Source organism: Carassius carassius, chromosome 41, assembly GCF_963082965.1.
Source record: "Carassius carassius chromosome 41, fCarCar2.1, whole genome shotgun sequence".
In the NCBI taxonomy this organism is placed as follows: domain Eukaryota; kingdom Metazoa; phylum Chordata; class Actinopteri; order Cypriniformes; family Cyprinidae; genus Carassius; species Carassius carassius.
In genome coordinates, this window is record NC_081795.1 from 14,988,684 (window position 1) to 15,132,862 (window position 144,179).

The following is a 144,179-nucleotide window of genomic DNA, read 5'->3' on the forward strand; positions in this document are numbered from 1 at the left end:
TACGATTAGAATCCTGCCGCGTCCATAGCAACGCTCTGTTTTTCATGGCAATGGTGTTATTATCAAGAAATAACAGACAACACAACTTAAGCACTACAAATTTTATCAAGATTGAAAAAGCAAAAATACGTGTAGCACATGAACACTATTGACTATCACACCATGATCTGACTGCTCTCAATTCACAACAACATGCATCCATCCAATCTACATCGGGCATTTTGACTAAAACTTGATCCATTCCTCATCATCATCATCATCATCATCACAACTATTCCAGAATTCAGCAATAGATTCAAGCAATAATTAAACAAGATACTGACTACTCAACAATCATCTCCCCCAACACTTGCTGTATGAACGCAAACCGTAACTAGCTAATTAAGTTGGTGGCTAAGGAAGTCTAACGTAACATTAATTGCAAGAGAAGAATTAAAACAGCCGATCCCTTGTGTGCAAATGCACAAGACCTAGCCATAATACCAGCAAATCTTAATAAACATAAGTTATCGCGTCTTACCTTTGTGTCAATGGTCTGCAGACCCATGCTGTGTGTACAACAACATCCATTTGTTCTACAGGTTATCACTTTGATATGTTATAGTACATGGCACTAGGATGCAACCTTGTGATATTGTATGAAGGCTAAATGACTTGCTCGTCTATTATACATTCGCCAGAAATTCTGGCCAATCCCAGCAAAGACTAGGTAGCCTCGTTCCCGCTCGTTCACTGTCCATTCCAAACTGTCAACTCATTTGAAAAACATTCTTTAAAAAAAAGAAGCGCGATAGTCATATAGACGGTTTCATCGGGCGCACGCGCCTGGACCTAAGTTAACTTCCGGTCTGTGTTGAAGTGCCTTCTACAAACCCGGTTAAAGTCAAGGCGATGAGTAGACTGAGGGCTCAGGTGGTTGTGCTGCAGGATGTGTTTCCCATACATTTATTTATTTTTGGAAACTCACCACAATTTTAAAACTGATCGATTTTCAAAAAGGCTTCGCTGAATAAACATGAGTAACGTTATGTACTGCACGTTTAATAATAATAATCCCTTACATTTATATGTTTAAATATCAAAACGAGGCACAGGTGTTTTTATATCGCTGTATTTCTTAAGGAAGACTTGCATGTTATATGCCTGATAAAGCAGCGTGTGTGAGCGTACTTTGTTTACAGCTGTTACTGGGGAAACCTCCATTTCTGCGCTTTATGTCTATGCTTTAAAACATCTCCTATTGGCAAAGAATGGATTTGCATTCTCATTAAGTCCGCCTGATCCATGCAGCAAACATATTTTGTTTGTTATCAAAAAATATCTGCTCTAGAGGGACTTGTTGCTGTTGTTATTGATTCTATTTGGAATAGTGATGTGCGGATCGATACTAAAATATCGATATCTCCGATACCAGCTTTGTATGTTCTAGAATCGATTATCTTATCAAAATATCGATATTTCAGTAATTTGGAGCGAATATGTAGTTTATTGAAAATAGAAAGACAGCGGAAAGTAACCACAATTACCCTCGTTTATCTGAATAATGCCAACTTAGTCGGAACTACTTGTTCTTCCGCCTGCCAAGTCATGAGCGTAATATGGCACTGTACAACTGGCTGCAGTGCAGAGCACGCGTCGCTAGTAGGGATGGGCGATACCACACTTTTAGGATTCGATACGATACCGATACTTTTTCTTGCATTTTCATCGATACCGATACCGATACCGTTCATTTCTTATTGGCAATTTTTGTCAGTAAAAATATTATTACATTTAAAAAAAAGATCAATCTTGGTAGAAAAAGCTAAAAGAAAAAAAAAAAAAAAAAAAAACCCCGAATACATCATAACAATGTTATGTTTCGAGCCTCTTTGTAGAAGTAAACATGTAACACTTCACTGAATCAAAAACATGACGTCATAAAGATCATGATAAACTAGGATTTACTTATCCTATAAACCTGCATAACAAAGACAGTTGTTCCCTGAGAAAATGAACTTGGAAAAATGAACTAGAAAACTGTCTGACACCATCACGCTTTTAGTGCACTCAAGATATGTCGTCACACTTTACTGAAGTTTCAGATTGCTGTTCAGAAAAAGTATCATATTCACATTTTTTGCTTTAAGACGATTACGCCTCTGGCTGATTATTTCTCCGGCCTTAGAGAAGAGTCTCTCTGCTGGAACAGACGTTGCAACAGTTCCAAGGTATTTTTTCGCAACTTTGTTCAGCAGTGGAAATGTGGTTTCATTTTTTTTCCACCAAATCAAAGGGTCCTCACTCCTTGGGATCACCTTTTCCTCCATGTATCTTCTCATTTCAATATATGCATCTGTGTTTGCTGTGCGTTTGCTCTGAAAAGCCTCAACCCGACTGTCAAACTCCCGCCATAATCCCTTGGATGATGAACACTCAGCAGGTGACCCTTGTGTCACTTGTGTCACAGTTGATGCAGTCGCAGCAGCTTCATGTCTGGTTGACTGTGTTTCAGCGCAAGCCAGGGCTTGCATCTCTGTGATGATCCGTGATTTAATCATTTCCACATTTGCAGAATCACAGAACACAATGTTTCTGAAGCGAATGTCCAAAAAGGTGCTGACTGCAAGAGTGTGGTTGCGTTCAATGTTCTGGAACCGTCGCTTGCATTGTGCTTCAAGTTGTGAAGCCAGACTGTTACTCTGCCCAGCAGATGCGGTTGCTTGCTGGAGAAGAGAGACCAGAGGTATGACTTTGGAAATTGTCACATACTGCTCTGCTGAAATCTCCTTAGTCGCCTCTTCAAAAGGCCTGAGGACGTCAATGGCCTGCCTGATGTGGGACCATTCTCCATCACTTAGGCACATGTTGTTTCTCCCAAGAAGACAAAGTGCAGTTGTGATGGCTTGTTGTTGTTCATACAGTCTGTCAATCATGTACAACACCGAGTTCCATCTAGTATCCACTGCTTGGATTAGTTTATGCTGTGGCAAGTTCAACTGATTTTGGACTTCTGTTAGTTTGTCAGTCGCTCTGGTGCTGTGGTGGAAGAACCGAACAATAGCACTGCATTTCTCCAAGCTGGACTCAATACTTGTGTCAGCCTTAATGGAGTCCTTCACAATGAGGTTGAGTGTGTGAGAGAAACAAGGAATATGTTTCCAACCAGTTTTACACACAGCAGAGACCATATTGGCTCCATTGTCTGTAACAACTGCATGAACCTTACTGGTGATGCCCCATTCATCAGTTATTTTTGTGAGGAGTTCAGATATATTATCTGCTGTGTGCTGCACAGCTACATGGATTGTTGTAAGATTGCAAGACTGCATCTGCCAGTCCTTGTCAATAAAATGTCCTGACAGAGTCAAATAAGTTTCGGTGGTTCTCGCAGTCCACATGTCGGTTGTTAAAACCAGACTGCTTGCTGATTGTTTGGAGTCCTTTACTGTTTTTTGTGCTTGCTCGTACAGTTTGGGAATTTCACCTGTCATCATGGATTTCCGACAAGGGATCTGGTATCGGGGATCCACCACCTTCATAAAATGCCGGAAACCTTGATCCTCTACCATTGAAATGGGTTGTAAGTCCTTCACAATCATTTTGGCCAGGCCCATTGTGATAGCACGTGCTCTTTGAGACTCACCTGAAAAGGATAAAGTTTTCACGTCACTTTCCAATTAACTGTCATATCTGAAGCTGCAGAAGTTTGTGATATATAATTAATGAAATATGAAATTATGGTTTCCAAATGTAAGAAATCATGTTACAGATTAAAACCAATATCCCAACATCATAGTTTTTAATATTTTCTTTTCAATGGAAAAAATAAAACTGTCATGCAAAGATGAAAAATCCCCCAAATTGTATCTCATATTTTCTTATCTTGTTTTAATACTCTGAGCCAGCAATTTTCAACTTCTGTAAATTCCCCTTTAAGGTGTGGAAATTATTTGAATTTCAGATAATTATTTAAACAAAATATTCAGTAAACATTACTAAAAACCAAGACCTAGGCTAATCAACAACTAGACAGTAACGTTACTGGATATACTTATCCCCTTCACCTGAAGTGTCTGTTAAAATTAGATTGTGATTGTAATATTTATAGACTTTATCACTCCACTGTCAAGTCTGTACCTGGATACACTTGGCTATTTTGCAGACTCTTGTGCAGGGTCTTCTGCCGGACTGCGGGTGGTGCAGGAGACTGGACTTTCACAGCAGCCTCTGCCTGTCTTTTTTCAAGCTCACTGTGGGTCTCGGGGTGCGCCGTCTTTAGATGTTTGAATAAATTGCTTGTGTTGCTGCTGTGGGAAACTTTTTTATCACACACTTGGCACCTTGCAGTGAGTTTATCGACTGGTGAAAAATAACACCACACCACTCTTCGTTTTTTGTCTGCCATATTATATGCTTCTTAGTTCAACTTCTTTCCCTCCGACTCCCGCTTTCGTGCTGGGCTGGTGGCCTTGGCTGGCTTAGCTGTGTGTGTGTGTGTGTGTGTGTCGTTGTCGGCTGTGACGCTCAACAATGACGCTCGCTCATTCGCTCGTCTCCTGTCACGTGACATGGACCAGCTCAATACGCCGCCACTGGTACAGCCAGGGGTGTCCCGGCACATAGTAATTTAAGGAAGTAATCTAAAACAGCTGAAAGTGATACATATTACAATTAGTGATACAATTATAATTTTTTAGTTTATATCGATATTTTTTTAAGGAAATCGATGCCAAATGAGTAGCGCGAGGATATCGATCTATCGATACTACAGGATCGATACGCCCATCCCTAGTCGCTAGCAGCCACTCACACTCAGTCCGCTGCTGGCACATGTTGTTGTTCAGTCACGCTGTGTCAGTCCGGCGGATTGGATATGGCTGAACGCAAGCGAAGTTACGTGTGGAGCTACTTCACTTCCATAAACTCAAACGATGCTGTTTGTGACACGTGTAACAAAACAGTGAGGTACTGTGGTAATACCACAAACCTAATCAAACATCTACATATAAATCACAAGACAGAATATGACGACGTCATGACGAGGCGGTCAGAGGAGGAGGAAAGGAGAGGTACTGGAATTCCCTGAATTCTTAAAACAAATTTGTTTTAGAACTTTGGTTATACATACAGTTTCTATTTTATAAAAAAAATGCTGTGACTCAAATTGAAATGGCTAGTACAATACATAATTAGAGAAGTAGGCCCTACCATAATAACTTCATAATTGTCAGAACCCACATTTTGAAATTTCTATTTAACCATCAGTCAAAACAAATGAGACGAAGAATAATACAACTGAGTATTATTCTACTGATACAATATTATCTGTCTTCTTACCTATCAAATACTTTTCCTGGCAAACGTACTGTAAAGTCCAATGCAGCCTTGTCAATGTAATTTAAATGATCTACTCTGCAGATAACCTTACCTAACTAAATCTGGGCCGGCTGAATTGATGTGCGATTATCTCAGGGACACATTTTACTAAAATAAAGTAAATAAATAAGTAATGAAATAATTAAATGACCAAAATGTCTGCAATAGTTCAGCTTGGAGTAAAATGTGAATCTTTTCAAAGGCAGGCGAGGTTGTGAGCAAAAAAAGGAGCAGACTCAAAGGAAAAACTGTTAATATGTTGTTGTTCCTAAACAAAAACCTGTGAATGAGAAACATTTTGAGGGAAGGTTAAAAATCTTCAAGGGGACCGGATTAACATGTCACTAAACCATAAAGTGTGAATGTTTATTGTTTTATGTTAAGATGTTCAAGCAGGCGTTTTAAGATATACATGCTGCTCAGATGCTGTCAATAAATATGTAAGTTGGCTCTTTTTTTGTATGATAATTCTTCATCAATAAACAAGAAGAACCCATAATATGTCTCGTATTCAGTATGAAGTGACACTTTTGAGTACACTAACATTACTTGTTACTTTAATTTCCCAAACAGTAATTTTTGGGCAAAGTATCGGTATCGGATCGGTATCGCCGATACTCGCCTTGATTTTACTTGGTATCGGATCGGATAGGAAACCAGTGGTATCGCACATCACTAATTTGGAAGTCTACCGGACGTTAAGTTAGGTCCGCAAAAGCGCGCATGCGCAGTAACGTTTGTTTATGTTGTTGCCGTTGAAACCGTCTATAGAGAAAATAATAACAGTGACACGATGACTCCCCCTCCCCCAACCTAGAACGTATCCCAATTTTACAGTTGTTACAGTTTTAATGAACAGAAAAGCGTGTAGCCAGCGCAGCAGCAGAGCTCGAGGTTTAAAAAAAAAAAAAAAAAGTGGTGGGTACAAAATGACCCATAACGAAATGTCCCCCCCGTCCCCCCCGAAATCGACGCCTATGATTATATAGATTTTGTTTGAATGAGCCAGAGTGGAAGGGGGCAGGAGAAAAACACTTTAGATCATAACTGGAGATGGATCAGCGGGTAGCTGGGTAGTTAGCTGACATAAGGTTTATGGATGGGCCATAAATACAGGGCCACAGCAGAACGTGCAGCAGATCCGCTATCATCTCAAGCTGCTTCGCTGAGACAGAATGGAAATTTCTATCCAACATCCCTGGTACCGCCCACCCTGGTTCCCAGGCAACTTCCCATATCGAAGTAATGACCAGTATTTTGGAGAGCACATACCTGACAGTGATCTTTTTTCACCTTTCTACATGTTTTACTATCGACCTTATTTCTGATGTTTTCCAAACTGGTGGGACAGTGGCATGTCAGAGGTGAGTTCAACTTCTTAAGTTGATACAATCTAGGCATAACAAAAACACTTTTCTATAAGATTAATATTTACTATACTATAAGAACACTTTACGTTAACATTAAGTACATGCATCAGGTATCATCATGAACTAGCAATAAACAATGTTAACAGCACTTTTTAATTAATGTATAAAGTATACTATTTTAATTCATCATTGCTAATTCAAGGTAGTTCATAATATTATTCAACTAATATAAAAACATGTATCAAAAACACTACCATTAAAAAGTCAGGTCTGATTTTGGAAAATTTTTGTAAGATTATTATTATTATTTTAAGATATTTACATTTTTATACACCAAGGACACATTAAATTGATGTGACAATAAAAGCATAATGTTACAAATGATTTACATTTCAAATAAATTATGTTATATTAAACTTTACATTCATGAAACAATCCTGAGAAAAACAATTACAGTTTCTACAAAAATATTAAGCAGCACAAGTGTTTTCAACATTGATCATAATAATAAATGTTTCTTTAGCAGCAAATCAGTATAATAGAATGATTTCTGAAGGAAATCACGATGAAGACTGGAGAAATGGCTGGTGAAAATGTGGCTTTGCCATCACATGAATAAATTACATTTTACAATATTTTAAACTGTAAAACAGTTATTTTAAAAGATAAAAAATATTTCACAACATTTCTTTTTTACTGTATTTTTGATCATTACAGCCTTGATGAGCATAAGAGCCTTTTTAAAAAACAAAGAAAAATCTTAACCTCAAATAAGCCATCATGATATTAGACACTATGCTTTCAGAGATTTTGCATACTTAGTTTGCCATATTCTCCCGCACAGATGAGAATGGATAGAGATCGGTTTGTAATCAACCTGGATGTGAAGCACTTCTCTCCAGATGAACTGATGGTCAAAATCAATGATGATTTTATTGAGATTTATGGGAAACATGATGAACGGCAGGTAACAAAACACAAAGTCACTTTCATTTTATTCAACATTTTGAACTTAAATAGTGTTTTTTTTTTTTTTTTTGTAATATTGTGCAACACAGATAAGATATTAAAATAGAATGCAGCTCATTTTCAATTCATGAGTTTCAGTTTAACTGAATTGGCCACTGCTGCAGGAAGTTGAGTTGGAATGAAAAGAAGTCTGTAAAACATTCAAAAATCAAGACTTTCGAACTTTCTAGCAAAATTCCATTTTGAATTTCATATCATTCATTTTTCTTGTTGAATTTAATCAATAGAATTTCAGTTCTAGTTTCTGTTTTCTACCTCAAGAAAACATTTTCACCTGAACTGTAAATGGTGCATAACACTGATAGACATTGTGTTATGACCTCAGTTCGAAGAAACAGTATCTGTCTCTGTTACAGGACGAGCATGGCACTGTGGCAAGGGAGTTTTATAGGAAGTACAAGATCCCATTGGTACAAGATCCCTTTGGCTTTGAGAGGAAGCAGTATTGAAGTGGGATGTTGTGCAGCACTGGCCTCTGTTTTTGACTTCAATAAATCCCCAGATCAAAATACTGATAAATGCTGGTTCAATTAACTCATATTTCAGCATATGTTGTTCATTTCAATGTAAAGTATGCAGCACTTGTTTATTTGTTACTGGGGTCTAAACACACAGACTAAGATAAATGTGTTTTGCTGATGTTGTTGCATTTAATGGACAGTAATAAAGATGACCTTGTAAACTTACATATTTGATGATTGTTGACATAGAATCTGTGACACGGCAAGACAAATGTGCCTCAGTCAATGCCGTGGATCATCAAATTTATGGTTGTCACATGTGGATGAAAACAATCTGAAGTTTGGATTGCTAATAGCAGGGGTGTAGTTGCTGAAATAAATAATTATTTTTGTTTAGTCCACTGTCATGCACAATATGTTTCATATTTTATTTTCAATACCTTAAAGTGCTGTGTTACATCTAACAAGTAAGTGTGACTGTTGCAGTAGCTACTTTCACCATTAAAAAAATAAAATAAATAAAAGTCTAAAAATAAATGGCTGTTTCCACAGACAAGGGCATAGTCTTCTGTGGCCGCCAGATTATTATGTAGCAGTTACAGTATGAATCACATCAGACTGTACACAGTTTGCCTCTTCGTATATTTTGTCATGCACACAATTTTTACTCAGTCATTACGGATGAAAAGGTTTATTTATTTATTTATCAATAAGCCTTTTTAGCTAACAGCATGTTAAAAATCAAATGATAAATATTTGTATTTGAAGATTTTATTCTCTTTAAAAGTCTTATTTCTAAAATGATTAGAATTATATTAAATTGTATCAAAATCTCTCACACTTTTCTTAGTAACTATGATGTTTTAATTGAAAAAATCTAAATAAATTATACATAAATAAATTTTACTTTCTCCAGCAGAGAATCAACAATGGAGTCGTGGCACTCAGAAAAATTCCAAGGTGCCTCAAAATTACTTAATGATTTCAAATAAGACAAAATAACTTTAAAAATTAACTTAACAAATTATTTCTCATAATTTATCCCCTCAACATCTTTGTTCTTCTTTTACTTCCTTTACGTAACGTATACGTAGCAAGGTTTTTGTTGTTGTTGTTTGTTTGTTTGCTTGTTTTGTTTTTAGAAAAATACAAATAGAACAATCAATAGAACAGAAAAAGAATAGAAAGCCTAATGCTTGTGTTAAGAGGTCATTATTTGTAATAAATAAAAATAAAATAAGTAGAAAGAATAGAGAAAGAAAAGAGAATGCTAGTGCTAAAGACTCTTTTCTTTTTAAATAAAATAAGTAGTTATAGAAATAGAAATAGAGGGTCAAATGAAGATGAAAGAGATGTATTTTCAGCCGTTTCTTGAAAATGATTAATGACTCTGCTTGGATTGAGCTGAGCAGGTCATTCCACCAGGAGGGAACAGTTAATATAGAAGTCCATGAACGTTTTATCACAGGTTAAATGCAAAATGTTTTAATACAAGCATTTCATTTAAATGTAGTCTATGCAATATTTCAATTCAAACCTTTAACCCACTCAAACTTTTTGAACGCTAACGTTGGTGTATTTTCTTCAATCAGTAAGACCCTAGAAGAAGAAGAAGATCGTCAAGATAACAAGCCTGCAAGTTGTTAGCATGCGCAGTAGCTGATGTCCACCGTTAGATGTCGCCGCCTCTCGTGCATCAGCTCGAGTCCGCTTCTGACACAGCGCGACTTTTTCCGGTTGGACTCTGAAGACGTGGCTCTGTTTCTTCAGTATTACGAGTTAGGATATATGCTACTGTTAAAACCCCGCATAAGTCACCAGTCTGAGCTTTTGAGTTGTAGAAACAGGTGGACGGGCAGAGTCCGTGACTGAGTCCACTGACGGATCCTCGTCTGAAAGGGAACAGAAATGGTAAGTTACAGTTGTTTTGTTTGTGTGTTTAGCAAGATAGAGCTAGCAGCTAGCGCTATAGCTCATACCTCATACAATCTAAAACTCCATTAATTCCTAGGGTCAATTACTACTATATAATGTCTGTCCCATCTGTTTTTAAAAAGACATCATAGAAGTAAAAAAAAAAAAAAAAACATTGGAAGATAGGCTTTGGTATCTGATACATATAAGCTAAACAGCTAAAGGTTAGCTAGCTAATTAGATGGTCATCAGAATTAATTACAGTTTAAAGAAATGAACAAAAGTAAATAGTTTCAAGTGTCTATATGACAGAACGTTGATATAATAAATGACCTTTTATTTTGTCTTTTTAAAATGATTTAGATATAGATTGTTTATACAGGTAACTAACGTTAACAGGTCGTAGCTAACTGACTTTGACAATTTAGATGTTGACTTGAATATTAATGACCTGATAATAAAACCTATATGCACACATACACACACACACACACACACACACACATATCACACTGCTGTTCAAAAGTTTGGGATCAGTAAGATTTTTAATGTTTCTTAAAGAAGTCTCCTCTGCTCATAATGGCTGCATTTAATTGTCCAATCATCATGAATACTTTAAAACAATAAAATAAAATACTGAGCCCAAACTTTTAAACCGTAGTGAATAAATATTTATATTCGGAATAAATGCTGTTCTGAACATTTTATTCTCCAAAGAATCCTGAAAAAAGGACCCCCCCCCAAAAAAAAAAAATATTATTATAATATTTAAAAAATATTTAAAAGTATATTAAAATAGGAAATCATTGCTTTAAATAAAATATTTTACAAAATGTTACTGTTTGTTTGTGTTTTATACACACACACACACACACACACACACACACACACACACACACACATATATATAAATATATATTGATGATGTATGTATGTTTGTGTATATATAATTTAATTAATTTTTTTACCCAATTTTATAAAAATCATTAGGCATTAAAACAACATGCATTCATGTGTAATATTATTTGTTTACCATTATTCATGCAAATGTTTTCTTTTTGTCTTTGTTTTAGCCAATGTTTTATTGCTATTGCTGGATTTTCCTTAAATATTTCTGCTAAACTTAAATGTATTCTAATTTCATTTTTAGTTTACTTATTTTATTTCTTTTAATTGCCAAAACAGCATTTTCAACAACATTTTTAATCTTTTTATCTTAAAATTCTTTAACGTTTTAAGCGTTTGATATATTTATTTAATTTTATTTCAGCTTCATTTAAAAAAAAAAAAGCGGTTTTAGTTTTAGTTAACCGTAACAACACTAAGATATGCTTTAATTTGAATCTATATTGACTCATTGAACTTAACCTACTGGTCAAAAGTTTACACTTCAACCTAAATTACCATTTGTATTAATTATTATTTTTACAATGTATGTTGATTGTCATTTCTGAAATAGATTTTGTGCTACAGTCTCATTTCTGAATGCCATCAACATCATAATCAAAAAGTCCAGTTGACTTTGTAATTGTGCTTTATGTGATTGTTTTTAATGTCAATAAAATCTTTGCAGGTGCTCTTGGCAGCGGCGGTGTGCACTAAGGCAGGAAAAGCCATAGTGTCCCGACAGTTCGTAGAGATGACGCGAACTCGTGTCGAGGGTCTTCTGGCTGCCTTTCCCAAACTGATGAATACAGGAAAGCAGCACACTTTTGTGGAAACAGATAGTGTGCGCTATGTCTACCAACCGCTGGAGAAACTCTACATGGTTCTGATCACTACGAAAAACAGCAACATTCTGGAGGACTTAGAGACACTAAGGCTTTTCTCCCGAGTGGTAAACATCCTTTTTAATTTTTGCACTTCTTGGATGTGTCTTGAATGAGTGAGTGATTTGTGTTTTTTCCAGATCCCTGAATATTGCAGAGTGCTGGAGGAAAGTGAGATCTCAGAGCACTGCTTTGATCTCATATTTGCATTTGATGAGATCGTAGCTCTGGGCTACCGGGAGAACGTTAACCTGGCCCAGATTCGCACTTTTACTGAGATGGACTCGCATGAAGAGAAGGTCTTCAAGGCTGTCAGAGAGGTCAGATATTCCCTTCAGTATAATGAAACATCCAGAGCTAAATTACTGTCTGCTTTCAATTTGTATTGAACTAACTCTAATTTTCTTGGTTTCTATCAATTTTCCACTTTACCAGACCCAAGAAAGAGAAGCAAAGGCTGAGATGAAACGCAAGGCAAAAGAGCTGCAGCGAGCAAGACAAGATGCTGAACGTGCTGGAAAGAAATCGCCAGGCTTCGGAGGTTTCGGAAGTTCAGGAATGAGCAGCATCATATCAGCCACCATCATCACTGATACAATAGAGCCAGAGAAACCCAAAGTGGCTCCTGCTCCAGTCAGGTATGAGCTGTAACTGTGAACTATGACACATCTACTGTAAATGCATAAGCAAACAGAAGATAATCTGTCCTGTTCCTCTTGTAGGCCGAGTGGGTCCAGTAAAGCGCTGAAGCTGGGTGTCAAAGGGAAAGAGGTTGATAACTTTGTGGACAAACTAAAGTCAGAAGGAGAAAATATAATTGCATCCGGTGCAGGAAGGAAGGCATCAGAGGCATCTAAAGTCCTTCAGCCTCCAGTGAATATAGAGAGGTATTGCAGACTCATTTTATTTAAGTATCTGGCACATTCTACACCATATGCTGTTACCTACACTACCAAAGTTACCTACACTTCAAAAAATTATGCTCAGTAAGGGTTTTTTTTTGAGAGAGAGAGTGAAAAGTGACAGTAAAGATATTTCCAAAAAATAAATAAATGCAATTTTTTTTTTTTTTAATATTATTTTTACAATTTATCACAGTTTCCAGAAAAATACTATTTTTTTTCCAAACAAAATCTGACTTGTGGAAAATAAATAAATAAATTCATTAATTAATACAACCTTTTTCAGTGTTCATAAAATTTAAGAAATATTTCTCGAGAACCAAATCATCATATTCAAATGATTTCTGAAGGATCATGTGACACTAGGGGTGCTCCGATCACGATCGGCCGATCGTTATGCGCATCTCGTCAGTAAAGCCAGTTCTCTAATCAGTGGTTAATTCCATCAGGTGCGTGATTTCACATTGAGCAGCTGTTACTACACAGAGCCGTTGTTAACTGAGAAGATGCGCAAATCCACGTTCATTTTCAGCGTTTATTTGCGCATCTTCTCATTTAACAACGGCTCTGTGTAGTAACAGCTGCTCAATGTGAAACCACGCACCTGAGGGAATTTACTGCTGATTAGAGAACCGGCTTTACTGACGAGATGCGCATTAACGATCGGCCGATCGTGATCGGAACACCCCTAGGCTATGTGACACTAAAGACTAGAGTAATGGCTGCTAAAATTCAGCTTTGTATCACAGGAATAAATTACATTTTAATATATATTTAAATAGAAAACTGGTATTTTACATATTTAAACAATTTCACAATATTACTGTATTTTATTTTTTCTAATAAACAGAAACTTTCAAAAATATGTACAAATCATATCAACCACACATTTTTGAACGGTAGTGTTTTTTCGTATTATAATGTTATTATTTTCTAATTATGCCAATTGTTATAGTTATATAATAGTTCAATAGTTCATGAACTCTGTTTCCCAGCGTACATCTAAGGGTGGAGGAGAAGATCTCTTTGACCTGTGGTCGGGATGGTGGACTGCAGAACATGGAAGTTCTGGGCATGATCACTCTGAAAGTCTCAGATGAAAAAAATGGCCGCATTTCCATACTCATCAACAACAATGACAAGAAAGGAGCCCAACTACAGGTGTGTGTGTGTGTGTGTCTGAGACAGTTCAGCATGTCAAGGTCTCAGCGTGTATTTTGAAGAGGAAGTTGATGACAGTGTGGTATTTTTAGAAAAGAACATTGCACTGGCCGTATGACTCAATATTGTTTCGTTTATTCTTCAGACTCACCCTCATGTGGATAAAAAGCTGTTCACCACCGAGTCCCTGATCGGTCTGAAAAACCAGGAGAAGTCTTTCCCGCTCAACAGTGATTTGGGGGTGCTGAAATGGAGGTTACAGAGCACCGATGAGTCCCTCATTCCTTTAACAAGTGAGTTTTCTCTTGCTTCTGCATAAAGTGTTCATGAATTAAAGTTTTTGAGCTCAAGGTTTTAGTATAACAGCACTTTCACGAACATTTCAATCATGCACGTACCTTCTGTACTCTCAGTTAACTGTTGGCCATCAGAAAGTGGAAGTGGCTGTGACGTCAACATTGAGTATGAGCTTCAGGACGAGGGGCTCGAACTCAACGATGTTGTCATTACTATCCCTCTGCCGTAAGTGCTTATTGAGATCTATCTATATATATATATACAGTACAGACCAAATGTTTGGACACACCTTCTCATTCAAAGAGTTTTCTTTATTTTCATAGTCATGAATTATAGCAACAGTAAAATTGTCATGTCATTATAACGAGAAAACAAACTTTCGTTATGTCGAGATAACGAGAAAATTAAGTCGTTATAATGAGAAAACAAAAAGGAAAACAAATTATAATGCATGGCCGCTTAGAACTTCCGTACTTTTGCCTTCAGTCTGCGGTCCAGCTCACCCCTAAACCATCTCGATTGGGTTCAGGTCCGGTGACTGTGGAGGCCAGGTTATCTGGCGCAGCACCCCATCTCTCTCCTTCTTGGTCAAATAGCCCTTGATGCCTTCAGTGTGACTCCACAATTTTCATAGTCATGAAAATAAAGAAAACTCTTTGAATGAGAAGGTGTGTCCAAACTTTTGGTCTGTACTGTATGTATATATATATATATTGCATTTATTTAAACTGTATGTATAATAATTTTTAACTAGCCAAATACACAAACATGTTCAAAATCCATATCCATAAACAACCTCTGTCTCGTGGGATCATGCAGGTCAGGTGTAGGTGCTCCTGTAGTTGGTGATCTGGATGGGCAGTATAACCATGACAGCAGGAAAAACATCCTGGAATGGTCACTTCCTGTCATTGATGAGAAAAACAAGAGTGGTAGCCTGGAGTTCAGTATGGATGGCAAACCCAACGACTTCTTCCCAATCCATGTTTCTTTTGTCTCCAAGCGAAACTTTTGTGACATTCAGGCAAGTTATGCAGCTATTCATACAACAAAACTGTGCCTATGTGAGAAAGGGAATGACTTCATATTCATTGTTTCCACAGGTGGCCAAGGTGACGTATGTAGAAGGAGGGAGTCCAGTCAGATTCTCCTCAGAGACGTCATTTGTTGTGGATAAGTATGAGATCCTGTAAATGTTTCCTGGTGGAAGATCGTTTTAAGCTGCGTGCCAGCTTAACGGATCAGAGAGCAGGCTGTATGTCAACAGAAAGCTCAAACCATTCTCTGACATGGGCTGCAGTACTTCTGTGTTTCTGTTTGTCTTAAAGGAAAATAATCGGCCTTTTATAAACTGGACCTTCAGCTGCTCAAGTACTAAGTGCAGTCAGCTACACCTGCCAGAAAAGACGAAAGGAAGTAATAATAAAGCACTGCACCTGTAGACATCAAGGGAAGATCAGTGTCATCCTACAGCAGATGCATTATAAGCCCGTATGAACCCTCCAGACACTTCACAGAGATAGATTAAAATTCAAAACTTAAATAATTGTTGCATGGAATTTGTCTAGAATTGCAACCTAATTGATTTCTTTTCAAACCATGTGATCCGTATTGGTTCATTAGCAGTTTGGCTTTATTTCGAATCGTCGCTGGTTTTCTAATACGGAAACAGACCTAACATTGTCGTACCAAATGAATGTGTGGGTGATGAATAAATCAGCTGTGCTTGTGCAATAAGAACTGACTAAATCCAGACTCATACATTTTCATCTCTTTAAAATGACACCTCTGCTGATTAGCTTTTAGGCCATATGAATATCATCGTCTACATCAAAAAAGTACAAATGATATTTGCCTTTTTTTTTTTTTTTCCCCCTTTTTAATTCAGTTTATATTTATATAATACTTTGTTTGAAGAATCTAAACAGAAAGATTTTTCATTCTATGTTGTTTTGTAAGTAATTTTACCCATAATCTGTTTAAATTAATCTTTTTATTCATTGCTGCGTAAATTTGGCTGAACAGGAAAATATATTCTCTCCGGCTTCCCAGATGTTGTCAAGAACTATTTTATTTCTTTTGTATTTCCATAACGTAAAAAAATTGATTTATCAGCGCACACTCAAAGATGATTACGGAACGCCAAGGGGAGGATTACGACATTCCATTCTGCTGTAAAATACTTATGAGTACCTTTAATCAACAATAAAGTCCAATTTAATTCAAGTGTATTTTCTGGGCTCTTTCTGCTTTAATATATGGTTTTGCTTAGAGTTTTGAATACTGTAGCTGCATAGTACGTATATTAGTGATGCAGGTTAGAGTTAGGGGATTGTTTAAAATCCCTAAGTCTATGTATTAAAGACAGCAGCATAAATCATGCCATCAAATCATAAATCAGTGCCTCAAATCATGTGGCTTGTTGAGCAATGGCATGTTTAAGCACCTGAAAATCCCTAGCAACATGTTAAAAACCTCTCGGGTGGTTGATTGTAGTCATTGTTTTGCTGTAAGAATGGCAAGTATTATCTGTAATGATAAATTCAATGCCCAGGCCTGGTTTAGGCTATGGCCTGGAGATTATTCTGGATTTTGACAGGAATGTGAGGAATCTCAGAGACAAGGCAATGGTATTTGGAGTTGATAATGCATTACGTGTGGTTGAGTGGAGGAGATTCCTGCCAATGAATAACATCACATCAATAACAATGATATGGGCACCTTGATCTCTAAGAGAGATGATGTGCAGCCTGATGGACATTTTCACAAAATAAACCATCTTGTCTCAGTTTAAGTCATTATAATCAGGGGTGCACTCTCTTTATTGTGTGTGTCTGTGTGTGTGTGTGTGTGTACATGTGTCTATATGTGTATGTATATATAGATATAGATATATAGATCATTTCCTAAATATTTCTTTTTTGATTGCCTTTGCCATCATTTAATCTTTAAATCTCAAAATGAATTTTTAAAACATTGCTGTTGTTATTGTTGATTTAACTAATAAAACTCATTAAAAGCCATTGTCAATCATTGAAATGTAGCTAAAATAAAAGTATTTGATGAAAAACTTGAACGCAAATTTGAAATGTCTTGCAACAAAATGAAATGTTACTAAAATTAAAAGTACTGAATAATAAAAAAATTACTTAATTTAAACAAACAAAAATAAAGCTAAATAGAAATAAATTATAAAAATAAAAACGACAAAAGTAGAAAACAACAACTGAAAGCTAGGAAAAAAAATAATTCTAATTCAGAATGTTTATAAATACAATAATAGTACATAAATAATACTAAAATAACTGGGTTTTGATGCGTTAAACCTTTAGTTTGAATTTTTTGTTTTTTTAGACAGAATGTTGCCTATTTATCAGTTAGTGGTCAAAACAATACAAAAACATTATAACAAAAACATTATATATATATATATATATATATATATATATATATATATATATATATATATATATATATATATATATATATATATATACGTGTGTGTGTGTGAATCCCTAGTGCAAGCTTCACTGTACTTTATCCCTTTCTTAATCATCGTGTCTTTGAATAACACTTGATACAGTCTTTACTTGTTGACTCAAAATTTGTGTTGCTGAATATTTTACTAAATGTCAAAGTCACAGTCACTGAGCACAGCTGAAGGGTGTGAAGTGTGACCCACATCTACAGAGATGATCTGTATGTGAAACACGGTCTGTCTGGTTGAATCTGCATCGATGTTTGATCTTGCCTATAATCCACAAGAAAAGTTTTAGGGCTGGGGCTGAGAAAGCAGATTTAACATCTGATTTGTAGGTTTGATGAAGGGAATGAAGGGGTGTAGGCCGCACAAATAGGGACTTTATCTGACCTGACCTAATTTCCTGTCTGATCGTTCGCAATGAAGGAATAATGAGGTGAATTCCAGAGGGAGTGATGCATGGCCAGTGTTTGTAAGAGAGAGAGCGTCAGATGTAAACAGGCAGTAGTTCTCATTCATCGGTTGGTGACCATATGGTTCCTTGAGAGCAGGAGAGGGGTGTATCTCTTTTTGGGGTTGAGGTAAAAGAGGAAGGGTGTTAATGACCGCTATCTCGGTCATAAAAGAGGGCGGGTCTTTCTTTCGGATGAATGAACAAACAGATAAGTAATGAGCCAAGCTTTGTTAAAGGGTCACATGAAAGAGTTTGAGGGGGCAGAGGGACTAGCATTGGCTAGGAACTTACATGGTCACAAGGGATTTTAGGATCAGTCTGAGATTCATTAAAAACATTTTAATTATTTACAAAGGATTAAGTTTTGGGAGTTAATTATTCGTGAGTTTGCTGGAGGTCAGTGGCATGTATTGCTCTGTCTCTCAGTATGAAATAGGCCATTCGTTCAGGTCGGCTAATGAGGAATACGACAAATCCTGAACGTTCAGGATCCCAAAATACAGCAGCAAAGCGTCCACCATCTGGAATCTGATATGATGCTCAAGAAGGTCCGATTTCAGGTTAGTTCCATTTTATTTCTGAAACCGAGCCAAGAAACCTAACAGCGATGTCAGTAACTGGACATGTGGGGTTTCGTATGATTTCACACTTTTGGGTTTGTGTGTGATGTGACATGTTTTCTGTATTTGGTTTCTTAGATTTGTGTCATCTTTAAATGTGTATATATCTGGAGTTTCACAACAGAATGGAGAGATTTTCCAGTTCTGATGTGTATATATAAAAAGTACAATTATATTTAAATTAATTGTATATTTTAGTTTAGTTATTTTATTAGTTAAATGTTATACTTCACCTTTTTTGCATTATAAGAACAGGCATCTATCTATCTATTGAAATCAGTGTATGTTTTTTTCTGCATGCCGAATATAAAAGAAAAGCCAGAAGCTGGTTCACAGGTTTAAGGGGCTGACAAAATAATCCCATTCTTCCAGAGGCCATCGCTGGGACATGTTCCCGCAATAAAAGTGAGAGCAAGAGTTAAATTCCTCCACACCTGTCATAGAACCTCCAGCTGCCCTGCTTTCCCCCACTATGGTGACAAGCCTTTGAGCTGGACCTTTAACCTTTGAGACACACAGGCAGAAATGAGATGCATTCTGAGTGAGCATGAGGAATTTCCTTTGCAAGAAACAGAACAAACAGCAGTCTTACTGGCCTAAGAGTTGAGTGCTTCTGCCATGGGTTTATTTCACATTTACATGTTACATTAGGAAAGGGGGATGAGTAAATAGTTGGCCAGCTCAGCTTTATTTTAAAGTTCAGGATAATAAAGTAGCTTTCTAGATTATTTGCATTGAGGCAACACTATGAATTTGAGATGAGGGTTGCTTACCTGGTCCATCTAGGGATGTTGTTTTAATTAGGTGTTTATCAGTCACTAGAGGGCACTGTTGCCTCATCATTCAAGATTGTTTATACTGACACGAATTGCGAAAATTTGTATTTTGTATTTATTTCAAAAATCCAGGCGAATCTGTTGCATATTTTTCCATTAGTCTTGACTGCAGTCTCAAGGGAAAATTGCCAGAACTGAGTCACACTGACAGTCCATAAGCATACGAATCTTTTAAAGATACTTTTCTGCCTTACAGTTGATCTCTTGTTCAGTTTTCCTGTCTTTCATATGCAAATAATCAAATAATTTGTATAAAAATATTTTTACCGTATTATATTTGGTCTACAATTGCAACGAATTCAACTGAAATAGATTTTTACTGTCATATAGCCTATAATAACTATATCTCACAATGCATTTATCTCAGTCATGATTATGATATTATGATTTACCAAAGAGCAGGTGTGTGTGTGTGTGTGTGTGTATGTGTGTGTGGTGCCAGTAAGAGTCAGGACTGGCACAAGACTATACAAACAGTGATAAAAGCCGGACTGACCTCAGGTCTCCAGAGTTCTGGCCCTTTCCCAAAAAACACTCAAAGAGAGGAACAGCATTGTGGATACCAGTTTCTTTTGTGCACCTTCTGCAGAAAAGTGAGTTTCAGCCTTTCCTGAAATGGATTTATTTTGCAGCAGGGGTCTCTGCAAGGTTAGTGAACAAGTGAGGAGTTCTTTGACTGAAAGAAGGAATGCCTTGTGTCAGACTAGGAGTGGTTGACAGAACAGGAAGGCAAAAAAGAGTGAGAGGGGGAGAGAGACAGTCACAGAGTTAGATGACTTTTGTCCTGTGCTGGGGAGGAAAATCTGCTTTGTGTCTGTGATGGTTGGGTTCGAGTCTGTGCCAGCAAGAACCTCACAGCATCTCGCTACCATCCTCAAGACTTTATCCATCTGCATTATTTCATCTCCATGAGGAGCCGTGTGTTTGACATAAGAGGGTCTTGTTTCATAGGCTGCCAGAAAGTTTGTAAAGGTAAGGTCTCCTGTATGGCTGGTTTTTGCAGTTTTAAAAGGTTTACTTGGTGGATGATAGCTGGATATATATTGGCACCCTTGGTAAATATTAGCAAAGGTGGCTGTGAAAATTTATCTGAATAAGTTATCTTCTAATCTTTCATTCAGAAAATTCACAAAATTATAACCTATCATTGAAGTAAAACAATGGAAAGTGGCGGGGGAATCTTATTATGAAATAAATGTTTTTTCTCTAGTTCACATTAGCCACAATTATTATTGCAATTCGAAGTGTGCTATACACAGGTGAGTGGGCCTGTACAAACCACCTGTAGTAATACACTCTCCTCTATGTGCACTAGACACTTTTCACACACACTGTTGTGTACATAATCCCACAAAAGACTCAATAATGTGTTATTTACATGCTCATGCACTTCTAATCATCTTGCACTGTTTCCCAGCCAGCTGCTTGACTTTCCCTTTGCACATGTGAAGCATTTGTACAGTTTGTATTATGTATAGGTCATTATTTATATAGCATTATATTTATAGTCAAACTCTCTCAGTAGTTGTGTTTAGGTTTATACTGTTTTACTTAATTTTTGTATGTCTGTATTTATGTAGCACCGTGGTCCTGTGCGGCACGACATTTCGTTCCACTGTATTTCCCCATGTTTAGCGGAATGACAACTAGTTCACAAGTACACAACTTGACTAATAAAGTGTGTTTTTTTTTGTTGTATATTTTTTGTATATTTATTTATAAGAATATTTGGTTTGTATTGCAATTTTGTGACTGGAATTTCAGGGGAAATTGGTATAATTGTCCTGAAAGTAAAGTCGTAATGCAAACAAAATCTTAAAATAGGCTTTGTTTAATGTATATAATATTTAATTACTCTTTTGGAGGTGAAATGACCTGGAAATGTTCTTGGCAGGATTTGTAAGATTCTGAATCCAAAAATCTGGTCCAGTCAAATCAGCTATGTTACTTTTAGAAACCATAGCTGTTTAATATACATATATTAGATACATTTATCAGTTTTTGTGAAATTCTGTTTTGCTTAGCAGATATGGCACAAAGTCCTGAAAGTTTCTCACTGCCAAATGCAGGCAACATGAATGAGCGTTGTCCTTGTTTTTTATCAGAGCTGAAGACACAACATTAAGCAGCATTGTGAGAATCTCAGACTACAGCTATTGGCCTCGGGAAACGACAGAAATAGTGAGAAACAAGACGGTGACAAGGTCTGTGCCTCATCTTTCGTTTACTCAGAGGAGGACAGATAGAAAGAGACCAGAGGCACCACACTCAAAGTACCACGTTAGTTGTTCTCTCTCCTCCTGATCTCCCACCATGAAATGGGGGGGGGGGCTTTCCATGATCACTTTGAAGAAATTTGGAGCGCCAGTGGTGAGTGAAAAATGCTCCTTTGGTTTTGATAATCAAGTCTCTATTGTCCAGGTCATCCGTTTCCAAAAAAAAAAAAAAAAATAAAAGCGAGAGAATGGGCTGAAATCACAGGTCGTGCCGATGACCGCGTGTTTCACTGGGACCTTTCAGAAGACCGTGATTGCTGGAATTAATTTGTTTGGAAGTAGAATACAGACACATTCATAAAAAGTGTTTGCTAAGGGAAATATAACAATTGCTATTGCTCATTCTGACAGTTAGGGGTTTGCTTTCATCTACTAACTTTAAAGGATAGTTCACCCCCCAAAAAAGAGTCTTCTGTCATCATTTACTCGACCTTGTGCTGTTTCAGACCTCTATGAGTTCTTTTCTTATGTTGAACATGAAAGAAGATATTTTGAAGAATGTTGGTAACCAAACAGTTGGTAACCGGCAGCCATTGATGTCCATAGTAAATTTTTTCCGTAAAATGAAAATCAATGGCTACTGGCAACTGTTTAGTTACCAGCATTCTTCAAAATATCTCCTTTTTAGACCATTTGTTTAAAAATGTGAGACACAAGGTAGTGGAATCAAAAAAACAGCAAGGTCTAGAGATGCATTTTTTTATTTTATTTTTTATTTAAACTTGAGCACCGTATTTTTTTAAAGCTGTGCAACATTCAAATAGATGTTAAACCGCAATGATCAAATGCATTCATATACTGCATGTTTACATAGAAAAACAATGGAAACATAAAAACTGTTTGTGCTAATGACTTTAAGGTTACCTCAAACTGTCTATCTTTCAAAAATCTCTCAAAACAACCTAGCAACTGCATAGCAATGTGTTCAAAAAGTAAAAACACTAGGAAGCTAGGAACTCTTCAAAACACATTAGCAACCACATAGCAATGTGTTAAAAAAGTAAAAACACCCTAGGAGCCACATACATATAACAGCATGATAAAAAACTTTCCATAATCCATAATAATGTGCTAAAACCTTTCAGAACATCTTAGCAACTGCATGTGCTCTCCAAACCTTGCAGAACTTCCTAGTAACTACAGTACTTTGCAACAACTTCCTGCCATCATGACAGTACATTTTGAATGTTTTTCTTCCTGAAAATGTAACAAGGATGTGCATGTGTGTGTGGCCTCACAGCAACAACTGCACTTCACAAGACCAGTTTTCCAAGCTGAGCTGGCTCTTCCTCTCTCTGTCTGAGATATCCTCCAGACACTTAAACAGTTTCCAGAGCATCATTATTCACCGCTAACACTCCAGCACTCAGCAGCCCTGTGCCAAATTACATTTGGGATTTGAAAGAGCTCTCATGGATTTCTTATCAGACTGGCATAATGTCATGTCAGACTAAAAATGGCTCCAAATGTGTTCGAAAGGTGCTGGAAAAGCTGTGTAATTTGGGTAAGTGATGATGTCATCTCTTTTTCACACTGTCTACCTCATGCTTTTACACCAAAAGGGCAAAACAAGGACTTTCGGCTGGTATACACTATACAGTACATGACTGAATCTGAACAGATTTTAACACTAGGCATCACACACTTGCTGAAGAAGATTACAGAGAAGAACTGGACTTCAAACAACTGAGGATCACTACCAGACTTAAGTTGCTCTGAACAAACTCTAAAAGAAATGTGAGTTTCCATGACACACTTCACAAGTGAAAACACTATTACTGGACCCGGAATTGCATATTGTCTGAGCAAGTACTACATTTCAATAAGAACTTACTGTGCTGCCGTTAAAAACAATGAATTCCACATTGTATGAATGAAAGCGTATGTACTACTTTTGCCAGTTTTTCAGTGTCGTGTGACTTATGACTTCAGTTGCATTACTTCACTGCGCTTCAGTTCACAGCTCCTCTCCCGTAGCCTTATGGGATATTAAAGTGTCCATCAGAAGTGCACTTTGGAATCTCGGCAGAAGTAGTAGGTCATCTGGGAACTTTTCATCTACTCTGTTATAAATGCAATGAATTCTGACATATAGTTTTTTGCCCATTGTACAGTAGGGAAGTAGGTATATTTGGATGCAGGGTATGTCTTCTAAAATTGGCTTAGAATATCAAACATGTCTGATGCTCTTCGACTGGACAGATTTATAGCCTGAAGCTAGAATCTGAGTCTTTGCACATCATACACAACATTATATTCCACAAAATCTGTCAACTCTGTCTGCCTAAAATCTGCAGGCTAGCATTGACTTGTCCCGACTTTAAAATTGGGGCTGAAATTTGAGCAAAAGTCATGTAGTGTGTTCCAGCCTTAACTGAAATATTGTGACACAGTTTGAGACAAAAGAAAGGTTGGAGGAAGGAGGTTGTTGACAATATTTCCTTTACACCAAGAGATTTGCAAAACTCTCTGGGAAAAAAAACTTGGAATACATACTGGAGACCAGTTTGAGTAGACGTGGTAGTCTCTATGCATACTTCCTGTGCAGCTCATCTGATATTTCGAGGAGTGTGGATAGTCAGGAACTAGAGTCAGGAGGAGAGGGGTGAGTCTGGGACGCTTGCTTTGGCAGCAACTCATTGTATCACAACAGCTTTTAATAACACAGCGAAAGGAGGTGTTGACATCATTCTCCTTCTGCCTTGAGGCTTTGAGACCCTGCGTGTGAGCCACTTTCTGCCACTCTCCAGCTGAGGTGAAATTCTTGGCTTTGAGCAGCTCACATTTTTGGATGGAGATTAAAGTGATGATCTGAGGAGTTTTGCCAAGGCGTTGAGGGTCGCACACTGGCACAGAGGTCATTGCCAATGCCTGGTGCACCTGTGCGAAGTCTGACCTCATGTTCTATTCATGTGAATCTCTTTCTAATCCAAGATTATATATAATATATATATATATATATAAAAAAACAGAAGCACAAAAATAAGCTTTTCAACTGGATTTGGTGGCATCAAGCTTTGGACCAAGCATTGGAGATTTGGAAGAACTGGCTATGGCTTTGGAGCTTCCGTTCAGAGGATATAAGTATGTGTAATGATCCCATGAGGTGCTGGTTTCATCAAAATCTGTGCAAAGGTAAAGCAATTCTTTGAGCATGAAAATATATAATTGAGTCTTGAACTCTGACCGCACGACTTGACACATTAAACAGGGATTTTTCTGCATGCTTTATGGTCTGTGTGTGGGTGCTTGTGTCTCTGAATTTGGAGTTCGGGTCCTGTGGTCCTCAGTAGAAGAGAGCCAGGCCCCTTCGTCACTCCTCTGCAGGGATTAAACACGGTGAAAAGAGTTCTTTGTGCTGGCTGCACTGGAATGCCTGTTGAACCCAGTGTATTTAGGAAACAAACAGTCAAAGTCAACGGAACATTTGAGCAAGTGCCTGTTGGAATATTGTGTTCACTCAAGCCCCTGCCTTGTGCAGCCCCCTCAAATGGAGCACCAGAGAAAGAGTGACGCACAATAGTAGCCTTCAAGCCAGGAAATTATTAGTCTGATGATGCGCTATTTGCGCCTGAAAGTGAATGTTCACACAAAAACACACTCTTCAACCTATAGAAGCCTAAAATATTTATGTTTATGTGTCAGAATGACTGCATTATATATCTTAATATAGAGTAATGTGGCTTTCAGTCTTGCAGTTGTGACTTTAGTACTTATTACTGAGATTTTATTTCCCATAATTTTGACTAGATTTCACATTGTGACTTTATCTTGCAACTATTTCTCTTAATTTTGTCTTCATATCTCACAATGCGACTTTACTGTGGCTTTCAACCGTGCAATTTTGACTTTGTTACTCGCCACAGAGACTTTATTATGTTTTGACTTTATATCTCACAGTTGGGACTGGTTTATTCTGATAGCTGGTTTCTTCATCTTAGACCACCTTAAGTGGTCAAGCTGTGTATTTTGAAAATGGTCAGTGGTCAACCTGTTAACAACTAGCTAATGACAATCTTAGACTGGCCAGAAAACAGCTGAATTTTTCTCCAGTGGAGGCCTGTATAACCCCACCTCCTCTGGCTGGTTGTCAACAATAGACTCTTTCTTGGCCTTGGATTCTTATCTCAGGGTTATATATTTCACTGACATTGACATGAGCATGCACACAAGAGCTTTGATGGTGTTCTGGTGGCTTTTGCCCATGTGTCTTCACTGTGCAGGTGGTCTGCCGGTTATTAGCTTGTAACCTTAACACAATGAGTGATGGAGAAACCAGCATACCAGAGATTTTGCACAGCACTTAAAAACATCTCACAATGCTAAGTACGTGTCTTAGCAAGATTAGCTTTGATGCTAAAAACAAACTTCTGATCAGCATTTTATTAGGTCCATAGCCAGTAATCATGGGATAGGATATGATCTGTAAATAGCAATGTTCATCAAGTTTGCATTTTTATTCAGTTGCCTTGTTTAGACCTCTTGAAAACCAATGTTACGTAATTGCACTTGGTAGTTGAATTTCTACCCAATAATTGCTATTTTAAGTCACGTTCAGGAGCCCAGTTCATTTTCACATTCCTCTACTTTGCAACATTTTTGTGGCCTGGTCTAAAAATGGAAGAAGCTATTTAGTCAGCCACATCCATGTGTTTGTCTGTGGCCATAATCATACACTCACAGAAATGGCAGTATTTTATCATCTGCCCCTCAATTTCCAATCTAGATATGAGTCTGTAAGCTGCAGCACATACACGGCCCGGTGCACGGACCGGTCTTCAATGTGTAATGTTTTCTTCAATAACATCCTCTGAAGTTTGGGCATCTTTGGATATGAAGAGGCCTTAGGCATTGTGATCACATATGTAGTGGAAACAATTTCAACGACAGCAAACGGTTGAACAGGAAGTCAGGGCGGGACATACAGAGCAGCTCCTCCCCTTTTTAAAATAACCAATAAGTGAGAATGTTTATATCTGCAAATTTTGTCATTATTTTGGATCAAACTACTGTAGCTTATAAATTACCTTTAAGGTATGAAAATTATTATACTTTTTGTGTATGAAGAAAACTAAAATAATGATAATAAAATTGTTGAATAAAGTCGGAAAGAAAAGCTCTTGGATTTCAGCTCTTGGTCAGAAAGCTCTCGTATTTCATCAAAAATATCTTAATTTGTGTTCCGAATATGAACAAAGGTCTAACTGGTTTGGAACGACATGTGATGTGATGTGATGTGATATATGATATGATATGATAAATCTGTCATATTTATTTATATAAATTCTATATATAAATCAAATTTAGTAAAATCATGCATTAATAATGTATATATATAATTAAATTCTAAAAAATATTATTATTATTATTATTTACTTACATATTTATATTTCTATCATTTTATTTATTTTATTATGTTGCAATCAGCAATCTTTTCTCCATCTGTCCATACCCTGATATTAGAACATACCTAATTTTGAGAAGTACAGTTTAAAAGCAGTGCTTCACCAGCAGGTGGAAGTCTCTGAGCAGGCAGATTGCAGAAGATAACACACTATTGAAAAAGCTCATCATCATCTCTCTCTCCATCTCTGTCCCTTTACTTTCAAGCTCAGCTGAATTTCCACTGATGAATAATCCACTGTGCCTCAAGGCAGGAACTAGAAAGCTGTTATTACACTTCAACAGTTAGGACTCACTTCGAACGTCTTGTACCACATTTCTTCACTCTTTTATAAACCAATTACAAATTTCTTCTCCTTCAGCATTTCTTCAGCATACACAATACTATCTTGAAGGAAAATCCTTTAAATGATCCTCAGTGATATGTATGAGAGAGTGGATGTGGTGGAGCATCTACATTCGAAAAACCACCATCATGTCTCTCCATTCAGATCTGTATCAACCATAAATCCATGGCCTCCTTCCAGCCCACAGTGCTGTCATTTTGAAGAGCTGAATGTTGTGTCATCCTTCTTTCAGAACGATCCAATATCTCTTCTCTAAACTTGACACTTAACCATTATGAATGCAAGCATCAGGGCCTGAAAAGGTTTTTTTTTATTATCTTTTTTTACCAAGAAAAAGTTCTAGACATTCTTTAAATAAGATAGATTTACTTAAAAAACTTACCAACTATATTTTGAACTAAGTTCATTTTTATTTCCCTATTGATATTTTTTTATTGTTTTATAACCTCATTAAATCTGATGATAATATATAATAATAATTGAGGTTGAAACTATGATATGATATGATATGATATGACATGACAACAAAATAACTTATTTGAATTATTATACAGTACATTTAAAAAAAAATTACCTCATTGAAATTTAATTTAATTGTTTTAAGCATAAATCTCAATAATTTTGATGATGATGGTGATGATTTTGATAATAAAAATTAGAAAATATATAATATTTAAGATATATTCTCCATGTTAAACAAGTCTTATGCAGTTTTGCTTCTCCAGTAAAGTTTTTTAAGGATGTTTTGTCTTTTCACTTAATTGCATGTGAGAAATTAGTCACTGAGCAACGAACCAGACCAACATGCCTTCACTCGACCATAACTCTTCATCTTTTTCCATTGCACTCTTCAGGCAGGGTTCACAGAGAGCGTCTCTACCAATTGAGCACACTGAAGAGAGACAATAACAGCCTTTATGGTGCATGCTGGAAAAATGTGGTGTTCCTCACATTGTTGGGTATGATAATGTGTGAGCATTTTCAATTTGTAACAGAATCAAACTCTGTATAAAGACACTAGTAGGGAAATAAGACTTGCCCCTTATATCATGCACATCGGCTTTGATGAGCTAAGAGGCATGTGGCAATAACAGAGCTTTGGACTGTGATCAAACCCAATCTCAGTCCGTCAGATATTCTGTCCGTCTGCCTCTCAGTCAGTTTTTGTATATTTCCCAGATGACGTACAGTATAAATACTTCTATTATTACTCTCTTGTGTTTGCTTCAGTATCTTAAACTTCCTCTCTTCACTGTGATTCTTTTCTCTTTTATGGAGATCAACCTTTTTATTTACCAGGGCACTAACATCTGTTATCAGGGCTGTAGCCGACAGGCAGGAATGTGGGATTTAGCTGAAAGCAGCATGTACAGGCAGGTCTGTACTGTTTTGAATAGGAACATGAATCTTCTAAATGAAGATGCAGAGGGACTAGAGAGGCGGAACATAGCTTAGTTACATTTCCTAAGACATCAGGGACTTTGATGTGGCAGTACGCTCAGAAATGGAGGTGCTGTGTTTGTTGGACAACTGAAATAAGGTAAATGTGTATAATTTATTTCCTTTTTCACAATTTAAACAACAAGCTGGTTATTTCTTATCCTTAGTTTTTTTGCATTTGTTTTTTTTTTTTTTTTTTTTTGATGGATATGCTCTTTATGCTGGTTGCTAAATTTTTAAAACCTCATCAAAATTATGTGGAAGCAATTAACTTTGTAGATCCAGTTTTTGAATTATACAGGGGTCATTTTGTTCAGGTGAAGTGGTTTCAAGTATTTAAAGGTTCGATTTGTGCAAAAGTTGATTCAGTGCCAACCTTCTTCTCCAATCCCATAAAAAGGTGCTATCATTGAATCTCACAGAGTAATTACAATAATTACCTCCGATTATGCTCTGATAGGTTTGGGTTTCATTGAATTTATTTCACCACAAGCTTATTTTTTTAGATTTGAGGCTGCAAAAGTTACAATACAGAAATAAAAGCCCTTAAAGAGGTTTTCACAGTGATTAGACAGAAGAACCATGCGTTTTTGGTTCCCCAAAGATCCTTTCAGTGAACAGTTCTTAAAAAAAAAATAAAACTTTTGTGCAATGGAACGGTTCTGGAGATGTTAAAGATTCTTTGTGGAATTCAATTCCAATAAAGAACCTTTTTTATTTTTATGAGTGTACATAAAACAATTCTTTGTGATCAGCCAACAGGCAGTGTACAAATGTAACCATCGGATTGATTGTATACATTGTGCTGGTTTAACTCTTAGACAGCATGTTGAGTAAGAACACAGGAATGTTTGGGCAGGAAGATCTGTCTGTGTGTGTGTGTATGTGTCAGGTCTCAGAGGAAAAGGTAGCTTGCGGCCGCTGAGAGTCAGTGTGAATTGGGCCAACGGGGTAAATCAGCATTATCTGTTTGCAAATGCCATTTGTGTGAGTGCAGGCTCTATTCATCAGGGCAGTGAGTCAGCTGAGGCTGCAGACGGGAAATGCGAGAGGCTGCATTTCTGTAGACACTTGACTGGCTTAGCAGTCGTCAACACTAGACAAGACACCAGTCAGAGAGAATATATAGACATATGCAAGTTTGTACCGTTTCCCTACAAATGGATAGTTCTACCACAAAACACAAAATTAAAACCGTCATCATTTAACCTCAGATCTGTTCTAACCTGTATGATCATGCCAAGTAACACAAATAAAATTCTATTGCAGAATGTTCGCACTTTTATAAGAATTGACTAACAAAACTGAGTAAAACGATATTGGTGGATATTATAAACGTGATTAATTGTATAAGATTTGTGAGGTTGTTTCAGCACTGTTTTTGCCTCTGGCAGGATCCTCATGTCCCGGAGCGAGTAAGTGAAAACACGCTGGTCATGGATAGTTTGAACCAAAACTTTACCATTGGACATCAGTCTCATCAAGTGCTCCAGGTGAGATTAAGATTTATTGATTTATTCAGCAAAGATGCATTACATTGATCAAAAGTGACAATAAAGACATATATCATTTTTTGAATATTTTATAACAATATACACTACCATTCAAACGTTTGCAGTCAGTTTGCAGTCGTATTTTTTTTTTGTTAGAAATTGATACTTTTATTCAACAAGGATGTGTTAAATAGATAAAAAGTGATAGTAAAGACCAACGCTATCTCATGACCAATTTGTACGTATTTTACGAAGTCTGTAAAGACTCATATTTTTTGAAAATATTTATATTTCACATCAATGCTGTTCTTTTTAACTTTTTTTTAAAAAAAAGTATCACAGCCCCCACCCCCCCCCCCCCCCTCTCTCTCTCTCTCTCTATATATATATATATATATTAAGCAGCACAACTGTTTTCAACATTGATAATAAATCTACATATTAAAATGGTTTCGGTTGGATCATATGACACTAAAGACTAGAGTAATAGCTGATTAAGTCATCTTTGCATTATAGAAATAAATTGTATTTTAAAGCATATTAAAATAGAAAACCATTATTTTTAATTGCAATAATATTTTATATATTACTGTTTTTATGAATTTTCGGATCAAATAAATTAAGCCTTGATGAGCATGAGATACTTCTTTTAAACTTTAAAATTCTTACTGATCCCAAGCTTTAAATGACAGTATAGCATGATAATATTATTTCTTGTTTTCTATTCATAGTTTTTCATAGAAAGATATTTTCTCCTCCCCCCAATTATTATTATTATTATTTTTACAGTTTGCATGTACAGTAAGTCAGAAAGTAAATCCAGTTCTGATAGTAACACCTTTGTTCAGCACAGCTTCATGGAGGGAGCTTTTGTCTGGCCATCAGGGTTGATTGTTTGTGATACGAGGTGACAGACAAGTGTGAAGCACACCCTTGGGGGCATCATTACCATCATCACCTTCTGCTTCAACATGGCTGCCACATCTATGTAGTTGTAGATAATCTATGGCAAATGTGTTGATGGTTCTTTATAAAACACAATGATCTGCTCTCACTCACATCCTGTGCTTTAACCGATTAAACTAATTGCTTTCTGCTAATCTCGTTTAAGCAGTCGGGTTTATCCTAAACCCAACCGTATACTGCAGCCCTGGGGTGATAATATGTAGATGTTTGGGAAGGTGGGTGAACAGCAATTAGGCAGCTGTACGGTTGAAAATAATGTTCCTATATTGCAATAAGCCGGAGCAAAATGAAATTCTGTACACATTTAGCAAAATATGGATTGAGCTAATTCCTAGTTGAAAAATTATGTCATTGCGTGATAGCAGAATTACATCGTACAATCTTCCCCTCCCAGACTTCACCATTTCACATTGTTGCCATGACAACCTCCCCCATGAGCCTTTAAGTTTCCACAGAGGTCTACTCTCAAGATGTTACCGAAGGCACTTCTCTCACTAGGGTTGAAGAGAATAGTAAAACCGCCTGCTGAGAGCTCAGCTTGAATCACTACATTGGAACTTCTTGATATGAAATATTAAATAATTGTGGACAATTTTAGCTCATGTATGAGTTGATTCACTATATAGTATTGCAGCAGCACAATGGCTTTTGCTTCTTAGATCAGACACAGACATTTAAAGCAGTGGTTCTCAACCTTTTTGACTTTCAAGGCCCTTCATAGTTGACAAATATTCTAAGGCTTAGTAATATTCTATGACCATTCTGGTCTTGTTATATATACAGTACAGACCAAAAGTTTGGACACACCTTCTCATTCAAAGAGTTTTCTTTATTTTCATGACTATGAAAATTGTAGATTCACACTGAAGGCATCAAAACTATGAATTAACACATGTGGAATTATATAAGGAATTATATACATAACAAAAAAGTGTGAAACAACTGAAAATATGTCATATTGTAGGTTCTTCAAAGTAGCCACCTTTTGCTTCGATTACTGCTTTGCACACTCTTGGCATTCTCTTGATGAGCTTCAAGAGGTAGTCACCTGAAATGGTCTTCCAACAGTCTTGAAGGAGTTCCCCGAGAGATGCTTAGCACTTGTTGGCCCTTTTGCCTTCAGTCTGCGGTCCAGCTCACCCCTAAAGCTTCTCGATTGGGTTCAGGTCCGGTGACTGTGGAGGCCAGGTCATCTGGCGCAGCACCCCATCTCTCTCCTTCTTGGTCAAATAGCCCTTGATGCCTTCAGTGTGACTCTACAATTTTCATAGTCATGAAAATAAAGAAAAAACTCTTTGAATGAGAAAGTGTGTCCAAACTCTTGGTCTCTACTGTATATATACTTTTTTGTCATAATTTTAACCTAATAAAATATTCTAGAGTTTAGACTATATTAAAATGTATATTTATATTAAAAAATCCCCCTTAAGTTTTACCATTGTTTTTAATGTTTTTTTATTATTATTTTTCTTATTTTTTTATATTATTTGAATGCTTGTTTTGTCTTATTTAAAGTCATGTTAGGGCCCCCTTGGCCCCCTGGTTAAAACCTACCAATTATAAAGGGGTAGTTACTTAAAAATTATTCTGTCATCATTTACTCACCCTCATGCCATTCCAAACCTGTATGACCTATATTGAAACCTATATTCTTTCTTTATATCATAAAAGCAGATGATTTTAGGAATGTTCATGCTGATCTGAAAGTACATCCTCTGAAGCCATATATTAGCCTTGTGCCACTTAAATTAAAATGAATATTCAATGAAATTTAATGGAAAAGAGCAGCATTGCCATTCTTATAAATAACTCCATTTGTGTCCAATAAAGAAATGATGTGTCCAAAAATGCCTATTTCGTCATATAACATGCATAAAACAATATTCAAAAAGAGTAGTATATCCGAATAAATGGTATAAGAAAACAGTGTAAGTGTAAGTCACCATATGACACCAAACACTGTAAAAACATGTGAGGATGGGAATATGATGACTTTTTTTTCATGTTTGAGCGAATATATGCTTTTTTTTTTTTTTTTTTTTTTAGAGCACTCCACTGGATTTGATTGAGACTGGGAAAGCCCTGAAGGTCCAAGCAGAACGCCCCCATTTAGTTAGTCTGGGAAGTGGCCGTCTCAGTACAGCCATCACCCTCTTACCCCTGCCTGAAGGTAAGATTATTATTATATTTATACTTTGGTGGACTTTTTCAAAAGGTTTGCAGTGATCTTAGATACATTTTTATAAACTTTGAGGAGAAATGTGGAACATTCTCAAAATATGAACCAATAATGTTATTGTATGGGAAGAAACACTCTCACCTTTATATAAAACCAATATACACAGATGGCCAAATCCCCTGCGTCACCTCTCTGTTGTGATTGAAAAGCCAGTAACCAGACTCTGAGCCTTAAGCAGCATGGGGTCTTTAAAAACACCCTCTCTTATTAGAAAAGCCCCTTGTTTCATTAACCACCTACTTACTTTCTCTGACACTGACCAGACATTCATACCAGTGTCCGTCTGTCTGAATTCCTCAGAGACACATGCAATTGCCACGAAGGCTTTGAGAAATTACCTTATGAAAAGGGCATGAGAGAAGTTGATTTGAATGCTTATTTAATTTATATCAGTCACTGCACTGTATTAGTATTATAAACTGATATACTAGCTTGTGTGATTCCTCTCAGGTCACAGGCTTTTATCTCGTGCCTAATAACAGATGAGGGTTGACGGGGGCAGATGGGAAGCAGGGTGAGGAATGTGGTTCATCTCACTGACAAAAAGCAGGCCAACATCAGTGAATTAGCTCAGTTTAATTTAACATAACAGACATCACACTCTGCTAAAAAAAACAAGATGCCTACTGATGTAAAGTTACATCTATAACTATTGATGATGGGTGTTTCTTCAACTACTGGCATTTTTTGGCCCTGTCTCTTAAAAAATTGTTTCTAGTTTATTGAGTTTATAATATCCAACAACAACAAAGTAATTTTGTCTATCATTAAATTGTATACTGTATTACTGAAGGGGAAAGAGGTCTGACTTTCTTACTATGGCTAATTTTATAGCTAGCATTTATATATCCAAAATACACACAATTAAATTATATACATAGTTTTTTAATTCAGAAGAATTACAACTTGACAAAAAAATTGCGCACAATAAAAATAATCTGTTCACAAATGAGAATTACCTTTTGATCAGATGTCACGTGTTTCATATTTATATCAAGCTTTTTACTGATATTTATCTCCTTAATAACTTAAAAGTACTTCAATTGTAAATTATATAAATAAAACTTACCAACCTCAAAACTTAGAACAGTAATCTATCTAAATGTAAAAAAGACATTAAGTGCCTGGGCTCTTATTGAATTCTCTTTTCACCTGAGAACTTTTGCAACCAGAAACTTCGTACATGTTGTCTGAGAGCAAACAATCTTTAAAATCAACATCCTGTGGGGGTTGTTTGTTTTAGGCAAGACCACTCTGGGTCATGGAGGCATGGACATCAACATCCAGGGCCCAGGGATCGCAGCTCAGCACTGCTTTATCGAAAACCAGGCAGGACTCATCACGCTGCACCCTTGTGGAAACCAGTGTAGCATGGACGGACTGCCGGTCACCAAACCTGTGCGCCTGTCTCAAGGTACAGTACACATTATACATTTTATTAATTTACAATAAACCAATCCTCAGGTCTTCAAATTAAATGCAACCAATAATTGGAGCCATTACTTTCTCCAGCATCAGCCATACTAAAATTCAAACATGATTTCGAAGTGTAAAATCTCTTATGAAAGGGAATCAATGCGCCCAAACTGAACGAAAGCCTGTCCCTTCTCTGTGTCTTTTGTCTGAGGGAACAATTTGACTAAACAGGTTGGGGGGAGGGGTGTGTTTTGGGTGATCTTCATTGTGCCAGCTTCTAGTGTTTTACTATTGTGCAATACGTTTGCTCTGAAATATTCAGTTTGATGTTTAGAATAAGAGCCTCATTTAGTGCAACCCTTGATTTTTATTATCTTGTATGTGTAGAGTCATAAAAGAGCAGGAACCTGTGGAAAGAATGTCAAATGCAATAACTGAAGCAGAAACCCCCGTTGCCACCCTGACATGCAGAGATTGCGGCTCTGACTCAGGGGGTGAGCAATTACACCTCCTCCTTTCCCCATCCCTTATCTGAGAGGGAAATTAGTTGCACCAGTGACGGAGACAGCTGTTCAAGTTTTCCACCCATCACTACGAGAGTGTGCAGGGGTTCAGTGACGTCAGAAGTGCTCGGATACAATACGGCACCTCTGGGTTGCCATTCAGTGAACAGGATTATATTTCTGTGACTGGAGTTATACAGTTTATAGTGGAAGCCTAGCTCCTTACTTCGACTGCGTACGGTGGACACTTATTTCAAGGTTAACGATAAAGAAATCAGTTAAGGCATGGGGAATAATTGATGGATCCTCTATGAACAAAGGATTTACCACGACAAAGCAAGTCAGTCTCTGCATGCTAAAGCTATTGGTATAAAACCATGTGCTCTCCCTTTTAAAGAAACAGATAGGATGTTGCCTACAGATGGGATGGGAAGTTGATCGTTTGGATTTAAAAGTAAGTGTATGAGGACCTAATGAATTTGTCTGAGTAGTTTTTTTTTTCAAAAAAGGTATTTATAAGCAATAGATTCTTCTCAGATACAAGCTCTCTGTGATGAAAGTTCACTTTACAATGTTGGTGTATTAACATATATAGTTTTATATATTATATATTGAAAGAAATGTATACCTATTTTCAGCAAGTACGCATTAAATTGAATAAAAGTTGAAGTAAAGGCATTTATAATGTTAGAAAAGATTTATATTTAAAAATATGCTTCCTATTCATCAAAGATTCCTGTAAAAAATCACGGTTTTATCATAAATATCAAGCAGCACACCAATTTTCGACATTAATGTTTGTTGAGAGGCAAATCCGCATTTTAGAATGATTTTAGAAGGATCATGTGACACTGAAGCCTGGAGCAGCGGCTGCTGAAAATTCAGCTTTGCATCATAGGAATAAATTACATTTAAAAACATATATTCTAATAGAAAATAATTATTTTAGATTTGAATAATATTTAACTGTTTTCATTCAAACAAATGTAGCTTTGATAAGCATAAGAGACTTCTCAAAAAATTATTAAAACAAAAGTGGTACACATGAATGCTAGGAATATGACAAGTATAAAAACACTGCCATAAATGTAATATCATCATAAAATGTGTATACACAGGGTGCATAACCCACAATAAACCAGTCCAAATCTTGCAGAGAGGTTTTCTCTTGCTTGTTGGCAGGGGCATGAGTGTGTGTATAGTATTACACTTCTATTCCTGGTCAATGTGACCCAAGAGTGCTGCTAATCCTGTTTCTTTGCAGCCCTTCCTCATTCTTCACACACTGTTTGCTCAGTCAGACTATCTACACATGCTTTTATTTGTCCTGAACATATACTGGCAACCCTGCTGGAATAGCTGATGGAAAGATAAGGGGATTTTATCTTATTATTCTGCTTTAAGTTCCCTGTCGTCACCCAGTATGTTCATACTTAACCTCCACAGTTTGTGTTGGGTCACATTTGAACTAAATGTAAAACCATCTGCTGAAGAGATAGCCACTGTCTAAGAGGTTGGTCCATGCATTGAGAGTTAGATTTTTTTATTTTATTTGTGGGTGTGTTTGTGTCATGCTCACTTTGCATGCAGAATGACCCATTACAAAGAGTTTTCACAGCTTGCACATGATATAAATCATTAATATTTTTACTTTTAAGCTTCATCACTCATGACCTGCATGCTACATTCTTTCTGGAATGTGTGGAATTGTGTAAAGGTTAGAATGAAATACTGGTTTACTTAGGTTTTTGACCTTTCCAGATGCAGTAAATCTAAATACTGTGGCAACCGTTGTGCGTTTTTTTTTTTTTTTTGGCATCTTCTGTTCACATTGCTGTGTTTTCAGTAGGAACAGTTTGGGACCCATGACTCATCATACTCTACATCCTGCCAGCTTTATTGAGATAAACTATAATGCAATATAATGCGTTTGGTTTGACACAGATCCAGCACTCTTGTTTTACTGAAAGTGCATGAGGCAGATCTGTACTTCTCTGTCATCTGTGGTTTGGAGAGTAAATAGTTCCCTCAAAAATGACCAAACTTTATATGCAACCCTTTTCATCCCTGTGATATAACAAGTCAGGATAAAGGACTGAGTGCATGCAGATATTTTGCTGTATCTCTGAGTCATTAGTGTTTCTTTAACCTGAAATTTTAACTCTTCCCACTATATCTGTGATGCACCACTGGGTTTGTGCTGCAGAAAGGTCGTCTGTTTCTGTACTGATTCCAAGTGTTAGAAAATGAAGAGAACAGAAAACATTTTAGAAAGTTGTACTTTTTGTTAAGCCTCATGTTCTTTAAGGGGTGTGAAAGACCCTGAGGGACACTTAACATTGAAGGGTAAAGATTGATGTTTTATCAAATATCCCAAAACTGATGCGAACTGATTTTAAATGAAATTTAGTACAGAATATTATTTATATTTGGTGTCTCAGACACCACAGTAACAAACATGAAAAAATACAATTAAACATTATATGTCATTTATCTATGTACAATTATATGTAATAATAAATCATGAATTATATATAACATCATGTCATACATAAATAACATATTGTAAATTATTTATAATTTTATAATTATTTATAATTAAGTAGTATACATTTATAATATTTAAATACATTATTTAAATACATTTTATGTAATTGTATATACCCCACCTGTTTAGCTTAAATAATGCATTTAGATATATCATATTTAATAAATGCAATACTGAAAAAAGAAAAGTACAATTAAGTGTAATATTATACTTTTTATTCATAATGAATTATGTATTAATAATATTGATTGCATTATATTATATATAGGTATAAATAATTATGATAATGTTATATATACTTAATAAATTGTACATAATATATAAATCATGTATATGTATTTAAATACATATATAATATTTAAACAAATTATTTAAATACACTGTATATAATATTTTATGTACCGCCCATTAATTTGATATATATATATAGAGAGAGAGAGAGAGAGAGAGAGAGAGAGAGAGATTTTAACGTATTTAGATGCATCATATATAATAAAAATAAATTAAATAAATATAAATAAAGTAAAAAATGTATATAGATAAGAATAATTAGATGGATTAATAAGTGTTCTAAAAGAAAGTGCAAAGAAAAAAAGAAAGAAAAAAATCTTCACTGCAATGTCATTTATAACTTCTCAGGTGGTTCTGGCATGGATACACCTGCACTTTCTTTAATGAGTTTGGCTTCTGAGAGTGCCGTTATGGCTGTTGTAGAGGAACGGTTCATCTGAGAGCAGTGGGGAATCAATCTCTCTGATTAATGTTGGGGAGACGGGCTGTGCATGGGGAACAGCCAGTCTCCTGCTGTGCTTTTCAGATTCACACGCCTCTCCCCACTCTTTGTCATTCAGTAGTGAGGTCTGTCTTCTTGCAAAAGGCCTCATGAATTTGATTACAAAATAGCTCTTAGTCATGCTTTGCTGAGGATGACATCTTTGACAAGGAGAGGTTATTTAGTGCTTCTGCTCTTCAGAACAGGCCACACTGTTCTAAAAAATGTGTCTTTTTCAACAGAAATGCAACAGTTTGTCATCAGAATGCTTTATAATTTTTTTTAACAATACTTTTGTGGTAATGCAAAGTGGCTACAGATGCACAGCAGTGGTGTTGAAATAGGGATACTATAATTTATTTACTATAATAAATTAAAGTTAAGTAAGTTTTGTCAGTACATTTTTCCCATTTTGGAGAAAAGTATTGGACTAAAAGTTTCCATTTTCTTTTTAAAATATATTAACGTAGAAGTCAACAAAATATTTAGTCTTAAATATAAAGTATAAAAGTGTTTATACTAAGTTAGTTTATACACCTCTGTTTATAAATGGGGTAAAAGGGCTGCACTGAAAGCACCATGATCGCTCATCTGTGGGGGTTGAAATCATATATCCTCTTCTTGACTTTCACCAAAAATATCTGTGTTAAAAGTATCCATAATGAATGGCAGAGAGAGAGAGGCCAGATATAGACAGGGAAGCACCGTCCATTTTTATCTTTGGATTTTAGATTGCATTTTGAAACTCATTGCCCCCCTCAGGACAGAATCATCTGTGACTGTGGGTGGTTTGTGGGATTGATGTCAATGAACACTTCTTTCAAGTAAAATATGTATCATATTAACTTCCGTAATATTACTGTACTCAGTACTGATCTCGGTTTGACACAATGGGAAGTTTTTACCTCTTGTCTCACTGTTGATATTAATCTATCAATCATTTCCTTCATGCCAACACAGACCTTTTCACTCTCTGCCACACACAAACAAAGACATTACATTTGATACCCCACTGTTCTCTGTATAATAAGAACTATGTGTTTCTGTGAAATGATGCAATGAAAGACAGCTTACAATAGTGCTCAACTACTTCAGGTTTGAACCTTGCTCTTCATAATGATAAAAGACAAGTTATATTTACATACAGTCAGCTATGTAACTCTTCTCTTACAGTTATGCAGATGAATTGCACAAGCTTGCTTGCTATCACATCCCTGAATTAGCTGCTGTGCATCATTTTTAATGGCACATCTGTACAAAGACAAATTTGAGCACAATGCTTGTAGATCAAAATAGGAAGGCAGTGAAGCTGCTGTTGCATGTGGGTTTGCTATTTGGCTGTTATTTTAAATAGAACATTTGATGAGCAAGCGTGTAAACAAGCCCATTAATTAAAACATTGCTATATCTTTCTGTTCGACGTGTGCTTTGTGTGCTTTTGAGTTTTTTGTTTTGTAACAACTACTTGTCTTTGAATGTGTAAGCAGAGCATGTCAAGACATCCTCATTCTCCTGTACAGAAAAAAACATGAAACATCTATGTGAGAATACCTCTTAAGCACACAAATCGTAATCATACCTTGTCCTGTCAGAACCTGAGAGGTAATCAAATGTTCTGCCTGGAACAAAAGGGCATCTGGCACTCCGCATTCATCACACATCTGCTCCAGCTGGAAAGGTTTCCATTAGACCTTTACCTACCTTGAATAAATCCTGTGATTGGCCAGACTAGCTCTGGCAGTTTAATATAGCAAAAGTGCTTTGTATGTGTGTGTTTAAATCACTAATATTGGCCGATATGGTAGTGACGTAGAAAATAAATTAGAGCACAAATAAATATACAATATCAATAAATATTCAATACTGACTTTGATATTGGCAAATATGGTACCAATATATAAAAAAAGCCTATTTAATAGGGCACAGCTTGATTTGATCTATTGAAAATGTATTTATTTGTTTAAAATTATCTTTATATGATAGATAGTTGCATGATAATAAATCTATCATTTACTATATGACCAGGAATGTATTAGCAAAGCAAATAGGGTTAATTTAGATATCATGTTGACTTTAACTAGCTACATTACCAGCTATTTTCCCCTCACTCAGCAAGCCAGGGGTCTGATCCGACACCACAGCATGGTATCTTCTTGCTTGTTCATGTAAAATAGGGGCAAACATTCCTTTCCCCTTTTTGTACCTCTCACACAGCAGTACAAAACTGGTCTAAAACAGCCAGGATCCTAGTCAAGATCATTTAAAATGCCTTCTTCAGACATGTGTTTGATGCAAAGTGTTATGCATTTTCATTCTCAGCTTCATTAAAAGTGGTTTTGGTTTGTGTGCAGGCTGTATGCTGTGTTTCGGCCAATCCACCTTCTTCCGTTTCAACCACCCCGAGGAGGCTTTCCGAATGAAAAGCATGATGCCTGAGGGAGGACAGACAGCTAGTGTGAAAAACTGGGCCCACACAGGTAATGCAATATCCTGCAGGAGAACACACCTTGACTGTAGCATAAATTATCTAACGCTTACCACAAAACACTCAAAGGCTTTGCTGTGCAGGACGTCATTTGTGTGGAAAATACATTCCTGTGTACGACCTCAAAACCTTATTTGTGTACTGTCTGAAATCACAATACAGAATAATATGTTACATTCCTGACATATACTCACTCTGTTACATACAGAAAATTTTTAGGCATGTTAACATGTTGAAAAAACCCCCCCCAAAGAAATAAGTTGTATTTCCTGTGCAAGCACTATAAGAAACAGATACAGACTTACAAATGGGCTATTTATACAGACTTGGTCTTAAAGGGTGTTGCCACATGGCTGAATGGCAAGGTTTTGTTTTCGATAGCACAGGTAGTGGCTTTCAGCCGACCCTTACTGCATTTCCGTTTCTAACTGTTAGTAACGCAAGTCTGCCTGGATCCTGAGTTGCATCCATGCAACTTTTATGAAGAGCTCATTCCTGTGGGTCTCCTGACAGAGCGCTCTACATCTTTCACTCCCACTCACAGTGCTACACAGCAGCCAATGTTTAAACAGAGCATTTCGAATATGCATTGAGTTGTTACCCTGAATTTTCCTGTTGTGTTGCAGAAAAGGACAAGTATAGGATATAAACAAAGCTGGTCTAGTATATTTCCTGAGCTGGGAATAAATTATCTCCACCATGAAACAGTATTTTTGCAAAAAACATAGCCGCTGCATTCCTGTTCAATATTTATTTTTCTTATTTTTCAAGTGCCTTAATGATCTAAAACTATGCAGCTAAAAGAACTTAAATTTTTCAGACTCTATAAATCAGTCTTTAAACAAATTCCAGATGCCAAAAGCATATGAACAGCTTTATGTACATGCCTTTTGTACAGTAACTTCGATACATGCAGGAATAGTTTACCCAAAAATGAACATTCTGTCATCATTTCACTCTCAACTTGTTCCAAACAGTTGCTGGTAGCCAATGACTTCCATAATATTATGGTTATCAACATTCTTCAAAATATCTTCAGAAGAACATTTTTGGGTGGACCACCCTTTTAAGATGCATGCATCTTTTGTGCATAAAGCATGTATATAATGTATATAAAGCTGTCCCTGTGCTTTTAGCAAACTGATATTTGTTAATAGACTCATTTATAAAGGAAACGAACCCCCTTCACACGTTCTCTGTGCCAGAGCTATTTCCTCATCCATCTCTCTTCCAGCCCAGACAGCTTTGTTGGCCATGCACAGCTTATTTAAAGTCGAGGGGTATCTTTTTCAATATCTATATTTATTAAATCACCCACCCTGTTCTCCAATCCCCTCCACTGTTCCCCTCATATTCATCCAATATCCGGCTGCCTCGTTCCCACACAGCAGGTCTGCTTGATGTTCTTGATGATATTTCAGTATTACTCAGAGAAGAGTGCGATATAGTAACAGATATGCTTTTATTGCTGTCTGTCTATATTATACCACTTATTACTTGGCATCTAAAATAAATATTATATTGTATTTTATTAAGCTAGAATGTACAGCATATCAGCTGCCAGTTTAGAAATTCTCATATAAAATATTTTGAGAAAAAAAAAATGAAAATTTTTATTTAAACGCACATTCACATCAGTGTCCATGTGAATTTACCTTGGAAATGTGCACTGTCCCTTTAAGTATATAGGCCCGCCCCGTGCAGCCAGCAGTCAGTCACATCAGCACCGTGGACAGGGGAGGGAGGGGGACTCAACGATGGTGTAGCGGCGCCAGGCTCACCAAGCCCGGTTGGAAAATCTCATCTGCGGCGTTTTATACTCCTGCCTGGGTACCCTGTGGCCGGTACAGCTGGCCTAGATCTCGAACCGGAATGCGGGAACCGTGTTTTGAAACAGAGCTCGGTTATGGGTTATAAACTAAGCGCAGCTGCTTAGCGTTTCCATAGGCGTGTTCTCATCTGTAAGTACTGATCGTTATAGAAGCTGTACGTGTTTCAGATCGTATACAGACGTACTGTAATTAGCATATGTATCATTTTATAGTCGCGACTTGTCAAGCTTATATGTATCAGTCACATGAAAGATTTTATTTATTCTTTATAATTATTGTATCTATGTGCTTGTGCTTTCTTGAAACCGTTTCTTGTTGAGTGGGATTTAAATGGAAAATTGAGGCAGAGGAAATATCAGCTGCTCTAAATTATTTCTAAACCACGATGACTATAAAAAAATAATAAATAACATGAGGAAAGGTGGTCGTCTTTTATGCATCATTTGTGAAACGCAAACACTGAGCTAGCTGGTAAGAGCAAGATTGGTCAAGTTTTGGATGTTGTGAAATCAGTTATGTGACTGACTTAGAATCAGTCTTATGTATACATAGATTTAGGTTTAAATCGTTTACATCTGGAGTATTATATGAAAATAATAATAATGTTTTGATGAATTGACATGGAAAAAACATACATTTTATATAAAGTGGATTAGACCAGAAGTTTTCAAACTTTTCTGATACCAAAGACCTCCAGATATGATGAGGGATCCTAATGTTATGTGTTTAAACTTGAGGATGAGTATTTTCAATTAAATTGGAAGTCGTTAACTTGGGAAGTCGTGGCCTAATGGTTAGAGAGTCGGACTCCCAATCGAAAGGTTGTGAGTTCGAGTCCTGGGCCGGCAGGAATTGTGGGTGGGGGGAGTGCATGTACAGTGCTCTCTCCACCCTCAATACCATGACTTAGGTGCCCTTGAGCAAGGCACTGAACCCCCAACTGCTCCCCGGGCGCCGCAGGATAAATGGCTGCCCACTGCTCCGGGTGTGTGTGTGTTCACTGCTCTGTGTGTGTGCACTTCGGATGGGTTAAATGCAGAGCACAAACTCTGAGAATGGGGTCACCATACTTGGCTGAATGTCACTTCACTTTCACTTAAATTGTATTATGAATTTAATCAGATTTATTTGAACTGGATTGTTTTTCACTGTAAAAATTGTTCCAAAGCAGAATATTACCACAATATTACCTTGCAGTGACCCCGTGGGGTTTCCCAGACCCCAGTTTGAAAACCACTGTTTTAGATAATGACTATGTTTGCTTTGTAGGTCTGTCTTAGCAGATGAACCATTTCCATTGGAGATAGTCTGTTGCCTGAGAGATAGATTGAATTACCAGCAGGGCTGTCTGTGATTTAGCTATATGAGCAGTGAGCACATATTCATTTGACGTTTATCCTCTCAGGCTGGAGCCTGGCAGACTTTCTCTCTGAATTTCAATTTGGTAACCACTATTACTACTTGAGCATTCATCTTCTGTGGGTTTGGCAGCAGGGTTAAATTTGTAGGCTGTTGAATGGGGCTAATGGATTAAATACATCTCTGTAGTCCCAAAAGAGCTGCAGGTACTTGCATTAAAAGCTAAGGTAGTACTGGGGATAATAGTTGGGGTTAGGTGGGGTGAAGAAGCCAAATGCATCCACTTACTCGTAAGTGCTTTTCCTGTTTGCACTCTGTTGGGTTCATCTGTCTAGTGATGGGAATTCTGAATCATTATTGAGAATCGATTCTTTCAAGTTGTTTCAGTTAATCAGTCAATATTTTTTTTTACATCATGTAATTGTCATCAAATGGTCCCTAACATCTTGACATGGTCAAGTAAAGATATACAAAAGCATGTATGATGGTTTTATTATGGGTTTTCTATTTAGTTTAAGTCATTTGAAACCTAAATATTATTAGCATTTATATGAAACCATTATAAATTCGCTTAAATTTATAAAGTCATTAACATATTTTAGTATTTTTTATTTGTAACATTTCTGCTATTCAACTAAGAACTTATTTTTACCCCAATAAGTCAAATCCTTAAATATTGTCCAACTACTCACCATCAGATTGTCCATTATTTTGAAAAAATACTGTTCTTCTTTTTTTCGAAACAGTCGTTGTTGACTCAAAAACCTTTCAATCTAATGTAAAAACAAATCATTCAGATTGTTTATCTGAACCATTTCCACTCATTCAGAGGAAATATTTGTTTATTAATCAATTACAGCTACACCTTAACTGTTCTAAAAGATATGGATATAGATTTTTGTTTATGGCAAAGGCTTATGATTGTTATCTTTTCCTTCAGATTCTGGGAAACTGGTCAATGGGAACCACTCGTCAAGTGTGCCGAAATCTCACTTGGTCTCCAACGAGAGAGTGCGCCCTGAGCACAGTGCCATCGTCAGCTCCATTGAGAAGGACCTTCAGGACATTATGGACTCATTAGTCATGGATGACCCTCAGCCCTCTTCCTCAAAGAAGCCCTCTGGTCAGCCCATGTCCCAGTCTGCCTTGTCCCCCATGTTAAATGGAGGGGGGCGCTTCCTTCTCTCACCCCCAACGAGCCCTGGTGCTATGTCTGTGGGCTCCAGTTATGAGAATACCTCCCCTCCTTTCTCTCCTTTCTCTCCTCTCTCTCCTCTCTCATCCCCATCAGCTGCCAGCAGTGGCAGCTACAACAGTCCTTCTCCGAGTGGTTGTCAGGACCAGCTTCACACACTTCCTCCTGTACCAGTGAGGTCTTCTAGTTACAATTTCACCAGCCAGCCACTCATACCTCAGCCACGGACCATACTGCCAAGCTATTCTGGTGGTAACAGTGAGTCAAAGGTACCTGAGAGTCCCAGACTCCAGCGAAAGGCTCTATTAGAAGCACCGCCAAGCCCAAAGCCAAGTCGTAGGGGGTTGAACCAAGACAGCTCGGTGGCTAAAACCCCAGACAGCCCCATACAGACTCACAGTCTGCCTTCAGTCTCAATCTCTACTGCTCCAACTGATTACCCATCTGTCAGTCGGGTTCCACTTCCAGGCAGTCCCAGACTGACCCCCAAATTCTTCACTGCATCCCCATTCTCCTCACCTTCTAGCCCTAGAACCAAAACTGCCATTGTTCTGCAGGATCGGCCCTCAAGTCCTTTGCGGGAACAGCCTCAGCCAGATCGCTCCTTGACCTCTAGCCCTTCTAACCAACTCTCCCCACCCTCACAATCTTTCCGGCCCCCTTTGGACCCCATTGTCCACATCATTCAGGGTGGACCTCCACAGCCACATCCTCGCACATTGCAGCCTCCAGAAAGTCCGCGGCTGGCCCGCAGGAACCTTGAAGGGAGTAGCATGAGGGAGCTTCCCCCTCTTAGCCCTTCCATAGCTCGCAGGGGGGTTCCTGTGCTCCCTGGAGCTCTACCAGGAACCCTTCGGACTCCAGAGAGTCCATCCCCAAGAATGGTGCCAGAAAGTCCCAGACTCAGACGGAAAGCAGGGTCTCCTACAGAAGAACCATTCAGCCCTCGTGGGATGCGTGCTCGTAGTCCTTCACCTACTTCTGGACTGATGGGGGAAGGCAGTGGATGGAAGGGTAGTTTTGGGAACTCGCTCTCTTCTGCCTTTAGCCTGGGTTCTCTGCCTGGGTCATCGCCCCGATCCAGTCCCAGGAGCCACAGAAAGATGTCAGCAGGCCACAGGGACCTCCGGATGCCTCACCCTGGTATGAGGGAGCGCAAAAATAGCATCTCAGAGATCAGCGACAACGAGGATGACCTTCTGGAGTACCACAGGCGCCAAAGAGAAGAACGACTCAGAGAGCAAGAAATGGAGAGGCTGGTGAGTGAGATGCAGTAGTACGTTTACATGCATAACACAATATGAAACCAAAGTAGGATTTATGAGAAAACTGTCTTCATACAGTAAATCCACTAAAATTACCTTGAGACCAAAGTAAATTGCAGTTAGCTTTGAGGAAAGGATCTAACATCATTATTTTGAAGATACTTACTTGAAAGCCACATCATACTATAAAGAATTCTTCTAAGAAATACTTTGTCTCTGTTTGTACATGTCAAGTAGAGTGCTGCCTCTGCATGTCTTTCAGTGATATGTAAATTGCAAGTTTCTACCGTTAATATTTCCCAGAAAGTGGACACCAATGGCTGTATCTAATCATAACACCTAGCAAGTATTAACAGTTGTGCTTTTGGTGAGAATTCAGGACATTTGGAGGAAATGCTACTACACATTTCAGGCAAAACTGACACACTGACTAATCTGCTGTCATGCTGAGGCAGAGGGCTCTGATTATACCATGGCAACCCCATTGTTTGTTGTCTCTTTTATTGAGAGGTGGGAGGGAACTGTCGACATCTTGGTCCAGTTTGCAGCCCAGAATGAAGCCGCTGAGGCAAAAGCCCCTGTGAAGTTTTATATGTGTTTGTGTCTGAAAAAGCTCTTGTCTGCTTCTCTTGTAATTACCCATTGTGGTTGTTTATTGCTCTCAAAAAAGAAGGGGATCTAACTGAGCATACAAAGTTAATACTAAATACTCCCAAAAGAGACAATCTGTAATGTTTTTCGCTAAGCATATGCAGTTCTAGTATGCTCCTATTATGCTTTATTTGGCTTTTTGCTGATAAAATGTGCTGGATAAATGGCAAAAGAATGAGCTACAATAAATGAGCTTAACATGCCAATGACCTCATCCTCGCAAATGTGCTTGGTTTTCAAAAAGGTTCAGTACAAAATTAGACAAACAAGAAATTACCTTTGATTCAAACCTCAGAAATATTTGCAAAATGTCAAGTGTAAATAGCAAAGAATGTTTTCTCGGTGAAGAAAGATCAGATGTTCTTTAGTAAATGTGACTGTCAGACATTATATCACTCATTATCAAAACCCTCTGTCTTGTGAACTGACTTTTAACATAGGTATTTTGACATGGTCTGATGGCTGGATCGGCGACGTTCAGCTGATTGACTGCCCCTTGGCTCCTGCTGGGAAGGAGCAGGAGTCTGCCTAGCATGACTGGCAGAAATGTGCTAAAGGGAGTGTTGCAGCAGGTTTAGATTTTTCTGGCAACTGAGGAGAGGTCAGGCAAAACATCACGTAACATGGTACGGCACAGAACGCATGGACCGCATATAAACGCATATTGGCATATTCTGCTTTGTTATTAATTTACTAGTTCACATGTAGTCAGATGCGAATAAACAAAAAGGGCTTTCTTGACCATGAAATTTTTTTTTTTCAAGAAAGTATATATATTTTTCTTAATTTTGTGCATGTACAGCTGACTAAGTGTGAGCAAGTCCAGTCTGCGGTGCATAATTTATCATCCCTAAACTGCTACTAGGCTCCAGAGGCACACATGGTTACCTTAGATACAGCTTTGGCACACACACACTTGGCATATGGCATCAGTCACTAGAAAACCGTTCTGTCAGTCAGCTCGAGTGCCATACTGAAGCCAGCTCTGCTAAAGATGACCTCGTTTTTTTTACTGAGCGCTCCCATGATGACATTGCATTTCCATTACTCCATAAAACTGACATTTGCTGCACGGGAAAAGCAGACGTGGCAGTGAGGAAGTACCACTGATCTATATAAGATTTTATTGATCGGTGGGAAGTACGCTGTATAATTATATTATATTATATTTATAATATGTTATATTATAAAGAGAAATTATAATGAGTCCTCTTGGTGCATTAAACCTAGCTGACATCATTTATCATTATAAAAATAATAATAATATATATATATATATATATATATATATATATATATATATATATATATATATATATAAAAACTGTTAAATGAACTGGAATGGTTATAGGCTGCAGAGAGGCAGGCAGGTTGATGAAAAACTATGAAACTATGAAAACGTAACCACTTCCACGTTGTTGGGAGAGCAGTCATGGGTCATCTGCACAGTGGACACAAGAAGTCTGTATGACAAGCATCTGGCCCACTGTTCTTGTGCATTAGCACACTAAATATATCTACTTTCACTGGCCACATTATGCCGATTCATAACTATGCATGTTTGTAAAAGATATGAGGGAGGAAGAGACAAGAGCTATTGTAAATCATTAACCGGGCATTCAACTGCGTTTTGACTCAGTAAAGTGCAATTAGAATCTTTTCGATGAAGATAAAAGCAGTATCCTCTGACACACAAGACTCGGATGAGCTCCCTCTGGACCATTTTGTTGATGGTAACGTGTTTGCTTCCTGGGTTCATGCAGTTCAGTGAGTTAGTTCATTGTAAAGTGAGTTATCTGCTCTGGGACAGATTAATGCTGATTCTCCTCACAACAAGAGGAGAGAGTATTTGGTAAAAAGAGACAGTTAACTGACTTTCTGTGGCACTGATTATCTGGGTCAGTGCAGACTTTACTCATTCTTACCCGGCTCTTGTAATCAAGACAGTGAAGAAAAACACTGAGTGCTCTTAGCCACAACACATCGAATTATATAAAGCAATATTCAAGGATTCTCAAAAAGATCTGTTTGACATTTGCACAGGTGCCTTTGTATTCCTGAAAGATACAGACTTTGATACTAGAGTTTGATACTTACAGTACATAAAAGGTGCTTAATGTCCATTGTCCAGATTAATAAAGTCTTGTGATTTTATTATTAGTAGCCATTGCTCATACTTAATGTTAGAGATTTGAACAAACCCTAAAGTAGCAAACTAAATTACATTGATCGTCCAACAAGTTTGCAACTAACACAAATGAAACCACAAATTAATACAATTTATTGAGGAGAGGAGAGGATTTTGTTTCTTTTCATTTTCCCTGATGGTATTGTGTCTTTGTGTGTATGACCCTGTGCACCGTTTGTATTTGATAATTATCCATTTTTGACAAGGGAGTAGCAGGAAAATATAAATGTGTGAGATAAAATGTGAGCAGGGACCCTTCTCTCCCTCCACACTGGTGTTTTTGTGAAGAGCTGGCAGTGACAACCTTACTGTTCAAAAGTGTGCCAAGGGATTCACACGAGCGGCAGTTAGTTCTGTCCTCCATTGCATCTCGATGTTCTAATCTTGGCCACGAAATGACACAATGAGCCAAACTGATTAACCTGAGGAGGCCACAGACCACTCTATATCCTTAATGCATTGTACAGATAACAGGCAAGGTCTAATATTAACCACTATTTATGTCTTGTTCTTTTGGCAGATATCTGAAGGCTTTAAGAGAGGGCCCTGTTTTCTATCTTTGGTCGCAGAGGATAATGCATCCATTATGTGAATTATATGCCACAATTCTGCACAATACTCTAGTAAAAGTTTTTTGTTTATTAGACCACAAATATACCTTCATGTGTACATTCAAAAACACAAAGGCAAGTAGTCCTTGAAGACTACAATTTAAAATTTAAAAAACAACCTTATTTAGGTTCTCGAATACTGTGTGTTTATGTATGTAGTTATTGATGAATCAAGGACTAATATGTGTATTTCTCCATGGCATTTTTTTTGGATTCCTCATTTTGAGGGTGAAGCAAGTTTCCCATGTTTCACAACTGTGCATGTCTAGACGTTTTTATCTATTCCAAAAATGTAGGCTGTTTTCCCTCAAACTCTGTGTGAAATTAGAGGTTCCCATTATTTTGCATCTGGTCCTGTTGACTTGGCTTGTGGTAATGTCCTGTTTTTCAAAGACATTCAGAAAGAAAGCAGTTGTCTACTGTATGTTGTTGAAAATATCACATATTTCAGCAACAGAAGTGTTGTCCCAGGATGTTTACTGGAGGACTGTTCTTGATTTAGTCTGTAGTCTGTGTTTGAAAATATTAGGACGTTTTTCACACTATGGGTTTTCTGTAGGCAAGCTTTGAAAAGAGGAAAGAGAAAGACTTCTTTATTCCTCCATGAACATTCATTAATTAATTAATTCATTCATTCATTCATTCTATCTGTATCTATAAGGAAACAATTTTTATACGTAGGTTTATTTTTCCAAAAGTGATAGTGGGAGTGACATTGACTCAACCAGTGGCATGAGTTTGGGGCGGGACTATCCCTTTAATCAACCAAAGGCAGATGGGGTGAATATTCAGGAAATCAGTTTGAGAATGATTATTTTTGCAGTTCAGTTTAGGCACAGAAATTACACTCTTCAGTTCAAAATCAACGTATCAGCGTGTGAAAAAACAATATTTAATATAAATATTTGATGTTTAAAAACTTTAAAAATTTTAATATTATTTTTATTTAATGGAAAATATATAGAAAAATATATGTGTGCTGAGAGCTCACAATATCACACTTTAAAAATCTGTTGGATGTTTGTTTTGGTTAGCCAGAACGGAAGCATCTGAAGTCTGTCTGGTTAAAGGTATTCAAGCAGTCTGGGCACATCACAGCAGTAAGAGTCGCACCGTCAAGCCGTCACACATTAAGAGAGAGAAAAAGGACGGGAAAAGCAGGAGAGAGCCTGTGACATGGCTGGGGGTTTGAGAGGCTCTGAAAAAGGATTTGAGGAGCTGTAGGTTTGTGTGTGTGTGTCATTCCAGACAGAGGGAATACAGTGGAATGTAAGAGCTGGGATCAGAAGGCAAAGCCCACATCTCCTGAGCTCTGATTGGTCCATGTGTGGTTGGAATGCATAAAAATGAGTGAGCAGAAATAAAATATATATATATATATATATTTATTTATATATATATATATATATATATATATGAAAGTATGAATCTGACCTTTTTAAATTCACAGGACACATAAACAGCAGTGATTTTCTGTTTTCTTCTACTACTACTACTACTTCTACAAATTATTTTTAGTCAGGGAAACCAAACTGAGTTTCTTTTCCTAATTTAATTCATATTTTTGTTCTTAAACACTGAATGTCTGTCTTTCAGTCATCAGTTTTGGAATTAATAATATTGCGGTTGATTTACTTTTAAAATAACTCATGAATTACACTATATTAAATATTGCACAAAAAAGGTTAATATTATATATATATATATATATATATATATATATATGTATGTGTGCGTGTGCGTGTGCGTGCATATATAAAATATATTAGTATTATTCAATAATTTATATTTATCATATTAATAAGTTGTTATTATTATTGGACGTACAATATTGATTAATGGCTTTGAGCAACAAACAACAGAAAATAAAACTAAAAGTAATTAGACAATAAAAAGCAATGCTAATGATAATTCAGAGATTTAAGAATGAAACTTCAAAGTTTTTATAATTTGATATAAGTTTTATATTATAACAGTTATGATATAAATGACCAAATAAAGATAATTTTAACTTCTTATTTAACTAGATTGGAGAAGAAACTCAGAATTGGCCACTTTACAGGTCAGTGTAAATGGAACCATTGCCATTTTCCTGAAATGTACACACCTGAGTGAGAAATGTACCTTTAAGACACACGCTCACCAAAAAATCATCAGAAAGTTGGGGAGATTTGTAAACAGAGAGCTACAGTACGTCTTTTCATTGCTGTCATCTGGAAAGTATGAAGCACTTAACGGTTATCCTACATACCCGTTCAGTGGAAACCATCTTTATTTTTCCATCTGGCATTCAGCATGTAGCATTTGACTGAATTTTAATTTTCACATTAACCAGTCTCAAAGAGAACATTTGACCAGGACCCACACAAACAGCGTTGTTGTTTACCCTGAGTGGGTTACAATGAATGGTGGTTAAACTTACATCTGGGCCTTCCCTCCCATGTGTTTCAAAACCCTGATGAAACAAGACATCCATTTCAATAAGTCTCTGTGAACACTGAATCATTTTATCATTAGCAGCCACCAGCAGAGAACTGAGCCTGATGAGCCAGATGTAGTGCGATCATAGCTACCGGGACAAGCTGTGAGAAAACAGACCAGAAAGTGTATGTGTGTGTGTGTGTGTGTTTGAGGCGGAGGGACTAGGGGCTTTAATTGTTCATCTGCCTCAGCGTGTGTGAGTTCTGGAGAGCTACTCAGTGAGAAAACATCTGAGAGAACCATAGGACTCTAACTAGTGTGCTACTTTTAACACGTCACCATGAGGGTGAGTGAGTGGTTTTCATTGCATTCTTTTATCAGAGTTAGTTTTATTTTGCATATTAAGTCTATTTAATCCAAATGTACCATAAACTAGTGTTTTATTACTAATATTGTACTTTTACACATATTAGTCTGACTTACAGTGTGCTGTCATATATTGGTATTTACATATAGGAATTTAGTCTGCAATTATTTAGTCAAATGTGTTGTTACATGACTTGAGCGTGAACGTATTCCCTCATGTGTTCTATTAGCACTACTTTACAGCACAATTAAACCACGTATTGCTTTAGAAGTGTTCAGGTAGTGCTGGCTTTGATTGAAAACATTCATCAAGCATTGCTGTAAACTCCAGGATCAGATGCTCAACAGGCCCTGGATGGAAGCAGATCAAATGATTAGACTCCCTCCTACGGTTCCCTCAGCTTCTGTGTTTTTCACAGCACTTTTAATACTCAGGGTGTGCCATGATCTTAAACAATTTCCTTCCCCTAGGGGGACTTGTAATGACAACTACAGAGGGCCCTTTAAACTCGTAAATGAGTGTTGTGCACATTGGGGTCTGTTGTCCTGGTCTAAAACGGGTCTAAACATCTCTTTTAGAACTGAGAACCGTTTCAACAGTTTTTGACTGAAAAATCTCTAAAATGGGAGATGCTGCTCTTGGTTTTAAAGCAGAGATAATTAAGCTATTACAGTATACAGCAATTATTGGTGCAAATTGAAGTTGACGATAAACGTTCTCTTCAGTATTAGAAGGGTGTTTGGGTTGTTACGGAGCCTGGAAGCCTGAGGAATGAAAGCACGGTGGCTTTTCGTAATTCAGACGTGTAATTTTCTTGATGAGACAGCCCTTTCAGGTGAAGACATGTTGATGTGGTTCTGATAGGTGATTGAACATTCTCCTGTGTGAGGAGCTGTGTATTTTTTGTGATCTATGTCACAACGGATCAGATATAGAATCATCTCTCTGTCTGTGATTCGGTAGTTTGATGGGAGAGGGCCATGGGAACAGTCTGAACCAATTCCCCTCAGCAATGTTTCTCATTTCAGTGTGGTCCTGGAGATTCGGGAGGCTGATGATTACAGGTTGAGCTAATTAAGGGTTTGTAGAATACTCATCACAGTCCTCCACAGATCACACTGTGCTCATCTAGTCTCTAGAGCACATCAAAGAGAGCACACACAACCCGCTGGAGTACCAGCATGCCTCTTTTTGTTTATCCTTCTTTTCTGCTGTGAATTTAATCATCATGTGCAATTATTTTACATCCTACAGCGAGGTTGAGATTTATGAAAATTAAATATGTATTTTAAATGTACGTAAACTACTATTTAAAAGTGTGGGGTTAGTAAGATTTCATAAAGTTTTATGTACTCGCCAAGGCTGCATTTATTTGATCAAAATAGAGTAAAAATAATAATATTGTGATATATTACTAGAGTTTTCTATTTGAATATATAAGACTCCAGACTTTTTAATAGTAGTGTATAAAATTAAAACAATAAAAAATAAACTCTAAAATTAGCATTTCTTAAAATCTCAAAAGTAATTGGCCCTGTCCCAATGGCACACTCTGGACTTGTGGACTTCCTCAGAGTCCACACTTTGGTGATGCATGTAGTGAAGACCTATAGGGCCCTTGGCGCGACTCCATGAGGGCGCATTGAGAGGTATTTTTGGGACAGACTCGATCATCACGCCAGAAATAACGGTCTTATTAAATATCACAAATATCTTATACAAATATTATAATATTTAGCACCGAGAAAAGGTTTCTTTTCTTTTGCCAAATATTATTTCTATGTCAACTACACAGCCTGCTTTTGCTTATGCCACCTGGGCATTAGACAATATATACTGTACATGTTTATTTAAATAATGTATACAGTTGTAATGTTACAAATAAGGGTGTGTGCTAACGTAAGGAAAAATTGCTAGAGGAGGATCTGGAACAAATGAGGAGTTTACTGGATGACGAAGGAGATTACAGACAATATACTACATTTACAATACAATCTTAGGTTCACACTCACAAATATACATATACCAATATAGCATTAACATAGACAATCACGGACGAGGAAGAACTGAACAGACCGGGTATTTAATCACACAGGAGGTAATGAGGGAACTGGAGACAGGTGGGGAATAATCAATTAACCAAAACAAGAAAAGGAAGGTGACCAAATAAGGGAACAGAAATCCATGAACGTAACATGTAATAATACATAATGTTCCATTTGAACTAAGATTACAATTTTAACACATAATAAACATGTGCGTGAGTTTCAGATGTATTTATAGGTTTAAATATAAATACTAGGTTTACATATGACTCAGTAAAGCCCTGACATTCGGTTCTATTTATTTAATGAATCATAATGCTATCATATTATTCAACGCGCTATTATTATGTTTGAGATATCAACCAATGGTCGATGACCATAATGTTTGTATAAAATGTAGATAACAACTTGTAAAATGTATGTACACCTAGGTCATAAAAACCGTAATGATACCTACACTTAAAGATTTTCTTCTCAGCCATGTCATCAATTGCTCTTGTGTGAAATGTCCTCCCATCCGTTGTCTGATTGGCATTTCGCAAGGATTCCTGGGTAGTTAAAGTGTGCGGAGCCTGCTGCTTCGTGGAAGACCGCTTCAAAGGTACAAAGGGGGCGCTGCTGAGCACACTTCAGAGCGTTAAAATGCTGAATGGGACGGCACACGGAATTGTGCGAGCATGCACAATTTAAGTCCACGAGACCGAAAGTCCACATGAGGTGCGCCATTTGGGACAGGGTCATTATATAATTTAGATCCTAGGATAAAAGTTTGTAAGATAATAAAGATATAATATACAGATTATGGGAAGTCTGTGTAATATTCACATATTGATATAATGAAATATATATAGTAAAATATATTTGAAATTCATTTATTTTGTGCTTAATATACTACAAATGCATTTGCATATTTATGTGCTTAATAAAAAATACCCTGGAATACTTTTGGCCTACTTAACTATTAAAATTAAAGTCTGCTGACTTAGAACAACTAATTTTGTGCTTAATGCACTTTAATTGTGTGGAAATAGTGTTGAGGTCCAGCTAAAGACATACTTAAGAATGTCTGATTGTGCTAAAGTGGAACTATCGCAATGTATACTTAGCTACACTTTAAATATCTTTCATTTATACACTGATATTACACAGAGATCATACATCTTTATTAATAGTGAGTGATATTAAAACACATTTTAGGCATAATATTAAGAAATGTGCATTGTATAAAGAAATTCTCCAAATTAAGTTTAATTATTATTTTATATTAGTAAGTCTTAAGTGATATGTTAGTAAATATGTTAATGGATTTCTGCATAATCTGCATAATTTAACAAGAAAAAGTTTATTTTCTCCATTTGCATACCATACAGACTGTGTTACTCAGCAGAGTCGGTGCTTCAGTCTGGGGCAAATGGCATATAATGGCCAAAGGTCACACTGAAAATGTGTCTTTGAGGTGGGCCCGACTCACTTAAGTGGGCAGCTGTTACCAAATTCAGACCCCCCAGGCTGATATTACATGAGTTCTATGTAGTTGCGTAGTTGTTTCAGTGTCTGCCGTAAGAGAGGGCCTGTTCTGACAAGCGCTGGGTATTTGTATGTGCTGAAAGCAGGGCTGTGTCCTATCGCTTGAGGACAGGGTCCAGATAAGAGTCTCTCCAGACAGTGGCGCTTCTGTTTATTTCCTCTCCTCTCTTCAGATTTGCATCAGTAGGATGCTGAGTGCCTGAGGCTGGCGCAGAGGAAATTAGATAACGTGAGGAAAACTTTTGCAACCCCCTGACTCATCTAATAGCTCATCTGTGTTGTGTTTTAGGAACGGCAGCGGCTGGAAACAATCTTGAACCTCTGTGCCGAGTATAACAAGGGTGACGGGCCGGCGGGAGATCTGGGGCTTGGCTCAAGGGACCAGCTTAATGTCAGACATCCTTCTTTGGACAGTGTGAGCAGTGCTTCCCTAAGGGTGACGCAGAGACATCGTGGAAGCCGAGAGGAGAGCCTGACGGAGGACAGTAATAGCACTGAGAGTGCACAGCAGGACGGACGGACCCCACCAGCTCTGCTAAATGGACAAAATGGACAGGTCTGAGTCTGTTTACTTATTTAAATAAGAACAATTGTGGTATATATGTTTGCATTATTAGCAATGTTAGTATCTACCTTCAATCTATTTTCAATTAGCTTTAATCAATTATACACTATTAATGTACTTTTCATATTACATATTTGTATAATAGTTTAACTACAACTGCAGTAACAGTAAAAAGTTTTTTTTTGGATGAAATTAATACTTTTGGTCATATTTTTATTCAAAAGTGAAAGTAAAGAAATTCATAACATTACAAAAGATTCCTATTAGAAAATAAATGCTGTTCTTTTGACTTTCTATTTATCAGGAAATCATGAAAAAAAAATGTATTACGGTTTCTATGAAAATTAACAGTTTTTAACACTGATAATAATAAGAAATGTTTATTGTGCAGCAAATCAGCATATTAGAATGATTTCTGAAGGACCATGTGATATAAAAAAAATTCAGCTTTGCCATCACAGGAATAAACTGCATTTCAAAATATATTAAAATAGAAATCAATTATTTGAAATTGTAATAATGTTTCACAGTAGTACTGTTTTACTGTATTTTTCATCAATAAACTGCTTTGGTGAGCATGAGAGACTCCAAAAACATTACAAAAGAACTTACTGACCTCAAACTTTTAAACAATAGTATATATGAAAAGTTAATTATATAAACTGTGTGTGAATTGTATTTAGGCAGAGGGCTCTCTGGGATCGGGCAGAATTGGCCGTCTGGAACTGGGATACCTGGAGGAGGAGCGGGTTCGAGTGCTGGCAAAGGTAGATGAGCTCAAAGCTCGAATCACAGAACTGGAGCAGCAAATTCAAGAGTCCAAACAGGAGGTGAGCCACTCTCATAAACATTGTTATATAGCTACATAAATACACTGAAGGATACACAGGAAGTCCTTTCCTAATTATAGTGGATAAGAGTTGGAAGCAGAGGGAAGTGATGCGTAGTGGAACAGAGAAGGTCAAATGGAGCACTTGGGTGTGTTTATGTGGCCTGTGTGAGAATTGCTCTATCTGACGTATTGATCTGAACAGGCGGAAATGGAAAGAGCTCTTCTGCAAGGAGAGAGACAGGCCGAACTGGAACACATTGAGACTGAGACTGAGATTATCAACCAGCTACAGCGCAAACTCAGTGAACTGGAGAGCACCATTCAGAGAGAGAAAGACAAGGTAGGATACACACACCACATAAAAGTTCACAGAATGTAATTGTCTATATATTTACATGTAGAAGTAAAAATGTTTTCATAAAGGTGTGGTCATATTTAGCATTGCTTAGGAATCCACATCATCTTAGTAAGACATAAATTTGCCATGTTGACAAACAGAAATCTGGTTGGTTTAAAAGTGACTTCATTGTAAGCAGTTATTTATATGTATACACTATTGACAATAGAATGTTTTTGCTTGTGAAATTTTGCCAAAATTTGACTGCACCTTAATTGTTAAGAGTTTCAAATCTCTTTCAAATCTCGAAACTGACTGTTTTGTGTTTTATACTGAGCCTCTCTGGACTGAACAGCCTTTTCTGGTCTCTGACATTCCTTAAAGGCATGCTATTCTGCTGGATGGCCACACAAGGTCCATTCTGGTTTCAGTTGCCATCCCCAGGTAAAAAAATAATAATTAATTAAATAAATTAAAAAAAAACAAAGAGCGACAGTGCTCATACAAATTAGCCACACCACTTCCCATTATATCTGGTCATTCTACATTTTACATTAGAGGATATGAAGATGATAGTCACATTTAAATGCAGTTCAATGGTTTTGTTTGGGCAGAAAGCCAAGGTTCTGTGTAGTAATCAAGCATTCATTCACAAGAGGTGTGGTCTTTTTCCTCTTCTTTTTGTGGTGGTTCTCATCAGGTCCTCTACAAAGCTTGGCAATACTAACAAGCCTTCATTAACCTCTAATCTCCTCACTGCTTTTTTACGCACTGACAGTCTCTTGGTTTCTTCTGCTTACTCCCTTGGGTTCAAAACTGTTTAGCTTAGCATAAACTCAGGCTTTGGGATTAGCGCGCTGGCTATAAAGGACGATAGCTCCAGTGGTGCAAGTCTCTGTGACTTACAATGGGTGTCTTTTAGAAAGTCTTTTTTCTGCACGCTGTTTCTTTTATTTCTTATCCATCAGGTTCTGGGTTTCTCTGGGTATTTTAGTCTCCTTTTTCGATTCTGCCAAGTATTCGGCTCTTGGAGATATCCTTAAAGGAACAGTTCACCCAAAAAATTAAATTCTTTCACCATGCCTTTTGTTTTTATGGACTTACTTTCTGTTGAATGCAAAGTGGGAAATTTTGAACACTGTGCTCAGTTTTCTTTCCCATGAATTTTCAGTGAATAGGAAATGTAACTCTCAAACTTCAAAAAGGATGCAAAGCAACATAAAAGTATCAGTACGACAATGCACTTTATATTCCACAAAAAGTAATTAGGGGTCTTACTTGGGAACCTGAATCACCTCTGAGTTTAAGAGAACAGGCCAATGATAATTGGCGAATTGACTCTCCTGTACATATGGGTATATAAGTTTATGGCGTGCATCCACTTCAGATTTTAGCTTTGGAGGCGAATATTGTTTGTGCACTGCAGCAATACAAAGCCATTCAACTCATAAAGGAAGTTTCTCTTTCTGGACTGGCAATTTAGTGCTATAACAGTAACCCCATTTACCGTGATTCCCCTGGGCGCTTCAGTTTTACAAAAGAGTAGTTTCCTATAAGAGCAAATAAAGGATAGTTTGCAATTTTTAAAGATGCCACTCCATGTCCTCTTGGTTGAGGTCATTTCCCTGTTCCCTGATGATGGCCACGATCGCTGTCTTTCATGTCTGGGCATACAGCACGCTAAAGATGCGTTTGCAGATGATTCATGCATGCAGTGTGAGCATATTACCATGGCAATGCTGGCCCATCTCTGCCAGAGGATCAGATGTTTATAACAGCAAGAAGATCTGGCGGGGCTGCCTGGGCTGTTCAGGTGTTGTTGCAAATGCTGAGTCCGACCCAGAGCTTATGCCCATGCTTGCCTGGGCAGCCGTGAGCATCAGCTTGGAGGTGAGCTCAGCACCCAGCCCTGAGCTTTTGTGGCTGGATGATTGGTTTCTCAGCATGGAGCGTGGCTTCAAAACTGCATCCTACCCCAGTTCCTTTCTTCCAGGAAGTGCATGAGGTGGTCATAAAGTTGTGGATGGCCCCTTTTATGGCCAGAAGCAGCTCGTCGACCTCCTCCGGTCCTCTCGATGGTTGCGCTGCTAAGGGGTACATTGATGTTGCCCGCAAAATGCCGCCACCTGGAGGAATCGTCCAAAGCCTGGAAGCTGACGCCAAGGCTTACAGTGCTGCAGGCCAGGCCGCCTCTGCCCTGGACGCCATGGCCATCCTGCAAGTCCATCAGGCCAAGACACTAAAACAGATGCATGAGGGTAGTACTGAAGTGCATCCTCAGATGCATCCAACTCCAGGATTGGTTTTTAGTGGTCATCCTGAAAGACGCATAATTTGATTCTTCCTTAAAAAAGACTTTTTCTACAGTTTGTGTTTGAGGGTCGGTCCTATCAGTATAAGGTCCTTCCCTTTGGGCTATCCCTGTCCCCCTGTGTCTTTACCAAAGTCGCGGAAGGCACCCTCCCATTATGAAAACTCGGTATGGAGTTGAACTCAGTCAACATATCAGTACATCTCACCAACAAACGTGCACAATCAGTGCTGAACTGCCTGAATTTTTTCAGAGGCAAGACAGTAGTGCCACTGAAGCAATTTCAGAGGTACCTGGGGCATATGACATCCGCAGCTGCAGTCACGCTGCTCTGATTGTTCCATATGAGACCACTTCAGCACTGGTTACACAGCTGAGTCCCAAGATGGGCATGGCACCGTGGGATACATCACTTGATCATCACGCTGATGTGTCACCACACATTCAGCCCCTGGTCGGACCATGCCTTTCTATGAGCCTCTGCTGAAGGGCAAGCTCGTGTTGATCCACACAGACAACACTGCAGCTGTATCATATATATCAATCACCAGGGTGATCTACAATCATGTCACATGATTGTGTGTAATTCACCTGCCATCTTTTCCAATCCACATTCTGGGGAGCTCAATCTCTCATGGCAGCTCACCCTCCTCGGAGAAAGGTGACTCCATCCCCAGGTGGTCCAGCTGATCTGGAGTCAATTTTGGGATTCTCCGGTATATCTGTTTGCTTCCCACGAGTCCACCCACTGCCAGTTGTACTATTCCCTGACCTTGGTATGCACTAGTCTGTGCAAGAATATGAGAATATTTCACCCAGTGAGCCTTCTCACACAGACATTATACAAGGTCAGGGAGGACGAGGTACAGGTCTTGCTGGTTGCGCCTTACTGGCCCAGCTGGACCTGATTTTGAGAACTCATACTCTTCACAACAGCCCCTCAATGTCGGATTCCCCTGAAGAAGGACCTTCTTTCTCAGGGTAGGGGATCATGTGGCACCCCGTCCAGATTTCTGGAACCTCCACGTGTGGCTCCTGGATGCTGGCTCATGGTCTTAGCTTCTCAGCATAAACCTGAATGAGTGGATTCACTCTGCCATCTTATATACCCGTATGTACCAGGGAGTGGCTTGGCATGCAAAATCCACTCACCAATTTTCATTGGCCTTTTCTCTTAAACTCAGAGGTGATTGGGTCTCCCAAGTAAGACAATCACAGTTTTCAGTGAAAAACACCTTAGTCTTTACACAGATGGAACTGTCATATGATTTCTAAAAATAACAAAACACTAGTAAAGTACCGTACACATACAAATGCAAGTACGTGGAAGTGACATACGATCATCGGTGATCAGTGACTGAAGTGATCATCCCTATCACCTTGGAGTTGTACTTTTGAGTGAGCAGGGCATGTGCGTGCTATTATGTAGTTGTTTTGGAATGCACTTGGCAAAGGGAGTGAACATTTCTTCAGCTGGCATGTGCCCGTGACAATGCAGAATGGTGTCCGTCAGCAGATGTCGCTGTTTTAATGTCATAAATGTCTTGTTATTGTAGTTAGCATAACTGTTGCAAATAAACATACATTTAATGTTAAAAAGTTTTTAAAATATGCTAATATATAAAAACTAATATGTTTAAAAAAATTTAAAATATAAAATGTATATTTTTTTATGCCGGCATTTATCGGTGAACCTGCTGACGGACACGGTGTTGCGTTATCACGGGAACATGCCAGCTGAAGATAATGAGGAAATTGTCGCTCTCTTTAACAAAGTGCATTCCAAAACACTACATAATGGCATGCATGTATCTGTGTGTGTCATTTTTTATTATGCTTGCATGATGCTTGTATGAACCTTTTTGAAGCTTAAATGCTCCAGTGCCCATTCTTTGTAATTGCTTGTAAAAAGCAACAAAAATAGTATTTTTGTGTTCCACAGTGGGAGAAAAAAACTCAAGTGGGTTCATAATGACATGGGCAACCAAACAATTTTCATCTTTGGGTGAAGCATTCCTAAAAAATGTCATATATATAAAAATCTAAATATATTTTATCCAAAGATATTGCAGTACTTTGGATTGCAAAAGGCAATATATATATATATATATACAGTACAGACCAAAAGTTTGGACACACCTTCTCATTCAAAGAGTTTTCTTTATTTTCATGACTATGGAAATTGTAGATTCACACTGAAGGCATCAAAACTATGAATTAACACATGTGGAATTATATATGGAATTATATACATAACAAAAAAAGTGTGAAACAACTGAAAATATGTCAGGTTCTTCAAAGTAGCCACCTTTTGCTTTGATTACTGCTTTGCACACTCTTGGCATTCTCTTGATGAGCTTGAGAAGTGAAGTGACATTCAGCCAAGTATGGTGACCCATACTCAGAATTTGTGCTCTGCATTTAACCCATCCGAAATGCACACACACAGAGCAGTGAACACACACACACTGTGAGCACACACCCGGAGCAGTGGGCAGCCATTTATGCTGCGGCGCCCGGGGAGCAGTTGGGGGTTCGATGCCTTGCTCAAGGGCACCTAAGTCGTGGTATTGAGGGTGGAGAGAGAACTGTACATGCACTCCCCCCACCCACAATTCCTGCCAGCCCGGGACTCGAACTCACAACCTTTCGATTGGGAGTCCGACTCTCTAACCATTAGGCCACGACTTCCCACTAGCTTCAAGAGGTAGTCACCTGAAATGGTCTTCCAACAGTCTTGAAGGAGTTCCCCGAGAGATGCTTAGCACTTGTTGGTCCTTTTGCCTTCACTCTGCGGTCCAGCTCACCCCTAAACCATCTCGATTGGGTTCAGGTCCGGTGACTGTGGAGGCCAGGTCATCTGGCGCAGCACCCCATCACTCTCCTTCTTGGTCAAATAGCCCTTGATGCCTTTAGTGTGACTCTACAATTTTCATAGTCATGAAAATAAAGAAAACTCTTTGAATGAGAAGGTGTGTCCAAACTTTTGGTCTGTACTGTATATGTATATGTGTGTATATATACAGGATTGTTCATTCGGATCTTTACTGATCAGTTTATTTGCTTTGAACCCATTGGCTACCACCACGCTCATGTTTCCAGACTGGCTGTAATTTGTACTAGATTGATCTTGACCACCAACAATCTGTGCAGTGTTTCTGCAAACATGGAGACCTCCCCTATAAACCTTGAAAATTGCTTTTTAAAGTTCTTTAAACAGAATCTGGTTCTGTCTGTGCTTTTATATATTGATGTTTTGACATGCTATGAATGTTCTCATATTGGTCTGGAAAAGAAAACCATGCATGAATTCAATGTGCAGTAGAACAGCTCAACATCTAGCCTTAGAAATATCTGATGACTAACTTAAAAAAAAAAAAAAAAAAAAAAAAATGTCATGCATTAAGTATGATGCTATTGCAAATCTTTCTTTTTATGATAAAAGAAAGAAAAAAGGCCAGCTTCAAACTAGCCAACAAAGCCAAACAAATCAATTCCTGCTACCTGATATAGCATAATCTCATCTAAAAAGCATTTAACTTCGGAAATTCCATACATCTGAAATCATTGACCAAGAAATGCCTGAGAACAGAAGTCTGTTTGGCCCTGTTGATGGCCTACAGTCCAGTGCCACGTAGTTCATAGTATTTTATAAGGCTTAAGGCCTGTACACACCAAAAACGATAACTATAAAGATAACTATATTAGCGTCCACACCAGCGGATGATATCATCTGTTCGTTCCATGCACACGCTCGTCTGCCACTTTAAATTATCATGCTTGTTATAGCAGGATTGATTCTGATTGACTGTCAATGTTTTTATGATTTATCAGCTGGAAAAAATCGTTTTGAAAGTGATTCCAACGATATAATTTTTTGTGTCTTTATCGTTATAGCTGTGGTGTGGACTCTGTGTTGTGCTATTCTTTAATATTAAAAATGATTTTTAGAACTATATCTTTATTGTTATCTTTATAGTTATCGTCCTTGGTGTAAACAGGCCTTTTTGAGTTCATCATTTCTTGCTCCACCCACTCTGTTGTGAACTCTAACCACGGATGCTTCTGCATGGTGTGGATTTGAGCTGTGTGTTTTCTTTCTAGGAGAGGGCTAATGTTGACGCAGAGCGGGAAGCCATGGAAAGGCTTCAGGATGAGTACAATGAGATGACGAGCCAGCTTCATAACTGCCCTGAGTCTCTGAGGGAGCAGTTACAGGAACAACTCAAGAGGGTCAGTGACCATCAGGAACAGCAGCACTTTTAGAACTGCTTCCGTCCCACAGTCCTGGCGTTATAAGCCCCACCTTTCAGAACACATTCCCAACTAAGCTCCTTTGGGTTGTCTATAGACCCAATCCACCATGATGATCTTAGTAGAACTATTATTCCATGTTTAGTATTATTAAGAATGATTTCTGCTGGGAATATCATGTTGTTATTCTTGTCTGCCTTAGTTTAGTGCACTAAAGAAGGTGTCAAAATTCCTTATAGAAGGTAAAGTGGTGATAATTGGTGAAATTTTGCATGTTTTTTTACATTTTTGGATGTATTTTTGAGGTTTTTTACATGCTACTATCTGGTGCTGAAATAGTAATAACACTTAACAATGTACTAATCTATTAATGCAGAAACTAACATAACGCTAGTTTTGTTTGGATACCCCTCATTTCTCTCACATGATTATTTCCCTCAAACCAGTTAAGCAAAAACACCATCCAGTCGATTTCTTTGGTCAAATCAATCATGCAGTCACAAGTCAATAAAAGTTCAGAGTTTAGAAAAATCAAGAATGAATCCGATCGTGACAAACATGTTATGTATCTGCAAGTGCAACCAGAGTTATAATAAGGTTAAGGTTAAGGTTAAGGTTAGGGTTAGGGTTAGGGTTAGTGTTTAGGATAGGGTTAGGGTTAGGGTTAGGGTTATGGTTAGGGTTAGGGTTTAGGATAGGGTTAGGGTTAGTATTTGTTTAAGTATTATACAGGCAGTCAACTGATAGATACAAAAATACAAAGTATAACAGGAAGTCATATTTATCATATTTAATTTAATTTGCGTAGTTGAAGGAATCTCATCGGACAGGGCTCGGGCAGTGTTTTTGATGACTAGCCCTTTTTGCAGGCAGAAATATCCCAAGGGTAGCATGAGAGAGAAGGGATGTCGTATGCGCACTGAGCCTTCAAGCTTCGCAGTGTCAGAAATGCTTTGATGAATTGACTCTTTTTTTCAGTTTTTCCCAGTTTTACCGTCCCAACTGACAGTTTAAATGATGTTTGATGCACTTGGGTTTCAGTTGTATGTATTATGATAGATCATAAAGGATTCTGGAAGAGTGTATTATTTCCACACAGATCTGTGTGTAGCACCAGGGTTTTCAACCGGCCCCCGGGATACCTAAATCTACTGCAGGAAGTCTTTAGAATTATATATAAACCATAAAAAATCTTAAGAATTTGTAGAAATTTGCTTTGTATTTTAAAATGTATTTCTAAATATGGTTTATGTAATATTAAGTAATTTTACCCATACCTATGTTTCTATAATAATAATTTTCAATAATTGAAAAGAAAATTATTCATTTAAATTTAAGTAAAGAAATAATGACTATAAGTAGTATTATTAGTAAATGTTTATTACTAAATTAGTAAATGTTAATAACAAATGAATTCATATTTTAGTTATTTAGTTAATATTTTAATCAAATACTTTTTAAAGTATTTTTAATTTATGATTTTTTTATTGTATTGAGATAAGGATTACAGACCATGTTGCATAAAGTTCCCACTGGTTCCTCGCTGTGGTTTTTAAGCTGACTCAGCTTGACTGCTGCAGAGCATGATTAATGCTATAGTTTTATGGGATGCTTTGACTAGTGTTTGACCCCAAGCTTGGATGTACGTGTGTTTAGGAAGCTGAGACCCTTGAGGCTGCGACTAAGCAGTTTGAGGACTTGGAGTTCCAGCAGTTAGAGAAGGAGAGCAGTCTAGAGGAGGAGCGCGAGACCATCAGCCAGCAGCTGCTGCAGGACAGAGCTCAGTACCACAGCAGCATCACCAATAGAAAGGTAAAAGAAATATAGACACATATAATAAAGCATGGATGCACCAAGAGCATCGCAACCTAATGTTCAAATTGTTGTTTCCAGGAAAAAGTTGCATCATTGGAAAGCCAGGCCAATCAGCTGGGAATACAGGCCACTCAGGAGTGTGAGAGACTGGCTAAGGACAGAAGTTTGACCTTGCAGCTGCTACAGAAGGTATAGGAAATTAAAATGAGTTCCTATATTAACGTTTAATGTTCTTGCTCATTTTAAAGGTCCTATATTGTCAAAGTTGAAATTTCCCACTCTCCTTCTGTCAAACCCTCAGACAACATTGTGTCCGTGCCACCTTAGGCTGAGGAATTGCACCAAATATCTCTAAAACTTTATCCATGTCAATGTCTACATTGTTGCTTGGTAAAAAAAAAAGATCAACTTTTTCAAACATTTACTGTAGCATAAAATGATTCAATTAAAATCTGCGCATTGGGATTTAATAACTAACTAAATGTACACATTTGAATTAATTGATTTGTTTGGATAGTTAATGTAAATAAACCGTGTCACTTTGCAAACATTTTTCTAGTTTTATTAGTTTTTCAAATATTTTAGTTAGGTTATATACATGTCTTTTGCTCACCAAGGCTACATACATTTACATGATCATAAATACAGTAAAAACAGTACTATTGTGAAATATTATTATAATTTACAATAACAGTTTTAAATTTTAAGCAGCCATGACTCCAATCTTATTCTTCAGTGTCACATGATCCATCAGAAATCATTCTAATATGATTTGGTGCTCAAGACATTTCTTGTTATTATCAATGTTGAACACCATTGTGCTGCTTTATATTTTTGTGGGAACCATCATACCATTCTTAACTGATTGACTTGGAATCTGTGTTTCAGGAAAAGGAAAGACTGGCCAGCCTGGAGAGAAGATACCAGAGCTTAACTGGTGGAAAAACGTTCCCCAAAAGCTCCAACACTATAAAGGAGGTAAGTAGAAATGTAATCAAATGCCTCATGAGCCTGCTACGCTAGGCTACAAGATATAACTGCTGAATATTTGCTCCCCTGTTTAAAATTAGAATGTATTATTAACTTATTTTTTAAATGTTACGTTTTTTCCAAGTACAGAATGCTCTCATGTGAACTTCATATGGTTAATGGGGATCCTTGCAATACATCTTTGTAGTTTGGTCTTCTTGGGCTTGGAAAGCTATAAGGTTTAGCTTTGCAGCCAGATGTTCCTGGTAGCATATGTGTCCCCCGTGCCATCCCATAACAGTTTGGTTAAAGAAACAGGAAATGAAATCTTTTAGATTCAGGATATTGTTTGACCTATAAACCTCTGCCCAGGATGTGCTTCACATCAGTGAGGCTGACCAATTAGACAGTGACCATCCCAACTCCTCCCCCTTTCATGCTTCCTCATCCCACTCGTATCCCATGGTGCCTCAGGAGGTAACTGAACTAACTGTCGATGCATGCAGCCTGGAGCGTGCTCTGAGAACATGCCAGTACAAAGCATCTCAATTTGTGTTGCCTTATTGAGAGCAATTGGCTTGTTGGGATCTGATGTTTGCAGGCTTCCAAAGACAGATTGCACTTCCTCTGAAGTTTTGGAAAAGGTTTATTGATTTTTGTGTTCGAAAAATGATTTGTGAAGTCTAAACATCAAGTGTCTGGAAATAGCTAACAAAATTTTGCCATTTGAATGAATTGGTTTTTTCAGATAGTTAATGTAAATGATCTGATTCTTCAACAAATTATTTACAGATTGATTTTGTCCACTGTGTTTTATAGTTTTATGAGATTTATAACTGAGATCATAATTGTTTTTGTTCCATATAAATATAGCTTTGATTACAAAAAAAAAAATAATAATAATAATCACATTTTCTTTCAAATATTTTGAGCTTAGAAAGTTTGTTTGTTTTAATTTATTGTGAAATAAATATCTTATGCTTTTGCTAATGCTTTATACATATTTATTTAATAATACAGTAAAAACCGTAATATTGTGAAACATTAAAATTACTTATTAAATGTTTTATAATGTAAACATTTGTATTTTAATATATTTTTAAATGAATTTTTCCTGGATTCTCTGATGAACAGAAAGTTCAAAACAAAAGCATTTATTTGAAATAGACTTAATATATAAATGTAATTTCTAAATAAAAGTATTAATTTCTTAAAAAATTGTTTGACCGACTTTGATACATTTTGTAGCAATGAAACTAAATAAATATTTCTAAGAGTGTATTTTCTTTTTATTAAGAGTTTGCAGAATAGTTACTTTTTCAAAAGTAATTTGACTATAGTTGGACTACTTGAAACTATAGCTGCGTCCCAAATGATGTACTATGCACTCATACACTATGTACTTATGCACTATGTACTCAACCGTGTAATGTATGAATTATATCAGGTTCTTTTTTCATTCATAATTGGAGTCTGATAGCCCCTCCCCCTTCGCCACACGATTAAAGCTGCGACCGTTGAGTGCATGAAGGGTTACACATTCCACACTTATTATAGTTATTTAAGTGCATCAACTAAGTATTTAAAGTGATTTTTATTTTTTGGAATGTTCAGTGTGAACAAACTACTTGCACTATTTATACTACAAAACAGCATAGAACACTGCATAAGTATGCAATTTGGGTTGCACTGCTTGAATAACTTGTAATTCGTAATTCATATTAAGAGTTAGATGGAGGCATGCATATGACAGCTCTCATTGGTTTTGGATTTGAGTAAACTGACAGCTGAACTTCTGTCCTGTGTGAATTGATTGACTGGTAACATCTCTCAGGAGTACTTGAAGCTATCAGATGTTTATAAGATGTATGGGAGTGATTGCCATGACATCCAGCTCACCAACGCTTCCTCACACGGCCTCTCGCTTGCCCTTGACTCAGCTGTAACTGCCCACCGTGAGGTACCATAGCTGCTCTCTTCTTGCTGCTTCTCTCTTTTAAACGTATTTTCCTTTCTTCATACCTATAGTGCTACTTATGTGCTGTAGATATTTGTTGGCTTTGCGTCATATACAGCACATGACCAAAACCAAGCATTATAGTACTAAGGGTCATGCTCGGAAATGAGTGCCATTTCCAGTTTAATAAGGAAATGTATCATAAATATTCTGACAAAGAATGTGTTAAAGGAATAGCTGAGAAAATGAAAAATTGCTAAAAATGTACTCAGCTTCAGGCCATCTAAGAGGAAGATGAGTTTGTTTCTTCATCTTAACAGATTTGGAGAAGTTTAGCATTACATCACTTGCCCACCAATGGATCCTCTGCAGTGAATGGGTGCCGTCAGAATCAGAGTCCAAATAGCTGATAAAAACAATACAATAATCCACATATAAACCACACTACTCCAGTCCATCAATGAACACCTTCTGAAGTAAAAAAATGTTTCTATAAATCATTAAGGCATTTTAACTATAAAATGTAACTTTTTAACCATAGCTATTGGCAAAAAATACCAAAAATACAATGCAGTGAGAGTGATTACATTTTCAATTCAATTCAATTCAAGTTTATTTGTATAGCGCGGGATGTAAATCCGGTGGCAAAACAGAGAAACAAATAGAGACATCATTAGCGTACCAGCTGTTCCAACCAAGTAAAATGAATTAGTTTAACCCAAGCTAAAGAATAATAATGCGCATTTGATCAGATATAACTGCAGTCACAAATAATGAGATGCATTATTCAAATGCTTGGCGAAAGAGATGTGTCTTCAATCTAGATTTAAACTAGAACCCCGAACATTATCAGGAAGACTATTCCAGAGTTTGGGAGCCAAATGTGAAAAAGCTCTACCTCCTTTAGTGGACTTTGCTGTCCTAGGAACTACCAAAAGTCCAGTGATTTGTGACCTTAGGGAGCGTGATGGATTGTAGCATGGTATAAGGCTAGTTAGGTATGCAGGAGCTAAACCATTTAGTAAACCATGATCATTTGTAACTGATACGGAACATTTTCAGCAAATTTTCATTTATAAATGAACTACTCATTTAATAACCTGCATTGTGACATCTCAACTGAAATACAATGAATGTTATATTTGAATTAAAATTCAGATAAAAAAAGTTCAGATTAGCGTTATCATAATTAAAACTTTTAAAAACCGTTTCATTAATTGAAGGTGGGAAAGATAAAAAGGCATGAATGAATTGACTGATCAATCGATCGATTGATTGATTAATTGACAAACTAACTAACACAAGTGGCACCTGTTTTATAGAATGAGCCATTACTCTAGGCTTGATGCAATAAAGCAGTATCTTACATGTTCGTTTTTTTTTTTTGTCCTAACCAGATGCAATTTTTCATTCTTTGATTGCAGATAGCCCTACTTATCGAGAAATCTTATTTTTCACTATCTCACTCCACATAACTGTAAATTAAACAACAAATATGTTCTGATTGTCTGTTTTCGCTTTAACTTTAGACAGATAAATTACTGTACAGTACCTGCTGCTGGAAACTTGTTGCATTGCATCTAGTTGGGAGCTGATGTTTATGCATTAAGTAAATGGAACTGAAAAGCATTGTTAAACTTAATTATGTGCTCTAGTTGCCAACTTTATAACTTCTCTTTCCTGCTCCGCTACTTCTTGTTTTTTGCCCTTCTGTCTGTGTCCGCATGTCACTCCTGAATGTCAGGAGTATGTGACCATCGGCCAATTACACCAGATCTATGGGATGCCGAAGGTGGAGTCTTCCCCTACCTCACCCATCCAATTACTTCAGTCTTCTCTCGCAGACTCCGCCTTCTCCTACCTCCCCTCCCCTCACGGCTCCTCTCTCTCTCTCTCCTTCGAGGTGTGTCTCTCCTCTGTTCTCTCTTGTTTTATTCTTGGTTAGGGCTGGGTATCGCCAACAACCTGTGTCATTCAGTCATTGAACGAATCCTTCAGTTGCTCATTAACACTCTTCTCTTTCTCTCTCTGGCATTCCACCGTTCCACCTCTCTCTCTCTCTCTCTCGTGCTGTCTGTGCTTATGGATGTGCTGCGTGTGTTAAGCGTCAGTCGGACTGGGGCAGGCCTCAGATGCCCGCTCTAAATTTAGAGCACTGGTACTCTCCTCTTCCCCTCCCGGCTAAAGCTTTTTCATCACGCAAACCTGTGCAGGTAACAGCCAGAAGCTCAGCTCTCTTTTACTCCCTTCTGCTCTTCCACATTTTCACACTTCATCTTCATAGGCCTCTTTTATATTGATGTGTCTAAGTTTGTTTTTGTGGGTGTTTTGCATATTTGTAATTTTTTGGCTCTCGATTCTTGTTCAAGGTCTCAAGGTTTCTATCTTCTGTTGTTGTACTGTTGTGTGGAGAACCATCTAGAGCAGATTCCTATTGTTAAAGGAATAGTGCACCAAAAAATTACAATTCTGTTAGTGTTTACTCATGTTGTTCCAAAGCTGAATGACTTTGTTTCTTAAATGGGACACAAAAGGAGAAGTTGAGCAGAATGTCCAAGCTGCTGTTTTCTGTTAAAGAGTAGAAGGGGACCAGAGGCTATCAAGCTTCACAAAGGATGTGAAAATACATAAAATTTGTCTTTATTGTTTCATGATTTGATTTGATTGCAATTGCGATTATCATGTCAACGATCCGATTCAATTCAGTATCACAATGCATCATGATAAAGCTGCACATGGCTACATTTTCATATAAATTTCATTGCCTGCCGCAATTGTCTCTAGTGCACACACATGCCATACATATGTAAGAATCATTTCTGAAATGTTTATAATCGATTCAGAAACGTTGAAGAGAGAATCGCAATGCATCAGAGAATCAATATTTTCTCCCACCCCTAATAAATGACAGTTATTTGTGAGGAACAGACTGAAGTGATTATGTTGCTTGACAGACGTGGTCACCATTCACTTTTATTGTATGGAAAAGAGCAGCAGATTCTGCTAAATAACTAATTTTGTTCTTCATAAAAAAAATTTTTTTCAAAGATATGAGAGTGAGTAAATGATGACAGAATTTACATTTTTTTAGTAAAATGTTATTTTACACAAAGCAACTTTTTACTGGTCATGCATGTTTGTTAATGGATTCTGAAGTGAAGTGTGTTAAACTTTAGACACAATTGTACAAAATGTTGGGGTTGGGATTTTTTTCAAGATTTTTTGATGAATAGAAAGTTCAAAAGAACAGCATTGATTTGAAATACATTTCATGACTGTCAATTTTGATCAATTTACTGCATCCTTCATAAATAAAAGAATTAAATTAAATTAAATTAAATTAAATTAAATTAAATTAAATTAAATTAAATTAAATTAAATTAAATTAAATTAAATTAAATTAAATTAAATTAAATTAAATTAAAATATCCTACTTACCCCAATTACAAAAATGTATGGAACATAAATCATTCAGTATAAAGCAGTGTGTCCTGTTTAACAGTTTACCAATGATAATATAATTAAAAACAAATGTTAAAGATGTAGTTCACTCAAGTTCATTTCATTTATTAAAAACTGTGTACTATAAGTCATACCTAAACCATATGATGGCTTTTCTTACTGAACATATTCTTTTCCACTGTAGCTTTCGAATCTCTATGAAATCGCTCTGAAGCATGTGTGAAATCAGTCCAGTAGAATGGTGAGACATCATAGCTGGGATGACATAGTGACCAGGAAGTTTAAAAGCACATGCGGTGGAAACAGCATCAGCTTCTGATTAGTGAAGGAAGTACTTCCTTCAGGGATGCAGGAAGTATAGAAACGAGACTTAGAGTCTTGTTTCCTCGGGGAACCATGGTTGCATACGTGACCTGGAGATGTTCACCTTCAGGAACACACTCTGCATTGGGATGCTTTGGGAATGAGAATACCCACTCCGCCATGCTTATAAATCCCTGCCTAGAGTGGAACACTACACAGAAAAAGTTGCACTTCAAGCTGTTCAGTGTCCATGTGGAGGGAGCACTGGACTGGAGTATGGTCTCAACATCCTCAGTTGAGAGGCCGGAAGCTATGAGCTGTGCCCTCTCAGGGGCCACACCCACAGTTTCCAAAACTCCAGGCAAGGGTGAAGGATTGAGCCCACCAGCATGAGAGAGGAGGTTCCTCCTCATGGAAATCTCCAAAAAAGAGCCGTCAAGAAGGGCCACCAGGTCCAAGAACCATACTCGGCCCGGCCAGAACGGGGCTAGTAGCAGCAGACAAACCCCGCCCCGGTGCAACTTACAGGAACAAGAAAATCGGGAGCTGGATGTGTGAGGGAGAACCGGAATGGACAGTGTGAGATCTCTCAAGATGCAAACAAGTTCACTTGGGCCTGGACAAACACCCTCCAGTTCTGCTTTACCACCTCAAGGTGGAGCCTTCATTCCCCGGGCCTTAGCCCCTGCCTCGACAGGATCTCTTTTCCCTGATGAGGTGCCCAGGGATGTAACCTGGTCTCAAGGAGAGGAGATTTCCCTGGGCCAACAAAAGGATCTGATGCACCAGCCTGTATAGGGGACACGACCACTGATGTGTTGACTTCTTAGGTCTGGGTGTTTCAGTGCCTGAAACATGACCAGCATCTCCAGGCAGTTGATGTGCCATGACGGCTTTCCCACAGACCCTGGGCAGAGCAGCCACTCATGACAACCCCCCAGCCTGTGAGGGAGGAATCCGTCGTTAGCCTCACGCAATGAAAAGGAGCCCCCAAAACCAGGCATTGAGACAGGAACCAAGGTTTCATCCACATGTCTAAGGCACATAAGCATCGCCTCGTGACCTTGATCATGTAAAGTGGGTTGCCCCTCGGGGAAAACCCCTTGGTCCTGAGCCTCCACTGCTCAGCAAGCCAAAAGATATCACGTTTGACGCGGCTGCCATCAGACCCAACAGTCTCTGAAACTGTTTGACAGTAAGTGACTGGCCTAGGTTTACCCTCTTAATGGCTTTTAGGATCGACTTGTTTCGAGCAGAAGACAGATGTGTCTGCATTGTTGCCGAATCCCACACCACGCCCAGATAAGTGGTCCCCCCAGATAAGTGGTTTGGGGAAGTCGTGGCCTAATGGTTAGAGAGTCGGACTCCCAATTGAAAGGTTGTGAGTTCGAGTCCCGGGCCAGCAGGAATTGTGGGTGGGGGGAGTGCATGTACAGTTCTCTCTCCACCTTCAATACCATGACTTAGGTGCCCTTGAGCAAGGCATCGAACCCCCAACTGCTCCCCGGGCGCCGCAGCATAAATGGCTGCCCACTGCTCCGGGTGTGTGCTCACAGTGTGTGTGTGTGTGTGTGTGCACTTTGGAGGGGTTAAATGCAGAGCACAAATTCTGAGTATGGGTCACCATACTTGGCTGAATGTCACTTCACTTTCACTCTGTTCTGGAGAAAGCTCACTTTTCTTGCCATTAAGCCTTAACCCCAATTTTTTTATATGGGCTTGGACGGCATCTCAATACCAAACTTCCATCTGTTCTGACTGAGCTAATTTCAACCAGTCGTCTGTATAGTTTAGTATGTGAATGCCCTGGAGTCACAACATAAGTTCTCAAGACAGACAGAGACACAGAGTGTTTACTGAAGAAAAAAAAAGCTGACGCTGTTTCCACTGCACATGCTTTTAAGCTTCCTGGTCGCTACATCATCCCGCATATGACATCTCGCCACTCCATTAGACTGATTCCACACATGCTTCAGAGGCATTCCCGAAGCGTCCAAACACAGCGTGAGTTCCTGAAGGGGAACTGAATTTTGTGTTGAGCTACACCTTTAAATCTTAGAGATACTATGTTTATTGATGTAAACAATAACGCAGTTTCACAGTAGTAGCATGAAATGCAATACTTGGACTTACAATGAATATTTCTGGTCTGAAGGTGTACCGCTCTCGACTGGACAGTGATACCAGCCAATCCTCACTGAGACCAAAAATCAGCGCTGGTCTGTCCCCCACATACACTACGGCTACACTGGGACGCAACACTCCCGCCAGGGTAAATAATGCATTGAGACTATTTTAGCACCATGCCAGAGTAAATTCTCTCTGTTACACCCCTGCCAAGGTAAATAGTGCAGTTATCAGAATCTCCTGCATCATTTAATGTGGTAATTAAGCTCCGTTCTTTATCGTTAAATATGCTGGTGGAAATAATTGTTTGTTTTATTTACCCAGAGTCCTCTGATGGTAGCCAACAGCACCGGGAGTCTCCCACGCAACCTGGCAGCCACCCTTCAGGACATTGAGACCAAAAGGCAGCTGGCTCTTCAGCAAAAAGGTAATGAGAAACACAGCAGCTTGAGAGCTGAGTGTAAGATCAACATAAATGGCTGATGAGCCATCAAACTTCAAGAAGTTGCTCAACTAAAAATGTCATTATTTACTCACCCTTGTGTTGTTCCAAATCCACATGCTTTATTTAAATTTCCACATTAGTTTGATTTTCCATATTCATAGTGACAATAGGATGCTAGTTTCTTCTTTGGGTGTTGTCTTCCTTAGTTGTCTTTTCATTTTTGATCATCAATCATCTTTTGTTGTCCCTTGCCCTCAAACAGAATTCTTGCCCTCCATGTTTGAGTCATCCTCCAGTACGGACAGTCCCACAGGTAGAACGAGCTCTAAGTAGCATTGGACTGCCCTTCATCGTAATCAGCATCCTCATTAATTCTAACTCAGCATTTTGTGCACTTCCTCCCCCATTGGAACGGTCTTGCCTGTGTCCAAATGTTCTTTTACCAAGGTTATTTTCCACTGATGGCATAGCTGTGCATGGATTGAATCATGATATCAGTGATAATCTTGTAGTTTCAAATATTTAAAGTACTTTAGCTGCACTACCAGTCAAAAGCTGTACACACTTGAATTTGTTTGTGGTGATCTCAAAACCTTATGACCTAATTTAAGGCTTATGCTGAAATGCTTGTAAATATTTTTTATGCAAATATAAATTGTACCTAATTCAAATATAAGACCAGTGTAATTCGTTTTTAAATTATTTGATTTTAATTTTTAATTTGTTCATATTTTAGTGGTTACTATAAAATTCCTTAATGACAGGGAGCATTTTTTTATTATACTTTTAAATTACTTTTTTATTATTATACCTAACTTACAAATAAATAAAGACTAAAAATTTTTTTAATTCATTTTTTTTATTTTTATATACATATATTTTTAGTAAAGCTTCAATATAAAACCAGTGTAATTATTTTATTTTATTTTATTAAAGCTCAAATATAAGATTTATATTTAATTTTCATTTTTAATATGTAAACATTTTCTGACCTCTACATAATTGGGAATATATATATATATATATATATATATATATATATATATATATATATATATATATATATATATATATATATATATATATATATATATATATGTTTAATTAGTTTCATCAGTTTCATTAGTTTTTAAATTAATAATATATATATATATATATATATATATATATATATATATATATATTGTTTAACATTAACATTTTATAGATAGATAGATAGATAGATAGATAGATAGATAGATAGATAGATAGATAGATAGATAGATAGATAGATAGATAGATAATTAATGTTGACATAATTCCAGTACTTTTTCAAAAATATAGGAAAGAATGAGTAGAGGAGTTTTGACTGGTAGCGTACAAAGGAATCTTGATCTAGAGTTATTGCTTGGGCTGTTTATTCAGTGCACATACGTTGCATATTTATATGTGTATGTGTGAGGCATGATGGAGCAAATTATGGGCAAACTGTGCCATCCTAAATGGATGTGCAGTCACTTGGGTTTCAAAGCACTTTATACTCCAATAGAGGGTTTGGCAGCTATATTTGATCTATAAAATGCTTAACTTTTTCAGTTTTGGTCACATTTAGTTCTCTGCATATCCTATACGTGAAGTTGACTTTCATATGTGTGGTTTTTTTTAATAATCTACATCAGGCCAGCAAGTGATTGAGGAGCAGCGGAGACGTTTGGCCGAGCTGAAGCAGAAAGCTGCAGTAGAGGCGCAGTGCCAGTGGGAGGCGCTCCATGGCTCTCAAACGCAGATCAACAGTCCCTTTTCTTCAACCTCGGGGCCAGTCGTGCACCACTCCATCCTGCACCACACGGCGCCCTCTTCTGGGGAACAGCCTTATGACACCCTCAGCCTGGAGAGCTCGGACAGCATGGACACAAGCATCTCCACTGGAAACAACTCGGCCTGCTCTCCTGACAACATGTCCAGGTTCAACATTTCCATGTACTTTCCTGAATCACTTTCTCTGAGCGCTTAGCCAATGGCTCTGTGACAGAAATTAGTGGCGGCTCTGTGGTTTTCTCTCCACATGCCTGTCCCAAGCTAAATGATCTACCATCTGCTTAATGGCTTTCACTAAGTATAATCCAATTTGACCAATTACGCTTGCAAAGTGGACTTCATAGGGTGTTTAAAGTGACACTTTAGTGTAAATTAGATTTAATATTTACCCATTTATTTTCATTTTAAACATTGCATTCATCAGTAATTGGGAGGGGTTTGAGTATGACAAATTATATTACTTTATTTATATATATATATATATATATATATATATATATATATAAATGAAAAGTATTTTAATATACATATTATATCTTATATAAAATTATAATAAACACTACTGTTGAAAAGTTTCGAGTCAGTATGGACGTATTAAATTAAAGTGACAGTTTTGTCATAAAATAAATGTTCAAATATTGATATAAAAACATTTTAGATTGTAATAATATTTCACAATATTACAGTTTTTACTGTATATTTAAACACATGAATGCAGCCTTCATGAGCTTAAAAGACGTCTTTAAAAAACTAAAAGAAATATTTTGTATTATTTCATACTTTTGACTGATGTTCTCTATGTATATTTAAAATAATTTTAAATGTATTTTATTGTAACACTATATGTATAGTCTGGTTAAATATTATATATTTTTTCTTTTTAATTATAATGTAATTCATAATAGTGTTATTAATTATCCTACTGGTCCCAAACAGTTTGAACTATAATGTATATTGTAATTTTATATAAGAAATAATATTTATATATTTTTAAATAAATATAATGTGTTATACTGTCTGTTATTATACATTTATATTATATAACGTCCATGTGCAAATGTGTAAAAGAAGGTTTATTTGAGATAAATTCACATGCATGTAGTAACTCTGTGAATCAGGATGCAGCGGCCGTGCTTCATCCCGCCCCCTTTCCCGTGAAAAGCAAGAACAAATGAACGGCTTTGATGCTTGAGGCTACAGATCAGGTTGTTTCTGGGTTAAACGGACTGCGTGAAGACACCTCTTTAAGCTTGTAGGTTGTTGCTGGGTTAAAAGGGCTGTGTTGAAATGGTCGTCTGTTCAGTTTCCACTTAACAGGGACAGTCAGAGCTCACATAGGACTAATTGGGCTTGCAAAAATGTCAACAATCGAAAAGGCGTCTTCCATAAACATATGCCTGAGGTTTTACTGTTTGCTTATCCACCCTTCCTGTCTCTGCTTTTCACCATCCCCCTTGATGCATATACGAATAATCAATTGTACTCGTGTAAACCGTACGTATATATGGCAGTTAAGTGTCCTTGTATACTTTCATCAGAATTTGACATTCATAAATAACAGATGAGACAAAGGAGAAAGGAAGTATAGGTTGTGGAAATTATAATGAGGTGCAAATACCAGCACGTGACACCAGGGCTGAGTGAAAATCAGAATTCAGTTCATGAGTGTGATTTGAATTGAATTGGTCACGCTGCAGAGCATGTTGGAGTGGAATTTGATTTGGAATGACAAAAAAAGAGAAATGCACTTAATTGTAATTCAAAGAATCTTCACATAACTGATTTTCTTCTACACACACACACACAAAAATAATAATTTATATGGTAAACCTGCTTTGTATTGTTTGTCTACATTTTTAAAGACGAAATTAGATTATTCTGGGAAATGTTGGGGATGACGTGCATCAGAGTTCATAAAGTAAAAGTTCAGCTATTAACATAATGTAATATTTTGTATATGCATATATAGAAAATGTATCTATGTTTTCATTTATTGATTATTAAAATTAATATTAATTTTTGACATGTAATTTTCTGCAATTGCTTAATGTAATATATGTTTAAAAAGATTTTAAAATGTTTTTGAAAGACGTTTCTTATGCTCATGATGCTCAGATGAAAAAAGGAAAAACACTAATAATGTGAAATATTATTACAATTTGTAATATATTTTATTCCTGTGATGCAAAGCTGAATTTTTCAGCATCATTACTCCAGTTTTCAGAGTCACGTGATCCTTCAGAAATTATTCTACTATGCTGATTTGCTGATCAAGAAACATTCTTATTATCAATATTAAAAACAAACCATGATAGATTTTTTTAAGGATTCTTTGATGAATAGAAAATCATATAAACGGTGTTTATTTGGAAAAAAAAAGAAATATTTTGTAACATTATAAATGTCTAAATAAGTATATATGTCACTTTTAATTAATTAAATGCATCCTTGCAAAATAAAAGTATTAATTTATTTTAAATAAAAAAAGTAAAAACAAATATCACAAACCCCAAACATTTGAACAGAAGTGTGTAATTAAGCACTAAAAATATGAATTTATTTGAATGTCATTCCATTTCAATTTAGATTCAAATATCCTTAAATTCCAATCTGGATTCAGGAATTGATTTTCAAAGACATTCTCATTTCAGTTCTGAATGGGCCACGACCCAGACGTTGTAAACAAAAGCCTGTAAAGTACAGTGAAGCGGTGGAGCAGTGGAGCTGGACTGGAGCATGACAGCTTTGTAAACAGATGCCCTTCAGCTGTTTCTCTCTCAGGAGAGAATTAGTTTACTTGAAATGTTCTCATACAGTTTGTTTACGCTTGTCTTTATAAAGCCTCAAGCTAGTCTGGGACTCTTCTCTAGAGGAATCCATTACTCATTTTCTTTTTCTATGTTTATAGTCCGCATGTGCTTCATTTCATGTTTCACGGCAGATTTTCATGCTTGTACTGTATGTGCAATCCAGTTGTATTTTCATATATGACGAAATGTTTCGTAATCCACCGTTCTCACTGCTACTGGTCTCCATTCCATCATTCACCAAATAGATCACCGAGGGGTAAAATCACTGAACGCTTGCGCAACTTTCGCTTGAGTATTTAAATGTTTGCTGTCCGTCTCCGTTCAAAAACATATAGTGAATTCCCCGCTATACCGCTAATGACTTTGACTGATGTAATGTTTTATGTGTTTCACAGTGCCAGTTGTATGGATGCGTTGAAGATTGAGGAGATGGAGAAGATGTTAAAAGAGGCACAACTGGAGAAAGCTCGACTCATAGAGTCCAGAGTAAGTCATAATATCAGTATACAATCGATACAGTAACCATATTCAGCTTTTCTGCCTCCCAGCCTTGTCTAGTAACATCTGCCTTCTTTTGGCTGCAGGAACGAGAGACTCAGACCCGTAAACTCATGCTAGAGGAGGAGAGAAGAAGAAGAGAGGAGGCGGAGAAGAGACTGAAGGAGGAGACGATACATAGAGAGCAGCTGATAGAGAAGGAGGTGAAGATGAGGGCCAAAAACTTCTCTCAGGTGACGAGTCCATAGTGATTCTACTAGAACCGTCAATTTAATGGATTCATTTTGCAATATTTATTTACTTAAAGATGTACTCTTTGTATTCATGTTGGTTTCATATGGTTATTATGATTTTATACCATTTTAAAGAAAAGCTTTAATTGCAGTTTAATTTTAATTTTAAAAAAAAATCAATTTAATTACATAGTCATTCATTTTTAATTTCATTATAAATTGTATTTTAATAATTTTCATTAGGAATTTAATTTAAACCTTTATATATAGAAATATTTATTTTATCTTGATAATCTATATATATATATATATATATATATATATATATATTATACAGTTGCGATCACAACTTTACAGATGCTTTGTAGAACCTCCAGATTTATAATAATTTTATAATTTAAACAAAATAAGAGGTATCAAAAATTGCTTGTCAATTAGTACTGCCATGAAAAAGCTGTTGCATAAATGTAACAGATGTTTGCACGTAGTCCACAAGAAAGAATAACTGAAAAATATAAACATTTTGTAAAAATTGGTAATATTTGTTAAATTTAAATAGTGACGTTTTGTAGATTCTGCGAGATGTACACTTACGAACACATTTCTAGAAATATAGTAATTAATAAAATGTAATTAAAATGTATTTACATTCTACAACCTGAACTGTCATTATAAAGGTGAAATTATCATGTCAGAATTTTTTTTTTTTTCTGTTTCTGCATGTTGGTTATACCACTTAATTGATTTGGCCGCCAAAAGCTTTTCAGACATTAATAAGCAGTAAAGTTTTTAATGTTTTGTTATTTTTTAAATGAGAAATAATAATAAATGATACGAACTACTTAAGGTTTTATTATGAATAATAATCATTTATTTTTTTATTATGTTATCAATACAGTTATATCACCCTGACCATATTTTAGAAATTAAAAACATGTTCCTCGTGGAAGATGTGAGTTCAAATCATTGTATGCATGAAGTATTTTTTTAAATCAATTTTGAATAAATTAATTGATAGGATAAAAAACAACAACAATGTAATTAATCTTTAAATAACCAAAGCGTTAACCACATGTTGTTGATTTCCAGGCCCGCCCGATGACCCGATACCTTCCCATTCGCAAAGAGGAGTTTGACCTCCGTACCCACATCGAGTCCTCAGGTCACAGCGTGGATACGTGCTACCATGTGATTCTCACCGAAAAGATGTGCAAGGGCTATCTTGTCAAGATGGGAGGAAAGATCAAATCCTGGAAGAAGCGCTGGTTCGTCTTTGATCGCCTTAAAAGGACATTTTCCTATTACGCCGGTAAGTGCGCCGCAGTGTCGCCTTCCAACATCCTCCTTACTGTGCACTATGCTAATGCTGCTCTATGAACATGTCGTTATGCTTTCGTCGCCCTGAGGTTGGGGAAAGAAACGAGGGCAGAACAAAGAGTGGATTGTGGGTGAATCCAGCAGTGGGGGGATACGGATAATTAGTAATTCTTAAGCTCACAGTGGCTGCCATGATTTCCGATAGCCTCGGGTTAGCTAGGGGCATACAAATAACCAGAAGCCCATCCGCATGCTATCTGATGCTGATGAAATCTGCCGCAATGCTGAGGAAATCGTGCTCATCACCCAGCCGTGGCGCTTGGCAAAGCGTGAGCTCTCGCTCTTTATTTCTACGCGGACTGAAAATGAAGGGGTTGCACCGCAGTAACAAGGTCACATCGGTGCTTACCAGATCATTATTCTCGAGGGGGGTGGGGGCTTATTTGTTTTTGAAACCATCGCTGTGCAAAACATGTTAATCAGTAGTTTCGTCTTGTTCTCCAGTAAAAATACTTGGAAATGCTTGTTTTCGGGGAACATATACGCTTCAGCTTCTTGAGTTAATTTGTCTTATGATGTTTTCAAACAAAAACAATGCAATAAAATACTTATTAAGGGAACGATTTTTCGCAGGGTGACATCTCTTTTTCTCACATCCGCAGATAAGCATGAGAGCAAATTGAAGGGCGTCATCTACTTCCAGGCTATCGAGGAGGTTTACTATGATCACCTGCGCAGTGCCACAAAGGTACGAGCCCCTATCAGATAAAAACCCCTCAGCTCACATCTCCCGCTGTTTTACTGCTCTGCACTCCTGTTGCGCCATTTCATTTGATCTTTTTCTGTTAGCTTCTTTCTTCTTTTTTGTCTGTTATGCTGTAACTCTGCTGTCAATATTCCCCGCCCTTCTTTTTCTTTATTCTTTTGCTTTGCCGACTGTTTTCACAGAAAGGATTTTTCAATCTGAATTTGGCAAACGTATGTATCACTCTTCACCACTATCACCCTATCCTGCATGTTTGCTTAAGAGGAAATTGCTCTAATTCGTGCATTTTTCACACACTTATTCCCTCGTGACATATTAACATACCTTGTCTACTGTTGGACTAATTTCACCTTCACTTGGTGGATATTTTTGTGCAGTTACTGAGGATGAGAGTATAATGTAATTTACTAGTTTCTTTACTACTCCCACCTGTTGTGGGATACTAAGTGTGTGTATAACATAATAGCCCCACAGAAGCAGTTGTGTAGTGTATTATACGCCATCAGCTTTGTGCTGTATAATGTAATAGTTTAACAGGAAACCGTAACATAATTTACTCCTTGACAGTGTCAGAATCATTTGAAGAGATTTGTTTGTCCATTGCATGAACGGAGTGCTCTTCAACATTGAGTGTTTTGGTGAGGAGAACTCACCCCCTGCTCAACATCTGTATTAAAATTAGAGGTGGTAATAATTAATATTTTGTTAGTAATTGAATGGAATGACTTTCGATTAATCCACTTTAGCTCAAGAGAATTCTGGGAAATGCACAACGGAGTGCACGCTGTTGCTTGTGCTGCATGCGACGTAGAATTATGTGATGAATTATTGAATACTACCAGCATTACTTTTAATAGATATTTAGAAATATCTACAACATTACCAAAAAACATAAATTTTTCTACATCAAACATTAACTTAAGTTTAAAATCAGATCTTAAATATGATATGAAATATGTATATAAGGTGTGAAATATACCATGAACCACATAACAAAATTTGTGCATTATCCATACACGTTATTATTATTATTATTATTATTAAAATTAGTAAATTATATTAAACTATACCAATTGGATTCATACTGAATATATGCATTAAAATACTTATAATAGTAGCACATTTCTTATATTTATTTATTAGCGTATTATTACATGTATTTGTTATTATATTCATTAGGATTAATAGTTTAAATATTAGTACATATCCAATGTTTAATTTATTTTTGAATGTATTATTATATTTAGCATAATCACTTTAAATGTAGCTTGACTAGTTGACTGTAGTTATTAAATATGTGCATTATAAAGCATAAACATAAATAAAATGATATATTGTGAGGTTAGAAATAAGTCTATTTGAACTTTTTTACAATGTCTTGCAAACTATTCAATGCACACAATAAATTGCATAAATAATAATAAATTGGGACATGAAATAAAATAAAACATGCACATTAATAATAATTCTTGGAAAATTATGAAACTATATTCAATTTAATAAAAATATTCCAGTTGAATTAAATGCATTGAAATACATAGCAAAAAAAAAAAAAATAGCAGTACATTTCTTATATTTATTTATTTATGTAAATTATATCTATTTGTGTAGTGGTTTTAATTGTAGTTGAAACAGTTCATGTGGTATTTGGTGTCCTACACGTGTGATCAATTTATTGAATATAAATGAAAATCAATTTGTAAATATCTGGATATCTGGATATAGTAATATCTGGATAAGTATAAGATAATAGTAATATCTGGATAAGTATAAGATCATGCATATCCCTCAATAACTGAGTAGAAGAGAGACTCCACATGTGGCACCCTCACTGATCTGAGTGTATCTTTTTGATCCCAGAGCCCCAACCCCTCCCTGACCTTCTGCGTGAAGACCCACGACAGACTGTATTACATGGTGGCTCCGTCCGCAGAGGCCATGAGGATATGGATGGATGTAATAGTGACAGGAGCCGAGGGCTACACGCAGTTCATAAACTGAGACAAAACCCACTGCTGCTCACTGACCAACGTGTCAATACAGAAACCATTCGGCAGGGAGACATCAAATGACCCAGACCTGTTATTCCCAACGAGAGGAAAAACTTTATTTTGTTACTTCCTTTTTTTTTTTCTCGTGTTTCCTGAAGATGTTATATATTCACTCAGATGCACAGACAGATATCCACCAGAGGCTTTCCACATCTGATTGAAAAAGGGAGAAGACGAAAAGACCCGGTGAACCAAACCTGCAGGTGGTGGCTCACTCACCTTCGAAGAAAATGCCTTTTTGCCGTCAGAGATATTTTTCAGTTGCAGTTCAGTTTATTTTGTCTGGATGTGCAGAAACGTGACTTTCATTGGTAAAGTTTGTCCCACGATTTGTAAAAAAGCCAAATGCCATCAAGCCATTCTGGAATAGTATTGTGCTAAATACTTGATGGGATTGACTGACACGAAATGACTAGAGAATATAAATGAACTACATTACATTTAAATTATGTTTTAAATTGAATGGAGCATTACACTCACATTTAAAGGTCACAGAAACAAAGACTTAATTCAACAAAGCTCACCTACCAGCTCAGGAGTCTATATTTATTGTAGAGGTACATCAGCGACTCCTGTCCAACTTTATCCCACTGTGTCTCTGTGTTCCCAGCTCATTCTTTTAGATGCAGAACCACAAATGCATGCACACACACACACACACACACTATTTGCCAAGTCCTGACAACTTGATCTTGTGATTTGACTCCCTAGGGAGGCAGCCATCACCTATCACTGCCAGCCTACGAGAGTTTGGAATAGTTGCCACAAACAGGAGAAAAATAAACAACATCATAATCATGCAGTGCCTTGATAATGACCCATATTTGTCACTTTTAGGATCTTAATTGTTACACTAGTGAAAAATAGCTGGAATCACAGTCTTAAGGTGCGGCCACATTAATGAAATTTTGAGATTAAAAAAAAAAAGTTGATTGTCAATTGTATGGTGATGTATGAAGCACAGCTCACACAGAAGTCACATTCAAAACAAGCAAGTTTTCTGGGTTTCTGTTGGTCAATGCAGTGAATTTGACTGTTTATCGTTTTATTTGATCATTCTGCTTTGGAAAATCTTTTTTCATCATCGAAATATCAGATTGCATGGATGCCTATTGAAATTCACCTTGATTTCACCACGAAAATTCACAAAACAACAGTAAATTTGTGCGAATTTTGTGAAAATTGGACAGTTACATTTTATTTTTTTGCCTGTGTATTATCAATAGTGTAGCAGTGTAGGTCATCACGGTGAATTCACTTGGTCAAGATTCGAAATCTGGATTGGGATGCCTCTCGCCGTCATGCGAAATTCCCAATTAAAATTTGCCTGGATTTCGCATGCAAAAATTCACTGACCAACAGTAAATTCTTAAAAGGTTTGTGAAAATTGCTAGGCTGTCAATAGTGTAGTGACACATGAAGTACAGCTCACACAGAAGTCATTTTCAAACCAGGAAGCTTTATGTTTGTTGAATTCATGTGACCATCTGAACCTGTGGCGAAATCTGAATGAGAAATCTTTCAGTTACGCAACATTCCCAAATACATGGATGCTTATTGAAATGACTGGATTATTACAGCAGATTTATGTTGGTCGAACTTCCAAGACCTTCTAAACCTGTTGCGAAATCTGGGCAGAGAAATCTTTCACCATCACACGAAATTTCAGAACATGTGGATTCATATCGAAATGACTGGATTTCGCCTGAAAAAAATCACAGAGCCACAATAAATGTGACCGCACCTTTATTCCATGATACATAGTGGGTTTAACTGTTTGAAGAGAACAAACACGTACTGTAATAAACAATAAAAAAGTGACCTATTTAAATCAGTCCGATACTGCTTTAATACAATTTAAGAAGCTATTCAAAGGGTTTAGTAGCTGTTCAAGTATTATTGATGTTTTGCAGGCCTTTGGAGAAAATAAAATGTTTATTTATGGTTAGCGATGTTACAGCTACAACACTGTTAAAATGACCAACGTGTTCTGCTTTCTTCCAAACCAAACTGTATGTTCAAATGAAATCTATAGAGAATTTAAATCAACATGAATAAGTAGTCTTCATTAAGCGTGTAAGATGTCTTGAGTACTATCACAGAACTAAGTGAAAACAGTGTTGTAAAATGTTGAACATAAATACACTCACGGTTTTCCTTATTTATGGTGTTTTTGTGTTTATTTACCTAATTATAATCCATGCTAACACATAAACATGGACTTGCGGAAAAGACTGTAGCTCAGAGGTCACAACTAAAGTCAGACTTCAGATGTAATTAACACTGCAACGCAAGCAGAAGACTTGCATCATAGCTACTGTGTTGTTTTCATGACACCAGACAAGAAAGCAGCATGCTAAGTTAAACACCTACTGCTAAGAAGGGCTACGGTAAGGTTGACCCAAGAAAGTTTGGAGACCAAGTTTGTTTTGGTTGGACAACACCCTAGTTAAACAGTTTTAATAAATTAACCTTGAAATAAATAACTTAAAGCCATATTTTAGAAGTACAATATGCTGCTGGCGGTGTGTGAAAATACTCAGTAGTTTCAAAATTAAAGTATTTCATTCTCTGCCCCGATTTAAGACAGGTGTTTTTGCGCACATTTAACAAAATGCATGTTTCTTCGCTGGTATATTTCGTCTTGGATTCTACAATTATTTTAATGCTAGATAATAAGTGAAAAGTACTTTCAAATAGTGCTTATTACTAAATACGGAGCAATTTGCTGTATGGTAGCCCTAAAAACTATTATAAAGATATTAGTTTAACTTAAAATTTCGGAGAATTTCAACATTAAATATGGGAAACTGCCTTTCAAATAATGGTTATCACTAAATAAACAGCTGAAAGGCAGCCCTAGAAAATATCTTTAGAAGTAAGTGAGTATCAGTTGAGTCTTTGAGCAATATGTAGGCAATACATGTTGAACTGTTTAGGGTGTACTGTACACTTTAGTCTCTCTGAAGTCAGTTGTTTGCTGATGCAATTCGTTGAGATCGTTTACTGGAATTATTTGGTAATTTCTGGAACGCAGTGAAACCGACACTGCTTAAGTGGGCAGCAGTAGGAGAATATTTTGAATTAGCATTCTAACATGATATTACTGAAGTTAACAGGCGTTTTAAAAGAATTCTTTTTGAGATATCAACCATCTGAGTGGTTTGGAAACAGTTTTTGACTGTGCTACTTCTAAACACTCAAGGGGGAAACAATATAAAGATATTATTGGGTGTTACAACAGCAAACAAAAAGTCTGAAAGCAGATTTCTTGTGTTGGCGATATAATGAACCAGTATAAGAGTTTAATCTATCCACACCAACATATCCGTTCTACCTCTACCAAAATATCAAGTGCTTTGAAATGTGATATTTGGATATTTTGGATTACAGACAGGAAAATTGACATACTATTGTATCTGCAATTGGCAGATGTGTGTACTTTTTTTTTTTAAACACATAATTGGGTTTGGAAAGATTTTAAATTTGGATGTAATATTTGACTTATATGCAGTAATATTAGGTATCGTTTTTTCTTTCAAGATCATAAATAATAAATCTAGATAATAAATAATCACAGGACACTACTGTTTCTGATGCAGCAATTGTTTATTAAACAAATAGTTTAATAGCAACTAAAGTGCAGAATTCAGAAATGCATTATTTTTGATTTAAGAAAACAGTACGATTTTACAAGTAAGTAATAGAAAACTGAAAAATTGTCTGTATTAAATCCATCTCGTCCTATATTCCAGTGTACAGTTCTTTAGCCAAGCACTTCAGATCATCGCCTGGAAAACAATGTCAATCAACCTTTTGTCAAGCTACATAACATTCATATCTGTCATCATCCTAAAATGCTGATTTGGTGTTCAAGAAAAAAAATCTCATTATTATCAATGTTGAAAACAATGTTGTTGTTCTGGATTCTTTTATGAATAGAACGTTCATAAGAGCATTTTTAATATAACGTAAATGTCTTTATGGATTTGGGAATTCAAATTTAAGAGTACAGTTATTCAAATCTATAATGGAGTTTAATTGAGTTTTTAAACTTCAACCATTACTGTACTTACAGGAGTGTTTATGCACATGGGGAGGTGTAGTCGATCACAGACAATTCACCTGGAGGAATAGAAACAAAACCTTGTTTTTTTTTTTTGTATTACACTGTTTAGCTTGTCTCAATAAAATGAAAATGCATTATGGAAAAATTAAATACGGGCTCGTAAATCACAATTATGCAACGCTTATATCATGATGTCACTGAGATTTATAAAAAATGAAATTCTTAAACATTAAAATGGAAATAGGTTTTCCCATTTTTTTGTTATGGTTTATTTATTACATTTTGCTGGGTTTATAATAAAAACCCTATATTGTATTTTTTTCAGACTTTTCAGAGAGCACATGGATGAATAAACACGTACTGATCTTGTAGTAGTCATAGACGATCACTACGGCTGGTTTCAGGTTCTGCACCTGTACTTCCTGCATGAGCTGCAGGCTGATGGACTTCATCTGATTCTTTTTCAGCTGGAATGGAAGAGAGAGTTATTACATTATGATTACAGAGAGATTTGTGTTAAATGAATAGTTCACCCAAAAATGAAAATTAGCTCTTTCATAGGAACAGTTTTGGAGAAATGTAGGATCCTCTGCAGTGGGTGCCGTCAGAATGTGGATCCAAACAGCTGATAAAAACATCACAATAATCCACAAGTAATGCACATGACTCCAGTCCATCAACTGATGTCTTGTGAAGTAAAAAGTTTATTGTTTTTAATAAATTCATCAAGACATTTTTACTTATGCTTCTGGCTAAAATACACAAATCAAGAACTATTTAAAAGGGAAGAAAGTTAAAAAAAAACATGTCTTTTGATTTTGATTTGGGAGGATAATGGGATGTTTTTGTTTTCATTAGAGGAAGTGTTATTATGGATTATGGACTTGAATTTTGGCCAGAAGAGACCATTTAAAGTTAAAATGCCTTGATGCATTTGTTTCTTACAAACACGCACCTTTTCACTTCACAAGACATTAATTGATGGTCTGGAGTCGTGTGGATTATTGTGATGTTTTTATAAATTTTTGGACTCTCATTCTGACGGCACCCATTCGCTGCAGGCGATCCATTGTTGCGAAAGTGATGTAAGACTGAATTTCTCCAAATCTGTTCCGATGAAGAAGCAAACTCATCTTGGTTGGCCAGAGAGTGAGTATATTTTTAGTCAGATTTCATTTTTGAGCTTCTTGTTTAAGTAAACCAGGCCAGTTTATCTCTTTTATTGTCAAAATATCAGTGACCCGTCCCAAAAATTATTTATATATTTGAATAAAACATTTACACTATCCAAATAGAAAATGACACGATCCTCATCCAGATCCACACGTTTGATGGTGGGGTCTTCCCTCAGCTGTGGAGACAGAGGAGCGAGTGAGAACCAATCAAACGCTGGCTACTCAACTTGAGATCAAAAGAGGACCAGAGCCCTTCAAGTGTCACTCACAGCTTGCAGAGACGTCTCATCCGGCTTAAACCCAGACAGGAACCTGACGTTAATGATCACCATGTTGGTCTCCATTCGTGTGCCGTTATACCTGTCACACAATTGCTCCACCAATCACAAACAGGGTTCACAACCACACATTGTTCTGTATGTAGTCTGACAGACAACAAAGAGTCTATTAGGCCATAAAATAGGTTGAATCTTTATTCATTCTTTCTTTACAAAGTCAAGTGGGTATGTTACTAATTCATTTAGCAATATCATTGCAAGTGGAACATTTATGTAAATTATTTTAGACATTAACATTCAAATTTTTTTATTTTTTATAATTTAACCAAAATTACAGCAGTAATGATTACTACAATGATTTATATTTGATTTTAATGCAGTTATGTCTTTACTGTGATTTTTGAGTAATGCAATGCATCCTTGCTGAATAAAAGTATACATTTATTTTAACAACAAAAAAGTCTTACACCAAATCTTTGAACAATAGTATATATATTTAATAATTATTTTTTTTTTAAATTTTAAACTAGTTTGTAGTATTTAACTGACTAGTTAAATACTTTTATAGCGGTTTAGTTTTGTTTTTTGTTTTTTTTACTTGTTTGATCACTTTTTTGTATGGAAAAGAGCAGTGTGAAGATTCTTTAAAAATATCTCTTTTTTTGGTTTCACAGAAGAGACAAAGTCATACAGGTTTGCAAGGACATGATGTTGATTAATTTACATAATTTTTAATTTTTGGGTGAACTTTTCTTTTAAATAATGGCAGCATGTATTGTAAGTATTTAAATTAATGACAAATTACATAATTTACATTTGTGCAAAAAAAGTCACATGTTGAAAGTATTATACACATAAAAGCCATTTCCATGAATGAAGACAGAAATGTTTTTTGTGTTTGTTTTTTAACAGAGGTGTGGCTCACCTTACAGTAGTGGTTAGTGGAAAAGCTTGGCTCCTTGTGTTGTTGCAAACCCCAGTATTTGCATTGATTTTGAAGGCCAAAGAATCTGGAGGAGGTGGGATATTGTAGTGCATGGCAAACTGAGAGATAAAAAACAGAATGATGTCAAAGTATACTCATCCTTATGTAATTCCAAATCCTTATGACTTCCTTCAGTGATCCATGGAAGAAAGAAAGTCATACAGGTTCGGGATGACATGAGGGGTAGTAAATGATGAAAACTTTCATTTCTAGATGAACTATTCCTTGGATGTGCATCAAAAGAGGCAGTGCACAGACCTGCACAAACACACAGCCTTTGCCTTCTGCCCTCAGCTTGTATGTGCCAGTAGCTTCCAGCAGCTGTTTCTCCTGGTAAAGCAGCCGGTTGTTCTGGTTCACGGTGAACTGGTTCTTCTGGCCGGAGGAGGAGGTCACGGTTACAGTAGTGGACCCTTCTGGATTGTAGATGGCAGCACTGTACTTAGCGAGGGCCTGGAGTGCTACTACAGTATCCTGTTCACAGAGAGAGGGAGCAACACCACTTTTCAGTCAATAATGATAAAATAGATTATAAAGACAGAGAAGGGGTCTAAAAAAGCTACATGAGATAAATAACATTACCTGTGTAGAGGAGAAGCCTCCATACGCGTTCTGCTGCTTGCTTAGCCATTGCACTATGCCAGCAGAGTAGTTCAGTCCAAATCCAGGCAATGTGGGTCCCGAGAGCAGCGCCAGCAACACGTAAGCACTCGTCTCTACCTCCAGAGAGCCCGTCTTTTGCGCATTATTAGCCAAAGTCCAATATCGTCCGACACCTGAAATAACCAGTGTAAGAAAACGTGAACATTGGAGGATGTTTATCCTTGGTTTAGATAAACTGTGTCCACAATATAACTAAATTATAAAATGGGAACTAATTAGTAAGATGTGATCACAACTGAACTAAAATGAGGGGAAAAAATTAATAAAATGCGAGAACAAATTAATAAAACGTGGCCAAAAGTGGAAAGGTGTGGGAACAGAGTCTTAAATCGTGGCCACAATATCTATTTTTTCTTCAGCTGACATGTGTGGGGCTCTGTACTTTAGAAATAAATTATGATTTGAATTGATAACTGAATTAATTGAAGTAAATAATTTGATTAAAAGCCAACTGTTTAATTTGGAAAAACACAAAATATAAAGGTCTTTACAAATAAAGATACAAGATTGGAGCCTTTCTATTTAATATATGTATATGAATGAAAAAATATAGAAATGTTTTTGGAAAATAAAAATTTTGCACATCCTCAAAGATGAGTATTTTAGAATAGTTATTTGACTTATTTAATCTAAAGCTGAATGGTACCTTCTCTCCGTGCCTGGTTGTCCAGGTTGGAGAGGAGGTTCTGTCTCATCTGTTCATCTCCAGCAAGAGTGTATGTGTAGGACAGCAAGGCGGTCACGTAAGTGTTGGTAATGTCTCTGGAAGATTCCCTCAGACATGTAAGGCTTCTCACCACCATGGGATCCTGACAGAGCACACAAGAGACTTAATCTACACTGAGTAGTCCATGACCTTCTCTTAGGAGCCATAAAGAGGGTTTTACTCACAGTTCTCTGGACGCCTAACTCCAGCAGTGCAGCAGTGATGTATGCAGTGAGAGTGACTTCATTGCTGACGCCACCCTGCGAGAGGAAACGCATCATCAAAGACCCTTTCCACCCTCAGCACTTCAATCTCCTCAATTCATTGACATCTACAGTACCAGACATTTTCAGAGTGTGGAATCCATAAATGACTCTGATCCATTAGCTCTCCCTGCAATCATCTCCTCATACCACTCAACGCTGACAGCTTCACATCTCTTCTAACTTCTCACCATTTACATTACCATTACATACCATTTCAATTTTAACATTTCTATTTTCTAAAACTGTTTTTGGCTATCACTTTCTCCATTTTTATTGATGTTTAAATTATTTTGCCAGGAACAGGAGCTCACTATAGTCCAAAAAAATTAAGAAGAAGTCTATCTGTGAAATCTATGGACATTCTTCACCTGCCTCCAAAACACTGTCTTGTTGTATAAAACATGGTTATACAATAAGCCCTGCAGATACAAATGTTCAGTTCATGTGAGCTGTCAACACCTATCAAATGAAACTTTGAGGGGGGAGGGTGGCGGGGTTGTTATTAGCTGGCCAAAATATCCCTGCTGAAAAAGAACAGCTAATTTGCCTGGTTTCAGCTGGTTTAGCTGGCCTCGCAGCCTGGTCAATCCGCTCTTCCGTCCTTGACAATACTGCTCAAAAGTTAGAAAAAATTTAGATTTGTTATTTTTTCGAAAGAAGACTGTTTTGCTCACCAAGGCTGCACTTATTTATTCAATAATACAGTAAAAAACAACAAAGTAATTATGTGCAATATCATTACAATTTAAAATAACTGTTTTCATCAAAAGAGACTTTTAAAAACCTCTCAATTATTCCAAACTTTTGAGCAGCAAAACCAGCTAGGACCTTAGTAAACCTTTTTTTTTTTTTTAAGCAGCAGAATGGGGACCTGAGCATGACTCTCCTGTCCTCACCATCATATCAGTGTGGAAGAGTCTCCCAACAGAAGCGAAGCAGCCATTCTCTTGTTGCTGTAGCCCCAGCCATTCCTTTGCCTGATCGATGTTATTCTGATCTATAAATATATACTTCCTTGCCCCACCAAAACTCTTCATCACAAACGCAGTTAGCCTGAGGAAACAAAAGGAATTGCTTTCAAATACCCATAATTTGGTAACTCTGCCTTAAGAGTTTTCAAGATGTTTCTTTGTGCAAAATCCATGTCCTGGTGACTAGTCCATGTCGATAGTCCACTTTAGACATTCTACTAACAGTGAGTAACTTTGCAACTACATGTCAACTAGCAGTTAGTAGAGTATTAGTAGACTGTCTGCTTAATATCTTCTAACACTTTCTTTGTCTACTTATTGTCAACTTATCCTACCCCTAACACTTACCCTAAACCTACCCTAACAGTCTACTCTAAGCTTTACAAGACACGTAGTTGCAAATTAATGAGAATTAGTTGACATGTAGTTACAAAGTTACTTATAGTTAGTAGAATGTCTAAAGTGGACTATCAAAATAAAGTGTATAGCTGGTTTTCTCCATTCCAAAAACAACTTCTTACCAGAAAGCAGTTAAATTCACATATGGGAAGACAGAATCCACACAGTAAGCTCTAAGCTAAGTATCTGTACCAGACTCACCAGGTGTTTCCAGAAGGATCATTGTTCCCAAAAGCACTGTAAGATCCGTCATTATGCCTGTATGTCAGCTCTCTCTGATAGCCTGCAACACGAGATGGTAAAAAGTTTGATATATTCTTGATGATATGCAACGTAAAAAAAAAAAAAACTTAAAAAAATTACTAATTGTCTATAAACTAATTTTCTTATTAAGACAAACAAACATAACTGTTATAATCAGTATTTTTGCTTTCTTTTCCAGTAAAATATTGAAATGTATTTGTATTTATATATTTTTTTCCCCTCTATCTTCTATTTCATAATGGTTTTCCGCACCGCTCTCCAGGAAGGTTATGGCTCGGTCTTTAATCTGAGGAGTGAGTTGGCCGGTGCTCTCCAGGTATTGAAGAATGTAGATATTGGGCGCAAAACGTAGCATGTTTTGCTCTCCACAGCCGTAAGGCATTGCCAACAGATCACCGATGTTCCTCAGAGCACGACCCATCAGATCACCTACGGACCAAAGAGCAACATAAGCATCCCTATGATTGAATAAAACTGAAAACTACACAATAAGAGCAATTCTACTGATTACAGAGTATTTAAAATAGAAATACTTATTATAAAGATATATTATAGAGAAATCAATGTATTTAGGCTCACCCAGAACAGTGACGAAGCTTTTGGCAGAATCCTTGACAAACACTTTGGGTAGAGTGAGAGAGACTGATGTTTCCTGTGGACGGTCTAATGGAATAGAGAAAAAAAACCCTGTCTAGTTTAAAACGTGGTCATGCTTTACTTTACTAAAGACAATCATTTTCTCCATTTCTTGTGAAAACTACACAGGGTTTAAAATATTTTTAAAAGACTTTTGTTGAACCTGAAATGTTGAGGTTTTTTACATTTATCCAATGCAAATAACTTGCATCATTGACTTCCACTGTGACTGCATTACTGCATAAAGGATTTTTGGTTGCACTTTATTTTACAGTATGTGTATTACATATACTTTTAGTGTTGTTACAGTGTATTTATCTAAGAAAGTTCTGGTAATACAAGGTAACTACATGGGGTAGGGTTAGGTTTAGGGGTAGGTTCAGGGTTAGTACTAGTTATTACATAGTTATTGTAATTACTATAATAAGTACATAGTATGTACATGAGGAACAGGACTATAAAATAAAGTGCTACCGGATTTTTGCTTATTTAAAAAAAACTGAACCTCAAATTCTTCTTATTATTTATAATATAATGGCAGTGGTAACTGACAGCATGTCACAGTGGTTAACTACTATTAAATTGTTCAGATCTTTTAATAGACAACACAACACACTGTAATGCCACTAACCTGTTAAGCAGATGAGTTCATTCTGAGTGACTGACTGCTTAGTTCCCTCTGCCTGAGAAATATATGGGTAATCACTGTTTCAATTGTATTTTTAAATCAAAACAAAATGCTAATTTACAGACAGACAGACAGACAGAAAGACAGACAGACAGTAAACTTACCTCCACCAGAACACTCTGCATCACAGTATCAATTCTGCCTTTGTCCGGGAAAGTCACCACTTCATTGCCACACAGTTCTCGGCTCTGCACCGCCTCAGCGCGCACTGTAATGTTCACCTTTCCTGTGAAACACACACACCAGTGACTTGCAGTGGTTGCAGAATAAGGTTAAGTTACAGCAGAAACAAAGTACCCCTGGGACTGGTAACAGTAAATAAATCTACAGCCGAGGCAGGACATGGTAAAAGTATAGTCCACCAGAAAATAAACTTCTGTCATCTTTTACTCACCTCCATGTCTTTCCATGTTTGGTTACCAACATTTTTTCAAAATATCTTTTGTATCAGCAGAAGAAAGAAATTCATACATGATGGTGAGTAAATGATGACAGAATTTTCCTATTATAAGTGTTATACCATGCCTTGCTACAAACACAATCAAACATAAAATAAGCTTTTCCATTTAGGGAATCAAATTGAAATAAAAATGAAAAATAAGATTGTTGTTTTGCTCATATAGAAGTCAAAGTTTCTGGCTTACCCAGTGCAGACGGTGTAATAATCCACTGGAAGGTTTTGCTCTCTTCAGAGCAAACACACTGAGTGTATGTGCAGCCTCTACACGGCTGAGCTGTAAACTGCGGTGAGTCTGCCAGCGTGACCTTCACCTTTATTAAAAGAGAGAGGTTTGTACAGTGGCAGCCTACAGGAAAAATGATTTTACTACAAACACTTGAAAAACCTCTCCAGGACAAACAAGTAAACACATTAAGGGGCCTTACCATGATACATTTGGGGAGGTAGTTGAATACAGAGGCTTTGAGAGTGAACGTCTCCTCACGGATAAGAGAGTAGGGGAGGGTGAGGCTCACAAAGAAGGGCTTGAAAGCAGTGAGATCAGTCTTAGGGGCCACTCCAAACCCGACAGGGGATGTGCAGAAAGCTCCTGCTGCCCATTTAGTGATGGTGTCGGGGACAATCTTTGTGACATCCACAGATCCTGATTTCCTGGTGAATGAAAAAAATATGAATTTTGTATTTTAGAACGTTTTTAAAATATTAAGAAGCACTGAATATGTTGTTTTATATATATATATATATATATTTCTTTTTTCCATATTAAAATATATTTTTCTGCATAATTAAAAAGGACTGTAATGATTACACTATATACAGTTGTCCCATGGTGCAAGATACACACCCCACAGGTATAAGGTCCCATATCCAGGTTTCTGGAAAGAATTTGCGAATCTTCTGAGCAGGGTTTAAAACTTTTGAGCCAAACCCTGTCTCTGGCCCGACCAATCCTACGCGCAAACCATCATCCACAGCAGCTGTTTGAATTGATAGTTTGTAAATATAATCAGATAAAAAGGGCATTTCCAAATCCTTAAAAAAATCTAGTTACTTACATTCCCTGAAGATTGTATCATAATAACGACAAACAACAGGTGCTTTCACATCACAGTTAGTACTGATTTTGATTCCAACTCCCTAGGAAAAAGCGAGTTTTACAGTATGTTACAGTTTGTAAGATGAATAGTGTTCAGTGAGACGCAGATGACACTGGAGAAAATAAGAAATGGGACATGTTGTGTATCTTACTCTAAAGATGTTGTAGACATCATTTTTGTTGTCGTAGTAAGGGTAATAGATGGAGCGCTTGCGCCTCGCAGGTTCAGCTAAAGGGATTATCTCCCAGGGATTTCGGCAGCGGTTAAGCTCCCATTCCTCAATGTTGTATGGGTAACCTGACAAAACCTGGACTGGTAACATTTGAAGAACCTGTAGAGTAACAACAGATGTTGATCCATAGCAGTGGCAAGGCAATTACCTGATAATAATAAAAATAAAAAAAACATTTAATTGGTGTGTGTCCATAATAAATAAATAAATAATATAATCTACTTTATTACATATGTTTCAGGTTCTAAGAAATGTGCTTTTTGTATTCATATATGTTTTATGTGTTTAAAAACATTTATATAATAATAAAAACATTTTCAATTTAATGTTTAAAAATGGCAAGTAGTGTCTCCACCAATTAAAAATTAATAACATATTTTTGATACAACATATGAATTCAGTTTTTAAAGATATTAATAAGCAGTGAAGCAATATTTTTGTTAAAATATTTTTTTAAATATTGAAATATTGCGGAATATATATATATATATATATTTCTAATGTCATGTGGTTTACCCACCAAGTAAAAATTAATAACATATTTTCCAGTTTTGTCTTAAAAATATTAATAAGCAATGGAGCATTTAGACTTTTTTTCCTATTTATTTTATTTTTTTGTTATCTTGTTAAAATATTAAATGATATAAAAGATTATGTGAACCTAATTCTTAAAAGTTTCTTATTAGAAATTGTAATATTTCAATGATGCTTTTTTTTCCTTCAGTATTGGGACAGTTATTAAAAATTAAATTAAAAATTATCAAGGTAAATTGGAATCGAGAAATAAAAAACATGCTTATTATGAAATAAGTTTAATTTACAAATTTTTGAAAATTAATCAAAAAATTATATATATATATATATATTAGGGCTGTCACAATATTAGATTTTTCATATTACGGTTATTGTGGCCAGAAGAATTCACAATATCGATATATTGTGATATCTATAGAAACCTTGGGGGGGGGGGGGGGGGGGTATCAGTCAAATATTTTTTTTTTATTGTGTTTATTGAGTTTTTCTTTTTTCACCCAACGAATATAAGGATACTGATAAACACAGGGCACAAGACTCTAGCTTTCTCCATCTTCTTTGAAGCTCCAATGAAATAACAAGAGAGAAAATACTGTCAACAGTATGATGATTAAATATTAATGGTATCACTTAACAATAAGATGTCATTTGTTAACATTAATGTATTAACTAACATGAATGAACAATAAACAATACATTTATTACACAATTTATTAATCTTTGTTAATGTTGATAAAAATAGAGTCATTTATTGGTCATGTTAGTTCACAGTGCATTAATGTTTAGAAAGTAAATGCTGAATTAACATGAACTAAGATTAATAAATGCTCTGGAAATATTGTTCATTATTAATGTTATTTATATATGTTAACTAATGTAATTAACTGATGTTAACTAATGAACCTTATTGAAGAATGACCACAGATGAGGCCAACTTAACATTTTACAGAGTTTAATGTAGAAATGTGGTCGCTCAGTTTTTCAAGATCGGTTTTAATTGTGTACGTTAACTGTTAATAGATTTGAACAAAGAAATAAAGTGTTACTACGCACAGACTGTATTGGTTGCAAATACAAAAATCAGACGAGTAAATAAAACGCGGTACTTATTAAAAATAATCACCCTTCACTTAAGTATATGAACACAGAAAACTGCTGTTAACAGGTTAATATAACGTTTCCCATTCTATGACCAGTAAAATAATGGCAACTTTGATGAACACGGCTCTCCTCTGAGTAGCTGCGAGCGCTGTGTCTCCTTCTTGTGTGACAGTGTCAGCATTAAGGCACAGTACTGCCACCTGGGAGCTCAACCAGGTACTGGCACTGGAGTATTTACATGTGGTGTTATCATAAGAGAACTGTTCATTTTAAATATTGCGGTTATTGTTAATACCAGTATATCGTTACACACTAAATTAATACGATATCGATAATTGTTGCTTTGGGACCGATCGGAATTAAGAGCAAAAGTCTGTTTAAATGCGGATGGGAGCTGCGTTTGAATTACAATCGTTTTTTTCCTAGTTGTAGTGATGTTCACACTCGCGTGATGCCTTTTGAAAACCTTAGGCCGGTGACACACTGGCATATTGCACCTGTCAAACATAGTCTATTTTGCCGTCAATACTGTTGATGGTGTCCTTTATCAGTAGGCTTTATATTTATGCTCAACATGAAGTATAGATATTGTTGTCGTGAAGACAAGATACTGATCTGTCGGCGGCCTCCCTCTATGTCACCTACAGCAGCAGCAGCGCGCCAACGCAGCGTCAGGCACGATTCTGGTGTGTAAAGACACAGAAAACGCGAAGCAGCCGTCACGCAACTCACACGCAGCAGAAACGCCACGCTCACGCCACGCAGCCAGTGTGTCACCGGCCTTTAGAATCAGCTGAACGCGGAGACTTCCGCCACTTAATATGTTCGTTTGGAAACACGAAAATGTATATGTTCCACAAACAAAATATTGCATTCGGTCATTCGGTACACACGTGCACCGTACCGAAAGCCCTGTACCGAAACGGTCCGGTACGAATACACGTACCGTTACACCCCTAATATATATATATATATATATATATATATTTAGTGCCACGTCCCTGACCCATCTCTTTAAATAAAGATTATCAACTAGTTATAGTTGTCATGCACATTATGGTTTAACATACAGAGGCTACATCCAGCTCGGCCTCTGGTCTCAGCAGCAGCACACTCTGATCAATGGCCCGCACGGAGCACAAGGAGCCAGGGCTGGCTTTCAGGTCAAGAGATGTCCTCTCTCCAGGTAGTGCAGTGGGAGATGAGAACTTTAAGGACACCTATAAAAGAACAGGCACGCTCTCATCACACATTAATGATAAAAAACATTGAGTTCTAACATGAGATTTCATGTGGGATTTTCTGACCTTGTTTGGCAAACATCCTTCAATGGGGAAGTTCATACTGTCTGCTACAGCTTCTCCACTGGGAAGAACTGTGTAAACCACCACCTGAGCGTATGGAGTCAGAGCAGCCGTGCTCTTCAGTGAGAACGTCAGTTCTCCTTTATTGTCTTTTATGAAAGAGAGAGAGCATTTGTGGAAACAAGAAAGGTGTATGCGAAAGCACAATGTACAAAGACAATATAAATATTCTTAGGCAACAAAGTGATTGCTAATGTAAAAGAGCTGTGTACCTGTCCCAGTGTTCACATTCACAGACAAACGACCATTTTGAGCCATGCTGCCTCTGGACAGGACCTGGAGTGCAGGTAGATAATTACTGTTTGACAGTTTCTGTAATTCTATGTGCTACAGCTTCACTAGCATCTTTTCTCTTTTGTGATAATAGCTACAAGATTTAGGAAACCTTAAAGAAAAATTCAGTTTTCTCTACAAAAAAAAGAACACAAATATAACAATTCTGTCCTCTTACAATGTCTGTAAGAGGGCATTAATCGAAATGTAACAATTGGGAAAATAAGCATATACAATTATATGTATAAGTTATACATAAAGGTCAAAGAGATTGCTGAGCAATAAAACAAATGACCAAGCAATTGATGGACAAATGGAAAAGAGTGTCAGTGTTAAACATACAATGTAGAAGAAATCCAAGGTTTTCTGGCCTGTTTTGAGGGCACTGCCCTTGATGATGTAACTGGCCGTCACTGTTGCATCACTGTTACAGCTGAGCTTCTCTGGAGCCTTCATCAACATCAGGAAACTTTTGCTTTTGGAGTGAAACGGTCTTATGTAGTGATAGCCTGATGGATAATATCTAAAAGCCTCAAAATCAGTCTGTTCTGCAGCTCCCTTATGATAGACCTAAAAAAAAAAAAAGTTTGAAAATCTGTCCATGAATTATATACATAAACATCATGTTAGAAAACAAAACCCCCACTAACCTGTAATTGCACAGGTTTTTCTGACCAATCCAAAGTGTTGAAGGAGAAGATGGCAGTACCATTGATGTCTGTCATCAGTGTCACATTGATAATTTTATCATCATAATATGCATATACAATCACTGACTCATTTTTCATTGGTTTTGACCGGGAATTAGTGACCACAAACTGTAAACAATAAAAAGACAAAATCATTAGCTCACAAACAAAAGTAACACTTCCTGTACACAATATGGCTATGCTAACTGTTAAACAGGTTGTTTATTAATGCTGCATTTTACAAAGTCGGACAAAAATAACAGTTATGGTACAGTCATGAACTTTTTATAAACATGGTTATAAAAATGTGTGTGTACTGTAAGGTTAATTTTGGAGCATTTGCTCAATAATTACGTAGTAGCAAGGCTAATGAGCTAGCTGTTACCTTTCCCTTAAAGACCATGCCAGGCCTGTATGTATCTGGTGTGTCCTCAAAGTTAACATATATATAATCACTGGTAAACTGTGCTGAGGTAGAACCCTGCATAGTAATCCCTGGAGGAACAAAATACCATGTTTTATTACTCTATTTGGATAATAAAAATGGACAACAGCCGTTTGTTCTGCACTCTCACCTGTTCCAGACTCTTCCACATTACAATTCACTTGCAAAGACCCTCCTGAAGTCAAGCCAAATTCTGTCATATTTACCAACTGAGACCCACAGCCAGTCTTATCAGTCTGAATGAATAAGAATGAAAAGAAAATGATTATTTAGCAATATGGACCCTCTGTGAAAAAGTCCACTTTGACATACATACATTTCATTTTAAAGGAGTACTTATTACAGAAATATATAAATGTACTTTATATAACCATAATAACAGAAAGCTGGGATGCTATGTAAAAAGTAAAAAAAAAAAAAAAAAAAAAAAAAAAATAATAATAATAATAATGTAAATAGAGTTCTGTTTTTACTTACATTTTACACAGCATCCAAACTTATTTGGAATTAGAGTTGTAATATATACTTAAGTGCAAACTGAATAATGTTTTCGGACGCTTAAGTGCATGTTAATTGCAACACAATTTTATTAAGAATGTTTTATAGATTAAATTATTATTTTACATCTTAATTGCTTCTATTGTCTCTGAAAAGACTTTTACTTTAACACTTTAACTTGAAGTGTACTGCCGAAAGCACCAACTAGCATTATGGAAGTTGACTAAAATATATACACTTTAGGTGTAATATTGAATAATACAATACAGTAATTAGTAATTAGTAATTGCTAATTAATACACTGCTTTTAGGATTACAAACCCAAAGGGTAACAGTTTTGTGTGTGCAGAGAGTAACGCACCATCATTGAATATTTCTTGCATAAGTTAACCGTTTCAGGGAAAGGTCTCCGCCAATAGTAACCATAACTCTGTCTACACACTTCAGCATTCACAGACCCCAGAACAGGCTTGCCATAAGTGTATCTAAAACGAGTGAAAAAAGTATTTCATCAGGCTGAACATAAAACTGAAAAACAGTTATGCACCTCATTTATCTGCAAAGAAATTATTATTTTTAAAAAAAAAAAAAAAGTCTTACTTTGCACAAACTTTTAGAGTGACCTCTTTGTCCTGGATGGTTATAATGTATGGAAAATCGATGTTCACTTCATATTTTGGCAGAACTAAAAGATGCATGTAGAAAAAAAAAACATACAAAATATTTTACACTTTAAAAGATGATCAGTATTTGAGAATTTGACAAAAGTTGAATGCTGTTTCTGACCATATTCTTTCATTTCAAAGCCATGTGATAATTCTTGGTTCTTGTCATCCCAAGCAGTTATCCTGTAGAAACCCTGGGAAGCTTCTGGAGACATGGAGTGGGACAGATCCAAAATGCCAATCTTTGTGGTCTGATTCAACCACTGACCAATGCGATTTGAAAAAGGGTCCTAAACAAGAGTGGCATATAATGAAAAAGCCTACAGTGGAATCAACCTGTATTTAATTAAAATAACAAACAATGAACAAATCATGGCTGCTTGAAGAATTTTACCCGGAGTTCTACAATTGGAAACTGCAAAAGAAAGACAGAAGAAAATCATTTTAGTTAGGTCAAAAGAACAATAATATATAATTTGCCAGCACTTCAAATGAAAATGAAATGAAATTTAATTTAATTTACCAATTGATTGCGAGGCAAGAAATTGGAATTCAGAGACACAATGCGAAATTTAACTGTTGAAGAGAGATTTTGAAAAAGAATATTTACACATAAAGTATACAATAGAGAAAGACTCACAGGCTCATATTAATGAGAACAAATTAGTACTGACAACTTAAACTATTTTGGAATAATTTACAAAGACAAGTATTACTTGTTTGACCAGGCTTGTAGATAGGCTTGTCTGACTGGATGAAAAAAAGATTTTTGGGGGGATTTATGAGGATCTTAGTTGTTTTGTACAGGGATGTTTTGGCCCCTTGGATTCCAACATCGACGGATGCCACAGACTCTACAGTGACTACAGGGACCTGAAAAATACAAATCAAGAAAATATTAAGCATATATCTCCACTTACAGACTGCAGACTATAGGTTTGAAAGCAACATCAAGACTGCAGAGACTGCTGAACCATTCAGTAGTGAAACATATATGCAGGATGAATGATTAATGCTGTTTTAGGGTTTTACTTGCACTTTAACTGTATTTTAACCTCTTTAACCTTAATGCAAATTTATAAGTGTTGTACAGACATGATGTAGGAAAGGATCATGACCTCCAAAGCATTACAAGATACACCACTATACTGTACTGTATTGTAAATACAGTCGATTTACTCTTATTCTGTTAAGCTATCATGAGTATACTGACCTTAAAAGGGACACATTTGTAGAAATCCTTTTTAATTGAGGCCTGTTGTAGAATTGTCAGATTGTGATCATCAATCCTCAAAGTTACCACTATAGAAAGCGGTTCTTTGGGCTCGTGGATCTGTGCACACAGAGTCTCTGTCTTGCCACCCACCACCTGGGAAGCGACTGTCACCAGGTATATGCTGAAAGAAGACAAAACACAAAGAAATACATTTAGAGACTTGCATAAACCATACAATGACAATAAAATGCTTTTAAAAGCATTAGCTTAGTGTTGCATGAGCCTGAGGTTGTTTTGGGTGAATGCACAGTTGAGGAAGTGACTTGGAATTTCTGTAACTGTGCCTGGAACATTCATTGGTTGTCTTTAGGGATTGCTGCACTTGCAGTGTAAAAATAAACATTGTGGTTGGTGCAGAATAGTGTGACACTATTATGAATTACTTCAGAATTAAAAAGAAAAATATTATATTTAACCAGAAAATACATATAATATAAATCCAAATAAATAAAATAATAAAATGTATATTTTACTTTTTGACTACTGTTGAAAAGTTGGGAATAATTAAGACTTTTAATGTTTTTGAAAGAAGTCTGCAAGTGTCAAAGGCCTCATTTGTTTGATCAATTTATGTAAAAACAGTAATATTGTGATATAATATTACAATTTAATTTTTTTTATTTTAATATATTTTCAAATGTAATTTATTCCAGTGATACAAAGCTGAATTTTCCGCATCATTACTCCATTCTTCAGTGTCACATGATCCTGCAGAAATCATTCTAATGTGTGGATGCTGCTCAGTTTGTATAAATTATTATTGGTGCTCAATTATTAAAAATAGCTCTTATCAAAGTTCAAGACAGATTTCACCAATTAATATTTTTGTTAAAAAACATAGATTAATAGAAAGTTCAAAAGAACAGCATTGTTTGGAAATAGAGCCTTCTGTAACATAACACATGACACTTTTGATGAAGTTAATTTGTAATTGCTGAACAGAAGTATCAATTGCTTAAAAATAAAGAAATGTTGCCTGAGCGGCAAATCAGCATATTGGAGTGATTTCCAAATGACCATGCTACACTGAAGACTGGAGCAATTAAGTTTTTCATCATAGAAATAAATGGCATTAATAATACTTCACAATATCTATTTATTATTATTATTATTATTATTACATAAAAAAACTATTCCAAACATTTAACCTGTGTAGTCATAGCATATTATAGTGCACTTTTTTAGTAAACTAATAAAAGGTCAAACTTTGTTATTTATTGGGCAGTCCCAGAATTCCCTGCATAAACCTTAATATTTGATTCTATTCATTGTCAGTTATTTAGCGTTATGTATGATACTGATTGTGTTTGTATTGGTAACACTGTGTTGTCTTTATGTTGTTATTGAGTTATTGGATATTTCAATATTGCTTTAACTCGCATATTTAATAGCTAAAATGGCATATTATATTGATATTATGATATATAAAATACGGTCACGAAAATGCTCTCCGTGTCTCTCTTATGGTACGTTTTTACTGTAAATCTAAAAATAAAATGTTTACAGTGTGTTGCGTGTGAAAACACAAAAGTACAGTTGTCCTAAACTTTTCATCAGTGTCTACTGTAGTTGTGGAAGACATTCGTCTGGTTCTCGACCTGCGGACCTTCTTGTTATCTTGTATTTATGAAGATAATAATCATAAAGGTTCTTACGGATCGGTGGCTCCACTTGTGATCGACCGTTGCAGCAGCAGCAGCAGCGGCGGCAGTAGCGACAGCAGCATCCTGTGCAGTTAGTCCGGCACATGCGCAGAGAACTCGCCCTCTGATCTCATCACACAAGTGCGCACTCTTATACACCTCTGCCTCCTCCCTGTCCTACCACACCAAGGGAAGGAAAGTTGAGCAACAGGTATGAAGAGCTGGATAATTAGGGATAGATTTCCTCTTGTGTTGTGTAACAAGTAAGTGGACAGTGATTCACTGAAGCCACTTTTTTTTACACTTTTTTTGCTTGCAAAGATTACTTTGACAAACAAGCTGCATTAATATACTTTATAAGTTAACATAAGTTATGACACTTGGGAATTCTGCAATTAAATTGAATATACAAAGATCACATTAAAAGTCCAAAAAAAGTTTAATATGAAGTGAAATAATAATAATAATAATAATAATAATAATAATAAATAAGTAAATAAAATAAAATAAAATAAAGGTCACATGAAACCTTTTTTTTTAAATCAGGCAGTTATTATTTTTTTCAATGTCTTTTAACCCTTGATCCCTTTCAGTCAATCATTCTTGACGTCATGTCAGTGACCGACGAATTGGGATATCGCTTTGATAGACCAATCTACTTCGAGTGTAAACTAAATGAACCAATGCACATTGGCATGCAATTATTGCATCCAGCTGCAGCTGATCACAGCGTGAGTATAAGAAGGCAGTATCTGCAATGCATACCAGCTTTTTGCTTCCTAAAATGGAGTCAGATTAGATAATAAAATGGAGACAGATTAGAATTTAACTTAAACTGAATAATTTTGCATGCTGAAAAGACTGAACACACAAGAAACCTTCAGCCAGCACTGGATACCTTCCTTGGGCCTCCTGACGAAGGATGTGATAGATCCGGTCCCTCCAGCCAATATGAGGACAGGGTTATACACCCACTACTTCATTGTACCCAAGAAAGGCGGTGGGTTACAACCAATTTTGGACCTGCGTGTCTTGAATCCCTTCATTGGTTACCGTTCAAGATGTTAATGCAGAAACTCATCTTCAGCTGCATCTGTCCCTGAGATTGGTTTGCAGTGATCAACTTGAAGGTTGCGTACTTTCAAGTGTTGATCTTTCCATGCCATGGACAATTTCTGCAGTTTGCATTTGAATGACGGGTATATCAGTACAAGGTCCTGACCTGCGGGCTGTCCCTGTCTCCCTGTGTCTTCACGAAGGTCAAATAGGAAAAGAGCAAACCCTCCCAGATGCAGAGGACCTCTTTTTTTGGTATGGAGTTGGATTCGGTCAAACAGACAGCATACCTCACAGAGGAATATGCGTGGTCGGTGCTGACCTGCTCGAATTCAAGGGCAGGACAGCGATCCCACTTAAACTATTTAAGAGGCTCCTGGGGCATATGGCAGCTGCAGCGGCACTTACACTGCTAGAGCTGTTGCATATGAGACCGCTTCCTTCACTGAGGGTCCAAGTTACACCGGCATGTCACCAAACCTTCAGATCTTACATTTCTCAGTGAAGGCTGTCTCCCTCCACCCTCAAAGTCCAGGTTGCTGCAATTGTTGCATACCATGACCCCGTAGAAGGGAAGTTGTGGGTAGGCATGGCCTGGTCATAAGGATCCTTAGAGAAGTCGTGAGGATAAATCCTTCCTGGCCCCCCACCATAACCTCCTGGGACCTGTCTCTAGTGCTTAAATCACTATAGCAGGGCCCATTTGAGCCTTTGCATTCAGTCAAGCTAAAGTTTCTTTCATTGAAAACTCTGCTTCTGTTTTCACTGGCCTCCATCAAGAGGGAAGGGGACCTGCAAGCATTTTCTGTTGATGATTAATGCCTAGAGTGTGGATTGGCTGACTCCCAAGTAATTCTGAGGCCCTGGCCTAGCTATGTGCCCAAGGTTCCCACTGAGATGTCATGTCCCATCACCACGGCTGCTGTACCACTGCTGAGCGGCCGAGTCACCTTATCATGCTGTGATCAGCTGCAGTTAAAAGCAAAAATTGCATACCAATGTGCACTGGCTCATTTAGTTTACAGTCGAAGTAGATTGGTCTATCGAAGCGATATCCCAATTCATTGGTCACCAACGTGACGTCTCCGTTCCCTCCTTCAGGGAACAAGGGTTACCATATGTAACCAAGACGTTCCTCAAACATCTTAAACTTAAAAAAATCCACAGTAAAAATATTTGAAAAACTATGGTAAACTAGAAAAAGTAAAGTATAATAATAATAATAATAATAATAATAATAATTATTATTATTATTATTATTATTATTATTATTATTATTATTATTATTATTATTATTATTGTAATTAAACTAAAAAAAATGTACGGCACTATACAATGCAAACAGGAAATGAAATTAAATTAAATTAAATTAAATTAAATGAAATTAAAAGACTTAAAATCCTGAATCAGGCAGTCATGATTTATTTCAGTGACTTAACCCTTAATTTAAAATGCATTATAAAAATATTGTTATACTTGAAAGTGATTCTAAACTTTAAGCAAGTATGTAAATAAATAAATGAATAAGTGAGGGTTGTGTAAAGATGTAAGGAGATTTTCTCTTCATCTACATATATTTATATTATAATATAATAATCAAAATGTCATTTAACATTTGCATTCCATCCAGAAATAATTAAACGTTTAGTATAATTTGTAGATTAAAAATAAAAGGGCACAGAATAAATGAATAATGCAGACATTACAGCATTTGCATAAAGTTACTTATAATCACTTTCAGTGGTTGACCATTAAAGGTGTGACATAACATGACATGTACTGCAGAAAAAAAAAATGCTATATCATGGGAAAGAACATCAAACCATTAAAAATGTGAATGAAATCTGCAGAAATGTGCTAAATTGTTCAGTTTGAAATAGCTGTTTTTGAAATTTTATCAAGAGCCCTAAAACCAAATTGTGCAAAAGATTTAGACTGTGTCATGCATGGACAAAGACCCATGTCATTTAGTATGTTTGAGAGGGTGTGGGTTCTTGCAGGTGTATTTGGAATAATCTAGGATGGGGTGAGGAAAGCTTTTTTAACGATGCTACACCTCCAACTTGGTGATTCAATAACGGACTGGATAATTAGTGAGGTGTATTTCTTCCCACTTCCTGCTAAACAGGTTATAAATATTTTTATTTCTTTATTTTAGAGATCGTTTATGTAATCTGGACACTTTGGTATACTGATCTTGCTGCTGTTTTTCGTTCATGACCATGCCAAGGACAGTGCCCTCTCTGTTAGTCTCAAGCTTATGTGTGTGTCAGCAACCAAAATGCAAACAAGTGGGAATAAATTCAGCTGTACTCCCAGTTTCTGAAAGGTGACGCACAGATCATTTCACAACAAGGAGCAGCTTTGCAAGCAAGTACCACCCACTGGTTAAATAAAACAAATTATGTGGAGTCAAAAAAATTATTCTATCAATTTTGTATAGAATCAGATTTTACAGTGTTATCTTAATGTCTTGCTGATATTTCATGTATAATATATGTGAACTATTGTTTTTATTGCTTTTTTACTGTAATGATACAGAGCAGACAAGACAAAATGGGGCAACACAGATTAATACAAAAATTGTAATGAGACCATCAACACCAATCTCTTCCATTCTTCATATTTGGCACAACTTTTGATCTCATACCGTGAGATTTGACCTCTTAACCTTGACCATACACATATTGATGAGGATCCACATTCTTATTAAGCCCTTGTTTGAATAATCTAAGCAAATCTATTTACTGTAAACAAAATGCAAATTTAAATAAAGACAATACATACGCTTATAATGCATACAATATTTGATCATTCACAGATACAGTCTTGGGTCATTTAATTACTGAATATTTGGTATTTTCAAATGTTGTTCAATTTTAAATTTGTTTTGTAACAGTTGCATCACCATGAAGCAGCTGTGCCATGGCTCCCTTATTAGAGATTTGAACTGGACTGTCAAATACAATAACATTTTTTTTTCATGCAAACCTCAGGTTATTCTTCTATTATTATTATTATTATTATTATTATTATTATTATTATTATTATTATTATTATTATTATTTTCTAAATGTATTCAGTATATGAATAAATTTTGCTCACTGGTTGCAACTTTGCTTGTCTAGAAATATTCAGTGAATCAGACATTACATTGAAGATTACATAGTAGTTTGTGTTAACATTAAGCAAAATTAAAATAAATAATGACTCAACCCTTGTGCTGTGTTGTAAATCTTTTACCTAATTTGATGTTCTCTGTCAAAAATAACCAGGCTTTTAAAAATGTAAATCTCTCATTATGAATAATTTTGACAACATAAATTTAAAAACTGGGGTGGATAAGCTAAGGTTAATGAGGCCTATAATCAATCAGTTCCAAAAAGAAATACAAAACCGGTAGTAATTAAAAGAACACAAGTTGAAAAAAGATAATGAATGTAACAAATAATGAAACATTTCTAAGCATTTATTGTTGATGTTGTTATACAAAATCTATGTTTTCTTTATTTTTGATACTGTTATACACTGTCTAAGCAAAGCTTTTTAACCAATGTGATAACATTAACTAACATTAAAAAAAAAAAAAAATCCTCTCTAGTTCAAAATGATCAGCAAACATACCCTGAGATTAACTCAGGTCTGTTTAAAGGGGTCATATGATGCGATTTCCAGTTTTCCTTTTCCTTTCTCTATGGAGTGTAACAAGCATAGTGCATAGATAAGATCCCTAAAGTTGCAAAGACTAAAGTCTCAAACCCAAAAATATATTATTTTTAAAAGTTGAGACTCGTCCACGCCCTCCTAAAATGCCTCATTTAAACACACCCCAACATGTCTATGTCACGATGTGGGAAGATTTGCAGAAAGCCGCCCAAATGTTCCAGCAAAGAAAAGCGAAACTTTTATTCTCGCTGTAGTATTGTTGCTGCCACTGCCACCATGTTGTGGAGACACTGTGTTCAGTTGTGAAAGTGAAACTGCTTTGTTTGGTCTTCTAAAAGAGGAATGTAGAGTAAAGCTTGTTGTTTGTCATTTCTCAGATCACAAATATAGACATGGTTTTATGTTTACATGGCACAATGCAACACAATGCGTACAAAGATGGATGCAAAAAATGCCTTGTTTATAAGTCATTGTTTTTGTCACATAGCACCGGGACACGGCTTCACAGTTGGGTAAAGGGAATAACACTTCCGACACACGCTTGAGGCATTCGACCAATCACAAAACACTGGATAGCTGGCCAATCAGAGCATACCTCGCTTTTCAGAATAATGAACTTTGTAAAAAACTAGGTGTTTCAGAAAGGCGGGGCATAGAGGAGAAAGAATGATGTACAGTATGTTGAAAATAATGTTTTTTTAACCTTAAACCGCAAAAACACATTTAATTTTTAGCAACGTCATATGAAAATTAAATGTGTTTATGCGGTTTATTTTCCACATACTTTAATGTAAAAAATTAAGCAATGTTATTTATTATATGAGTGTTTATTGATAATTATTATTCAATATATTCAGTATTGTAACCATGTGCGTCAGAGAAAAATCTTATTTTTTTTCAAGATTCCACAGAAAGCCTCTAGAAGAATGGTATAAAAAACGATATCTCTGTCAACTGTAAATATCAAATGTGAAACAATGTGTAAATTTAAAATTCAAAAAATAATTTTTTTGAATAAACCTTTTTGACGTCCATTTTAAACAACATCAATTCTTCTGATGCTTTTGAAGGAAAGCTCATTAACTTAAAGGGTTAGTTCACCAAAACATTACTCACCCTCAAATCATCCTAGATGTATATGAACTCATATGTCATCCTCCCAGAGCTGCTTCTGTGTACAACTGTTGGTGCAAGCTACATTAAAGTGATAATTACATCTTGAATATGTATATTATTCTTACAAAAATGCATCGATTTGCTACAGGAGGCTTTTGTTCACCCACTGGAGCTGTATGAGACACTTTTTTAATGGATGGTCGCTTTTTATTTAACTTCTTTTGGACTGATGCATGCAACATCCACCGAGTGGCATTAAACAGCTTGAAACATCAAAGACAATGGACTGGATTCATCTGAAAATATAAAGACATATACGTAGGATGACTTGAGGGTGAGTAATTTATGGGCAAATTTTTATTTTTGAGTGAACTAACCATTTAAGCTTAACAGCTCACAGTGAATGGGTGTGGTATTTCTACATTCTGAATAGATTCTTAAGGATTCAGCAAATAATGTGTGTTGGAAAATAAGCAGAGTACTTCATATAGATCTCACATCTGTCAGCTGCCATCTGTTGAAAGGTGACAACAAAGAGCTGTCAACACACACTCCTACCTCACCTTTGTTTTTTAGGTTACATGCCTGAGCACTGTCAAAGAACAGTGACAATCTCTCTACCTTTGCTGCACGTTTGCTTTGCATTTTACACATCTTAGAATGCAAAAAGGAAAGTTTACCATTACTTTTATATATTATTTTTCATAAATATTTATTTTATATAATGTACCATTACACTATATTGCACTACTAAAAATAAATCCAGAAATATATGAAAATATCTGAATACAAATGAGATGAAACAATGTAACTTTTAATGTATAAACTCATAGTATGAGCTTCATTGGGTTTTGCTACTATAAACCATTAATGTCTTTTATCTCTAAATAAAGATTTAAAATTTAAAAGAATTGTCCAGTAAATGACTGCAAAAGAGTATGGGTAGTGAAGAAAAGAAATATACTTCCACTCATGATTTTTTGGAAAACCTATATGACGCACAAGCATTCCTGGATTACACCAATTTATACACCATAATTAATCAGGCTTTTGTAATTAAAAAGGAGGGACCACAATCTTCAATGTTTGTAAATGTTTGTAAAATGTCTCCTTCCAGTGGCAAATAAGAAAGTACATCAAGCATTTTATTAAACGTCACATTAGTTATATGATTTTGTGTGTATATATATATATATATATATATATATATATATATATATATATATATATATTATTTATTTATTTTTTTTGTACAAAATCAGACTCTCTAGTTTTGTGTCTGAATAAAATAAATTTAATAAAATAGTGGGTTGGTAGTTGTCTTGTCTGATTAAATCAAATGATTAATCTTTCTCACACTGGGAATGTGTGATTTTTTTCTTTGTATTTTTTTCTTTGTTTCTGTCTGATATCACTGTAAACAGTGATAAGCTCAATATTTTCCTTTCAAACCCCATTTTGTTACCCCCCAAAACCCATCAAAATACATAATTCATTTTGGAAAACAGTTGATGAGAACGGGTTGCAAAATCTCACAAACTGATTACTCAGCCTTGATATATAGTTGTTTAAATGCTATTTAAAAAAGAGAAAAATTATCATAATTTCTCACTAATTACAGATGTAAGAGTAGAACTGGCACCTTAGCAACAGACTTTCTTGCAACCCATGTGTGCATTTCTAATGTTACCCCAGATAGAACATAAAACATTAATGGGGGCAGGATTCTTTGCAAGCTGGTGATGAAATTATGGTGTAACCTTTATCAATGTACCAGAGTCTTCATGGCAGAGAGGCGAGGATGGATATCTGAAAACAGCTATTCTTACTGCAAATGTTGTTATAATGACAAATCACAAAGAATGAAATGAAAAAAAAGGGAAAAGTTGCTGAAAAATCAAACATAAAATGTTTTCATCTGACAGATGTGAAAGGCACTAGTCTGCAGCAGACTGTCATTGATAAATAGAGGGCACTCAGAATCTGAGAATGACCCCATTCTTGTTGAGAAAACACAAGATTATTTTTTTACAGTATGCACATTTGGTACATAACAATAAACTTTATTCAGAAATAAGTTGAAACATGATGTAATCTGGAAATTTTATTCATTTTAAATGTCTTGTTTGCATGCAGATTGATCATTTATTTTATTACAATTTTTTAAAGTTGAAGCAGATCAGAAAACCTAAGCAGCGAGAGAGAAGCATTCCCTTTCATCAGTTGTAATTAGTTTCACACAGTGAGAAGTGTGCAATGGATCTAAGCATGAGCTTGTATCAGAGTTTTAATGCAATGGAGTTTGCAACTCAAATATCAGATATGTAATCTAAAAATTAATGCTTTAATATTTCAAAGGTTCTCAGTATTTACAGATTATCTAAACTTAATTTAATGAAAAATAAAATGCATTGAAATACAATAGGTATCAATTTATTATATGTATATAATTTATTAAGTGTGATTTTAACACTTTTGCAAAATGCACTTGCAGAACAGCAAGATGACAGAACAAAATGCACCAGCACAACATAATACTAGAGAACATTTCTTAAGGTGGTTCAATTCTGTATAGACACAAACTTTACAGTCTTGGTTGCAAAAACAGCTACTAAACATATCCACCAATAATAATAATAAAATAATAATAATAACAAAACATTTTGATATGGATATGAGATGTCCCCAGTGGCAGGGCATGTTGTCACAACATTTGATGTAAGTTGTCACTGAAACCTGCCATTAAAAAACCTATAAGAGGATTATAATAAAATAAATAAATAAATAAAAACAAGTGAAACCATAAAAAAAAAAATTGTGAAACAGAAACATCCATAAAAACACATCAATAAAACTTTTTATTTGTAAATAAAAACAGAAATACACTAAAGGTGAAGTGAGAGTAAAAAAAATGAGAAAAGACTCTTATACTTACCAAAGTTGCGTTCATTTGATCACAAATACAATAAAAACAATAATATTATTATCATTTAAAATATTTTAAAATGTTATTTATTATGATTATTCTTATGATTCTTATTCTGCATAATAAAGATTTATCATTATTATCAATACTGAAAACAACTTAATACTTTTTCAGGAACTAGGATACACTTTCATAATTCTTTGATGAAGTTTTACAACTTTTATTTGAAATGGAAATCATTTGTATCAGTGTATCCCTGCTGAATTAAGTATTCATTTCTTTTCTTTTTAAATATACTGACCCCAACGTACAGTTTATATACGTTTAAAATGTATATAAATTGAAACATTTAAACATGTAAATGTCCCTTAATAACACCTGTCTGAAGGTGTGCTAGATATCCAGCAGCTACAGAATAAATATGATGACAGTTTAATTTTAGTTTGTAGGGCAGAATTCACCCACACACACGAAATATAAGACATCTTTGAACTGAATATTTAAAACCAGCATACAAAATCACAGCTAGAGCAACACATAGCCTACATTTGTGTAATTGGACTTTTGACTGGAAACCCTGTCGTTTCTCAGAAACAGTCTTTGTGAAAACTTCTCAGTGTGACAACTAGCCCCGGTCTCCCTTATACATTGTGTGGTGGAAATCAGAACAAGCTAATGAGTGTTTTTACAGCAAATGTCTCGATTTTTTCCCTCCCTCTTGCAAACAATGGTCTTAAAGATGAAACCTCATTATACATGTCCAAAGCATAAACGGATCAGGACAAATGTGGCAACAAAGTTTCAACTCGGGCAACATTCCAGCAGGTCTGATGCAACAGGGCTGCAACAAGAGTTACATCTCCATAGTGTAATATAGTGTCCTTCCTCGTCGCATGTGTTAAATAGTGCTTTATAAGGGTCTCTGTGCTTAGATTTGTACTCGATATACACCCAGTCTGGTTTTGGCAATCTGGACCCACTTTCATAACCATTAGAATTTACTTATTTTCAAAAGGAAATACATTTCTAAAACGCAAATGCAGTGAACTTTAATCGACATCAAAGAGCTTTGCTGACTGATGAATGTTCTGGAGGCTGAAGTTCGGATTGAACTTGTGCCGCTGGTTTGGACTCTGTGCTGAGGGGCGCGGCGGCGGACGGATACGAGCTCATGTGATGCGGTTACTGTTTGGTTTGACGTGATACTCCCCTGTTCTCCAAAACTTTTGAACGATTTATCGTGTAACCGATCAGTCTCGACACCAAATGAAGAAGAGTGAGACAATGTTCTTCTAAATTGAAAACGTGAGCTCCTCCATTGCGATTTACTGCGCTCTCAGACGCCCTTCTTCAGACCGGACCACCTCAGCACGATGGAGTAAGTGTCAACTTCCATTCAGACTTTTATATGAGCTGCAACTTCCTGTGACTGTGTATAACTCAGTTTAACTAGTTTTCAGGGTTTCTGAACTACAGGAATAACCTGCAGAAATGTATAGAGATGGGGTTTAATCATGACGTTTTGTTATAACTTTGTTTGAAATTGCGTTTTTTTTTAGTTGAGAATACATATTTTCTGTACAGTTAACAAGCTTCTTTTTAATAATATAGTAGGCTATAATGATCTATTTTTAGATGCCTTTGAGAGGGTTTATGAAACATAGTACTCTTTTTGTGTGTTTTTTTTTTATTAATTTAATTACAATATTAATAGAATAAAAACACTTTTTAATTTTGAACTGTAAAAAATATTTTGTAGTAAGTATTTTAAGGCTTTACTTTAACCTCTGTTTCACATTTGACACTGAACTTAACGAGGTATCAAATTACAGAATAACAAATGAGCTCTAGCAAAAGATCAAATTCAGATTTAAATGTTTAGATGTATTTTTTATTTAAATTAGTAGAACATATTGCAATTCAGTCAAAATTGGAGGTTGAAGGTCAAAGTTAAAATAATTTATTTGTGTTAATTATAATATTCATAATAGTCTATGAGCCTGTGGTTTTAGCAGGAAAAAGTGCAGTTCCATAAAAGGAAATGTTTTTATTAAAAAAAAAAAAAATACCCTGGAAAGCGGAATTAACAATTGCATTTAACTTTTTTATTTTTCATACAGGTTTCAGTTTTTCGCATCTCTTCCCTGTATAAGACATTTCTTCGATTCTCATGCATTGTACGCAATTCACCATTTCAACCGAAATACAGCAAATTGTGGCGGCATAGATTATTCTCAGGAAGGCTCGCCTCATTTGCACAGCCGGCTCAAGAGCTCCCTCTTTCCTACTGGCTAACGAAGGCCAATCATAGGCGGAGGGAGGAGTCTGCACAGACGTAGGACTAAATTGGTAAGCAGTACGACACTTTTATTTTGTCCGATTGTTGGTGGGAACCGCACTGCAGCATATGTGTTAATGGCGTACAGTAAGTAAAGCAAATATTTTGGTGATCCACATCGTTTCATCTTTTTTTTTATTATTGCTACTTGCATATATTGTTCAATAGAAAATTCTATAGATATTCATAGACCAATGATACTTTTGCGCAACCGTGCATGTTGAAAATATTTTGTCTGTATGTCCATAAAATGCTTTTATTGAATTAATTGGATGTTTTTTCTCTACAGATTGGATGACAAAAACTTTTGACGCTTACCCAAACTCAACTTCCACGGAATCCTCTCCTGGTTCCTCTATCCCACCTTCACCTCTGGAGCATGATGCCCAAATGCCCTCCGACTTGGAGGTTATGACCACTCTTCTTAAAGAAGAACTGGCTCAACTGGAGGATTATTACCTGTATGAATCGGCACCTATGAAATTGGAGAAATGGCAAAAATGTGACAAAAGCTTACAAGCTATGGCTACACAGTCATACTATCAGTTACCCTGTGCTTCACACAATGTAAACCAATCTGAAACAAATCCCAGGCTGCTTTCCCTGGCAACTGGAGAGCTCGACCTGCGAGGCTTCTGTGGGGGCTCCATGAATCGACCGAAAATGTCTCGACCCGGCCCCTACAGCTACATTCGGACACACTGCAATAGCCAAAGAATATCAGCGAATGGATGTAAAGACGTTGAGGTGTTTGAGAAGGAAATGTGGACTTTCAAAGGGACTCATTCAGGTTACGCAGAGCTGGCTTTTGACCAGTGCTCTGTTGACAAATCCTACGGAAAGAGCCACGCGAGCACAAAGAAGGTTCGAGAATGTGCCATACTGTTGAAGGAAGAAGAAAAAAGTTGCTTCACGGAAGATGTGTTTTACCGGGCGGAGATGATGAGAAGTTACGATCTCGGTGGGTCCCTGGAATCCCACCACAGGCGAGAGGGCCATAGCCACGGGATGAAGATGCTCAGCCACGACGGGATTGCGATGCCCACTTTGCAGAGCACCGAGAGCGAGAGCTGTCCACCGTATAAACAGTCCGAAGTAGCCGAGTGCTACTTTCATCAGATCACTGCCAATTTAGAGCCATATCACGGCTTCATGAATGAAATCGATCAGCCAGTCAGAACTGGGGCTGTTGATATCCAGAATAATGACTACTTGCACCACGATTGCCTTGGGGATCAAAGCTTTGAATGTCTGTCCGGAGACAGTGTTGGGTCCTCTTTAGAGTTGCCTGTCCAGAAACCAGTACAAAGGTCATGGGAAAGTCAGTGTGTTTTTAAACCAGATGTTAAAGTAGGTTCCTTAGAGAGAAACCATGGAGAACGCAAGCAGAAGAAGAGGGATCAGAACAAGTCCGCAGCCCACAGGTACTGTACCTTTCCTTTTAAATCTGTGTTTTTGGTGACAAAGTGAAATGAACTCAAATGAAAGTTCTAGAATATTGCATGAGTTCATAAAAAAGTAAGCATGTCTGCTTCAAACGAGCAGAAAAGCTGAACCATGTTATTTTATTCTGCAAATGTTGCCTAAAAACAATAGGTACCGTCAGCGTAAGAGGGCGGAGCAGGACTGTTTGGAGGAGGAGCTTCATGGTTTGGAAGGGCGGAACAGAGAACTTCGGGACAAAGCAGAATCTGTAGAGAGAGAGATTCAGTATGTGAAAGATCTCCTGATTGAAGTCTACAAGGCTCGCAGTCAGCGCTTAAAAGTGGATTCCAGTGCCTAAACCATCTCTTACCAGCATCTCACTAATACCAGGCTCTGACAGCATGTTTTATGCTCTAAATAGTTAGTAAAAAAAAAAGTATTAAAACGGTTATGTTTTTCCAAAGCGAAAGCTGCATGGTTTGATGAAACTGAGAGCATAATATCTGAAGCACTGTGATGATAGCCTTGAATACATTCTAATGATCTAGCCTGGTATTTCAATTTACAGTGATATACATAATGAATAGCTGCCCGTCAAGATCTGACTGAATTTCACATGGGACATTACATTTCTCTAACCCTACCGGTTTGTTTTTTTGTCAACGAAATCTGTGCTACTTTTATTGAATGATATTCTGTACAGGCTTGCTCCATTCTTTATTTATCATGAAAAATCATGCTTCATCATAATGGGAATTTGTAATAATGTAGCGACATGGTCAACATTCTTACTGTTGTAATAATGCAAAGCAGTGCAATGTAAAATGTCACCTTTTAGTTGTCTGTCTTTTCTTTTTTTTATGTATTTCCTTATATTTCTCCTTTATTTGAAATATCTCATGTAATTATATTAAGAATACATGTGAAACAAGTTTGGCGATTATAATTCAGTTGCTTTAAAATATATTATACATAAAGGTTTATAGCATATTAATGACTGATTTTTTTTTTTTTTGGCTCAGGTATGGAATGCATGTCTAATACATTGAAAAGCATGTTGGGTTACAGTTTATTGCATGACCCAAAATATGAAATGAATGCTTTTGTGCATTATGACAATATTTAGAATTTTTATTTTGCCCATTCGTTTTATTCTCATAAACATAGTGCTTTAAAATATGCCCTTTTTTCTTTTTATAATCAGTGTATGTAATCAGTATGAGATTGTTTTTATGCAGGTTTGCGGAAAACAATCACTGTCATTTGCTACAGGACTTTGAAATTCTGAAGAATTTGAATGATTTCAACTTATTTGAACAGGTGCACATTACTACAGTAGTATATGGTGCCTCTGAAAACAGACAAGTGTAGCAAATCTGAATGCATTTATTTCTGCAGATTCTAGTGTGTTTCAGAATCTACCAACACTTGATTAATAAATACAAATTATATTGTGCAGTAATTTTTATTTTTGGTTGATTGAAATGTCAATAAATGATTCTTAAATATTTTATGAATTCTGTGATGAATATTTATTCTGCTTGTTAAACACACATTACACATGTTGATAATTGTTCAGAGAAAAAGAACATTAAATTAAAATCACACACAGAAAAAAAAAATTCCCTAGGCATTTAAAGGTAAATAGTTGATATAGATTAATGTAATTCCACTATAACTATTAGAATTCTATCGAAAATATGTTTTTTCAAGACACAATACATTTTGGCTGATAAACAGACTCTTTTATTCATTTTACACTGGCTTCTATTTGAGCATGTATTTGATATGAAAATATTTTGTAAGAAAGCATCATACGATTTTTCAATGTAACCTGATAAATTCACCAGTCAAGCTTTTCTTCTTCATTATAGTGTCATTGATTTAATAATGTATATATCTATTTATTATAGTATAGTTTAAAAATTTTAGTTATTGTAATTTTTCCATTTTCTATATACAGCCGACTTTTGTCTTTAAACAGAATATCGACAAAACAAACAGAATTGCTACTCTTTTAAGAAGCTGTTGATGGATATTATAAATTTCCCCATCAAACTTGTGGCTGGCTGTAATGTGTGATGTGGCCTCACGATGGCATCAAAGGAATAAATGAGTTGTAAAGGAAAAATATTATTTCGAGTGCGTTTTACAAGAAAATACTATTGCTTTTTACTAGCCATTTTTTAAGTGTAAATTATATATACACTATTTTTCTACATTATACTGTAAACACAGTGTTTAAATATAACATTTAACATATAACAATATACATTTCTGTCTTTCCCTTCATATAACAGGGTGATAAATCACTTGTCTATTGACCTAAAAATATATATAAAAATATAAAAAAGCTAATCAGGAATCAACTAGGATTCCAAATGAGAGGTCTTTAATTCAGCCGAATTCATTCTAAATCTATTCATTTTTAATATTGTAGAATTCCATTCTTGTTTTTACTCTTTTACACTTTAATGATTTTTCAGTTCCTCAAATTTGTGTATTAAATAATGAATAATATTATGAAATAATCAAATATATTTTAAAAACAATATTTTACATTAATTGCTTTAACAAATCATTAATATGGATTAAAAATATGATGATAGCTGAGACAGGTTTACTGGCCCGGGGTTCACAAGATGGCCCAAAGTCATCTGGTACATTTTGTTACCAATCCTCCCTTACTTGTTTAAAGCATGGGCGTAGGTTTAGGGGGGGATGCTAGGTACTAGTCCCTATCAATATTTTGAGATGACAAATTTGTCCCCACCAATATTTAGCAAGCTCCTTTGAACTGCTATTTGTATTTTTGCACTGCTATTTGGATCGATTCTAACGGCCACGACGACATTACAAAAAACGCTGTAATTTGATTGGCGGCGGGGTATCTGACAGGCTACACGCGCGGGCCGGGACTATAAGAACCTGTGGTGACGTGGGTGTCACAAACACTGGTGATTACCCGAAAGGTCTTTTTAAAGCATTATCCCTTACTTTCAACCCAGGAAGTCCCTAAGTGACATTTAAGGAACATCCAGGTTCAGTCATGTGACAATCTGTGCATTTTTGTTGCCATGGAAACATTTCCAAAATGTTGGCCTGCCTGGTGTGCACATGTTGCAGTGTCAGCAATTTTTAAAAACGCTTGTTTTTGTTACTAAAGGTATGTTTCAACCCATGCAACAATTCTAATGTTTTAATAACATATCCTAGATTACACTTGACCTGATTTTAAAACATATCTTGTACAAATTGATATAAAACAAGTTATGAAAATGTTGTGGTGACATATGCGTCACATCGGGCTGTTAACCTTAAAACAGTAGGTGGAATTTTGATGTGACGTATGTGTCACATTAAGAAAAATGGTAATGAGCTGCTCAAATAATTTAGCTGATTCAATCATTTTAGTGTTATATATATTCTGCTGCTCAATTAAAAGCATATTTTAACATATGTAAACAAAATAAATGTAAAATTAATAACATTGTTAATGAAATGTATTTTAGAATTTTTTTTGCATACCTGTAACTAAAACAGGTATGCAGCATATGGTATAAAACAGGTATAACATATGTTGATATCATATGTTGGTACTATTTTAAGGTTATTTTATCATGTTGGGCCTTGTTAATGCATGGTTGATCTACCACCGTGACTGCAAACAACTTGGTGTCCAAAAGCCATTGAAGCAGAGGAGTTCTCTTACGAGAGCTCTCTCGTACTGCGTCTTAGCTAAGACGCTACGGGAAAAGTCTCTTTTCACGAAATACTGAAGCAAAAAATTATCCTTAATTTTGTATTTTTGTAAAGCGCATTTGCAGCAGTACACAGCCATAGGCGAGACGGCTCGTTCGCTCATTGGCTTGTTCTGCGGCAACTGCACAGCCTATCGAGCGCGGGCTGATGCAACATCAGACCAATAAGGGCGCTTCGCGCCCTTCTTGCCACTTCCCGCCGAAACGGGTGTGGCCCAACCTATAAAAGGAGCTCGAAAAGGCTGACTCACCTGATTTTTCATCTCTTCAGCGAAGCTCACGCATCGCTGGATCACGGAGGAAGCAAGCGCCGTCTGAGAAAGCACATCAGCAGGACGAGCCATTCTGAAGCTGCTGGCATCGCCGCCTTCCATTGCCGTTCCTGCTGCGCTATCCGGCGCCTATATCCTTTCAATCCTGTTATATACAAGCTGTTCTTTATGTGTGTGTGTGTGTTCGCCCTGCGACACACACTCGTAAAAGAGCTCGCGTCTTTTTTAAGATGCCTTCCTGCGGCTCGTCAGAGCCCCACTCAGCGAGGGAGACCGGTACGTCATCTGTGTCTCCTGCCTGGGTGAAGATCATGCAGCGCTCGCTCGCTGACGGCGGATGCCCCCACTGCGAGCTGTTGCCATGGTGACTCTGAGGACTCGCCTGGCCTTTTTCTCTGAGCCTGCATTCTCCGCTGCGCTGAGGCGCCGTAAAAGCATCGCTTCCAGCGGATTCCGGAACCGTCTTCAGCTCAACCGAGCTCGCCGGTTCGCCCTGCTTCACCGGCCCCCCCCTGCATCGCTTCCCGGTGGGCAGCGCCCGCTGTTTGCCGGCGCGTCGTCCGAGGAAGTCGATCTCAGGGCCGCGTCGGGGGAAGAGGACACGCGCTCTCTGCTGGCTTCGGGCAGTGATGGCTGGGCGAGCTCCGAGGATCTCGCGCCTTCTGCTCAGAAGCCCAGCAGACGAGCTGACATCGAGAAGGAGCCGGGGCGAATGCTCGTGTTGGCCGCGATGTGTCTCGGCCGCGAGTGGTTTGCACCAGCGCCCCCCCCTCTCGTTCCCGGCTGGATGGTATTTCCCTTTCGGATGAGCGTACTTCTCAAAGCCCGCCTCATTTCTTCCTGAGCTTCACGAAGAGGTGGCGAAGGCTTGGAACGCTCCATATTCAGCACGAACTCGTTCGTCTGTCTCACTAGCATTCTCCACACTGATGATGCTAAAAACAGGAACTACCACTCACTTCCGCCGGTGGAACAGGCGATAGCGACGCACCTTTGTCCGCCCTCTGCTGGACGGCGGCAAAAGCGGTGTTGCCATCTAAAGCCTCCTGTGTGACGCTGCGTCGGCACTACTAACGATGGCTGCTTCATCGAAGCGCAGGTGTACGAGTTCCGCTGTGGCCGAGCTCTCACCCAAGCGCGCCGCTGTTTCAGTTCCAGGAATTGTGACTGTCTCAGCGTTTTCTGCAATGCGCAAGCCTGCACAGTTGCCCGCTTGCCTGCACACAAAAGCCGTTATCACAACAGCTTCAGCAACGCAGCTCGAGACCCCCGTTCTCGCTCTACTGGCCGTCGCCCCGCGCCGCGGGGACCGCGGCAGAGGATTACGGTGAGGCCGGGAGCCCCGAAGCCATCCTGGGAAAGCCATCTACGCATGCTGCATGACGCTGCGTCGGCACTACACACGATGGCTGCTTCATCGAAGCGCCGGTGTACGAGTTCCGCTGCGGCCGGGCTGTCACCGAAGCGCGCCGCTGTTTCAGTTTCCAGAGATTGTGACTGTTTCAGCGTTGTTTGCAATGCGCAAGCCTGTACGGTTGCCCGCTTGCCTGCACACGAAAACCGTTATCACGGCTACCCAGATATTTCCCGAAAAAGGTGTAATTTCTGGTGTCCCGGCCACGGCCGATGGTGCTATAAATGTAGTGACGATGCCCACTGCTCAGTGCCCATCTCCGCATATAAGCACAGCCCTTCACACAGGGCTCGCGCCTATAAAAGCGACTCAAGTCGATCACGCGCACTACATAGTAGACGTGCCCACTCCTCAGTGCCCACAATCACTATGTCACACGCGTCATGTGGTTTCTGTAAAAACGAAACCCGTGCACGTTCGTCCGGCCACGGCCGATGGTGCTATAAATGTAGTGACGATGCCCACTCCTCAGTGCCCATCTCCACATGTAAGCATAGCCCTGCACACAGGGCCTGCGCCCATAATGTCGACTCAAGTCGGTCGCGCACACTGCATAGTAAACGTGCCCACCCCTCAGTGCCCACAATTACTATGTCACACACGTCATGTGGTTTCTGTAAAAACGAAACCCGTGCATGCTCGTCCGGCCACGGCCGATGGTGCTATAAATGCAGTGACGATGCCCACTACCCAGTGCCCATCTCCACATGTAAGCACAGCCCTGCACACAGGGCTAGCGCACATAAGATCGACACAGATCGGTCGAGCGCGCCGCATAGTAAACGTGCCCACTTCCCAGTGCCCACATACACTATGTCACATACGGCGCGGGGCTTCTGTAAAAATGAGACCCGTGCACGTACATTCTGCACAGGCAGACAGCGAGTTGAAAGTGGTAAAAGTGCACACATGCAGCCCACGGTTACTCGCAGATATATCGAGTCCCACGGGACCCGCTCAGCCTCCCTCCAGTCGGTTAAGCGCTGGAACGGGGTCGAGGAAGAGCGATCTGCCCGCTGTGATCAGCGCGCTCCCCGCCTCAGATGCGCAGCACACTCGAGCGCCGCCGTTGCCCAGTCAACAGAGCGCGTTTCGCATCCAGCCCTTAGCCATTCATGCAGATGCATGGTCAGTGCTTCCAGGGGTTTCGGATTGGGTGCTAGGCATTATAAAGAGAGGCTACTCGCTACAGTTTTCTCGACGCCCACCGTGCTTTTCAGCGCGCGTCGAAACTACGGTCAAAACAGAAGTAGCACACATACTTCGGGCCGAAATATCAAAACTGTTGAGCAAAGGGGCTGTAGAGCCTGTGTCTCAAAGCGAGGGGGGGCTGTACAGCAGATACTTTCTGGTGCCCAAGAGAGACGGGGGTCTCCGGCCCATACTGGATCTAAGACAGCTGAACGGGCATTGATGAAACACAGTTTCAAAATGTTCACGACCAGGAAGCTCCTCGCGCAGATTCGCAGAGGGGACTGGTTCATGTCAATAGATCTGAAGGACGCGTATTTTCAAATACAGATAGCGTCAAACCACAGGCGATATTTGAGATTCGCCTTCGAGGGCCAGGCATACCAGTTTGCAGTCCTGCCATTCGGCTTGTCCGTAGCTCCTCGTACGCTTACGAGGTGCATGGATGCAGCGCTCGCTCCTCTTAGACTCAGAGGCACACGAGTGCTGAATTATTTGGACGACTGGCTGGTTCTGGCCCGGTCATGAGCGGAGCTCATGGACCACAGAGCCGTTTTACTCGATCACCTCGAGAAGCTCGGCCTCAGTGTCAATTGGGTGAAGAGTTCGCTGAACCCCAGTCAGACGATCCTGTTTCTGGGTATAGTTCTGAACTCGTGTTCCATGACGGCGCGGCTGTCACCACAGCGCGCGATGGGCATTCAGCGTGCAGCGAGTTCTTTCCGCTGTGGCGCGACTGTGTCGCTCAAACACTGTCAAAAGATGCTGGGTTTCATGGCCTCAGCATCTCCGGTTCTGCGGCTGGGCCTGCTCCGCATGCGCCCCCTGCAGTTCTGGCTGAAGGCTCGGGTGCCGCGCAGAGCGTGGGCGTCTGGCCGGCTGCATTTCAAGGTCGATCAGAGCTGTGTTGCGGCTCTAGCACCTTGGACAGCGAACGGCTGGTACCGATCAGGTGTAAGCCTGGGGACTTCCCCGAGTGTGAAAATGGTGTCGACGGACGCCTCCACTTCGGGATGGGGAGCGCTGCTCGAAGGCAGACCGTCCTTTGGCCTATGGTCAGAACGGGAAAAGCTCCATCATATCAACTGCCTGGAAATGCTGGCAGTGGAGAATGCGCTGACGCGCTTTTGTCCCCATATCAAGGATCACCACGTCGTAGTCCGTTCGGACAACATGTCCGTGGTGTCCTACATAAATCGCCAGGGCGGTCTCGGGTCCCGAAACCTGTACAGGCTGACGGAACGCCTCCTGATTTGGGCTCAACACAACGTGCGCTCGCTGAGAGCGGTGCATGTGCCTGGACTGCAGAATCTGGGTCCAGACAGGCTGTCCAGAGGCAATGTCCCTACGGGAGAATGGTCTCTACACCCGCAAACAGTTCGGCTGTTGTGGGAGAGATTTGGCATGGCGGAGGTGGACCTCTTTGCGTCCCACGGAAACGCTCACTGCCCCACATTCTTTTCCAAGAACGAAAGCGCGCTGTCACGGAAATGGCCGTGCTGCCCGCTTTATGCGTTCCCTCCCGTCTCCCTCCTTCCGCAGGTGATAGAACGGGTGAGAGAAACGAGATGTTCAATACTGCTTGTGGCACCTCTTTGGAAGAACCATCCATGGTTCCCAGATTTGATGCAATTAGCAGATGTCGCCCCATGGCCGGTACCGTTGAGGAGAGATCTCCTCTCGCAGGCCAGGGGCTCGATTTGGCACCCTCGACCGGAGTTGTGGTCCCTCCATGTATGGGCACTCAACGGTTACCCGCTGATCTCGCAGGGGGAGTGCTAAATACCATCACTCAGGCTAGAGCTCCGTCGACACGACGTCTGTATGCCTCGAAGTGGTCGGTGTTCTCCAGCTGGTGCACAGCTCGAGGTTATTCACCCCTTAGTTGTGAGGTGACGGAGGTCCTCTCCTTCCTACAGGAGCTGTTGGATAAGGGCAGAGCCCCATCCACGCTCAAAGTTTATGTGGCGGCCATCGCGGCGTTTTCTGAAACGGCGTCCGGTCAGTCAATAGGAAGGAACGATTTAGTCATCCGGTTCCTCAGAGGAGCTAGGAGGCTGAATCCTCCCAGACATCCGTCAGTCCCTATGTGGGACCTCGCGGCGGTTTTGAAGGCCTTGAAGGGTCCCCCTTTTGAGCCTATCCAATCGGTTAGCCTTCAGCATCTGTCGTTCAAGACAGTATTCTTGTTGGCTCTCGCTTCTGTGAAGCGTGTGGGTGATTTGCACGCGCTCTCGGTGAGCCAGTCGTGCTTGGAGTTTGGGCCCAATGACTCAAGGGTCATACTCAAACCTAGGCACGGTTATGTGCCGAAATCCCTCAACACACCGTTTCGGGCTCAGGTTATTGCCCTGTCTGCCCTGCCGGTGTCAGGGGAGGATGGAGACTCGAGTCTTCTTTGCCCTGTCAGGGTTTTAAGAGCTTATGTGTCTCGCTCTGCTGCCTCTCGGCAGACGGAGCAGCTATTTGTCTCGTTCGGTGGACGTTCCAAAGGAATGGCTGTTTCGAGACAGACTCTATCCAGATGGATAGTTGACGCCATAGCGTTAGCTTACGCTTCCAGGGGCCTTCAGTGCCCGTTGGGCGTCAGAGCACACTCCACAAGAGGCGTCGCCTCGTCGTGGGCGTGGTCTACTGGGATCTCCTTGCAGGATATATGTATGGCGGCGGGTTGGGCCTCGCCGTCTACATTTATCAGGTTCTATAACCTGGAGGTTCCCGCCTTGCAAGCAAGGCTGCTGTCGGTATAGAAGAATCAGGGCCCTGAGGGGAATTCTGAATTCATGAGCGCTAGGCGCTGCCGACTGTTATATGGGCAGTATTGCGTAAGACCCGCATTGCCACATTGGTCAGGCCTTGCCTCGGCTGTGTGATGTCATATTGCCGCATCTACGGATGCTGCTAGATATGGGACGGAGGGTTTTTCCCCCTTTTTTCTGTCCCGGACTCTCTGTGAGTCCCTCAGGTGACTGTGCACTGTAAATCCTGGGCGTTGCTTCAGGTTTATCGGTGTGTGATCCCTGCGCGCACGGCGTTTTACATCGGGTTCCCGTAGCGTCTTAGCTAAGACGCAGTACGAGAGAGCTCTCGTAAGAGAACGTACTCGGTTACTAAACGTAACCTCGGTTCTCTCTAGAAGAGCGAACGAGTACTGCGTTCTCTGCCGTGCGTACGATTCACTCTGGTTCGCTTCGGCGATGAAATAAATCAGGTGAGTCAGCCTTTTCGAGCTCCTTTTATAGGTTGGGCCACACCCGTTTCGGCGGGAAGTGGCAAGAAGGGCGCGAAGCGCCCTTATTGGTCTGATGTTGCATCAGCCCGCGCTCGATAGGCTGTGCAGTTGCCGCAGAACAAGCCAATGAGCGAACGAGCCGTCTCGCCTATGGCTGTGTACTGCTGCAAATGCGCTTTACAAAAATACAAAATTAAGGATAATTTTTTGCTTCAGTATTTCGTGAAAAGAGACTTTTCCCGTAGCGTCTTAGCTAAGACGCAGTACTCGTTCGCTCTTCTAGAGAGAACCGAGGTTACGTTTAGTAACCGAGTACGTTTTCAGGCAGAGGTTGCCACTAGCCTAATTCTTGTGCAAGCACAAAGAGGTCGGCCAGCAATTCACCCCACGTCTTCATCACCACCAGTTTTATTGCACAATATACACATTTTTGCAATGTTATTGCACTACATGCATGTTCAACATGTTTACCTCCAGTGTGAGGTAGTTATTTATTTTTATTCAGTTTGCACATTTTTAAGTTGTGAAAAAATATTCTAAAACTTTATTTCTGGTTAAACCGTATACCTGAAAAGGTAGAATTTTGATAAGTTACAAAAAATTTGTTGTAAAATTGAATGGTCACAGTTATGTGGTTTTGAAATATGTGGCAAAGCAAATAAAATGCAAAAACTGTATTACTCCTGAAAAAGTTTTTTTTATTTATCTTCCCAGAAAAGTTATAATTTTGAAAATGTTGTGGAAAAGAAAATAAATAGAAAAAAATGTTATTTAGCAAGAAAACTGTCAAAATGTTATTTTTTTTTCAAATGAGAAATAAAAGCCCAATGTGACAAATATGTAACATTAAAAATTGATCATAAACGCCCAATGTCACATATATGTAACATTACAGATCTTTGACAAGGAGTGGTTGCATTTAAAAAACAACTGCAGAAACATGTTTTAAGTGGTCCATTTAGTCTGTTTTATATGCCCCATAATTTTCCTATAAGGGGAAATTGGTCCGGGTTCTTGGGTTAAGCTTGCACTAGCAGTGAGCGGGTGGTGTGTGTGTGTGTGCGCGCGCATGTTGACGACGGCCGACGGTAAGTTACCAGGGCCGTCTCTGTGCCACATACAAAGGCCAGTAAAAACATTTTAATATTCAGTTTTTTTGCCCCTTTTTGTACTTTGTAGATGCCACCAAATAAGAAAAAAGGGGACATAAGAAGCTTTTTCATAAAGCAGGGTGTGTTGGGGGTGTCCTGGGGTGTCCTAACCAAAGCTGAGACCAAACCTACGTCCATGGATTAAAGCAATCGTATTGTTAAGCCAGTCTGTCTAGTACATAACCATACAAAAATGAGAGAAAGCAAGCAGTACACTCATTGCAAATAATTGCAAACATTCTTATTTTTTGTTGGCTATTTAGATTGTCTGTTGCTTTTAACAATGAAGATGGGGGGAAAAAAGTACTTTACAAGCCGTAACTTGCTAATGGAGGAATATATTCTCATTATGTTTGAATAATACATCTTGTGTGCTAAAAAGCAAGAAGAGCATGATGGATTGTTTTTTAATATCTCAAATCCTAGCCTCATTCGTCATGCTTAATTTCAAGTACACCGTTCACTATAGCGACAGTGTGATTAAAATCAGCATTTTCTTTCTGGAATCTCTTTTTACGCAACTGCAAGTCTTTTGGCGGATCACACCTGCCTGTATTTCCAGTGCTGGAATTGCATTCAGCATTTTAATAGGCAGAATGTGATGTGACTGAGCTGGGGAATGCAGAGCAGAGAAGGATGTGCGTGAGAAGCTGAGAGGCGTTAACTTGTGGCCCTCAGGGCAAAGAGCATTTCATAGAGCAGTCTGTTTATCTTCCAGCTGATCATGCTTGAAGGAAAATAAGAAGCTCAGCCTGACAGTGCTGGCATCTCTTCAAAGTGAATGTGTGTTTCACAGGGTTGGTACATGCATTTAGACTCACCCCACGTGTCTTTCAATAGAGACTGATGTTGCCTACAGTAAAAGTTCCTATCTATGACTGGTTGGAATTTGTCAAGTAATAGTTTTCACTCGTAAAAATAACATTTCTTTCCTGGCACCTATGGTCCGAGGAAACTTTAACATTCATCGAAACTTTCCATTGCAAAAAAAAAAAAATATATATATATATATATATATATATATAATAAAAAAAAAGAAAAACTTGATAGATGATGGATGATTAAATTGTTCACTCAAACACAAAAGTTTTTTTTTTCTTTGGGGAACCCAAAATGGTAATTTTATAGCATCAATACAAAATAAATAAATAAATAAAAGTTAGTGTGTGTGTAGCCTAGAATGAATATCCTGTTATAATTTACTCCTATCCCTCATGTCTTTACCAATGCAAAGGAGAAATTTGGAAGAATGTGCTGGTTGCTCTTTTCCAGTTAATTTCAATATTTATTAATGCATTATTTAAATCAACGATGTATCTGTAAATATTGCTTAATGGATCTAAGCTAACAATGTACAGTTGTATTTTTTATTAACTATCATGTATGAAAAAATGTAAATGTAAAATATATATATATATATATATATATATATATATATATATATATATATATATATATATATATATATATATATATACCAAAATAAGCTCAAATAAACATATTAGATACTGATATAAACATTAGAAATGGTACCTTGAAATCTGAATTGAAATAAGTTCAAGCTGAAGTACTAAAATAACTAAAATTTTAAAATAAAGCTAAAAAGAATAACAAAAAACAAAAAAACCAAAAGCACATAACAAAATAGATAGATAGATAGATAGATAGATAGATAGATAGATAGATAGATAGATAGATAGATAGATAGATAGAAAGAAGATTTTTCAGATTATAAAAAGTTAAGAGAGAGATGGTTCTTTAAATAACCTTTGACTGAATGGTTTTTTTAGGAACCAAAAATGGTTCTTCTATGGCATCGCCATGTAGAAGACCCTTTATTTTCAGAGTGTATTATGGTTTTTTGCCATTCTGGTAGCCTTACAATCTCTCTTTATTGTCATGAAAAGCAACTCTGGACATTCTGTAAAATAAATGAAAGGTGCGCAAATTAAGATTTTTCATTTTTTAAACTTCAAGATTTCAAAAATGATTCTCTTATTACTAATGAAATTACTATTACAACCTTGCAAACATACACAACACAAACAGCAGTAGTCGAAATATAACAGCTTTATTTTCCCGACAGCATACATATATACATACATATAGTAACAGAAACTGTACGCCTATAACCATAGCAAGACTCTCTCTCTCTCTCTGGAACAGGGACAAGATGAAAACAACAGAGCAACCAGATAATTACACTGGTATCTCATCTGTACAAATCTGCCCCATAATGCCTCTGGCACAGACCTGCGCGAGATATGACTGATGGGAAACTCATAATTTAAGTTTATGAGAACTCCTCTTTTCAGAATAATGCAAAAATAACTCCAAATACCAATAATACAAAAATCTCTGTATATGCAGATAATTACAGACGTTGCCAGAGTTTAAACACTTTGTTATGTTTCCACAAATCACTGACATTTTGTGACCCGATAATACTTAATACTATTCGACAAGCTGTTTACTTTGACACAACATGCATTATCAAGAAAAAATAACTTTATCCTCCATAAAATATTTAATATTAATTAAAAACAAATGAAAATGAAATTTAATTGGCATAAGAATGTCCAATGCAAACTAATGATAAACATCCATTTACCCTAACTCTTATACAATATGAGTATTAACTGATATGAGTACACATATATAACCATTTATATTAAAAATAAGTTTAGATAGACAACCACAAATAAACATGTTCCATCAAATCTCTTGCAGAAACATCACATCAACAATTTCATATTCATACCCCTTAACATGCTATATGTCTATTTTGTTTTCAAAGCCATATTCATGTTAACACATATTTGGGAAAACAAAAAGATTCATTCAACTCAAGATGTATTACAATAAAACGATACAATTAATGAAGCCCTAAATGTGTCATATACATAAACCACCCCCAACATATTTAGTATGCAATATATATGCTTCACCCTCTGTGCCTGTATAACATTAACAGTATTACATGCCCATTGGTTTAATAATGTAAAACAGAAATGAGATTAATATATATATATATATATATATATATATATATATATATATATTAGGGCTGGTAAGCGTAATTAAAAATTGTAATCTGATTAATTACATGATGTGGTGATTAATTAATCTAATTAATCGCACATCAAATTTAGAGAAATTACCCTGAAAAGGTCATTTAAAGTCATTGTTGTGCAAAGGATCAAACAGAGATTACAAAAAGTAGGTTCAGCAAGAAATATTTTGTTTGATAATTTATTACATACATGTATAATCTTTTGGACCATGTGAGTAAATGATGACAGAATTGTCCTTTTTGGTTGGGTGAACTATAACTTTAATCATTTATTTTCTTGATTTTATTATTATTTAAAATATTATATATTATTAATTAAAATATTAAATTAATTATGTAATGAAATAATACTCTAAATAATAAACTAAAACTAGTTGTTGTGCTGTCTCATATTAGTCATCAATCGACTGTATGAAAACATAAGTCTGGGGCGGGGCAAGTGCGTCAAATGCGTTAATAATTTTAACGCGATATCTTTCTCCATAATTACTTAATCTAATTAACGCGTTAAATAACCAGCCTTAATATATATACACACTACCGTTCAAACGTTTGGAGTCTCTAAGATTCTTTTAATGTTTTTGAAAGGAGCCTCTTATGCTGACCAAGACTATAATTATTTAATTCATAAAAAATGGAATACTGTGAAATATTGAATATTAATTATTTTATATTTTATTTGTATTTTTTTATTTCTGTGAGGGCAAAGCTGAATTTACATCAGCCATTACTCCAGTCTTCCTTCTTTAAAAAACTTTACTGACTTTACTGACAATTTATATAATGTCATAGTACACACACACACACACACACACACACACACACACACAAATATATATATATATATATATATATATATATGTATAACTGCTACTAGTTTTAAAAGAAAAGAGTTATACTGTTGTGCATACTGTTTTTTTTTTTGGTCAAAATTTGTCTTAAATCTAGATTTATTCCATTGTTGGCATAGCTACTGTACTTTACCATTGTACACCAGTATATATATATGTAATCCATTACATTATCCTCAGTATCAAAAGTACTTGCTCTTGGAGCAAATAGGAACTGTGGCATTTGTCAGACTCATAGGTCTTTTTTCTTTTACATTTTGCTACTCATACGTAACTAACAGTGGAAGTTTCACAGAAACCAGCTAATGGGCAACCATTATGTTTTTGTTCAGCGATACACCTCACTTTTCACCTGAACACTGAACAAAATCTACGGTTGCATAATACATAGCTTTACCATGGCTTGAAGACTCTCTTCCTCCTTTTCCACAAAACAAGTTAACAATAACTAAAAGTTGTGACATAAATGTACATTTTGTCTTCAATGCCAGGTAAAAGCTTGTATTCACTCAAAAACATTTACTGTCAGTTAACAGCACTGAATGGCTTGACAGAGAAAACAACCTTTGTTAGAAACAGCCACACATGTAGCCAAACCGCTTCCAAATCATGTTGTTTCTGGCCTGAGGAAAGAAAACCAATTAAATGATAACGTTTATAATCACTGCCGTGACAGAAATTGTGACTACAAACGTAACATGTTAAAATCAGTCAGTTTAACAGCAAATTAAACAAGCTTTTATGCAGAACATCAGTCATCAGAATTAAACATGCCTCACACCTTAATTTCATTTGACTGAAAGAAGGTTGCTTGTTCACACAGCTTGGAATCAACAGCTCCTTTCATTGGACTGAATCGACCCTGAACCTATAATGGAAACAAACAGACAAAGGAGATGAAACTCCTCCTCAAGTGAATCATGTTGGGCAGCAGCATGTACTGAACGTCTCTCATTCTCACCGGAGTGTGTAAATAGCACTCCATTTGAAGGAGGCACTCTAGTGTTTCTATCATCTGCTCCTCATGAAGGGTGTGCAGTCTGACCCATCCTGCAGGTCCACACAGCTCCAGCTCCTTCACTGTGTGGTTAAGAGCTACTGCTGCACACTGCAGCGCACTGAGCCCTGCAAAGAAAAAAACATCAATCCATGTTCTATACACAGGGTACAAATAGACTTAATTAGCCATTTGGCAGATGCTTTGATCAAAAGCAAGTTGAATGTGTAAGCTTATGGATTAATCCAGGGTCCAAAATTAGCACAGTTTGCCAATTAGTTTCTTTGCCAAGAACTATATCATGTTGCATAATTTAAATAAATGTAAGGTACACATAGTTGTATGTACTTATATGTGTGTGTGTTGATTCAGAAATTACAAACATGCTTATACAGTAATAGAAGAGGTGTATTCAAGCCACTGTGTGTATGAATTGCTTTTTCATGTATTTCTGAATGAATTATTTGACAAAAAGTGTCATCACTGATCCATATTATTTACGTTAAACTATCAAAATGAGTGTATGAATGCTAATAGGTATTTTATTAGGCCTGGATGGCAAGACATATTGGTTGGTAGCACAATAAATCTCCATTTGTAAACAGATAAATATACTGGTTAACATGAACTAACAATGATAAATACTTAAGTACTTATTCATCTTAGTGTTAAGTTCATTAAAATTAACATTTACTAACACATTACTAAGTTGGATCTGTTGATATTATTTAATGGGTCTGAGTTAACATGAACTAAAAAAGCATTGTTGTACTTTATTAACTAACTAACGTTAACAAAGTTGAATGAATAAATGAATACTGTGACAAATGCATTGATTATTGTTAATGTTAGTTCATGCATTAACTAATGGAAGAATGAAGTTCATTCTTAATTCATTGGCTCAAAATGTATACTCTGCCAACACAATTTCAACAACTATCTCATATCTTAAATATCAAATCATTAAACCACACCACTTCTATGTCTCTCCGATAACAAAACACGGTCGAATGTGACAGCTCTATCACAACAAGGTAATAAAACAACAGGTTTGTGACTAGCGCTGCTGGATTCTTTCCAGGTGTATGCAGCAGGAATGCAGCCACAGCCTTACTGCAGCCAAAATGGCAACTTGACTTCTGGGAACAATACTTAAAGCAATAACTGGTTATGCCATGCACATTTCAATTATTAGCATAAAGTGAACCAAACACAACATACAGTACCGTTTGCATCTCTTTCTTCCAAATTAATATATACGCCATCTCTCATTAAACCTTTCAGGACCTGCCCAAAAAAAAGAAGAAAAAAAAGAAGACATTTTCTGTATGAGTGAGTGAACGTGTAGAAGAGTTCTGTTTGCTAATATTTAAGCACCACATAGAGATTTTACCTCCAAGACTCGAATATATCCATTCTCTGCACTGAGATGAAGACATGTTTTCCCATTCCAGTCCTTCACATTGATTTCTGCACCAAGTGACACCAAATCAACCACCATTAAGTGTTGATTCGTCTGTGCAGCAAGATGAAGGGGAGTCTGGGAAGAAAAACAGGCCCATGCAACATTTATGTGTGTTTGTCGGGTTACTGACACTCAGAGAATATGCATGTATGATTGTTTCTCACCTTTCCCTCTGAATCTTTGATATCTAATTTATTCAAAGCCGCCATCCTCCTGGCCATAACATACACAAGGGATCTCTTTCCCTCCTCAACAGCTCTGTGTAAAAGACTGTGGAGAGGAAATGAAAGCTGTCACTTTCTATCACACGATTTGTTCGCTTTTCTATGTCATGGCTTCACTAATTGTAAACAGATGTGTTCAATGGGTGGAGTACTATAGGGCCATTCCACTAAAAGGTAAACCCTGCTAGTATTTGCTTGACAACATTGTCATTTCATCTGGTGTAGTGTTTCAGGATGCTTATTAGATTTGTGTGGCCATTATCAATATCCATTGTTCAAATCATTTCATGCAAGAGGGCTTGTTTGAAGACCCTCTGTGCCATTTTTGTTGCTTCAGATTTCAACCGGGTTCCCATTAATCTCTTTTATTCTGCTCTGCTTGAGAACTTAATAATGGGGTTTGTCATAAAGTTGGGAGTGGAAAACTAATGCAGTCGCTTATTGAGCGCAACAGCAACGATCGCAGACCCACTTTTGTTCTTTCTGTATTTCATAAAAAGTTTCGGTGGCACTGCAAAAGTACCCTTGCAATTCTTGGTACTTGAAAATTATTTTCAGAAACTGTGCATTTTCTTCATTTTTAAAAAATTACAGCTGCCTTTAAAAGATTACTCATTAGATTCTGCATGAAGAAACCATCTGCAATGGCTTCAGTGAGTTCTTGAAGTAAAGTAAAATAATCTTACATCCTTCCGTTTTCGTCTACTGCGAGCAGCTCTTGGTCAGATATCCCTCGCAGCAGATTCTCCTCTGTTTCCAGTTGAGTCAAGAAGGTGGTCATACAGCTCCATTCTTTGTGATGAGAATGTGGCCATGGTGGACAGTTCATCTTTTGAGAGGAAACCTCCCAAACTTCTGGGTTGGGACTGGCGTTGAATGACTCTTGTGGGGAGGGCACCTGGTATTCACATGAGTTGGCAGGAGAGCAGCTCATTCCATATTGACCATCATACCTGTAGCTATCCGACTCATAACTGCTATATTCTTCCTGATTTCCCAAGAAGACATCGGCACCCTGGCTGTAAGTTGGGGACGGGTAGGAGCTGCACACAGAGTGGACAGGGGAGGTCTCAGACGGGTAGCTTGGAGAAGGAGGTATCTCATTCTCCTGGTCATTTGTGTTCATGAAACCCTGTGGAGATGCATCTTCAACCCAGAACTCTGAAGAGCATGAAGCTGAAGGGCTTTTGTAATCTGGCAATCTGTATGACTGACAGGTCTTAAGATCCTCCTCCAACACTTCTACTATAATCGCAAGCTCCTCTAGACTTTTTGTTTGTTGTTTCTGTAACAGACATGAGAAATGTATCACAATATGTCTGTCTAAACAAGGAGCTAGTTCTACAATAACAGAAAAAGATGCCACTCACTAGAAAACGTCTCCGGTTTCCACCTGTGTTAACTCGTTTCTTTTCCCCTTTGGACCAAAGATAGTGCTAATTAGAAACACAATGAGGTTTAAATGATTATGCTGACTTTTTCTATGTCTAAAACTTACCTTCAGGTGCCTTAGAACGATTTCCCTAAAAAACACAGAGTCAGAACATGATGCACCTGCCTCATTATGACCATAAAAGACTGTAGGACAAAGAATTATACCTGCAGATCTTTAGGGTCAATCCCTTTGGCTATCCGTATATTCTTGAGCATGTCCCGTACTGGCATTTTCACTCGGACTCCGAGGTATTTATTTTCAGAAGTGGACTTGTTTTTTTTGGATCCTAAAGGAACACAGGCCTATTATACAGGTCATAACTTCCATAATGACTCCAGATTTAACGCTGGCTTTTATGAAAATAAAACAGCATAAGGTGAAATTCTGCTAACTGTAGTTCACAAGACCAGCTTATGAATCAATATCAAACTCTCAGCCAACAATTTGGTCAAATTTATGTTTATTCATGTGTCAGTCTTCAGTCCTGAATACGTGGATGAGATATATATATATATATATATATATATATATATACACACACACACACACACACACACACACACACATGCATACATTGATCTTCAAATGTTTGGGATCAGTATGATTTTGTATTTTTTAAGAAGCTTTCTGTTCATTATGGCTGCATTTATTTGATCAGGAATATAGAAAAAAACTGTAATATTGTGAGATATTACAATTTAAAATAATATAATAATAATAATAATATGTGTGTGTGTGTGTGTGTGTTTGTGTGTATTTATTTATTCATTTATTTGTATTTATATTTTTAAGAAATAAATACTTTTATTCAGCAAGGATGTGTTCAATTTATAAAAAGTGATAATAAAGAATATTTTTGTTGTTAGAAAATATTTTTCTCTTAAATAAACATTGTTCTTTTGAACTATATTAATCAAATAATCGTGAAAAAAAGTATCAAAGGTTCTAAAAATATATTTTTTAGAGGCAAAACTGTTTCCAACATTGATAATCAGTATATTAGAATGATTTCTAAAGGATCACGTGACACTAAAGAATGGAGTAATGATGCTGAAAATTCAGCTTTGTTGAAATAACAGAAATAACTTATATTTTAAGAGTATATTAAAATAGAAACCCATTAATTAATACGGTAATAATATTTTACAATATTGTATTTTTGGTCATGATGAACCGAAGAGACTTCTTTAAAACACATTAAAAATCTTACTGATCCCAAACATTCGAACAGCAGTGTTTTCAAATTAGGTGACATCTTAAACCACTGAAAACGGGTTGATCGTCTTATGTGTTGGACTGCTTTTAGAATGGTTTTGGTACAGACAAACCAGCTTAAAACTAGCTTGGCCAAACAGAGAGACAATCCTAAACCAGATAGGCTAACACCATATTAAACCAGCACACCAACTCAGGCTGGCTTGAACTAGTTCCCCCAGCAGGGACATCACAGTGATAAATCTTTCATGGACAGCGTTTTGGAGATATTTAGTACTCACCTGTTTGACAGCTGTTCTTGGCTTTACTGGCCCCTGACGCTTTCTGTGTTGGTTTCGGTAGATTCGGTATATTTGAATCTGAAGGAGGTTCTGCTGGCAGCGGTGACCCACCACAGGAATACTCACGGTGTTCGGTGTCTTTGGGACCTGTGTCCTTGACTTGACTGCTCACCATCCTGATGTCCGTTTTAAAGCCGACTATAGAGTGCCACGCGTTCAGACTGTTGTGATAGCAAACGTACAATGGTCGAGGAATGGGCTGCTTACCTGCTAGTCCTCATTCAACAAGTTTTTCCTGTCAGCGGCGGTTTGTTTTCATTACCTGATTTGAAGAGGCGGGACAGTCACCTATCTCCAACAGAACTCACCTGAGTTAACATGCGAGAACAGTGAACCCATGTGGAGCAAAGCTGGTCTAGCCAAGATGTGCTCTTTTAATAATAAAATTCCATTATAATACACAATCTCGATAAATAATTACAATTTTAATTTTCCTTCTAAAATATAAAAGTAGGCTACTGCAGTTATTGTTGTGAAACTATAATTTATTGCAAAGTCTCCACTTCATTGTAACTATAACAAAATAAGTTATTATCATATGCAGTGTCCTAATTGGGACATTTTTTGCATTTCAGATTTCTGTGACATTTTGCAATGTTTAACCAAAACATTAAATCCACAACTAATACCATTTTAAAAACCCCAGGATGTGTCCTAAATAAATCAAAAGAGAAAATGCAGATAACACATTCATAAAAGAAATGATACACATATTAGTGCTCTTAGTGCAAGTCGTCTGAGAAAATCCGCAGCCTCCTAAAGTGGGACAGGTGTGTTCCTAATGTGGAACACTTAGGCCTATAATAAATGGCCAAAATCACCTTTTATGTAGAATAGTCAAATCTTAAAAGTAAGTATTTATCTTAGTTATGGATGGATAAAATATGGATAATCAAACATCATCAGACAAATAATACAATATGATAGCCTAGGCCTATGGAATGGATTTATTTTGAGGAATAATTAGCTAGCTACAGCATGTAATCATTTATTTCGTTGTCCAGAATAAGGTAATATTAAAATAATACGAATTCTCAAAGGTTTGAATAAACAAAACGAAGCCTTAATAAAGCAGAGAAAGTCATACAAGTAGCAAATAGACAAATTGAACTACGCAATTGTTTAGGACATATTTTGACTGGCGTTATCTCTCGCGTCATTAATAAACTGATACCATACTGACATCTATCGATGACATAAAAACACACACGCTGTAAAACAATATTCCTTTGACTTTTTTAGCACTCCCTGCGATAGGCTACTGACTATCAATAAATCTAGAAGCTACTGTTATCATCAACGAGTTTAAAACGAACAAGCTAATTTAGGCTTAAGTGATTCTTTTCGTATTATTTATCGGCAACGTTTTGTTTGTTTTCCTGCATGTGTCAGTCTCACAATAATAGTTTAACACCATCACACAATTTAAATAATATAAAGAAATACTATTTAAATAAAGATAACGAACTAACTAACTGAATAAATAAATAAATAAATAAATAGGTAGGCTATACTACTACTATGCTTTCAAATAATTTAATTCAAGTTAGTAACAATCAACACCAGAAAATCAGAATGTCTTCTACTGCATATTTCAGACGGCATGGTTTCGTTATATATATTGCAGTTATGCAGATTTAGGTAACATGAGCGAGCACAAGGAGTCCTAATCATCGCAGAGGTAAGCGCTGTCTCGCTGTATTCACACTAGGTGGCAGTGCTGCACTACACTGCACGCGCCACAGAACTAATGGACGTCTCTCAGTCAGTTTTCGTCACATTTGTCTTTCGTTTAGGGTTGTTAGGGTTATCTTTTTTTTTCTGCTACATTTTTTTTACTATTCAAAAGCATGACAGACTTGACATTTTAAGCTTCTTCTGACAAACATTTGTAATTTTTTTTGAAGCGTTGAAATGATCGGCATGACTGATTTCAGGCATTTTGACTGAATAATTTGATTTATGCACTTTATTAAAGACAGTAGTAACAATGTTGATGCATAGCAGTGTCTACAAATCAGTGTTGCATTAAATGGTTTTGTGCTTTGCTTTCTATCATTTTACCAGCAAACCTAATCTCTCATCTATTGTGTGAAGTGAACGCTTTCCCAATACTTCAAGATATAAACTTTGATATGCTTTCCATAATGATGCGGGACAGATCGTCTTTTTCTTATCATTTTTACTGTTAAATATTCCCTAGAAGTTTAGAAGTGTCTGATAAAGATGGTGGAATAAGATGCATGAGTATCAATGACCTTTGTGACATCTTTGTGACAGTGATGTTGGTGTTACAATTAATCATATCTTTTAATATTGCATACATTGTTAGTAGCACAAGCCCACACTTGCTGCAGAAAGTACTTCAATAATTAACCTTAATTAGACAAACTGTCATTGAGAGATGTATAAACTCATTCAACCCATATTACAAGAGAAAGTGTTTAAAATCAAGAATGCAACAAAAATCAAGAGACCAAGACTACTGAGAATCTCATTTGAACATGAATCTGAATATTCAGTGTGGACTTCTTGGACTTTTTGCTGTTGCTTTACGAACATTTTATCATCTTGTTGTTTTTATAAGATAAAGGATAGAAATGAAACTCCCAACAGGTTAATAAATTTAAAGTAAGTTCTGGAACAATAACTTCCTTGGAAGTTCCTTGGAAAAACTGGACTGCTCCTTTTATTGTAATGAGCTGTTTAACTAAGATAAGCTTTAAAAAATCCCTGGCAACAAACCATTTGCTGTTTGTTCACAAAAGAGGAAGTATGTCACAGTTTGGTCCATTAAAACAGAAACTGCAAAGTTTAAGTATTCCTGAAATGATTAGCTGTTTTATACCATTGTTTGTTTTAATGCTTAATCACGGTGTTACACAGAATTCAAGGATTTAAAATGAATTAATCTTTGATATAAATACATGGTTTAGTTGAAGTTTAAAAATGGATACATCTAAAAAAAAAAAAAAACATACTCTTCACTTAAATTTGCGATAACTGAAAGATGAAAGAAAGTAAGGAATTTCAAGATGGCATTAACAAAAATTGCAAAGATCATAAAAGGTTTATCATATCGACGACTCCTTCCCATGAACAAATTAATATATCTCCAGTACGGGATGTTCTGACAATTTGTACTACCTGCTCAAATTTTGATACCTCCCATTAAAAAGATAGGTAGAAAAGATAGGTAGAAAAGATAGGTTCAAGGATCCAGTAAGGGAATGCATTAGTAATAAGTTCAAAATAGCGCTAATGCAAAGAAATCATGGCTGATTTCATAGGCGAAATGGCAGAGAGAATATTGACTCACGTACAGATGACAGTAAATTATTCTTTTCAGTATGTATTTGGCTTAAAAGCACAAGTGTTTTATAATTGATGCTGACTGAAGGTGATTTAGATTATGCAGTGGTTAGTGGTTTAGTTATTCTGAATGGATCCATATAGTAGAATGTACAGTTAGGTTAAGGCCGGTGGTCTTTTGGTGTCTCTCTGTGGTCTTATTTGGTATTGCTGATTAGTGATTATTATATTAAAGATGCTCTAAAGATTTTCTTTCTTTCTTTCTTTCTTTCTTTCTTTCTTTCTTTCTTTCTTTCTTTCTTTCTTTCTTTCTTTCTTTCTTTCTTTCTTTCTTTCTTTCTTTCTTTCTGCATTATATACATTACATACATTGTGAATTATGAAATTGTATTATTAATGTATGTATGTGTGTATTTGTGTATTTATTTAATCTCCATGTGCTTCTGTCACCAGAACAGGTCCAAAGATATCAGCACAGGAGCAAGTTTAAA

The 144,179-nt window shown here is 37.1% G+C and overlaps 5 protein-coding genes and 1 pseudogene across 24 annotated transcripts; 4 read left to right on the top strand and 2 right to left on the bottom strand.

Moving 5' to 3' along the window:
- Positions 1–6,444: 6,444 nt before the first annotated feature.
- Positions 6,445–8,206, top strand: LOC132123103 (alpha-crystallin B chain-like; annotated as a pseudogene).
- Positions 8,207–9,917: 1,711 nt separating this feature from the next.
- LOC132122827 (coatomer subunit delta-like) lies at positions 9,918–16,487 on the top strand. The gene is made up of 10 exons (XM_059533275.1): positions 9,918–10,129; positions 11,706–11,969; positions 12,042–12,221; positions 12,337–12,539; positions 12,624–12,788; positions 13,799–13,964; positions 14,110–14,257; positions 14,378–14,486; positions 15,081–15,285; positions 15,365–16,487. The coding sequence occupies exons 1-10, from the start codon at positions 10,127–10,129 to the stop codon at positions 15,452–15,454; spliced, it is 1,533 nt and encodes a 510-aa protein (XP_059389258.1). The 5' UTR covers positions 9,918–10,126; the 3' UTR covers positions 15,455–16,487.
- Positions 16,488–18,445: 1,958 nt separating this feature from the next.
- LOC132122829 (pleckstrin homology-like domain family B member 1) lies at positions 18,446–87,040 on the top strand. Of its 20 annotated transcripts, none has more exons than XM_059533277.1 (27): positions 18,446–18,756; positions 30,513–30,611; positions 33,624–33,747; positions 35,060–35,230; positions 41,407–41,532; positions 45,672–47,185; positions 57,291–57,557; positions 58,250–58,396; positions 58,601–58,738; positions 59,120–59,179; positions 65,151–65,279; positions 66,957–67,112; positions 67,194–67,304; positions 68,004–68,093; positions 69,919–70,044; positions 71,786–71,944; positions 72,147–72,254; positions 75,962–76,078; positions 76,258–76,360; positions 76,641–76,691; positions 78,037–78,337; positions 81,381–81,471; positions 81,570–81,716; positions 82,806–83,025; positions 83,696–83,781; positions 83,982–84,011; positions 85,660–87,040. In XM_059533277.1, exons 1-27 carry the CDS (start codon positions 18,730–18,732, stop codon positions 85,798–85,800), a joined length of 4,839 nt encoding a protein of 1,612 aa, XP_059389260.1. In that variant the 5' UTR covers positions 18,446–18,729; the 3' UTR covers positions 85,801–87,040. The 20 variants fall into 20 exon arrangements, with proteins under 20 accessions (XP_059389260.1, XP_059389262.1, XP_059389261.1 ...); XM_059533279.1 differs by having other exon boundaries at positions 78,037–78,322; XM_059533278.1 differs by having other exon boundaries at positions 72,153–72,254.
- Positions 87,041–89,449: 2,409 nt separating this feature from the next.
- On the bottom strand, positions 89,450–107,382 carry LOC132122831 (alpha-2-macroglobulin-like protein 1). The gene is made up of 36 exons (XM_059533298.1): positions 107,240–107,382; positions 105,522–105,705; positions 105,025–105,181; positions 104,832–104,884; positions 104,703–104,723; positions 104,430–104,598; positions 104,244–104,328; positions 104,005–104,128; positions 103,276–103,381; positions 103,086–103,195; positions 102,662–102,829; positions 102,354–102,581; positions 101,951–102,014; positions 101,682–101,827; positions 101,445–101,594; positions 98,659–98,838; positions 98,466–98,547; positions 98,255–98,387; positions 97,836–98,061; positions 97,595–97,721; positions 97,055–97,176; positions 96,894–96,945; positions 96,206–96,289; positions 95,879–96,055; positions 95,564–95,645; positions 94,889–95,045; positions 93,912–93,986; positions 93,667–93,829; positions 92,940–93,133; positions 92,616–92,831; positions 92,298–92,416; positions 91,364–91,454; positions 91,202–91,270; positions 90,281–90,386; positions 89,927–89,975; positions 89,450–89,641 (listed from the first exon to the last, which is right to left on the bottom strand). The coding sequence occupies exons 1-35, from the start codon at positions 107,308–107,310 to the stop codon at positions 89,935–89,937; spliced, it is 4,332 nt and encodes a 1,443-aa protein (XP_059389281.1). The 5' UTR covers positions 107,311–107,382; the 3' UTR covers positions 89,450–89,641; positions 89,927–89,934.
- A 9,754-nt stretch (positions 107,383–117,136) lies between these two features.
- Positions 117,137–121,267, top strand: LOC132122832 (uncharacterized). The gene is made up of 4 exons (XM_059533299.1): positions 117,137–117,369; positions 118,112–118,340; positions 118,619–119,753; positions 119,926–121,267. The coding sequence occupies exons 3-4, from the start codon at positions 118,624–118,626 to the stop codon at positions 120,110–120,112; spliced, it is 1,317 nt and encodes a 438-aa protein (XP_059389282.1). The 5' UTR covers positions 117,137–117,369; positions 118,112–118,340; positions 118,619–118,623; the 3' UTR covers positions 120,113–121,267.
- Positions 121,268–134,938: 13,671 nt separating this feature from the next.
- Positions 134,939–140,587, bottom strand: LOC132123277 (NF-kappa-B inhibitor zeta-like). The gene is made up of 10 exons (XM_059533836.1): positions 140,317–140,587; positions 138,985–139,106; positions 138,756–138,821; positions 138,072–138,670; positions 137,326–137,431; positions 137,090–137,236; positions 136,923–136,983; positions 135,661–135,824; positions 135,481–135,567; positions 134,939–135,322 (listed from the first exon to the last, which is right to left on the bottom strand). Exons 1-10 carry the CDS (start codon positions 140,489–140,491, stop codon positions 135,269–135,271), a joined length of 1,581 nt encoding a protein of 526 aa, XP_059389819.1. The 5' UTR covers positions 140,492–140,587; the 3' UTR covers positions 134,939–135,268.
- Between the last annotated feature and the right edge of the window lie 3,592 nt (positions 140,588–144,179).

Coding starts and splice junctions, on each gene's coding strand:
- LOC132122831 (XM_059533298.1), bottom strand. CDS start 107,310: ATGCTGCTGTCGCTACTGCCGCCGCTGCTGCTGCTGCTGCAACGGTCG. Junction 104,885..105,024: donor CTACAAGCCTGGTCAAACAA/GTAATACTTGTC, acceptor TCTCTTCAACAG/TTAAATTTCGCATTGTGTCT. Junction 91,455..92,297: donor CCACTAACCACTACTGTAAG/GTGAGCCACACC, acceptor ATTGTGTGACAG/GTATAACGGCACACGAATGG.
- LOC132123277 (XM_059533836.1), bottom strand. CDS start 140,491: ATGGTGAGCAGTCAAGTCAAGGACACAGGTCCCAAAGACACCGAACAC. Junction 137,237..137,325: donor TCAAAGATTCAGAGGGAAAG/GTGAGAAACAAT, acceptor TTTTCTTCCCAG/ACTCCCCTTCATCTTGCTGC. Junction 135,825..136,922: donor GGAAGAAAGAGATGCAAACG/GTACTGTATGTT, acceptor TTTTCTTTGCAG/GGCTCAGTGCGCTGCAGTGT.
- LOC132122832 (XM_059533299.1), top strand. CDS start 118,624: ATGACAAAAACTTTTGACGCTTACCCAAACTCAACTTCCACGGAATCC. Junction 119,754..119,925: donor AACAAGTCCGCAGCCCACAG/GTACTGTACCTT, acceptor TAAAAACAATAG/GTACCGTCAGCGTAAGAGGG.
- LOC132122827 (XM_059533275.1), top strand. Junction 14,487..15,080: donor GTCATTACTATCCCTCTGCC/GTAAGTGCTTAT, acceptor GGGATCATGCAG/GTCAGGTGTAGGTGCTCCTG. Junction 15,286..15,364: donor GAAACTTTTGTGACATTCAG/GCAAGTTATGCA, acceptor TTGTTTCCACAG/GTGGCCAAGGTGACGTATGT.
- LOC132122829 (XM_059533277.1), top strand. CDS start 18,730: ATGATGCTCAAGAAGGTCCGATTTCAG. Junction 35,231..41,406: donor ACCTGTGCGCCTGTCTCAAG/GTACAGTACACA, acceptor GTTTGTGTGCAG/GCTGTATGCTGTGTTTCGGC. Junction 83,026..83,695: donor GACATTTTCCTATTACGCCG/GTAAGTGCGCCG, acceptor TCACATCCGCAG/ATAAGCATGAGAGCAAATTG.